This window comes from Aulonocara sp. 'chitande type north' Nkhata Bay, linkage group LG7 (genome assembly GCF_057382095.1).
Source record: "Aulonocara sp. 'chitande type north' Nkhata Bay isolate Kocher_YH1m ecotype deep benthic linkage group LG7, A_spYH_male_GT1.1, whole genome shotgun sequence".
Classification (NCBI taxonomy): Eukaryota; Metazoa; Chordata; class Actinopteri; order Cichliformes; family Cichlidae; genus Aulonocara; species Aulonocara sp. 'chitande type north' Nkhata Bay.
Window position 1 is genome coordinate 58,888,688 of NC_141350.1, and position 121,896 is coordinate 59,010,583.

Consider the following 121,896-nt stretch of genomic DNA (forward strand, 5'->3'; position numbering starts at 1 on the left):
TCCCACATGCAACCTTTGTGACCTTTGCCCCCCAGAGCTCTGCAACAAGCCGAGGACGCTGTTCATTTTGTAACGAGTTGTGGCCAAGCTGTCCATATTGACCAGAGCCAAATGTAAACACTGCACCGTCCTGAGAACCAGACAACAGTCCATATTAAATTTTTGCCATGTACATATAGTTATCTCAGGAGTTTGTGGAAAAGCAATCAGAAGCCAAAGAATAAGAAACAAAAAGGCACTTTCATAATTAATGCAAAATGAACAATGATAGTATGAAATTACTGGAATTTCTTCTTATTAAAAAACAGACAAATAAAAGAAACCTCAGTATAAATAACTGGAGTCAACTAGTGCGTTCATGTTCACAGTGTACACACGGGTGCTCACACACACAAACTACTCCCTTTTTGGCTCCTACCTCAAAGCACACTGTGCACTGTCGATCTTATGTGCTGCACAATAATGTTTAATATTTAGTATTTACAGTTATATTCCCATATATCATCGTGATGTTGTTTGTTCTATTGCTCTCGTTTTCTTCTGCTTGTTTTCTTTTTTCATTCTCAACAGGTGAAATTAAAAAAGAAAAAAAAACAAAACAAAACAAAAAACAATAACATGTAATATTTAGCATCTACTGTTAGCTAGTTTATTGTGATTGTGTTGTTTTTATTATGTTGCTCTTTGTTGTTTGTTTTCTCTACTGGTTTTTTATCTCCATACAGGTGATCCAGGTGTTTTGTTTGTTTTTCTTTTTTTTCTTCCTCCCTTTCTCACCATCTCTTCTCCCCTCTATTTTTCTTTCTCTCCCTCTCCCCCAGTCATGTCTGTCCCGTCTTTAAAAAACGAAAATAAAATAAATACATAATTATAATAAAGGGCAATCAAATGGACCAATATGGCAAGGCCATGATGATCCACTTGGTAAACGAAATCCACTTGGCATCTTTCTTGGCCTTCAGACAACAATTCTGATGGCTGAAGATCCAAACAGGACAGGCAAAAAAAAAAGAAAAGTAATTTATATGTCTACAAAACAGGTTCAGTTTGTAACTGAGAGAGTTACAAACAGCTCAGTAGTGCTGAATTATATTTCCAATAAAACACAATTTGTGACAGCACTGAGCAGCTCCTTCAGTGGGAGACTGCGGCACCCACGGTGTGGGAGAGATTTCGCAGGTCTTTCCTCCCCACTGCTGTCAGACTCCATAATAAAGACTTTAACTGATCAAGCACACACATCCATACATATGCAATAATACTAAGTGCAATAATCCTTTCTGTCATCGTTGTATTTTTACTCAGTTGTATATAGTATTTGTATTTGTATTCTATTTTTATCTTATTGTATATTTATTTTATTTTATTCTACTGTATATAGTATTTTATTTTATTCTATTCTGTACAGTTGTGTACTGTATTTATTCTTATTGTATTCTAATTTTTGCCTCATAACTTTTGCACTGTCCACTTCCTGCTGTGACAAAACAAATTTCCCACGTGTGGGACTAATAAAGGTTATCTTATCTTATCTTATTTCATATGTTGTAGTAACAACACACTGCCACAAGATGGCAGCCTAGGCCTACTTTACCATGCTGTTCCAGTAAAAAAAGGAAAAGTGCCAGAGCCCTGAAAGAGTGACAGTGACACTTTTTATGAACTCATCTGTAATGTGTCACCTTTTCTGTAGAATGAAAAAGTGCTTCCCTTCTTTTAAAGTAAATACAGGCTTACAAAGATCCTCTAAACATGTTTCTGAAATAATCCTAAACACAATCATTAAATCAAAAATGCAAGAAACAATTTATTTAATCATTCTTTTTAACTTAATTCCTTAACTTAGTAAAACAAAAAAATAGACAAAAACTTTTCTGCTGTCTCACCTCTGTCAGTTTTCATGCTTTTGCAAGAACAGGTGGAGGTGCAGGTGGAACTTTGACTTCACTGCGGTTTGTATGTGCAGGCAGGAGTGTGACATCTCAGAACAGCAGAGGATTGTCGAGCACAGTGACTCCTGCTGCGACGCCCCTGTCTGACTGTCCTGAGCTCTTGGTCCTCAGCAGACGGCCCACACACTCATTCATCACCATGTCTTTACCCTGCCTGTAAGAAAACCAAGAAAAGGCTAACATTAGAAACAGCCACCAACCAATCCCTTTTACTCCACCACCCAAAAACCAGTGAGAAACACTAGCTAGTATTAACTTGGAATCAAAGTCCACTAATCCCCAGGCTCCCACCATAACATACAGTCCAACACAAACTCCACGAACTGTCTTGCTTCAGCTGACTTTCCTTCACCTTCTCTCCAGACAATCTGTTGTGCTCTTTTCAGCACAAAGCCACACTCCTGCTCACTGATCCTCACCTCTTTTTAACCTAGTCTCACAACTTTGTCCCATAGCTCGCACATCCTTTCCACCTCCATCTTTCTTCCCAGCCAACTGATACATATCTTTTGTCCTTCCTTAAAAGCCAGCCTAAGAAATACGATTTTATAAACGCCCGATAAATGAAACTGTCATTTTCAAAAATCGCATCATCCAAATTCATGCAGCGTGGCTAAATTAAGAATGAATAACAAACCCGAGCTTCCTTGCTAACATGATTAACAGCTAAATACTATCACAGTGGAGGTGTAAAATTACTGCTAAAATAGCTCATATGAACTCTGATACTGGACTATGTATTTATCAAAACAAATGATCTGATATTACAAACTAATGATTGCTTTTTACAGTATTAGCCCAGAGTGATGTAAGGCAGGGTGGTTAGTCAGCCATAACCTGCTGACAACTTGTATCTGGTAGCTTTTTCACATCCTGATCAATGTTGTTGTCAAGTGTGTCTCATATACACTATTATCTCAGTCACAGTACAGCATGCATGAATCACAGTAGATACACAGTAATGCAAAACAGCAGGCAGTCATGTATGTGTCGTCACTGTTTTGACTGAGGCTAGCTCATACATGGAATGCAAGCAAATGCTGCATGTGTGTGCAGATCCACACATGCACTGCTTAAACTTCCCTAGTTTAACAAATGGTGAGCAATAAACAGAAGTTTTCAACCTTTTTAAAGATGCTTCTATCCCCCCTGCTGTACCTCCTACTTCTCGCTAAGACTTCAAGACAAACCGTTCTGCTACTGACAAGGCCACTGATACTGTTTTGTCCCTCTCTGGACCCTGAAGACGAGCACAACCACAGAGAAATAAATCAGAGGAATAAAATCCAAATGATATTGCTTACACTGAACAGCAACACCCAGGTGAGGATTATGTACACAGACTGACACAGCGACAGGTCTGTTGTCACTTATATCAGCCAATCAGGGCAAGACTTGGTGTTCCTTTTTTTTTTCAAAAAGGTCTCAAAGACTTTAGAGTCAGACTTGTTACAGATCATCAACTTTTCTTTAATGTCAGGTGTGTTTCCAGAATCACTAAAAACTGCTGTAATAAAACCTATACTGAAAAAGGACAATCTTGACAAGACACAAATGAACAACTACAGGCCGATCTCAAATCTCCCATTTTTAAGTAAGATCATTGAAAAAGCAGTTTCTCAACAGCTCAATTACTTCTTAAAACAGAATAACTGCTATGATGCCTTCCAGTCAGGTTTTAGACAGAACCACAGCACTGAAACTGCTCTGACCAAAGTGTTCAATGACATATGTCTGAATACAGACAGTGGAAAAATGTCAGTCTTAGTTTTACTGGATCTCAGTGCAGCATTTGATACAGTTGACCACAACATATTACTCAAACGACTGGAGAACTGGACAGGTCTTTCAGGAACTGTACTAAACTGGTTCAAAACATACTTAGAAAACAGGAAATACTTTGTATCAATAGGTAACTTCACATCTGAGCAGACAAGTATCACATGTGGAGTTCCCCAAGGTTCCATCTTGGGACCCTTTCTGTTTAACATTTACATGCTCCCACTGGCACAGATTATAAAGAACAACAAAATAAACTATCATAGCTATGTAGATGACACACAAATATATATCACAATGTCACCAGGAGACCAAGGCCCTGTACAGGCTCTTGGTAAATGCATCGAGGAGATTAATGACTGGTTGTGCCACAATTTTCTCCAGCTAAACAAAAACAAAACTGAGGTAATAGTCTTTGGCGCCAAAGAAAAACGATTACAGGTCACCAGAGAACTTCAATCTATACACCTAAAAACCACAAACAAGGTGAAAAATTTGGGTGTAGTGATGGATGCAGACCTAAACTTAGAAAAACACATTAAGACAATAACAAAATCAGCTTACTATCACCTCAAGAATATTTCAAGGATAAAAGACCTGATGTCTCAACAGGACCTGGAAAAACTAGTCCATGCATTCATCTTTAGTAGGCTTGACTACTGTAACAGCATCTTTACAGGTCTACCTAAAAAATCAGTCAGACAACTACAGCTCATTCAGAAGCTCATTCTGCTGCTTGAGTCCTCACTAAGACCAAAAAAGTGGACCACATCAGTCCAGCTCTGAGGTCTTTACACTGGCTGCCTGTCCGTCAGAGGATAGACTTTAAAGTTCTGATGCTGGTCTATAAAGCTCTGAATGGTTTAGGACCAAAATACATCAGTGACCTCCTGACCCAGTATGAACCTTCCAGATCCCTCAGGTCATCTGGATCCGGTCTTTTATCAGTTCCCAGAGTCAGAACCAGACACGGAGAAGCTGCATTCAGCTTTTATGCTCCTTATATCTGGAACAAACTCCCAGAAAGCCTCAGATCAGCTGAAACACTCAGTTTATTTAAATCCAGGTTGAAGACACCTATTCTCAGCTGCATTTGAATAAAGCACCAAATCCACACTTTTAAGCTTAAATTTCAAAACTTACATTTAACTACTGATTTTATCTACTGTTCTGATTTTATCTGTTTTGATTTTATATACTGCTTTGTTTGTTTGTTTGTTAATTAGTTAGTTAGTTTGTTTGCTTGTTTTAATCAATTTTAAATCATGCTTTTTATTTGTTTTTGTTTCTAATGTCTCTGTAAAGCACTTTGAATCACTTTGTTGTTGAATTGTGCTATACAAATAAACTTGCCTTGCCTTGCTTTGCTTAGCAGGGAAAGAAATAAACTTAATGATAATGATGTTCCAGTTTCTCATGAATACGAATCACTTTAAGCAAGTCTGCAGGTTTCATTTTAGTGTTTTTAACTAAACTCTTTGATATAATCATTCTGAGTGCAAATCAAAAGGTGGACCTGTTCAGAAGTGTAGTTGTCAGGCATGTAACTGTTCCTGAAATACACCACAGTTTGCCGTCCCGTGACACTGCCCTACTTCTTTGAGCCTCTGGAGAACAACATCAATCCAAAACAGCAGACAGCCTTTTCAAATACTTTTCTCTAAAGAATGCAAATATGAAGTATTGTTGCTCCCCTTTGTTTCTGATAATGTCACTTTTACAAATTGTGTCCCATCAGCTCTCATGGCTGGTTTGGCTTTGAGGGTCAGGGAGGACAAAAAGCTATTAAGGACCTTTTGATCTGCAGCCCAGTTCTCCTCTAAAGTATTAAGGATGAAGCAACAGTGCTCCTCTTTGCTATTCTGAAATGTGTGTTAAACACAGTGTAGAAGGTAAGTAGAAGCTTACACATCACCATCAGCCATCATGCTAAATTTGCATCTTCAAAAGTCAATGCAGCCAGACTCGAACCTGATTATAAATGTTCAGGAGACACTGTTTCATGTTTAGTGTTAACTTAAATCACTCATCATTTACAGTATTACAGAGTTCGGGGTTATGGGTTAGCACTATCATGTTACCCGTAACTGTATTAACTATGGTAGTAACTTAACTAGCAGTGTTGGTCAAGTTACTTGAAAAAAGTAATCAGTAACTAATTAATGATTACTTCCCCCAAAAAGTAATCCCGTTACTTTACTGATTACTTATTTTCAAAAGTAATTAATTACTTAGTTACTTTTTAAAACCATGATTTATGACCTGAATAGGTAATAAAGCTATAGATCTTTCAGCCCAATTCTACTTTTTCTGCATAATCCATCATACAAAATGTAATCAAATGGAAAAGTCTCTTTTTAAAACTTGTTTTATTAGTTTTAATCTTTTAACTTTATGCATCAAGCAAAAATTAAATTATATGCAACATTCTGACTAGAAGAAATTTGTGGAAGAATCCGCGAGTCTCTCTGTGAATTTCCAATCCCGTAGTAGCGTACTCGGTGCTTGCTCGGAAGTTAAGGGTTTTTTTCGGTGTAAAAAGAAGTTTCTAAAAGTTTTTGTCACTTTTTACGGAATCAAACTCAAAGTAAGCTCAGTACTTCCACGCTTTAAACGCTGCACGGTCATACTCTCTCTGCACTCCTCCATAGATTATCCATTGTTGATCTGCACACAGCTGTTATTGTCATGAGGCACTCTGGCAAAAAAATTACGGTTTTAGTAACGCAGTAACGCAGCGTGCTTACGGGAAAGTAACAGTAATCTAATTACCTTTTTTGCAATAGTAATCCCTTATATTACTCGTTACTTGAAAAAAGTAATCGGATTACAGTAACGCTTTACCCCGCGTTACTGCCCATCTCTGGCTGTGAAACACTAATAAAAAATGATTAACTCAAGTTTTTGCTGCTAAAGTTGGTTCTATCAGCTGCTGAATCACAGGATGTACTTGGTTATAGTCATTTATGCATTTTGGGTTGCTTTAAATAAATAATGATGTGTTGTAATCCAGATCTAGAACCTTAAACTGCTTTTTGTGTCTGTAAATGAATTTCTTTCTTATCATTGTCCCGATTGGTGTCTGCTGACACTTGACACTCTGTGGCTCCTGATTTGTCTGTTGTCAAGGTCTCACCTCAGTGTGATTCCTCACGTTTTGTCATGATTAAAGGATGAATGTGAACACCGCTTCAGTCACTGTGTTCACTTCCTGATATGTCAGAACTGTGCTCACGTCACTCACTTTTTTAACAACATGACACACTGCTGTAAACTTGAAAAAAGTAATCGGAATACAGTAAAGCGTGGGCAGTTAACATCTCTGTTAACTAGTCATGATAGAAGCCAATATTTCTGTCCTAACATGGTCTGAATATGTTTCACTACAAGCTAACATTTACAGCATGACTTTAAGCTAGCACCATAAAGATGGTAAAAGACACTGTAATATGTAGAAATGCATGTGAAAAGTGTTATATTAGCAATGGTTGTGCTACTCCACACAGCCACTTTAACATTAATGACACTGTATTTGTTACCTGTAAACAGTGGGTCGTGTGTGATAAAAGCTTGTGCAGAAAGTAGCACATGTAGACTGTCCCATAGCACTGTATGAAGTGATAAGATGTGAAAGGACATATATAGGGTACCTTAAAGGGCGCCTTAAAAGTGTTTCCCTGAGCTTTTACTTGCAGCTTGATATCTAAATAAATGTAAATAAATGTGAATGAAAAAAAAAACGCTGGAAAAAGGAGGAGCCCGGAGCTTCGTCTTTCGCTCGGCCTACCCCGCTGTAGCAGACGGACCATCAGAGACTCGAACTTGGCCGTTAAACTCTGGGGTCTGACTGCTGGCCTCTTAATGCTGTGCACCACACAGCCGGCCAGTTGACATTAGAAAAAAAGGACATTTATCTTCTGTTGTTCAACATTTTTCTTCCTTTTTTAAAAAAAATATCTGTTTAGCTTCTTGTGCAGTATTGTTCCACACAAATGACACATGGAAACCTAGCTATTTTTTATTGCCTTTCACAAAATGGGACTGCCAATGTTGCAGGTGTTACTGTGCCAAAGTCTTCCTGCTAACCGGAAACCTGCTGGCAGCACCACTATGTTCTTACCACAGTCTTCAGCGTCAGCTTTGTTGCCTCTTTTCGGCACACCTACCTAGTCCCACTCATCCACTTTATCTGCTCATGGCAGATTTCCCCACACTGACCACTCCTTGGATTAAGGTAAATTCAAGCAGGTCATTATAAAAAAGACACACAGCTTGTCATCTTATCCTCTTAAAAGCACTCTGTTCATTTGTTTGCTAGATTAGCCGTTAGCATACACACACTGTGTTAGAGGCTTGTTGCTACCTAGTTAGCGATGCTACACACCTGTTACTGTGTATTTTTCAATGATTCAGCACTCCTTGGATTTTTAGACAGTAATGAGATCATCTGCACACTCCCCAGAGGTCCAGAGTCCAAATGTGACCTCTAGCACCAAACGCTTGCTGCAGTTGTTGGTGTCAGAGGTGACACACAAGGTTTTCAGTGCGATTACTTTTTCATATAGGACCAAGTATGTTTGGATAGCGTTTTTCCCTTGAAAACTGCCGTTTAATATTAGACATTGTTGTCTAATGTTATAAATGTATTGATCTGAAACGTGTAAGTGTGACAAATATGGAATAAGATACGAAAGCAGAAAGGAGGCAAATACTTTTTCACAGCGCTATAGTCTGTAAATGGTCTTCTTTTGGCTATAGTAGATCTTTTACTTCTTCATTTTTTAATTGTTTGTTAAAATAGTTTTTTCGATCATATTGAGTATAGACGAATGCAACTGTGAGCTTTAGCGATTAGCCCGTTTCAACAGGACCGTGATCCCGATGTGTGAGACAGCAGGGTGCTGCCACTGGTGTTGTAATGTGTGATTTAGTTCCTCCTAACATTTCAGTTTGCTTCCAGTATCTATCCTCTGTGATTACTGGCTCTTTAGACAGATTTAATAGAAGTGTGTGAGCTATTGGCTCAGTATAAAGGGTCAGTAGTGTTTTCACGTCACCTATCCATCCTCCATTTAGTCACCCAAAGCATGTAGTAAATACTCCTCACTTTTATTCATCTTCTCTTAAATTCAGACAAATTCCCACTTGTCCCGCTTTTACTAGTCCCCCCAAAGCGCTTTACACACCCAGTCACCAAGTGTTTCTTCCTGGTCTCAGGTACAGCAGTGATCTCTGCTCCTATTGTCCTGGGGGCTGTTGGTTTCACCTCAGCTGGAATAGCAGCTGCAGCTCCTGTGGCCAGTGGAGGAGTGGCAGCAGGTAGTGCGGTGGCTGTTTTGCACTCAGCAGGTCAAAAAAAAAGAAAGAAGAAAAATCCCCTGAGTTGGTGAATCATACGTCACACAACTTAAAATGCTTTTCACCATTTTAACTCATAGCTCACCGTTTTAACTCATGAGCTAAAACTCCCTGCTTTTTTTAACCTGGTTTTGCTTTTTAAAGAATCTAATGATGTTGGAGGGAGGACTCGTTTTAATTAGGATTCATGTGGATCTGCTGGGATAAAAAGACTGGATTAGAGACCCTCTGTGCCCAAGGAAAGGAAATTGGTCAAAATTTGGAAGAAAAAAATATTGTTTTCAAAATAAACTGCATTATTCCTAGACTCTGATAAAGTAGCTTTGCATGATTCAATGTTCAAAATAATCCAACCTTTTCGTTTTAAACCAAGTTTCTTTTGGTTGGCTACCTCCACAAGCAAAACGTTTGAGCAGTCGGTGGGTGGAGCCTCCATATCTGACCATATCTGCTCTATCTGACATCATACCAAGCCATGGCTATTTATACAGACATTTATTTTAAACTTTGGCTATGTTCAGGTGGGGGAACCAGCATTTTGAAAATATATCTGTGATAGAAAACAAGGGACAGTACAAAAGGTCTCCTGTAATATAGCACTGATTTCCAGGCAGTTGCAAGGGAACCAAGGCCAGGGGCATTTGAGGTGAGGGTAGGAAGAAAGAACAAAAGACAAGCTGTGAAATAAAGAAAGAGTTAATAATTGTGATGACTAAATTCGAAGTGGTGTATAAACAAGAAATGTCCCTTGTTTCTATGGTCTATGGCAGTCGATATATCTGATCCTGAATTAATTTACAAGCTCTCATTTGCATGTCTTACACTTATCCACCTCCACAGAGTGCAAATGTCCAAATGACGTCTGCATTGATACTACACATCAAACAAGGACAACGTTTCACACAATGACGTCAGTGTATACTTAACCAATCCCTGCAAGCAAAAAGCTTCTGATTGTTCCAGACTCTCCATTTTCTCCTGCTCCTGGCACAGTATCACTTTAATTTAAGTTGAAATCCTTAATAACCTCAGGCACTCCCAGCAACCCCACCTGTTAAGAATGATTACACAGTATGAAGACTAACACAAATGAGCATAATAACACACTTTAGCTTAACTGTATTACTTACTACTTTATACATTTCACGCTCACATGATAATGTACATGCTGTAGTTTGTTTGTAGTTTGTAGATTATTAAGTAAAAATGTGAGCCCATCTCTCAGCATTATTAACATTTCCCACACTGTACCACGGAAACATACTCTTTACCACTGAGTTTGCTGGGATCTTTTATTATTTATTTATTTATTTTCGAGTTTTCTTCACTCACTTTTTAAATACAACCTCTTCCTTAACAGTCCTGAATCCTCCTTCTCTGCGTGTGAAACGAAACCCACATAACTACACAATTTTCGTTTTCGTTGTCTGACATATTTATCATCAGTTTCACTTTCGCTTTCCTTACTTTAACTGATCAGCTGACTCGTGTTATTGTTTCCTTTCGTCACGCTGTTCACACCGTATTTAAGTTTTGTTTTCCAGGTAAGTTTCGTTTCTTGTTGACAGACTGCAGAGTGACACAGTGAGGATCAGCTGTTGCTCCTAAACACACGACAACATGTTTTCCTGGGGAGAGGACTGTCAGCGCGGGTTTTACGTGAAAGACGGCTCCGGTACCGACAGCACGACCACTGATGATGGAGTTCATTATTTAAACATCAGCTATCACATCGCGGATCTGTCGGCAGGTCGAAACGTGCTGGCTTTCGTTAAAAGTAACGGAAACGCGTTTTTTATCCAAATAAACGAGAGCGAGGATGGGAGAAGAGCGAGAGGCAGGCAGAGTGAGTATCGGTGTCACTAACAAGTTCACTCTCTGCTACATTTAACCGAACTGTGTCCACTCACACCTGCTGTGTTTGTGGCTTGTGAATCTGCAGAGTTTGTGAAACACAAAGAGAAGATAGAGGCTGTGAGTTGTGGCGATGATGTGGTCGCACTGCTGTCTGAGAGCGGCAAAGTTCTCTGTGTGGACACGAGACACCCACCTTTCACTCCCAGGTACAGATTATGCTCCACAGACTGGCATAAAAAGTCATATTATGTATTATTATTATTAGTGTGAATGCTTGAAAAGCATTCACAGTATTGTTATTCGAATCTTTATTATTATTATATATTCCGTACGTTTTTTGGCATCTAACTCCTTCAAAACCGTTCAACTTAGAAAAACCATTCAAACACCGTTAGATTCCTATTCTTTTGGACATGACTGCTTCTATTTTTCATATTTTTAACATTTATATTTTTAATTTTATTCAACTTTATTCAACAAAAATTTCCCATGTATTTCAATGGGGAAACCCTTCAAATTCTCATTCAACTTACTCATTTTTAAACTCTTACTACTTCCACATACATTGACATAGAGCCACCATTCAAACTTTAAAACGAAGACAAGACATTCAACTATTCAACTTGTATTTATCTTTTCAATATCTATTATACTTTTTCTTCAGTTCCAGTTTAAGTTTCATGATGTTTTTTCAGCCGTTTCAGAGTTTATAATGGGTGTGTATGGGACGGAATGTTGGGGCTAGAGTGAGGCAGCTCAACTGCTAGAGTGAGAGGAGCAAAAAAATTAATCTTAAAATCTTTTTTAAAACTGCTGCTGTGTCCACAGCGTTTGCTCTACAGCCACCATTTTACCCTCAAAACGTAGCCATCGCTGTCCTCTTTCATCCAATGTGTTTACTATTGTCCTAGGTGTTATGGTTCTTTCGTAAATGTCACCAATGCACAGCCTCCTCCCTCCAACTCTTCCATAGACTCTAATGTTAAAATGGCTCAGAAGGTTCGTTTGAAAATCAGAAGAGCATGGTGTCTTTCCACTGTCACCACGTCCATATAATAAACTCCACAGACATGAAAACTGAGAATTAGGTAGACTAGAAGCTGCTGTCGCTCACGGTGAAAGAATTTTGTCAATACGACTTTTACTTTTCATTTGGGAACGATTTGTTTCGGCCTGACTTTTCTGTTCATTTTAAGCAGCAAAAGTGAGGCGCATGTCTGTGTACGTGTGTATGGAGCCATTGGGTGCGGTCACTATAGCAACCAGGCTCACACCTGCCTGCTTAACGAGCTCTGCCTGCCACTGTACCAAGATTCATCTTAAACACTTCTCTTTCAACTGCTGCTGTGTCCACAGTGTTACAGCCATCATTTTACCCTCAAATTGTCGCCATTATTGTTATCTTTCCAACACCGTATCTTTCAAAGCTCAGGCATTTAAACTTTTTAAACTGTGTGGATCAAAGTGGAGGGATCACATTTTAGTCATTCAGTGATTCAAAGAATATGACCTTTTAATATTCTTTCAGATGTTTTCTGACTCTAAATGTTCTTTTCTCATTTCTTAGGGTTTTCTAATTTACATTTAAAACATTTTCAGTTTTTTTCCAACTCCTCCTTCTGTGTAACCTTCAGCTTTTAGCAGTTCAGCACCTTTGTTTTCAGGTTAAATTCTGTATTTTTCATCTCATTCAAAATTTTTAACTCAAAATTCAGCAATGAATTCATTTCAGTGCATACATTCAGATTCAAGCATTCACACTGCAGTTTCTTCAGAAAATGCACTTTCTAGTTAGTAGTAGTAGTAGGCAGGTAGGTAGGTAGCACCATTGTTAGTATTCCTAGTCCTAGGACAATGCCTATATTTGGATTTTGTATAGATATATATATATATATGACTTCTTTCAGCTCTGTTCTCTTCTTCTGCTCCATCTTTTTCAGGCCACTCGGAGCTTTTTCTAACATACACGTTTCTCAAGTTGCTTGTGGGAGTCAGCACTCCGTTGCACTCACCAAAGGTACAGTAGAATTCTGCAAGTGCTACAAATGGACAAGTAAAAATGATTAAAACAGACTGAGTCAGCCCATCCAGCTTACATTCAATCACATTTGGTTGCACTTCTTAATACACATGTAATTTTATATCATAGTCTGTTTTCATGTAGTTCATGTTACTTTGGCACGTGTGTGTACAGGTATGTATCCCTAATACATGCATGGTATCATAGTTTATCTATCTATCAAACAAACAAGGGATTGAAGTATCAGCTGAACCGTCAGCGTATGTGGTTGGGCAAAAAGATACACTTATAAATTGGGATTGCAGCTGAGATTAATTTTTGTCCTCCATAAACATTATCCTTGATTTTCACACTTGACTCTCCATCAGGAATTTTCACATTATTAACATTGCAATGCATGTCTACATTTCTATTTGAAATGGAAATTTCTTGTGCATTATTTTATAGAAATGTAATCAACTTTCTTCAGCGTGACTTATCTTCCTAAAGATTTATCTTTAGGAACTTTGGGATCTGCACCAGGATATAAAATTTTATTATATAAAAATTTTACTGCACACCCTCAGTTTGTGACCATCCAACTGATGGGCTTGTCATAACATTGATCACGAACTCATAAACTCCCACAGATGGTCAGCTGTATACGTGGGGTCAGGACTGCAGGGGTCAGCTGGGTCTGGGTACGAGAGAGTCTGTCTGCAGATCACCTCAACATGTGCCATCACTGTCAGCGATCCCCGTGATCCAGGTCGCTGCAGGAGGAGACCAGAGTTTTGCCCTCTCTGTCTCTGGAGGTGTTTTCAGCTGGGGAAGAAATGACTGTGGACAGCTCGGGCTGGGAGACACTAAAGGTACTGTGGCTTTAAAATAAATGTCCTAACTTTATTGTATGTTAATGAGCATTATAATCTGGTAACATAATAACACTGACAATCCTTTTCCTTATAGACAGACACACACCAGCTCCTGTTCAGTGTTTGAATATGAAGAAAGCTCAGCGCATTTCCTGTGGACAGGACCACACCGCCATTTTGACAAAGGTTAGACAACTGGAGCTTTTTAGTGCTCTCCTTTAAACTCTTCTTCGGTTTCTACCAGCTCCTAATGGAAAAATGTGGTTGCTAAATACTCCATTTGTTCATTGGTGTAAGCTGGTGCTGGGACAGCATGGCCCAGTTTCTTTATCTGAGCCTTTTGCTACCTGCTGTATTGTAACAGTACAGTGAAGAAAAACAATAATAATGGCTGTGGGACTTTACACTGTGGTTGTGTGTTTGGCTCCTCAGCATGGTGCAGTGTTTACATTTGGCTCCGGTCAACACGGACAGCTCGGTCACAACTCACTACGTAACGAACTGCGTCCTCGACTTGTTGCGGAGCTCTGGGGGGCAAAGGTCACCAAGATTGCATGTGGAAGGTACGACACACATATTGTTTAAATTTATGATGTAAACAGTGCTCGAAGAAAGCAGTTAGTAAAGTGTAACTATGGTTTTTAGGTCTAAATATTTAGTATATTATCATCTACACAGGAATCACACTTTAGTGCTGACCGAATCCAAGAGGGTCTACTCCTTTGGTTGTGAGGATCAAGGGCAGCTGGGACATCGAGAGGAGAGTAATCCATCTGTGCCACTGCCTGTTCGACTGCCACAGGGTAACTACACCTCTGTTATTAATGATTTAAGGATACAATGAATTTGCTGTATCTGAGAAAGAAATGATGTGTTTACCTGCCATTTCAGACACTGGTGAGCCCAAAATCAGAAACATCTTCGCAGAAGATAACTGTTCATTTGCAAGATGCTTGTCTGATGAGGTACTGACACTAACACATAAAGTACAGACCATAATGGAGGAGGTGTAAATATGTAAACAATCACTGCTTTCTTTCACAGGGCATTCACAAGGGTTCAAAGACTAACTGTGGCATTGCATCACAACACTGTCTTGATGACATGGTTGACAAATGGATCTCTGAATGTGATTCAAAGCCATGGAAAAAGAAAAAACAGTACGTATGATGCACTGGCAGTCACAGCTTGTTGATTTGCCTGGTGTTTCTGTGACTCAAATTATTCATTTTTTCTGCAATGGAATGAAAACATTAAATCTTCACAGGGAAATCTACAGGGCATTTTCCTCTGCATCCTGTCTGAATAAAAGCTTCCTTGAGCAAAGGTAAATACACAGTTTCTGTGCACCACATTCTTCTTTTTCTCATCTCAAAGGTGGGCTATCTAGTCTCTCGGGCCTGAAATAACTAAAGTATGGCTATAGTTGCTATATATATATGTATATATATATATGTATATATATGTATATATATGTATATAGATAGATAGATAGATAGATAGATAGATAGATAGATAGATAGATAGATAGATAGATAGATAGATAGATAGATAGATAGATAGATAGATAGATAAGTGCAATACTTTGATATGGACTTTCTTCTTTTTCTTCTTAGCGGTGATAAACATTTCCAAACTTCACCAAAGTACCACGGCTTAAACCTGAACCATGCACAGCTTGCTTTCAAGAAACTGTTAACTAAGGAAAGTGCTCGGGCAAAGGTATGTTGAATACATAAGTAATCTGTAAGAAAAGTTATGTGTTTGTTTGTTTGTTATTTTATAAATATCTTACTAATAATTTGAGAAATCTGTGTTTGTCCATAAATGCCTAGTAATATAAAGCTAAATCTGTACAGACGTGTCACACAGACACAAATATCTTCTAAGTGTTGATTGAGAAACTAATAAAATACTAGAATTTAATTTGATGAGCATCCAAATCAGAACTTCAGTTCCTCACTCGTGGTGTTCAGATGAGCGGTTCTTGAAAAAACTGCAACCGATATTCAGTTTGTTCTGCATGGCCACATTCTGATCAGACAGTCATACACACATGACACATTTAGTGAACGTATCCTTATAGCTAACCTTTTCGACAACTTCAGATTGTAACTGGTTACACTCTCCCTGACCAGGCACTGCTCTTGTCTGTGTTAACTGAATGAACTTCCTGACTTTTAAAGAATGACTATATAGTCCTAGCATTTTTCCTCTGAACACCGTCGAACAAAAGCCACATTCAATGTACCTGGAGCTACCTGCTGTTCAGTGATTTTTGGAATCATCTTCAAACAGATCGAGGCTGCTGTGCTACACCTGCTCCCTTCCCTTGATCAGAAACCAGTTGGAGTGGAGGGGTTGAGAATCTACCTTCTTCTCAATGAGCTTCTGCATGCAATCCAGAAACAAACATGGCAACAGAGCACAGAGCTTGCTGAGGCGGTAGCTGGTGCAGTAGCAAGGTTGTCGAATGAAAGCCTTAAGATCATAGGTACTGTCACAGCTGTCTACATGATATCACAATACTCTTTTTAATATGGAAGGTGAGAAAGTGCTCAAAGCTTCATGGCATGTAGTTTTTATCTGCTCTCTGTTTTGCTTCAGGTGACTGGTGGTCCTCGCTGTCACCCTCCACCATGGTGCGATACGTTAAGGTGTGGAAGAAGGCCCTATCAGAGATCTTGTCCTTCAAACCTGTACCTCGCAACTCTGGAGTCAGACATCTGCTGCTAGTCCTCCAATATATGTACAATGTTAGTATAAATATCCTAAAACAGTCATTTTACTCCCTCTTAAGCCTTTATCTGTCAGTTATTTTACCTGAAAAAAAAAGAAATTTAAAGTCAAATGTTTCCTTTAAAGGCCAACAGCAGGGTTGCAGAGTCTCGAAGGATACCAGAAAGTGATTTTTGTGTGTCAGCTGATGAAGCATTCCTTTTTGAGGATTTGCAACATTGGCTTTTACAGTCACAACGAAAGGTAAAATGTTCTGGTCTAAAGTAGTGTGTCTGTGTGTAATCTACTGTGTCATACTTTGTTATTCCATTCTTCTCATCTTTGATTCTGTCACTTTTAGTCAATGCCTAATGTTGATGTTGATATTACAAAGAAATGGTTTTCATGTGTTGGTAAACCTAAATGATCTATGTGGATTTTTCTATTTCAGTATGCAAATGCTGAGCCGCTCATCCTGTGCAAGTTCCCAATCGTGATGGATCTGCAATCAAAGAAAACAGTGTTCGACATGAATTCTGAATGCACTCAGGTAACTTAAGCCTGAACCAAGCAACTGCTTTATCTTCCACAAATTTGCTTTACACTACCTGCAATATTTAAAAACAAAACAAAACAGGAGGAGTTATTTAATTAGTCAGCAGCCTGATAACCTGAGCAGTGCTTAAATGACACAGATTATTCATCAGGTGACCGGAATTGTGTCAAATGATAATATTGTTCTTCACTTATGAAACTATCAGCAAATTTAGTCCCAGTAATCTTGTGAGGCAGTAGTCATTGTTATTATGGATTACTGTGCTGCCCCCCAGTGCACAGCAAAATAAATGCCATTATAAGAAGTAAGACTTGCTGTATTCAATAAAATGTCATTCAAAGAGAAATAGAATTTTTAAAAATATTTTTTTTGTTATCTCTATTGTAGAGACAGCACCAGATGGCTTTTGGTTTGCCTGATAAATTGAATCCTCAGTCAAATCCATTTTTTTTTGAACTGCGGCTGCAGCGTGCGTCACTTTTCGAAGGCACCTTCAGAGAGCTGGAAGCTGCTCCTCACAGCGCCTGCAAGAAGCCACTTGTGGTGAATATTTTCCCCTGATGATTAAAGTATATCCAGACTCTTCTGCAACTGTTCTCATCAAAAACTTCTGCAACTCTTATATTTTCGCAGGTCTATTTTGATGAGGACCCAAACACCAAAGATGTCTACAAACGAGACCTTTTTCACCACCTGTTTCTTAAAATGGTGTCAGAAGAATCTGGGATGTTCATGCTCAATGACTCCAAAACCCTGGCATGGTTTCCCTCCAATGTAAGACTTTAAAACTGAGCCCACCAACTGTATAAAATTGGTTAAAGGATTGAAATTTTAACGATAAGCAATAATAGAACCAAAGTGAACTTTTATTAATGCAGGCAACAGAGGAGAGCAAGAGAAACTTCTTCCTGTTTGGACTACTGTGTGGCTTGGCCTTGTACAACCAGTGTATCATACACTTACCATTCCCACTGGTTCTGTTCAAGAAGCTACTCAGTTTAGAGCCGACACTGGAGGATATGATGGAGTTCAGCCCGACTGTAGGACGGTAAGTATCCATTTCATTTCAGTAACACATGCTGCTGCTGGTCCCACAGCCTGGCCCCGGACAAGCAGAAGAAAATGTATGGATGGATGTATTTTAAGTTGTCGTGTGTCAAAAGTTACAGTAACTTGTGAAACTTGTAAAATGTACATAGTTGAACTTCTTTTAATACAACTTTTTGTTTTAATTTCTTTAAAGGACTCTGCAGACCATCTTAAACTATGAAGATGATGTTCTGGATAATCTCTACATGGACTTTTGGGTATGTGTTTTACTATAGAAGATGATCAGTAATCTGTCTCATTCTCAGGTTTTGCAGCTAAACTCATCTGATTTATAACTAATTTACAGATAAACTGGGATGGAATAGATGTTGACCTGGATCCTCAAACTCCTGGAAAGCCACTGACAAGTCAAAATAAGTAAGCATATAAAACATGACGTGCTTGTGAGGTTCATCTGCAGCACCTTTGTCTCGGTGAAATATTTGCTGATTTAAAAATTTCCCTCCTAAACAGGAAGGAGTTTGTGGAGGCCTATGTGAATCATGCCTTCAACACATCAGTGGAGAGTGTGTTCCAGGAGTTCAAGCGAGGCTTCTTCCTGGTGTGTGACCAGGATTTGGTGAGGCTGTTTCGACCAGAGGAGCTGCAGGGAGTGCTGGTCGGCCAGGATGTGTATGACTGGGAAAAGTTCAAACAGGTACAGTCAGCCAAACAGACACAGGCTGTAGTTTCACAGCTGCAACAGAATACCTGTGTACGTGTATGTGCCTGACTTTATCAACTCATTTGCAAAAAAATAATTTTCACTGTCTACAGAACACAGTTTATGAGTTGAAGCATGTTCGCCATTCCACCATAAAGATGTTTTGGGAGGTGTTTGACGAACTAACTGAAGAGCAGAGGAAAGATTTCCTTCGTAAGTACTTGACAAATTTCTACAGCTTTTCACTGTTGAAATCTTCCCTGTGATATGTTATTAAAATGTGGGCAATATTAAGGACTTGTGGTATGTACAGTGCTGTGTAAAAGTATTTGCCTGCTTCATAGTCAAAGTTAAATCTTTGACATGATCTAAAACAGACATGACAAAGGACCGTGGGAAGATCCAGACAATTTCTACACAAGGTATTTAGAAAAGGGGAAAACAGCTCATAGATACAGCAGGAAGAGACAAGGGAATCTAAACTAGACACAGTGCAAACAAGGCAAAGGACTAACAAAAATCTCATAAAGATAGTAACTAAACACAGGGGAAGCACAATAAATAAAAAGAGAGCTAGAATACAACAAACTTTAACTGGAAACAGAACCCAGATAAGCAAATAAAGAAGGTGTAAAACTAGAAACACTAAACTAAGAGGAAAACTAAGGCTCTCAAAATCAAACAGATAAACACTGAGGAATCACAACTTACTTGACACAAAGGGATACAAGACAAACAAATAGACCAGCTCAGACACAGGGACATGAAGTACACAAGAAATACAATATATAATGAACAGAACTAGATGTGAAACCAAAACGCAGGGTTGTGAATGCAAAGAAACAAATCACAAAATGCTGTAACCATTCTAGTCTATTAGAATGAAGTGGCTAGGTCAGAAGAAACCCTATGTACTTATTGTAACAAGATTTGTTACAATAAGTTTGTAATAAGATTTTCCTTCCACTGCTGTTCTTCAGGGTTCCTGACTGGTTATAGAAGAGCTCCAATTCTTGGCATGGACCAGGTCCATATGAAGGTTCGGGTCAAGCAAATTCAGAGCAGCACCTGTGATCAGCACTTCCCTGAGGCCCTGACATGTCACTCTATTCTGAATCTGCCTTTTTACTCAACTAAGGAGATCCTGCGAGACAGACTGACAGAGGCCCTGCTAGCAGATACAGAATTCACACTGTGATGGTGGATCGTATGCAGCTCTAAAGGAGCGTGCACTGTGTCTGAGCCGAGGAGGAGGGATGAGATTTATTTTTACTCTTGGAACTCATCTTTTTTTTCCTGTGGTACCTCAGGGTAATTTACACTGTGTATTACAATAATATTACAGTATAGCAAATGCACAACTTGACTTTGTAAGATTTCTCTTTTAAAAAAAATTCAACATTCCTACATAAGACAGCTGTGTAACAGCATCAGCATCATAAGGCACTTTAGAATTATCTAACGTTTCTTAATATGTCATAATTTATCCAATAATTTAAATTATTCCAATGAATCAAATCTAATTTTTATGCTCAGACAAAGATGAACAGAATAATTTATTACTTGTTATAAACATCTGACTATGTGTAATACAATCTAAAGTATCACTTCTGTATTATTTATCACTTTATTCTTTGTGTGTTATTTAATCCTAGTGGGGTTGAATTATTACCAGTTATAAATATTTAACAAATGTAACATGGTTATGTGTTTGAACAATAAAAATGTGTATTTTACACTAAACATTGCTTACCTAGTGTCAATAAATCACTGAACATTGCAGTCTGAGGTTTCCTTCACACTATTTAAAGTAGAAATCATAATGAAGTGCAGATTTTATTTGATAATATTAGTATCTCAGACCGTTGCCCACGCTATGTTTCTGTATACTTATGTCAAAGAGAAGAAAAGTTACTATGCAGTCCAGAGACTCTGCTAGAGCGCCGTTCAACCACCAGATGGATCCAGATTTAAATCCAGTGGCTTCATTTGTTTTAACATTATTTGTCGACTTGAACAGACGCACCAATAAGCTGCTAATTCAAATCCAAGTTGAATGAAAATCTTTACGGAGTCTAGGAACCTGAAGCCACCTGAAATTACATGAAAAAAGACAGTAATATCTTTCACTTTAACCTTTTTTGTTATTTCCTGCCTCTTTTGAGCTAAAAGAGGCCACACAAACACGTGAGATATCGTTGGAAAGCCAAGGATATCCTTTATTGAGCACATCGGGACTTAGTAGGGCAGCTCAATAAGTTCAAAAGATGTAAAATATCCATTGCAGAGGACATAAAAAATACACTGCATCTCAGGATCTCACATGATTCTGAAAGAGGAATAATAGTGTAACCCTGATGTAACAATAGTGCTGTTTGAATCGCATGCTTTTGGGGGGTTTTGCATTTGAAGAAAGAAAGAAAGAAAGAAAGAAAGAAAGAAAGAAAGAAAGAAAGAAAGAAAGAAAGAAAGAAAGAAACCACTAGATGTCCCCACTATTCTGCTGGTTGGCTGTCTGGTTCGATGAAACAAAGAACAGCTAGGATGAGATCATCTTGCAGACAAATGCAGCTTTGCAGAGTAACAATGCTTCACATTCAAAACCAAACACAACAAAAAACATCAAATAAAATCTTCATTCAAGAATGAAAATATCTTACACATCAATTCAAATTAACATATACCTTTGAACTTTTATTTATGCATGACATCATTAATAATACTATTTGGATTCTTTAAAGAGACAGCACAGGTTTTCTTTCTGAATAAGGAAAATTATAAATTGAGACTTTTTTAAAATTTCAGTGGATCAGTTTTTTTTTCATGTTGACTGTGACAACAAATTCTATTCTTGGACTTGGAGAGTAGCTTTTCTGAAATAATCCTTATTTATGTTAAAACATTTAAAGGTTTTGGCTCTTCCCTTCCTGAGGGTTTGTGAGGCTTCTCCTCACAAACAGAAAATTTGAACATCAAATCAGCTCAGTGTTCACAGTTAAAGCTGTGTGCCTCAGATGACGACGATACCAGCTCCCAGCAAAATGAAAGAGATCCAAAATAATAAAAAATAGAGCTCTTGCCTCACATTGTTTAACATAAACTGGCCTAATTACGTGAAACTAACTATCACATTTAATGTGATCATCCATTATTGTAGCAAATGACAGAAAACAAGAAAAAGAAGAATAGGTCAACTTTAAGCCCTGATTTCCCTCGAGGCTTTCTGAGTCACTCTGTGTGATTTCCGGTCAAATGAATAAAGTCATATGGTCATGGGAAGACAACTGGTCAGGGGATCAGTGGGACAGATCCGCTACAAAAAAGGACTACAGGGAGACAGAAAGTGACCACAAAGCGAAAACTAATGCCATAAAAAAGAGGCAAAAAACAATCACAAATGCAAAACAATTCACACAGATGCATAAATTGCCCTACAAAGAGACACAAAACTATCCTAAATACATACAAATACAAAAATATTGCAAAGAATTCTGACTTATTTTAGGTTGGAAGGACCAAGGCAGTAGGACACATCTGCTAAACAATCAGTAAACTATAATTCCAAAACTATTCACACATATTCAAGATTCAAGGACTTCATTGTCAGTATAATATACACAGTATACAGCATACCGAAATGCCGTTTCACCCCAATGCTCATCTATGTGTTTATGGACCTTGCTTTGTGCACTGGTGCACAGTCTTGTTGGAACAGGAAGGGGCCATCCCCAAACTGGGAGCATCAAATTGTGCAAAATGTCTTGGTACACTGAAGCAATAAGAGTTCCTTTCACTGGAATTAAGGGGCCGAACCCAACTCTTGAATAACAACCCCACACCATAACGCCCACTCACCAAACTTTATACTTGGCACAGTGCAGTCAGAGAGTACTGTTCTCCTGGCAACCGCCAAGCCCTGACTCATCCATTGGACTGCCAGACAGAGAAGTGTGATTCATCACCCCAGAGAACACATCTCCACTCCTAGAGCCCAGTGGTTGCGTGCTTTACACCACTGCATCCGACGCTTTGAATTGGGTTTGATGATCCTTAGATCATCAAACCCAATTCAAAGCCTTAACCAAAGTCTTAACCATCTAAGACCATGGCTCACCCATTGCATGAAGCTCTCTGTGAACTGTTATGGAGCTAGTCCGAAGGCTACATGAAGTTTGGAGCTCTGTAGTGAGTGACTCTGCAGAAAGTTGGTGACTTCTGTGCACCATGCACCTCAGCATCTGCTGTGATTGTACTTGCTGTGAATGTTGACTAGTATGTCATGGCTTAGTTGCTGCCATTCTAAACCTCTTCTACTTTGTTATAATATCAGACAGTTTACTGTGGAATATTTATGGTTGCTATCATGGTACCATGCTGGAATTCACTCAGATCCTGGGAGCGACCCATTCTTTCACAAATGTTTATAGAAGCAGTCTGCATGCGTAGGTGCTTGAATTTATGCATCTGTTGAAGTGTTTGGAACACCAGAAATTCAAGATTTGGATAGGTGAGTGAAGACTTTTGGCAATATAGTGTATTTACATTTGAACTATGAAGAGAGAAAGAATATAAAAAGCAAAGATAACACACGCAAAAATTTTCACACTGAAACATAAAGTGGCTGTATCGGAACTGGGAACTGCCCTCCAAGGATCCAAAAGACAACCAAAAAGACAAATCTTCAACAATAACACTGAAACTAATGAAAAGAATTACAAAGAGGTGGCACAGAGAAGCATAAAGGAACTATAGATAGAAGGAAAAAGAGCGGTTGCAAAGAAAAACGAAACCAGCACAAAGACTCATGACATCTTTGATATCTTGTAAGGTCGAGGGCCCCGCTGTGCGTCTGTCCTGGGGCCCCTGTCCTGTCAGTACGCTATGCTATAGCTCTTTGTTCCCTGCTCCTGTTTACAGAGCGAAACACCTCAGCCGTTACATAATTCTTGGACTTCCGAAGCGTCCATTCAGTTATTTTCCTCTCCTCACTGCGTACAAGAGGCTCGCGACCGCTGGCTGCTCCGCGCGAGCGAGCGAGCGAGACGAAATATGCATTGACGTCAAAAGCTAGCCGGACACGCGCGCGCACGACAAGTTCCGTTCTGCAACTTCGATGAGCGGGCGCGCGGTCGCGGAGCTCGAGGACACGGAGAGAGTGCGAAGTGAGGCGGGCGGTCATGAGAAAAGTATGGACCGGGAACATGGGAGTGTTGTGAAAGACAGCAAGAAGCTGCCGACTCACACAGCAGAATTCAGCGGGGACACCGAGCGTGGAGCCGCGGAGTGACCGAAAGAGCCGCTCGCTACTCGGGATATTTACACGACAATGGTAAGTTAGCACCGCCGCCACCGCTGTATCTTCACAGCAGTAACGGCACTTTACTGCCGTAGCTCTGTCGGTGTCCGTGAGGTTGTTGGTAATGGTTGTTTTGGAGGATGACTACATGCGCGTGCGTGTGTGTGCCAACTCGGGACTGCAGTTGAGGCCAAGAAGAGAACAGCTGGCCTTAACACAAGTGTGGCAGCCCCGAGTCAGGATTACGGGGTGCAGTGGATGTGATACAACTGTACAACCGAGGACATTAGCACATATCTAAGACAGGGAGGCCTGATTCTGCCCGGAGAAGCTGTTCAGAGGGGCTTTAAATAGGCTGCCGATAATAGTGATGCTGCGTTATATACTGGTGATAAATAAATCATAGTGTAAAAGGTTGTAGATGAAAAAAACAGTTGTCCGTTTTGATAAAATCATATGTCTGCCTCAGAATAGCTCAAAAGGGTCCTCTGAGCCTTTGTTTGAAATGATTGTTGTAGTTGTCAGTGTAATCAAGTGAACGCTAACTCAAAAGAGATGCAAAACAGTTAGAGAGAAGGCACAAAAACAAGCAGAGATGATGCCAAATACACTCAAAACTCCCGTCAAAGAAGTGGAAAATGACTGCAAAGAGATGTTAAACAACTGCAGAGATACAACATGACAAAAAGTAGAGAAAAACAACTGTGGAAAGAGATGCACGGTGACTGCAGATACTCAAAACAACAGAAAAGTCACAGAGAAAAGCCCACTTAGAGATACAAAGAGATGCAAAAGTTTCTTCTGCTTATGGGAAGAAAAAAGTTGTGAAAACAACTACGGCGTGAGAAAAATAAAAGCTAAAAGTTTGGTGGAAAAAAACAATATTAGCTACATTTTTAACACTAAAAACTAAACCGAAAGCAAGCAGAGTCTGGGAAATAACTGAAACGAAATCAAAATGAAAACAGAAATGTAAAAAACTGACTTGCAGGTAGGCACAAAAGAACAATCACACCGTGAAGCAAAGGGACTCTACAGAAATTATGGAATAACTACAGATACAGAGTACCTACAGAGATGCAAAACAACCCCTAAGAAACAGTATTTACAATTTTTTTTAAGGTTTTATTCACTAAAGGGGCTATTAGCTGCCAATGGATACTTCAGAGGTGTAGAACAACTTTTTTTTTTTTTTTTTTAATTTACTGGGCTTAAAGTTTTCCCACACAACAAAGATTTAATTTCTAGTAACTTTGAACAACATCTACTTTATTTTTCTGTTTTTCACCTTTATAGATGAACTCCCATCCGTGTGTTTACCTGTTTTCCTCCAACTGAATAACCTAATAAAAATCAAAAGAAAGCAGCAGTGAAGCTGGGGATGATATAATGATGATATCATCAGGTCTATTGCCACCTTGTGACCCTCTTAACCGAACTAATGACACACAAACACACTCGCGTACGCGCACAGATGTACATTATGGTTTCTTGTTACAGTATTGATTAAGCGTGCCATTTGTGCTTGATGGTGTTATTTGAGATGGAGCCAAACGCAGCTCCTCAGACAATAACACAATATTTTACACTCTGTTGCTCTTATTGCTAGACTGTAATTCTGCTACACTCTAATCTAGTCCTCGCTACTTAATTTAACCGTGTCCTGTTTTCTGTGCCTTTCGTTAAGCGATGTTTAATATCAGCCTCTTTCTGGTCCCGTGCCTGATGGCAGCAGCTGACCTCATCGAAAGCCCTTTTCCCTTCGGGCCAAAGGCCAAAATAATCAGCACAGTCAATTTAGTTTCATTGTGTTGTCATTTCTTTGTCCAACCAGGCGACTCTTCAGCAGTGAGGAACTTCGCTGCCTTGCACCTTCCCTCCCTTTTTTCAGTCCTTGACACCTTCACGCAACCAATTTCCACCTGCTCCCTTGTGAAGCCCCTCTCAGTTTTAAATATGGACTCCTCTGGAGGTATAAATGCTTCCCAGGATGAACATCCGGACCTGCAGAGCAGCCCTGGTCGCTCTGATCTCAGCGGACTGTACCATCTGGGTCGGACGTTGGGCAGGGGTCACTTTGCTGTTGTTAAACTGGGCCGTAATGTCAACTCGGGGCAACTGGTGGCTGTCAAGATGATAGACAAGACAAAACTAGATGTAATGGCAACGAGCCACCTCTTACAGGAAGTGAGGTATGAATGATAAAAAATAAAGATTGAACAGATACTGATCTCAGACTAAGAAGCTTGCTGTTCAAGATGAATGGTTGAAACCATCTTTGTTTAAATGTGTCCCTCCATTATCAGATGCATGAGGCGGGTGCAGCATCCCAACGTGGTTCGCCTTTACGAGGTCATTGACACACCCACCACTCTCTACCTGGTGATGGAACTGGCTGAGGGCGGTGACCTCTACGACTACATCCTCCGCCACGAGGGAGGCGTGGCCGAGGTTACCGCCAAGCGTCACTTCGCCCAGATTGTGCGTGCTGTGTCCTACTGCCACCAGCTGCATGTAGTGCACCGGGACCTGAAGCCTGAGAACGTGGTTTTCTTCCCTCAGCAAGGCGCCGTCAAGCTCACTGACTTTGGGTTCAGCAACTTATTCCAGCCCGGGATGATGCTGGCCACCAGCTGTGGGTCGCTGGCATATTCTGCTCCTGAGATTCTGCTGGGAGAAGAGTACGATGCTCCGGCTGTGGGTGAGACAGAGAAAATGTATTTTCTCTTTTGTATCTATGTGTTGTTATTTTGTTTTGTTTTTTAAGCGCTGAGCTTGAGATCAGAGATTTTAAAGCTGCCAGGCAAACCTGGACAAAGGGAGGCAAACATAAAATGCAAATTAGTCTTATATAACATCATCATATTTAGAAATATCCGCTTTGTTGGCTTTGTTTTTATACTCTGTTATTATGGTAATATTATGAGGGGGGAAAAACAATATTTGACAAACTGTTGAACAGTGGTAGAATGTAAGAGTATTTTTAGTAGGTTTATGATATATCCCACAGAAATACTCACAATACTCACACAATACTTCCTTGTGTTCCTAAATAAATTCCAAGTAAATAATTATATTGTAGTCATTAATTCTATATCTACATTTAACGAGGCAGTAATCAGCTGCCTCGACAGTGAGTTCCTCATCCTTTGGATGGACTAGCTTGCCTTCTTGGCCTGCTCTGCAAGCCTCCAGCTTACCTCAGATCTCCAGAACAGAAAAAAGGACTATGCACTCCAAGAGAGTGAAGCTGGAGTCCATCTGGCTGCTGAACGAAAGCCTCGAGACAGCTGAACAACCACCATAATAGCAACATGCATGTCTCTACAGACACACTAGCCAGGAAAGACTGTAGGTAGTTGTTGTCTCAGTTATATAAAGTGTCAATAATAAACAAAATATATCTGGGTGGCCCTCTCAAGTACAGTGGGAAAAACTCGCAGTCCAGTAAAACCAGTGACAGGGGCTCATAAGTAGACAGGTGAGCACAAACTGCACTGGAGTGTTTGTATTATCAAACTTGAACATTTTTAAAGTGTAAATAGCAGACATTGGTCAGTTCTACCTCCTCAAATATGTGATAATGAACTTTGTTTTGTGTATTGGAATGCTTAAGTTGTTATGCATTCTAACACATACACGACGGAGAAATTAAAGCAGTCAGTGTGCTCTATTTTTTCTCGTAAAATCGATTAATAGAGAAACAAATTTACATATTTTTCAAAAAATGAAATGATTAAAGGCCTCTGTACTTTTGAGCGATGCCCAGAGGTTGCATGCAGCATCAAAGTCTTTCTTTTCTTTGATTAGCATGTGTAATTTTGCCATCGAGGCTTCAATATCTGTTTCATGTCATTTAATTATTTTCCACTCTGAGCAGAGCAAACTTGCCTGAGGGTAAATTCAGTAGCTTTCTACCAGACGCCTTATCATTGTCGGCACCCACATCAGATTTTACCCATTCGTCATGGGAGCAAAGTTGTTAAAATATACATTTTCGTCTGAGGATTTTAACATTTCTTTTTCTTAACCTTAGATTAAGTAGTTTAGAAAAACTTACTTTTTTAAAGTCTGGTTGACGGCTGTTGAAGATCTTTTGTTCACACAGTAGAGTCAGCAGATTAGGTAAGATAAGATGAAGCTGTTTTGTCATGTGCTGTTGCCAATGGGTGGAAAAATTACTGATTGTGTTTGATGCAGCTGCAACAAACTGCTAACACAGTCAAAATTCACCAACAAGCCTGTATTGTCTGTTTCCGTGAGCCCAACTGTTTGTGTGGGTGAACAGTAGGTGCCCATATTTGTCTCTTTGACCCTGTGTAGGTATCCCTGTGCATTTCCTTGTGTCTCAGTGTGTCTCTTCCATATTTGTGTGCTAGTATGCAATTGTCTGTGTGTGTGTGTGTGTTTGTATATCCGTTGAGGATTAGTGTGTGTATCTGGGTCAGTCTAAGCAAGCCAGCCAGTCATGAGCCAACTGGGCACGTTCTGCAGAGGAACCAACCACTGCAGCTCACCAGCATGCCCCCACTCTGCATAACAAGCATTTGTGTGTGTGTGTGTGTATGTGTGCGAGAGGGAGATGAGGACAGAGACAGATAGCAGATAGAGAAACTACTGTGCATCACTGTTTATCCTTACTAGAAAGGCTGCTCTGTACTGTTGGGATTTGTGGGAGTTTAGAGGTGAAGCCGGCAGATAGATTGTGGGATTTGAGTTTATAGAAACAGAAGGAGAATTGAGGGATTTGGTCTTGCGCATCCCGGGGGGGCAGGCAAACTCAGCATGTGGGCTTCAGGGATGTCGGTGGTCTTATCTGCTAAGCTGGAATAGGCTGGATTTCGGCAAGGTCTGGTTGCCGTTCTGTCAACTACAAATGCATCTGTCTTGAATGTAAAATAGTTTGTGCTCTTGCAGAAGGGCTTTTACTGGCATTTGCACATGTAAATGGATCAAAACAAGAAAAACTGTAATTTAAGAAACCAGTGCTTTGAATTTGCTATATTGTTTATGGGTGTCGTAAAGATGAGAATTGTGATCTGAAGAATCTTTTCACACGCACACATAACTTCAGCATGACTTACAAGTTGCATTAGTTCCTTTTTAATGTCACTTCCTGTTTCTAAAAGCGTCCACTCGAAGGGCGTCCATTGAAATCCATTTATTATTATTACATCCTTTAAGCCTGTTTTCTGCTTCACTTGACTCGAAGCGCATTTTTCTGTTCTATTTTTGCTCGTCTTAGTGTGACTCAAACTGTAGATTTCATGTTTATGTCGTCACTTTGACAGAAATGTACACTTCCATCACTCCGTGCACACATGCATCTATATATTCATGAATGTTTGTCGTAATCCTGAGCTGCACAGAAGAAGAGATGTCCCTCAGTGATCTCAGCTTAGTAAGATGACTCATAAACCTATCTTTGCACGCGCACACACAGACTGCAGTCTGTGTCCGTTTGATATTTCAGTCTGATATAATCAGGCTGCTGTGGGGATTTTGTTTTATACTTTAAAGCCTGAAAGTATACTAGATGTACATCTGATAACTTTATACAGGATGTCACCAAACCAGTAAATCGACAAAGCAGCTTCTGTGGCTTTTCAAGGGGCTTACATGTACTATAATATTGGACTGACATGCAGGGGAGAGGGGATCTATTTTAACTGTTCAGCCTTCTTACCCACAGTTCTAGTTGTGTGGTACAAAAAGCAATATAAAGCAGCAGCTAATAATCTGAAACTTCTCTTCAGGGGGGCAATAATTTGAAAGACACCATGCAGCATGCTCGGCAATGCTTGCTACCTAGATAGCATAACATTCTGTAAAGTCGGAGGATGAAGGATGAGAGCTCTTTCTGCTTCTGAGCTCAGAGCTCCTCCTTACACAGCGACAGGGAATCAAGTGAGGCCGAGATCATGCATGATGATAAAAAGTGTACAGAAAGTTTTGAAGAACTCCGAATGGAGATCGTACCAACGCTGCAACACTAATAAGCTTGCTGTATGCTGACTGTGTTTAAAAAAACAGCAGCAACAATAAGAGGTGTTGTATCTGACAGAAGAAGATAACAGGCAGCCTGCTAAGGACTGGCTCTGTACTAGCCCTTTGTCAGATGTTAATGTTTGTTAATGAAAGCATATGAGTACATTATTTATTGTTTTGGTTTAATTGGTTTTATTGTTTCTTTATGTATGATGACATTAAAACCTTCTAGCAGCAGAGTGAAGCATTATAAACCAATAAAAATGTTGTCGTGTTCAAAAGTCATATTATTATTATTATTAATAATAATAATAATAATAATCATAATAAAACCCTAATATACTGTAAAACTTTCAAAATCTGCAGTCCAGCAATAGTTAACATGCAGCTTGATTGAAGACGTGGTGCTGGTGTTTGATGACGGTCATATGATTTAGAGTAGAGGCAGGAATGTCTGCAGGACTTCTTGCCTTTGAAAAAGATAAACACTGCAGTTACATAATATCTGCCCTTTACCGTGTGCGTGCATGTGTGTACACTTTCTGCACTCTAAGTGTAATTGTTAGGCTTCACAGACCAAGGTCATCGTGTTAACGATATATGTGGGTCTTTTCCTTATTTTTCCCAGTCACTGGCTAATGAGAATTAGTTTGTCATAAATTAAAGAGGACAAAAATAGTAGCTTATCAGTGTGGGAAAGAGCTCTTCCTGAACAAATGTAAATATGACAGCAAGAGGTGAGTTATGACAAAGAGTAGGGCTGTGCAATATAGTTGAGGGAAATGTCAGATAAGAAAAAAGGAAGAGCTAAAGTGGTCGGGTATGTTCTGTACAGGAGGAACTTCTGCTTTTGGCTGATTATTCTGAGAGTCAGCTACAAATGTTTGTGTTTCTGACAGCTGGTTGCCATGGAAAGGTTCAGCAAAATGCACTAACGTTATAAAGATGGCATAATCAGAAAAACCCCCCAAATGTGATAGAGGAAAAGCTGCTTTTTTACAGACTGAAGCATTAAATGTATGGGCTTTTTTGTGTCAGTTAGATTCTCTAAATACCTACATGCTAGATACAGTGCTTAGTAAGTCAGAAACAGTAATGAAATCTGGGGGTTACAGGTGGCTTTGAACTCTTTGATGTGCTCTCCAGTGTCGACAAATGTGTTCAGTCTTTGTATCTGGCTGCCACATCATACACACCACTCATTTGTCTGCTTTAGGGTGGAGGGTCATGGCTGTTCATTACCCAGTGGGGAGTAGCACATGTAAAGCCCCCTCTGAACATCCTATTTTAGACCAAGGAAGAGCTTCTTTACCGAGAGGTTTTCCGCACAAAACCTCTTTGTTGGTGTTTTCATATCAACCTCAAGGCTGCTTGACTGTTTGTAGCAACAAGTACTTTTCCAAAGCTTGAAAACCACAGCACCAGCAACGTTGACACATACTAGGAAGTATAATGGTGCAGTGAACAGATTATCTCTTAGCAACTAAATCCAAAAACAGATGCATCCTTCTTGGGGGGAATATTGTGCAACAGTGTGCATCAGTCGATGTTTCTGGGCACAGCATGTGATTTGTAATGGCTCTCTCTTAGGACCTAAGAAATGCTTCTCAACTTTTTTTTCTTGTTCTTTTAAACAGTCTTTGCTGTCACCTGCCCGAAAGTAGCCTAAAGGGTTATTCTGCGTCAGGTCAGCAAACGCTTCCCACCTGACCATCTCAATCCAGGAAAATGATGCACTTTTTTTTAATAGGAATTCAACATTAAACATGCATTTTGGCATATTTTTTAAAATTCCAGTATTTCAGAATTTCATGTTGGATAAGAGAGCAACATGAAAGCAACATGGCTTTCTGTGATACCAGGGCGGGGGGAAATTTTCTGTTAATTTAATGAACTGATGGCATATCCATAAATGAAATTGATTGCTAAAGTATTTTAAATGGCATCATCCTATTCTGAATAAATAAATACATTCTTAATGTGTTAAACTTCAGTAGTCAGTGTAAGGCTTCAGTCACACAGGCCTGGAGACCTGTCGGCAACCAGTATATTATCTGAGGTGGAGATATCTAGTAGTTACTGGTTGATTACATGGCCAGTGGCTTCTGGAGATTTCTGGAAATTGCTAGCTGAATTGGTCACAAAAAAAGTGTACGGTGCTGCACCGAAAACCTCCTTGCAATTGCTTAGGTTGCCTGCAGGTTGCCATGGTCACCAGTACTTTGTATTACTCATCAAATGGCAGTGAAATTGTGACCAAATGTGTTGGTTGCAGCAGTAAGATACAACTTTTATTTTGAAGGTGTTTACAGTGTCACTATAGTTTGGTGAGAAAATAGCGAGCATTTGCAGACGAATCGGTACATGTCATGCAAACTGAAGGCAACAGCAGCAATCTGTTAGCAACTAAAGCAGTCATTAGCAGGGTTTTGGTGCAGCAGCCACTCACCAGTCAGTTGAGACTGTTCTTATATAGACATTTTTCCCAGAGATTTCCAAGGAGGTCACCAACTGGTCTCTATTTTAAGATATCAATGGCACAGCAAAATAAGTTCCTGACTTTGTCATAAGAGTGCCTACAGAGCAAAACCTTGTTTGAATACTTTTCTGTTGTGTTTAAGGGGGGAACTGTACTTCCTGACTAGTTCAGCTACTTTTGTGTGGACTCTCCAGTCTGCTCACTGTAAGCTTCACATTTGTTTTAAGGGGATGAACACATGATTCAGTAGCAATATTAGTAAAATTACATTTACCAGAACAACCTGAAAAGTATCTGTATGAATGCCAGTTTTGGTCCAGAATAGTTCGCTAAATGTAATTTGCCTGAATTTTTGATACGCACTGCAAAAAAATGTAATAAAAACTATCACATTATTTCATTAATGTTCCAATTTAGCGTTTTGGCCGGTGTTGTTATTTACTATTGTTTTAAGTTTATTACTGCATTTCTTTTGAAGTAACACAGTTTCATGTCAAGGTAACCACACCAGATGACTTCACAGTTATTAAAATAATATGAGTATGTATTTTCATGTATTGACAACTTCCTTCCTTATCAAGATTTTTATGAAAGACTTAGAAGATAATCATATCAAAATAATAACATTTCCCAAGATCATGAGAAATTCCTGTAATACATCGGTTACTGATGATCTAACAGCATTTTTCATGCTGGCCAAATGTGGGCAAAAAAAGGGCTGCATTTATATCTAGTCTGAACTTGAGGACCCGTTGGAAACGAGTCAGCTGTGCTGACCCTTTCTGACGTATTTGGCCTTGAAAAGTGTACTTAAAAGGAGATGGCCCCAGTAGAGAACCACAGATCAGTCATTAACTCTTTGAAGCTGCAGTGAATTCTGTGCACGAGGTTTTGTATCGCAACAGTTTTCATAGTTTAACTTATTTTCTAACGTGATTCAGCCTATATCTGCATCTGGTTTGTGTTTACTTTGTATGGATGTATGTGTGTGTGTCTGCTGTTGATCTTTGTCCTGTCAGCAGGCCACTAATGCATGGTAAGAATGTGTGATATTCCCCAGTGAGCAGAGAAAAGTACACTCCCAGCACTCAGTGGTTTCTCCTCCCTGTTGCATAATACGTCCCTGGACCAATATTAGCGTGTGCATGAGCGTGCGTGCGATAGTCGTGTGGTGAGAACTGAGGGCTCTTGTTTGGACTGTCATGAGAACAATGTGGAACAATGGCTGGATGTCTGATCACATACGGGGCTGTTACATGTGAGAATCACTGGATGGAGGAGGATTTGAATGTACCACAATGTTTTATTATACTCCTAAAAATATTTTTGAAATCCTTTTATGTCTGACTTGCTCAGGATTTAATAAGGAGGGTTTTGTTTTGTGTTATTATAACGGTGTGTGTAGCTGCAGGCACACTGCATCTCTGCAGTTTCAGGATTACCTGTGCCCTAAAACATGTCCACTATTATGTGTTATTTTAAACTAATGTGAACTAAATTAGTTGCAAAACTGATTGCACTGCAAGTGTGCTGTGTCCACAAGGGCTTCAATTCTGAGAAACGGATGTCGATATTTAGAAAACAAAGAGCATCTCAGGGTTATGGTTAGCAGTCTAGCAGTCTCAGGTAATACATGTGTCATTTTTATTATTAACTCTAAACCTCCCCCACATTTTCCTTATAAATGTTATTTATTGTGGTTACTGCTCGTCTTTCTTGTAGCACCAGTGTGGGACAGCTCTCCAGTTTCATTGAACTATTGCATAAAGTTTGACAATTATGTGGTTTGATGACCATATCCTATGGGGTAGCTGCATAGGCAGAGACCACATTTACTTACTTCTGGTGCAAACATTTCGTTCTATAAGCAGGCCTGAAATATGACAGATACTAGGTTACTCCTAGTAGGATTTCAAAGGGTAAAGAGTTCGAACATGTGCATCCGGTGCTTTAAATGGAACAAATCGAATCGGCAGATTGCTGATTCACTTTGTTCCATTGAATCTTTTTTTTATTTTATTTTTTACTGGAAACATTTGTGTGTAGCGTGTTAGCATGTGTCTGTTAGCACTGAATGCAATAACCTTTAAAATCAGAATCAGAATACTTTACTAATCCCTAAGGAAATTGTGTGGGTTACAGTTGCTCTAAGACAGTAACAGACTAACCTAATTAAATAATATGATATATTACAAAGAAAGATCACTAATATATACAAATCACTTAAATATCAAGACTATTATAGAGGTGAAATATATATGATTGACATTTAACTCTAACCTGTAAAACATTTGTTATTTTACTGTAGAGCATGTGCAAAGGGTGGAGCTATTACGGTGTGTACAGTGTATTACATGGAGGAGTTGTACAGGGTCGTTCAGTGGTGCTTTTTGGTTATCTCAGTCTCTCCAATCTGTTCAATGTGTCTCAGATCTAAAAACCAGTCTGCCTACGGCCCAACTCCATTCTCTCCCACTCTTTCCCTTTTATTGTAAACTAGTAAAAGTTTTGAAAAAGCCCTCCAAAATAAAAATAAAAAATAGCTGGGGTATATGTGTAAATTAATTAATTTCAAAAGACGAAGCGATTGTCATACATAACATAACTAAACTCTAAAAAGCACTTGTTGTACTACTACTGTTTTATTTGTACTCATTTCTTTGTTTCATTAAGAAAAAGGGAAATCGAGGCAGCAATTTATTGACATATGCAAACATAAATGGAAATACAGTGTAAGGCGGGTCTTTGTTTTTTGTTTTTGTTTTCCTGGTTCTTAAGGTCATAATTTTCAGATACTGTTTCTGTGTTGCTGATAGATTTAAGGGACTCCCACTTCTTCTTTTTGTCCAATTTCCTCAAATTTATTTTGCTGAAATATGGTAAGTTTTCAGCTAATCCCTCTTTGGTAATCATCCTGTAGGTACAAAACTGCTATTTTATGCATGTCTCTTGGCATTTTTCAACTAAATTCAAATAGAGAAATCTGATCAAACTGTCTGCTTTTGCAACAAAGTATCTTTCTGGATGACTTTTTGGTCTCGTTCAGTAATATCAAGTCTCTTTTGATACAGCGTGATGTTCATTTTTTAAACGTCAGTTCCCTTCAGGTTTAAACTGGTTGTGTCACTGACAAATGTTACTAAATGAGCACGCTGTGTCCCCTTAGTTCATTATCTCATAACACAACCTCATTAACCAGTGATGATTGTCTTTCTCACAGTCAGGAGTACAGCTTAATATTTTATTACTGGTGTGGACAGTTAGTTTGAACCGAGATTATTGTTCATGTTGTGATATCACTGATGTCACAGGTTGAGCCTTAAGCTGAATTAAAGGACAAGTAATATGAGCTGGTTAATGAAGGATTGATAGTTAAGAAGCTGAGGCACTAAAATCTTTAGGATTTCGCCCCTTGGAATGGTCAATGTTTTTGAATGTAGGTATTTGAATTCTGACGAGCGTTACGGCTTTTACCAGACCTCGCCTGCTTTAACCATGCATTAACAGCCCCTCAGAGGTATCGCAGTACAGGCATGACAAGTGTTTGTATCATAGTTTCAGTCTCGGTTTCACAGCTGTAATTCTTCCGCAGGAAAGAACACAAAAGATGTGTAAATACGCTTAAAAAAATTAGTTTTAATAGCTTTATATGTGGAGCGCAGTGTTCCCTGAAGAATCCACAGTGGAGGGGAAAACTGAAAGATTAGCAGCAAAAGCTGTAAAATCAAGGTCAGACCACTTTAATTACCCTTTAGGTCGCACACGAAGGAAACGGGATATCAGCAGAGACAGGTTTTAGCGATGAAGATTTACGATCTGTGATATTTACAGTGTTACATTGGGGCTGGCACACAATGCAAACAGTGTTCAGTGTTCTTTTTTCCAGTGTTTGGGAAGCAACACGAGAAGAGGCATAAAAGATAGAAGGGAGTTCATTCTCAGAATAGCACAACACCACAACAAGCCATCTGTTTGTTATGGCCTTCAGCCCTCAGATCGCTTTCCTCAGCTTGCGTGAGTTTCCTTGACCCGGCTGCTGTGTTCTTGCCTCACTGAGGCCGTTTTGAGTGTGAATCGACTTCCTCTTGCTACATCAGGACGGGAGAGGGAGGGTAGGCAAGTGGAAAAGGGGAAGGAAAGGGAGGAGACGGGAAAAGGGCACGCTGTCAGCAGTGCTGTCGGTCAGGAAGCCCGGGCATGTGTGAATGTGGTTTTACAGTCGGGGTCAGGAGCGCTTAGCCGAGTTGTCTACAGCTTAGCGCTTAAAGTTTTGACTCTTAAAAACCGGACATCCAGCTGTTACTCACAAGCTTTCCTCTTAGATTGTTTCACGTCATTGAGGAATGCAGTAGTTTAATCTGAGCTGCTCTGTTGTGTGTACCCTGACCCTAGACCTCACTGTTGCTCTAAGGCAGACAGGAGACCACTTGAGATCAATGAGTAGAGCTACATTCAAAAAGGCAATTTTTTAAATACCCTATCTGACCCGTGGAGCTCGGAGTATTCTAACTATGATGAGAGAGCAGAGGGATGGGAGGCTATTTTCAGTCTGGAAATTATTTGCTATTTAAGGCAAATTTTTGTGATTTTTGTGTGTGTGTGTGTGTGTTCCAGATATCTGGTCTCTGGGGGTGATCCTCTACATGCTGGTGTGTGGAGTCCCTCCCTTCCAGGAAACCAACGACAGCGAGACTCTGGTCATGATTTTGGACTGTCGTTACTCCATTCCTGAACATGTGTCTGACGAGTGCAGAGAGTGAGTAAAATCTTAGCTTACAATCAAGGTCCTCTCAGGCCAGATCTTCAGAGGAAGAAAAAGGTTTTATTATTCTGAATGCTTTATTTTTGATTTCTCTGCCAGAGGGTTCTGCTGTTCAGTAGATGAGTTAAAAATCTGCTGACCGTAAAATCATCTCATTAGCGTGCGTTTCACTGAATAATTTCAGTGTCCTAGTTTCCTCAAAGGCTCCATTACCCTGCTGCACATATAGTTCTCCCTAACAGTGTGAGAATCATCCCAAACATTGCAACACAGAAACTTCTGGGTCTTTAGTTTTGCTAATCCGGAAACAAAATAAAGCTCACAGGTGCACATCTGTCTTCACAATCTTACCTTCACTCCTAACAGTCTGATCCAAAACACACACACTGGGTTAACATCGGGACAGCGTTAACACCTCCAAACCCAGTTACAACCTCTGCAGGATGTCCTGTGAACATAAACCAGGAAGTTCTCAAATCCTAATAAGTCAATTCAAATACACAACATTAATTTTCAAAAATCAGATATGTATTTTCTTGCCTGTTGTCCACATTGATGTAATTTTGTTGTGGGGTTTTTTTTTTATGAGGAAAGGAGAGAATTGGGAGCTAGATGTACCGCCCCCACTCACAAGGAGATTACCTCTGATTGGGTCACTTCCAAACCTTTCTACATAACTTCATTAGTTTGATCGCCGATCTTGGATCTGGTCTCTGGAGGATATTTTCATCTTGTTTTAATTTGTTGATAAAAGTGTCAGTACACGTCATCTTTTTTTCTTTTTTTTTTTGTCCTTGTGCATTCATTTTTACCCCTTAGCTGAGCAGGCGGCGTGAACACGATAACTCGAGGCAACGCAGGATTATGATATTGACTACTACTAAATATCCTAAACAAGTTCAAATTTCAATGATCTCGATCAAAGGGTCAGAGGTCAAATTTTCTGAAAAACTTGAGAATCCCATAACTCAAGCAGGAAGTCACATAGGATATTGACATTTATACCACAGGTGCATCTACTAAGAGTCTGAGGGTCCGCATTGGCGACCGCAAATATTTTTATTAGTTATCGTCTTGTTTTTTTGTGAGGGAAAAGGTCATTGAAAAAAAATGTGATGTAAATTTGGTCTGAGCGACATGTCACACTGAGCTCCTTTGTGTACCAAAGTGTTGTGGAGTCAAATGTAAGGCCATCTGTGCATCAGCTAAAGCTTGCAGAAAATTGGGTCATTCAGTGAGGCAGTGATTACAAGCACAGCAGCAAATCTACAATGACTGAAAAAGAAAAGAATCAAGGTGTCAAAGTCCAGACCTCCATCTGACTGTAATGCTGTGCAAGCACCAATCTTTTTTGTTCTCTGTGTTATGAAAGAGGGAAGTTCAGATTACTGGCCAGTAAACCAACAATAAATCTGACTTTCAGCAGCACGCCACTTTTTAGGCTCATTTCACGGTTCTTGTCATCATCGAGCCGTTTCTGTACAACACGGGCACCATTAGAAATACATCGTTTACACACCGTTTTTTATTTACATCACAAGTGGGGAGTCAAAGGCCTTAGCCTTGAATACCAAAGAGTGTGTGTGTAAAAAAAACAGAAGCTTTATTTCCATCTTCCTCCCCAAAGGTTTTTTCCAGCTTGTCTTCGGTCTTCTGAGGTTAAAAAGGCAGCAGCCATAAATACTCTCTGCCCTGTGGTTTTTGTCAGATTATCTGCAGCAGCAAACACATCCTCGAACATCTGACCCGGCACTTGTCATATGACTCTGCCCTCGGTCACACAATGGTGTGTTTCAATTGAGAAGAGGAGCTGAATAGAACAGAAGATCCTTCTGGACATACGGGTTTTAATAAGTGTGCCGATGGCCTAGATCAGATCAGAATCAGGTCGTTTTCTGTGTCAAATCAGTCGCTCCAAAAGCTTATCGCTTAAAGTATAACAGACGTTTACATCACCTCCATCAAACAATAAAATTCTCTGTCTTTCCTGTCAGTCTGATCTCCAGGATGCTGCAGAAAGATCCATCTCGCCGCTCCTCACTTGATGAGATTGAGGCTCACCACTGGCTCCAGGGGTTGGATAACGCCCTCCTCAGTCCAGAGGCCCCACCGCACTGGCTCTCAGGGGCCCTTTCTCCCAGCTCTCCCCACTCAGGAGTGCCTGAGTGCGGGGATCTACTCGCTGCAAGGCCATCGTCTGACAAGCCCTTCCCTGCTCCGTGGCAGCCCAGCCTCAGCTTCACCCTGCGTCCACCTCCAGCTGAAGAGCCTCCCATCACCAAGAACCTTCCTGCACTTCAGCAGATCTGTGAGGAGGAGGAGGAGGAAGAAGAAGAAGAGGAGGAGGAGGAGGAGGAAGAGAACGAAAGTATGATAAAAGAAGGGGAAGGCTCTGCCTCTTTACTAGAGGGAGAGCCAGAAAGAGAAACTAAAAAGACACAGGATGGAGCAGACAATCAAGACAGCAGTGAAGAGGAAGAGTTAAGAAGCTCATTGGAGGTGATGAAGGAGGGGGACAAAGCAGAGGTGGAGACAGAAATCAAAACTGAAGACAGTGGGTGTGTGATTTCAGATCAGCCAGTCAGTCATGGAGACAGGCTGGTCAGTCAGATTCCTGAAGTCTCGCCATTCTCCCAGCTGGCTTTGGGTGTGCCGTGCTGTCAGGGCCAGCATGACATCACAGCCCGAGAGGAAGGAAAGGACGAGGAGGTGGAACCCAACAACAACACCAACAAACCCCATCCTCCTCTCCCTAAACCTGACCCCCATCACTCCCCGGTGTCCTCCGCCAGGCGGAACAAGATGGAGCTGCAACAAGGAGGACGAGAAGGCGACAGGGGAGGAGAAAGCGGTAGAGATGACCTCTTAACAGACAGGTGTCAGCCCCACAGCGCAGCGACGACCCGGGAGGAGTCTGCCCCGAGGGTGGAGCAGGGAAAACGGCACAGCGTGAAGCTTCGTGAGCGTCTCTTTCAGTTTCCTCTGTGTGAGAAAGCTCTGGCCTTCAACATACCGACACACAACAAGCCCAAGATCCTGCCGCTGGCTCAGTACAACTGCTGCCACGTGCTCTAAGTGAAACCGGCCCCGGCGATATTTGTTGTGCTGCTTCCACATTAGGGAGACAAGGGCTGTTTAGCGGTCCGCGGGTCACCGGCTACCGAGAACAAATCGCGTGAAGCGGCAGACCGCTGAGCTCGCTGCTGAGGCTTTCTGCCGCTGAGTGTACGTGAAGGACCGTGTACAGCTTCATACGTGCAAACACTCCGCTCTAGCACTTTGCTCGTCTGGTAAACACCCAGAGAGCTGGTGCTGAGTACAGTAGTCAAACTTAGTAGAACCTCGTCCCTTTGCTGCTGTGTACAGGAGCCACCACAGAACTAAACGAGACTGTTTCCAATGTGTAGCTTAGAAACTTTACTGGACCTAACTGTATATGAACTTGGGAGACTGAAGAAAGAAGGTGATGGAGAGAGAAGAGAGAGAGATCTGATAACCACAAGCAGTTTTTATTGAATAAGCTAAAGTCCATTTTATTTGTTTGATGGTGCCTAACAGCATAAAATGGATTCATACTTCACATCACAGCGGTGTCATTTTAGTCTCGACTGCAAAAGCTCTGAAAGTCATTAATTGATTATCTTCTACAGATTCCTTATTTTATTACATATGTATAAGATGGACCTTTAAACTAGAGCGGCAAGTGTTTTTTTTATTATTGATCAGTCAGCCAAATATTATGATGGATTTGTTTATTTTGTCAGGAAACTGTGAGAAAGGGTGTTTGACCAGTGGACCAAAACCTGAATTCTCTTTAAATTGAGACTAAAAAAGAGGTTTTTAAAAAATAGACACATTTGACATCATGAGAACATCGACTGTTGGATTTTTTTTTTGGAGAAAAACAGATAATTATTAAAATAGCTGCAGATTTTTTTGGGATGCACAGATGTATTATGTGACCGTCTACGCGCTTTATTTGGAATCTGATTCTGCTGCAGAGTAGCACTACTTTCCTTTTGCACATCCTGCCTGTGTTTGAAAGCTCTTATTATAAGCTGTTGTAAAGAAAGACGGAGACTGTTATGATATGATAGGACAGAGATGATATGATTTCCTGTCCTCTTAATCCTTGTTTCATACATATATAAATATATATTAATAGAATGGCTTGTCCTAACTTACCATATAAAGTGTTTCTAGACTCACTGGTCACTGATTGGGATGCAGATCTTCCATTTTTCTTTTTAATTCTGCTAAACATGGTAACTTTTTTTATTATTATCATTATTATTATTATTATTTTGGATGAGCAGATATAATGTTCCTTGATTAATTTTTTTTATAATGCGACAAAGATCTGAATTCTCTAAAGAGATATGTGACTTTGCGCATGTTAATACTGTCATTTATCACAATATACCTCCACGTGTCTTGGACCTGACAGGACAGTCGTTGTTTCTATGTTCTCGTGTGACTGTAATTACCTTGAGGTAACCCACTGAATAATGAATTGCACACAGTATGACTACTGTAGCTGGCAGCTTTTAACAAGCGGTGTCCGGGGACTGGATGGCTAGATTTGTTGATCATTCGGCCCCAACCACAATGGCTTGTTATTGTGTAGCCGAGGAGACTCCATGTGGGATTATTTTGACATATAATGGCTCTGTGTGTTCTGTATTTTTTCCTTTTCGACGCAGATACAAAGGTGTAATGTTTTGTAGGGTGACAGAAGGTCAAAGCTGTACAATAAGCTACATCTTGCTCCTATAGTTCAGTAACCAGAGCTTGCTGTTGTCAGTCACTGCAGCTTCATGAGCTCAACAAATTGGATTTCTCATCAGGACCCGCCATCGTCGGTTCCCCACCTACATAAAGAGCGGCCGTCACGTGAAATCTGATTATCGCTCATGTTTCATCAGCCGTGGAAGCATAAAATCTGTGCAGTAGAGGGATAAAATTATTTGCTTCTGTGTGATTGCAGCCTGTCTTTCCTCAGTGCGTCTCTGTCTACTGACCTGCATTATAACTAGGACCACATCTCTATGGAGCCATGAACTTATTTTTCTGTATTTATTTATTAAAATGGAATAAGTCAGCAGGATGGATGGTGTGCAGTCTGTTTATTTCACAGAAACTCGCATTGAAAACAAAATGCTCTTCTTGAAAAGCTCATTTCCACCTTTATGTTTTTATTCTCTACTTGATTCACAGTTCATAAAATCCTTACTACCGATCCACTGAAACAAGCTGTTTTAGCTTCTCACCCTTTAATGCAACTTTCTTCTGATTGGCTGCTCCTTTAGAACGAAAGATGCAAATAGCAGGTAGGTGGGGCTTCTGTGACCAGAGTTTTTGGATCACAGGGAGTACTAGTAAATACACTGACTTCCTTATAATTTTTTTAAATTATTATTATTAACTGACAAGTGGCAGAGGAAACTTTCACACCATGCCTTTAGGAAAAGAAACAAAACATTATGAAAACACCTCACCACACACAAAACTGTAAATATTTGTCACTGTTAAATAGTTTAATATTACTGCTGCAGATGTTTAACGCTGACATCCCTTTGAATACTTTCTGTATATGCAATAATACTTTTAAATACAGGATTTTTCTGTTTTTCAAGCCCTCAGCTGTTGGCTTTCAGAGACATAAGTCAAACTTCAATTTTCCAATTAAGGGTCAGGGGAGGAGACAGGCAACCAAACCCCATGCATGTTTTTGGACTATCAAGAGAACCCAGGTTACCCAGAAAGTACTCACACAGTCATAAGGAGACGCCACACAGAAGGACCTCTGACTAGATTCAAACCCAGGACTGCTGTGAGGGAGCAGTGCTAACCAAATATTATAATTACACATTATAAGCAGCTGAGTTACTAAAATAATAAAATACAAGATTTATTATGCAACTCATAATGTTGTCAGCATTATATTAGTGTCATTACTGCAAAGATGTGGATATGTAGCTTTACATAGTTGTTTCACAGTAAAAATGCACCATGCAAAGAATACTGTGTGCTTTTTCTTGCAAGAGTATGATTGTGTCTATCAAATATTCCCATCATTTTGTTTAGTTCTAAACGATCCAGAAAAAGGAAAACAAACTGCACAAATGAGCCCAGATTGTTGTCCGTTAGTTTTCTGGTGATCAATATAACCAAATACAAGAACTTCACAACAAGTAATTCCTTCTGTCAGTTTATTGAGACAGCCAGCAAATGCTGTGGTCAGAGCTGAAACTCCGATCCTTGTCTAAAAGTTTCTTTTCATTAACTCGTGACCACTTCACACAAACACACACAGGCCTACGATTAGTGTCAGGATTGTACATGTGCACCTGAAGCCTCTTGAGAAACTCTCACCATCTATCAGCACCTTTGCTGAATCAGTCCTTCAGCAGGGACCAGGCTTGTGGAAAGCTGCATGCAAGTAAAATAAAAACGTGTGGTGCCCCCTGGTGGCTGAAAAGACTACTAACGCCTAAAAATAATACAATAACTTATCTAAGAACAAGACACCACTGTTCAGCATGTGCAGAGGGCATGGTGGGCTTCCCCTAGCGGCTTCACGTTCTGCACATTTCTCATAATATCTCAGATTAATCTGCACTGAACAGTGCAATAACACTCGTATAGTGATAGAGACTACAAGGTTTCAACAAGCAAGTAAAAATCCCACACATACAAAAATAATGCATTTCTAAAAGCAAAGCACATAGCGATTCTTTGGTTGCTCCTAACTGCTTTCAGTGCAAACATTGGTACACAGTTTACTGTATTTAGCTCATGCTAAATGTCAGGAAGTGCATTTGGTGTAAAACTGTGAGATCAGCTGTGAAGGCAGCTGCTGTGGTGATCCCTTATGACAAGAAAACAGTTGAAAGTAGCTTTTATAGTTGTCGTGTTGACAGTATCTTCAAGGGAGTATCCACAGTATTTCCTATTATTTGGTCCTTTGCATAAAAGTACATTTAGCAAAATACACCACTGTGTTTTGCTTTTTCGCTTCCAATACTCACTAAACTCACCTGTCATCGCTCCTAAAAATACAAGCTGTAAGTTCAAGCTGGAGGTTTTAAAAGCTGCAAAAATCAGTTTTTGGTGTCGGCACAAAAAATGTTTCTTTGTAAAGTTAATTTAAACATCCAGCAAGCACACAGTGACATTAGCATCTATTTAGAATTGTGCCTTTAGAGGACTGTAAACATGGATGAGCATTTAAATCATGGATGTAGACAAGCATGTATTCAAAGTATTGATTCAAGCAGCTTTAAAGGCTAACTTTTCATGGACAATTGTTGGTTTTTGATATTTACTCCATTGAAGATACAGTCGCCAACTATGAATCCCAAACTGCATCTTACCACCAGGTGGCAGCAGTGAGAAGAAGAAGACCCCAGAGAGAAAACCATGAAAAATATTGCCAAGTGTACTGCCCATCTTTAGAATTGCTAGTGGCCTTTCTTAAATATTGATTGTAAATGCTGTAGCTCAGGTGGCAGAGCAGGTCAGCCACTAATCAGAAGGTCGGTGGTTCGATCCCAGGCTGCCTCCTGGCTGCATGCCAAATATCCTTGGGCAAGATACTAACCCCGTGTTTGCCTACTGGTGGTGGTCAGAGGGCCCAGTGGCGCCAGTGTCCGGCAGCCTCGCCTCTGTCAGTGCGCCCCAGGGCAGCTGTGGCTACAACGTAGCTTGCCATCGCCAGTGTGTGAATGTGTGTGTGAATGGGTGAATGACTGAATGTAGTGTGAAGCGCTTTGGGGTCCTTAGGGACTAGAAAAGCGCTATACAAATGCAGGCCATTTACCATTTACCATATACATTTTCCTTTAAAAAAAAACCTGCTTTACTGTAGGACAGTCTATTTGTAAAAACACAACAATTTAAAAATAATGTAAAACCTTTAAAAAGCAATTAAAACTGTAAACAGACTATGATGTTACAAGTCCATGGCATATGCTGGATCGATCCAGCCCACTTAAATCCCTGTGTATATGTATCACGATGAAGAGATAGCAAATAAAGTGAAATTAAGGCTTCGCTGCGCTCAATTGTAATACCACTTTGAACCACAAGATGGTACAGCGAGTTAGTGTGTCATCCAATTATTCAAGCGAGAGTTAGCTCAACATTCACACTGAATTTGTGTTACTATCTTACTTGCCCACCTATTTTGGTAACTAGAAAAGCACAGGCCATGCTTTAAAAAAAGAAAAACATTAGATTAATCAGGAGTCAAATTGTAAGATAGCAACGCTAAAGATGCTGGTTGGGCTGGACTACTACTCTAAAATTTTCTTATAAAACGCTGCCACCTTGTGGCGAAAGTTCTAATTACATTTTAGAGGGTTTCTGCAAAAAATACCTTTGGCCTTCACCTGCAGCGTAACAGTTACATTCCCTTTGCTGTCTAATAAACTATTTAGCTGCTGTTTCAATTGCACGGATATTATGAAGATGCATTTCAAAGTGTGCACATCACAGAAGCATTGGCTTAATCAGTGAGAAAAGAGCTGCAGATACACTTTGGGATCACACAGGGGCACAGCAGTAAACATCGTGGGCCCCGCTGGAGATCCACTACTTTTCTCCTGCTGGGTTCCACACAACGCTAAAGATGGTGGCCTCCAATGACATCAAGAACCATCTCATCAACCTTGAAACACAGTTAGGACACTTCAGGTTGCAGCTTCTGAGGGGGGAAAAACAAAGAAATTATGTCATATGGATGAAGGAGTGCACCAAAATGCTAGACAATGAAGTCAGTGGAGATGGCGTTAACCTGTTCTTTCAGGGCCTGCATGGATGTGTACTCCATTTGATCCCTCTTCTTCCTGATCCAGTCGGGTTCATCGGGAATCAGGGCTGCCATAATAAACTTGATTAAGATCAGCACGTGCTGCAAAACACACGAAGATAAACATGTCAGGGGTATACACAGAAATGTGTTTGATTAGCTGTTTAGTTCTCTTCTTACCTCCCCAAAAACAGCCAACAGCAGGACGTTCGTGCTGCTCAGGCCGCCCTCGCGACACAGCTCTTGTAACCGTGGCGACAGCAGCAGCAACCAGCAGTTAGAAATAACAGAGACGAAACTCAAGACCTCGAAGGCAACCTGGGACACGAGACAACAACGTGAACTGTTTGCTCATAAACGGGACGAGCGTGACAAAGGTTCTGACCTGCTGACCTGCCACACGCCCATGTTAGCCACAGGAGGGGAGAAGGGCTTGCGGAAGAGGTTGCAGATCTTATAGGCGTCTGATCGGATCTCCGTTATGTTGTTGATGAGCAGCAGCACGGCCGTCAGAGGATACACGCAGGAGAAAAGACTCAAATACCCAAACTGCACCAGGAGCTCTATATATTCTGCAAACAGGCCCTGGGACACCACAGGAAGCTATCACTCTCAGTGTATTATAATCAAACTGTGTTTTATAATGTATTTATTGGCTTTATTCACTAATACTGTCCTGAAAAAATATTTTTAGTTGCTATTGGCCAGATTATATTTTAAATATTTCACCCTATCAGTGCATGCCTAATGTTTTCTATATCCTCACAGGAAAAACAGGCAGGGTTCTCTGGTTCCGGAATTTGTCCTCCTTAGGGTCATCTTCACTCTCTGTCCTGTGGGGGGCGCTGATGAATCTGTCCACCAGGAAAGGTATAACCACCTCTGTCACCTGGTTAACCAGCTGACTCACGATCAACAAAGACGCCAGGCGCTGAAGAAAGTAAAACAAGGAATATAATTCTGCCACCCTTTACTTCTTCCACTTTTCCACTGATTATCTAAAGGAGTTCCCCAGAGCTTCATATTAGGACCACTGCCCTTCTTTCTATATAGAATCATTTTTTTGCAGTTATAGCTTGCTTATCTCTTTCAGTTTATTTACACAGTTAAATGGGTCTGTTTAGCAGACACTGAAATAGCTGTACAGAATATATAATGTTCAACAGAAAGATTTTATTACAAAACAGGTGGGCGGAGTTAGAAACTCTAAATGAAATCTTTTGGCTTCTACCATAAAATGCGCAAGACGTAGGTTACCTTACGAAGCAGGGGCACATCCTGCTTGAAGAAGGCAATGTGGAAGAGCACGGCAAAATTGTTGAAGAAGGTGAACTGAAGGAAGAAAGGAGAACCTGTCAAAGAGGAATCCCTGTACTTTATAAGATAATGGTTCAAAAGGAGAGGAAAGCAGGAACTAACCACCAAAATCTTGGCTGTCAGATGGTTCTCGAAGGCGGACTCCTCTCTGTGGTTTTCTAGAGGGACGCAGTAAAAGCATTTCATTAAATGTGCAGGATTTCTATCCTAAAAATTGCCAACACAAATGAGAAACATCTCCACTGCATTAACAAACTCATGGCTCTGTATTCTCCTTGCAGTTCAGTCTCACTCACCATATTCAGTCAGACTCTGCGCCACGTTCCTGTAAACATTTCCTAGCATGTTTGTGTAAACGATGTGAAGCACTGAGGGTATGTAGAGCAAAGCCTGAGACAGCAGGGAGTTCCAGTCTTTGTGTAGCTGTTTCACCTGGGCCTCCCCCCAGTAGAAACACATCATACCGAGTACCACTAGCCCTGCAGGAGGAGGCGGGACAGGCATTTCATCTTTTACTGCTAAATCTTTGCAGAATCAGAGAAAATAGAGCAAAAAACATTTCTGCACCTACCTAGAAACAGCCCCACAACTGGGACCGACACCAGCACCATGCGCAGGTCTCTCTTCCATTCAGGGAAAAGAGGCTCCACGCGACCTGTAACGGGGTTTACGCCGAGGTCACCGTAGAAATTGGGCCGAGGCTCTGCAAAACGCTCTGCGAGGTTCATGGTCCCCCAGCGGTACGACAACGAGGAGCTCCGGCGTTTCCACAGCTCCATGAACACCGTGGACCAGATCATGCTGAACATCGCCTGAAGCATGTGGCCGCTGATCATCGGTCCTGAGTCATCATCATTAATTATGACCTTCGATCCCGAGACCGAATCCACCATTTCCTTCTTAACCTCACCTGTGATGACAGGAAGAGTTTTGTGTCCTGTCAGTGACATCCATACAGCGGGGCATCTCATGTTTAATAACTGGATTTAATCAGTCTGGAATCACTGGTCTTTGTGGGAGAAGATAGGACTTTAATGAAAAGGTGGGAAAAAGCCAACAACAGTCCTGCTTCAGACTGTTTCCAATTCATATAAGTTCACTTCTTCTTACAGAAAACATTTACTTTGAGCATTAGTTGTATTTTAAGTCAATTCGAGTCACTCCAGTGACAGTGAAGTAACAGGAAGTAACCTCGGGCAGAATCAGGCTCAGGGGGATGAGGGTAGGAACAGAAGACAATTCTGTGTAGGTGTTTTCTTCTTTGAAGCACAGTATTTTATACTGTATATGGTAAAACAGCATATTTCTTACCTGAAAACTACAATTTATGAAAACAACTAATAAAAATCACCATAAAACTTCCACAACTGGTTTCTGAAATAATTCTTAAAAAGTAAACTCTCATCTTGACATGTTTCTATTAAATATTAATACAAACTTCCAACAGAAGAAAGAAATGTAGTAAAAAGGGTCTGCCACTGTGCTTTGTGTTTAATTACTGGCCGTGGGAACTGCATACATAACTGTTTTGTCTGTGTTAGGTTCTCATGGTTGTCTAAGGAGCTTGAAAAGAAAGCAACTGGACTTCTTTAAGTTTCGTGAAGACGTTTCACAGCTCATCTAAGAGGCTTCTTCAGTTCTAAAACCAAATGGTAACATGACAGGGTGATGCACGGTTTCACAGCGACTTCACCCGAAACCGCTGCTGTTAATGACTCATGCCTTTTTTCACACCTTGGCTCCAGTGTCAAGTCACATGATTAATAGGTCAACAAACCTCTTAAGGGACAACGCCCACCTGGGCTTTGACTCTCCACCATTTGATTTTAGAACTGAAGAAACCTCTTTTATAGTAGATAAAGTCCTTTATTTCGGACAGTTTTTCTCTATTACTCAAAAAGAACAAATATATATCATATATTATAAGTGGCCCATTATATAAAGTAATAATTAGAGAATTAGAGAATTTGTAAAAAATGTTTGGAATCATGTATGCTTTTCGTTCCACTTCTCACGTGTACACCACTTTGTATTGGTCTTTCACGTGGAATTCCAATAAAACTGATTCATCTTGTGGCTGTAATGTGACAAAATGTGGGAAAGTTCAAGGGGGCCGAATACTTTTGCAAGCAACTGTATAAGCATGTTGTTTTTGAGTGCCAAATACATCATAAAGGCCATATGTGGATAAATCCACACACCTACCTGAGAAGTATGAGATGGCCAGGCCCAGTATTGCAGGTGTGAGCAAAGACCAGGTGTAGAAATCAAGGAAGCTGAAGTAAAACGCCACAGCGCTTCCAAAATAGTCATTGACTGAATCTAATAAGTTAGACAGAAATATCTGGTGTGAGCACATCCACGCAGCCATCGATTATGAATCTTAATACGTTCCAGGAGTGACAAATGCATGTAATGTAAGATTTTTACAGCTATTTGAATGAACAAAACTGCACGCAAGCTTAAAAGCAGTGTGTTGTATTTCCACCCACCAAGTGGCTGAGCCAGCTGATTTCCCGAGTACCAGGCTTCACCGAGGTCCTTCAGTTTTTTTCGGTTGTGGAGGGGAAACGTGTCCACAACAACACCGGCTGAGGAAAGCTTCTGCCCTGCAACATCACTCAGTGTCATCACATCGAATCTCTTCAACCCAGGATGACTTGAAGACTTAAAAATAATCATAATCCCTAAACTGTACATATAAGCACATCTGAGGGAAGCAGTTCAGATCAGCGAGAAACTTTGCCATTCATATGCCAGTCCCACAAACCAAAGAAGAATAACTGCACATAAAGCCGCAGCTAAAAGTAGGTCCTAAGCAAAAGTGATGTTCATTACAAATAGGGATGGGTACCGGTATCTGTACCGGTAGTAACATAAACAGTAGTAACCAGACCGAAAAGCAGCGCACATGCTTTATTTCGGTGCTTTTTTTTCCTGAGATGTCATACACTTTGAATTCTAGCCAATCTTTTTATGTTTCTGAGGATAGTAGGCGGGCCCAGGTACGTACGTTCTTTTAGAGCAGAGCTACAGATTAAAAATGCCCAAGGTGAAGCGGTCAAAAGTCTGGCTGTACTTCACAGCAAAATATGTAAACTCAGCAGCCTGCAACAAGTGCTTTAAGGTGATACTGTGATACTGTCAAAGGAGGTAACACCTCAAATCCGATGAAACACCTGGCGACGCATAGCGTTTTTTTTTAAAAGCCAAAAAATGCGCCATATTTGATAGCTTGCTGCGAGACCTCACACCGAGCACATCTACTGCGGGTGGGTTGCCGGTTATCGGACCCTGCCAGTGTAGCAGAAATGATGAGGATGCGTGAGTAGCTTAATGTTGTTGGTGTGTAATTTACGTTGAGTAGGCTAACCACGTTATTACATTAATGCATGTAAGGTGAACTAGCAAACATCATCGTAGTTACATGCGGCTGTCTTCTTGTTTAATGGCAGATACTCCCTTCACCCTGGCCAAAAAGGCTAAAATGACCAAAGAAAAAGTGGAAAACAGTTAAACATGAGAGGTTTTTGGACAAAGTTTGTGTTTTTTCCATTGTTTAAGCACTGCTTCCAGCCAAGAGTGATACCATATATGCCCCATAGCTGCAGAAAAGGCTAACATTGTTATATTTTTACAAAAAAAACAGCTGAACATGAGAGGTTTTTGGACCAATTTTGTGTTCTCCATTCTTTAAGCACCGGTTTGAGCACCGTTTAAGCACCAACACCGTTTCAAAAGTACCGGTTTGGCACCGGTATCGGATAAAACCTAAACGATACCCATCCCTAATTACAAACTAAACTAATTATTAGACCAGCCACAAATTAAGTCATGAAAGCCTTGAAAATCCATAAACCTTTGTAGGGTTGCAGCTGTATTAGCCCACAGCTGGAAGGGGGTCCTGGCAAACGCACCATGATGATAAATGACTTAAGAAAAATTACTAACACACACGTGGATGTTGTTTCTTCACACTGAAAACATGACAAAAGCACAAACCACACTCACAGATGTTGTCTCTTTTTTGCAGCATGCGGCTCTCAGGCAGGCCGGGTATCCTCAGGTCCCTCTGCACCCGCAGTCCATCCAGCTCATACTTCACTATGTACTGTCGCTCCGCCAGCGTGAGAAACACCTCCATGTTATCTGTCACACACATGAACAGAGATGCATTAAACAAACGCACATAGAGATTATTCTTTTTTTTCCTTGACCCCAGAAAGCATTTAAAGGTCAAATAGTGAAGATTTTAATGAAATCCCACATTTATTTTGTACAATACGTGAGTGCACAGTTTAACAAAGTTTTAAAGGTATTATAAAAGATCAATCTAAGCAGATACAGGAGATTTGTGCAAAAGGTCAAGCTCAGATTGTAACATCAGATGACCCTCGCTGTCATGCTAAAACATCCAAAAAATGCATTAGCTGGCCTTTTCACAATAAAGTGTTTTCTAATGGTTCAGTTGGTTCAAGTAGACTGGTGAATGTTTTTCCATTATCATCCTTTGAATCAGCATACTCAAAAATCAGTCGGAATCGCTTCAACGTTTACCCATGATGCTTTTCCTGACTTTCTGTCATCTGTTACAGCTTTGTCAAACTGAGGAACTGAAACTGCTTGCTGAAGTGAAAGAGCTACATCAAGACGCAACAGCAGACAAATGAGGATTATTTTGAGCTGTGCATCATGCACACGAGTAATGAAAGAACACAGACTGGACTTTGTACTGTGAACACCTGCCAGAGTGTTTGTGCAAGTCATTTTATTATTTTTAGGAAGCTACTATTAGAGAGGAAATTCATGCAAAATAAATAATTGTGGATATTCCTAAATCGTTCTTGGATACAGTGCTCTAATAAGTCTCCCTAAGCTCTACAGGGTACTTCCTAATGTCTTGTTTAACCATGTAAAGTGTGCTCCCCCAAAGCTGCTCCACTGCACCTGAATCTTTAAAGTTGTCTCTGTCATTGTAGGAGAAGGCCTCCATGTCCCCGCTGCGGTAAGTCTTACAAAGACCCAACTCTTCAGCGGCTCGTAGTAACGTGCAGCGGGGGGCCGAGACCACGATGATATCACCGCTGGCGTCCTCACCCGGGTGGGCCAGTAATGCAGCACCTGTTCACAGTGAAGCAATGGTTAAACGGGGACAAAGAGCTGAAAAACCTTAAACATCCTTACACTCAGGAATGAGAGAATCAATTCAGTCTAAAACACGTGCAGTGCTGCGAAGAAGCGTCTCCTCCCCATCCTGATAGCTTAATTTTTCCATATTTGTCACATTTACATATTTCAGATCATTAAGATAACCTGAGTCAATAAAAAATGCACTTTTTAAATTATGATTTTATTTATTAATAGAAAAAAAAATCTAAAAAATCTATTTTAAAAAAGTAAATCACAAATCATCTGTGATTAACCCCATTTCTTGGAAAGCCGAGTGATATGTTTGTAGCTTGAACCTATTCGCTGGAACGTTGAAGACAATATAATTACACAGCAAGCAAGACACGAAGTAGGCAAAGTTCTTCATGTTTCTCGTGCACGGGAGAGAACCGGACAAACGCCGTTCCTTCGCTTGACCCCAGTTGCTCTCGTCCGCTCCCCCGTAACACTGCTCTTTTATTGAGGTTACATGAATATGCATAGGTTCATTAACATATGACGTCTACATACAAACAAAGAGTACCTTGCCTGTGTGTGTGTGTGTGTGTGTGTGTGTGTGTGTGTGGGGTCAGAGTGTGACCCCATAAATAACTTCCCTAAACCTGCTGGTCTGGAAGTCCAACAGTTCATCTAAACAAAAGGCACTTGGCCTAAAACAGATAAAGCCACGTTTATCCTGCCATAAAACAATAAGACAAGGTACGACCTCTTCCCATGCTCCCAGGATGTAGGTGTGCATTCCAGTGTGGAATACACACCAAGCCTTTGCAGCCTGCTAAAGATCACACATCCTATCACTACACAATTGATTATACACCTCTAAGCATATATGGTTAAATATTTCTAAGCATAAATGACAATCAACAATACAAAACCTAACATTGAGTACACTTTCGCTAGCCACGCCCAGGCCTGCCAGACCTGTCGAATCAAGAAATAATTTAAATAGAACCTGTCTGACAAAGTGAAGGAGCTAAAAGATCTAAAAAAGCAACGCATCATGCAACGATCTAAATAAATAACTGAAAAACAATGGCACTGGAAAGGGTTACAGCAGGGGTAGGCAACTCCAGGCCTCGAGTGCCGGTGTCCTGGAGGTTTTAGATGTGTCTTTGATCCAACACAGCTGATTTAAAGGGCTAAATGACTACTCAGCATTTCTTGAAGTTCTCCAGAGGCCTGGTAATGAACTAATCATTTGATTCAGGTGTGTTAACCCAGGGTGCAATCTAAAACCTGCAGGACACCGGCACTCGAGGCCTGGAGTTGCCTACCCCTAGGTTACAGAGTCATTTCTAAGGCTTTGGGACTCCAGAGAACCACGGATATAAGAAACGTGGAACAGCGGTGAACCTTCCCAGGATTGACCAGCCAATCAAAATCACTCCAAGAGCACATCAACGACTCACAGGAGGTCACATAAGAGCCCTATACAAATATTTTAAGAACTGCAGGTCTCACTTGAATCAGTTAAGGTCAGAGTTCATGTTTCAACAAGAAGAAAGAGACTTGGCAAAAATTGCATCCATGCTAGTGTTGACCACGAAGAAGACAAAGGCTCGTCTCACATTTGCCAAAAAAAAAAAAACTCTTGATGATTCCCAAATATTTTAGGGAAATATTCTGTGGACTGATTAGACAAAAGCAGAACTTTAAGGGGCTTTTTGAAGATTGCTGAAGGAATTTTTGTCCCAATCTGAAAGATTTATCGCAAATGCTGTTGAAGTTCTTGCTGCCAAAGGTGGCACAACCAGTTACTGGGTTTAGAGGGCAGTTCCTTTTTACACAAGGCCACTTTTTTCCTTTAATAAATGAATTTAGAAATTGCACTTTGTACTTACTCAGGCCATCCTTGTCTAATAATAAAACTGGTTTTTCTCGCTGCACCATAAAGCACGAATGTTCATCCTTTCATACAGATTTCCCCAACCTTTCCCAACTTTGTGGTCCCTGCTAGAATTTCAGTAAGGTGTTATGTGGAGATGAGTTTGTCTAGTTTGCATAGCATTGCTTCAACACAAAACACTGCAAAGAGTCGTGGACAGAGCAGTTTTTATCCATTCGTCCAAACATCTTTAGTTGCCATAACAATGATAACAAAGTGAAAGAACATAAATATTATTATCTTAAAGAGTAGTTTCTTTGTGTCTGTGTGTTTATCTGATATGACATGTGGTTTATGGCTGGCATATGCTTTCTGTGCAGCCATGTCAGACATTTTCATAGGAGTCATTTAAATGCATTTATCTGACATGTAGCTTGGAAATGCAAATTCAATCAAATGTTTAAAGAGTAGCAATGTTTCCTGGAAATGATTCTCCTATTACGTTCATTCCTGGCACAAGAGAAATCCTCATAAATGTTTGATCCGCATGCTTTTTCTTTGAAAGCGAGTTTCCAATCGATGCAGAAACTGAAGTGAGCTCTGTGCTGTTGCTGATATCTGAGCCCTCACCTCCATCTTTCTGAGGAGCTCCAATCACCTTGATGAGCCAGCGCTTCGTCTCGGGGCCGACTTTCCCGCCAAGCTTCACCAGAACCAGCGGCTCCACCCGCTCTGAGAAGCAGCAGGGGCAGCTCACTTTGGTCCAGCCGGATCCAGCAGACGGTTTGCTCAGCAACTTTCCTCCTTTTTCATCTTTAGCCTCCAGCTGTTTGGCTGAATCACCGCAGCCCCCAGCTCCACCTTCATCAGCGCCTGCCTTACTCATGATAAGACTGGACACAAATGACAATAAAACGGTATGTTAACTGGTGCTCTTACCCTCAGTGCTAACATCGCCACCTTATTCCCCTTATTTAGTCACACTAGCTTCGTGGCTCAAGGGTCAGCAGTGACAACTGTGACAGACTGTTCACGGTCTCCAGAGGTAAAGAAGACTGATCATGGTGATCGCCACAAAATTAACCGTACCCAGAGGATAAATGCCTAATGACTGTATAACAAAAACCGCCAGCAGGCTAAAGTTTCAGCATGTGCATCCTGTAAAGATCACAAGGCTGTGGTTAGCTATAGACAGCTCACAGACACTGATCCTCAACTTTTCATTTAAGGTCAAAAAGTTATTTTTCAGATTTAATTGGTGACTAAATACACACACAACTAATGACATTTGTATCAACCTCAGCTATACTTGTGTGTTAACACTGTCACTGTGAGCAGACTAGCCTTACTGACCACTCAAAACACTTTAGAGACTACACAAGTCACATTTAACCACACATACATACAGAACTTTATTTACCTCATATTCATGGGCACTTTAGAATTATAATTAACGCCATACATATATCTGGACAGTGGGAGAAAGCCAGAACACACAGTGGAAATTCACGACAGTGGGAAGGAAAAACACCCTTTTAACAGGAAGAAGGGGAGGAAGACAGGACCAAAAGCATACTGTGGAAGAGAACCAGAGATGAATAATAACTAATGATTAAATGCAGAGTGTGTGTGTATACCCATATAATACGTGGAGAAAAAAAAGGTGAGTGAAGAAGAAACACTCAGTGCATCATGGGAAACCCCCAGAAGCCCCAGCAGCCTAGGCTTATTGCAGTGTAACTAAGGGAGGATTCAGAGTCACCTGATCCAGCCCTACAGTGACAAATGCTTCAGGAAATTATTCCTACCATTCACTTTAAAACTGAATCATAACTCTTGTTTCTGTGACAGGTGAACATACCTGTGAGACATGAGACTGCACACAAATATCATCCTGCAGCTGTAGCACATTACTTCCCTCCTGTGATCAATAAAGTATCTAACTAAACATATACTTCAAAAGTAGCATAAATAAAGTTAAATGCAGCGTTTTTTATAATGCAGGACAAGATGGAGGCGTGTTATTTATCATATTAAGTGACTCCACTGAGACCTTTTACAACGCATTATTTACACCATGAGTACAATAATATAACAGCTTATTTATTGCTAGCGTATGTTTATGCATCAGCTATTACATTATGGTAACTACCAGGCAAGCAAGGGAGGTTTTAGATTTGCATGTGAGGCTCACCACGTCATTTTGCAGACATCTGCATGCTTTGGCTGTCATTTCAGTTACTTGGTGAACTCTTAAAATACGAACTTCCTACAAATGCTGCAGTTTCTTGGGTGGAAGCTGTGGTTATATCAGCTCTAACAACGTTTAAAGAAAAATAGCTTCCTCTATTTTCACTGTATCTGCACTTGAACACACACTGACCAAGAGATACGCTTAGTGAGGACGTAACTGAAAGCAGTAGAGCACTTCCTGTGACTGAGTTATGTTTGTGCAGGCGGGGAAAGTGACAGAGAAGCATTCAGCGGTAAAACAGAGGATGACTCAGGAAAATACAGCACCTGGCAGGGCGGGGATGATGAGGTTCTGGTCTCCAGTCCTAAAGCAGTAGCCCCTCCAAACTCCTGTTTCAGCACACACACAAACACACACACACAACAGTGGACATGAAGGCAACAACTGATGAGCTGTTGTGAAAAAGAGCAGCACACTCTCAGCCTTGCACACACTTACCCAGCCTCAGCTTCAGGTTCCTTCCAGCTTCCTGTCTATTAATTTTTAGGTGTGTGTGTCTGAATCTATTGCAGGAATGCGGAGAAACTTCCCAGAGGCCACAGGGTGTGGAGGGTTGTTTGGTTTCTATTCAGGCTCCTCCCTCCTGTCTGCTCACTGTTACACTGCTGCAGCCGCACCCCAGGGTCCTACTGCACCTCTTCTGCTGTGTTAAAAACAGACAAACCTACAGATGTTCAGACGGTTTGGGGGTTGAAGCTAACCTATAGCGCTGGCTTTGAATATTCCAAAGAATAAAGTCTTGAAAAAGAAATGCGTGAGTAAATCTGTGAAAACACAGAAACAGGATCTTATGCAACAGAAACACGAGGCACACAGAAGTGTACACAGTAGGCTGCTGACACAAAGATTTTGTTGTTGTCCTCCTACAACACCAGAACCATAACATTGAAGACACAGAGCATGCGTGGGTAAGGTTTTAATGCAAATTTGGAGCCAATCAGATTCTCTCAACCTGGATCAGTCAATTCAATTCAGTATAGCGCCAAATCACAACAGCAGTCACCTCCAGGTGCTTTATATTGCAAGGTAAAGACCCTGCAATGATACAGAGAACCCCAACAATCACTTTAGCATTGGGGTAAGTGGGAAGGAAAAAGTCCTTTTTAACAGGAAGAAACCTCCCAGAATCAGGCTCAGGGAGGGCGAGCCACCTGCTGCCACTTGTGGGCGAGGGGAGGGAGACAGGTTAAAAGACTCTGTGGAAGGAAAACCAGAGATTAAGTGATCTAAGTTGGCAAACCAGCCTTTAGTCAAGACCCCAGATCAATGAGGTGAAAGTGAAAGTCTAACTAAGGAAACATTAAGACTGAAGGCTTCATTTTGAGGTCAAAAGCTACTCTCTCATCCTTCAAATGGAAATTGTATTCTGTGAAATATTGTGATTGCAGCGGTGGACTGGGGCTACCTGCATTTTACTAATGGTGTTCTTGTAAAACAGGGAAGAGATTAGCAGCAGATTAATCGGTAACCAATAGCTACAGAGTAGCAAAGATTAGTTAAAATGATCTCCACTGATCAAACAAACAATAAAAAGCTGCTTACGCACAACGATGCTACTCGAATTAGATTGTTATTAGGTTATAACATGGTGCAAACAGTCCGTAAGTGTTAATAATTATGGCTTATATTGGCGTGACTGTCCCTGTGACAGATGGGCAACCTGTTTAGAGTGTACATGTTCCTGAGAGCCTCAGTGCACAGGACACAACCATGAACTGTGAGCTGCTGTCGAGTATCTGTTTTCTTTCATAAAACACCTTTTTTTAAAAAAATAAATAAATTAGGGCAGAAATAACCCTGCACACCCTGCTTCTTGTGTTCAAATTAATCCACACATGCAGTGAATACACGGTCATTTTATTAGGTACACACTGACAGTATTAGATTGGATGCCTTTTTCTTCAGTCTTCCTGGTATATAACAACTAAGGCATGATGATCACACGGTCGCTGCAGATTTGTTGGTTTCACACCCCTAATGTGAACCTCCTGTTCCACCATGTCTTTAAGGTGCTCTGTTTGATTGATGTATGTTGACTGTCGAGGCCATTTGAGTGCAGTGAACTGCTTATCGTGTTCAGAAAAGTAGTTGCTTAATGATTAAACTAGATGATTAAATAATTTATAGGAAGTTGTTTGGCCCCAAAGTGTACCAAAAAAAACATTACTACACCACCACCCTAAAACTTTAAGACAGAAAGGATCCGTTTTTTCATGTTGTTAACGCCACATTCTGTCCGAATTTGTGTCTGAAAGTGTTGCAATAGAAATCGTGACTCATCACACAGCGCAAAGTTTTTTCACCCTTTTGGTGTACAGCTTTTGTGAGCCTCTGAATTACAACCACAGTTTCCTGTTCACAGCTGACCGGAGGAACAGAAAGACCACGTGCTGTTCTGCTTCAGGGCTTGATGTGTTGTGCATTCGGAGATGCTCGCCTGCAAACCTTGGCTGTAAGGACTTTGAGTTACTTTTGCTTTTCTTTTAGCTCAAAGGGATCCAGATATTTTACTGTGACCGCTGACATGAACAACCACGTCACATTGAAAGTCTTTTGAACCCCCCCAAAACATCTCTACATTCAGAGGCAAAAGCAACACCTCAGTTTTTAAAATATAAGATTAAAAGATTCAAATACTCCACCCTTCATCTCTTACAATGTAATTTAAAGTCATCATCCATCATCACGCATCACGGTTGCAGAATGGAAGCCACCACAATCAGCGAATAAAAATAAAAAACTGGACAGGCCAACATCAGAAATATACAGATATTTATTTACAAATACCTTTGCATTTGCATGGACTTAAAAATTCCAAAACAAAAGTTAAGACATGAAAGTAAACAAATTTAGGAATTTTTCTTTTTGCTGCAAAATTTAGCACAAGAGAAAAATTTCACAAGTTAGAATCATATTTGCTGTTTTTCCATTCTTACCATATAAATATACATAAATAAGATCTGTTTTTTTTTTTTTTTAAATTTAACTCCAACAAGTGGAATCATTTCACTTTGCCTAGCAGCCGGCACAATCATGTCTTATCATTATTATTAGAACCATCAGCATAACAGACATTAAAAACATTCTTTAGGTTCTTTTTGATGAGTTAATGCTTTCTGCACAAAGTCTTGAACATTCATAATCATCATAATCACAGCTAAAGATCAACAGATATTTGTAGACAATGACACATTTTGGTGCTAAATCAGTTAATAAATCCACTCATCTCGTCATAGTGGAAACATTTTGGGGTCCCTCAGCCCTCTTTAGGTTTACACTTCACTGTTATTGCTGCAGAGAATTTGTATAAAAATAAATGAAACAATTATTTATTTATTTTTAAAAAAAGAGGAGTATAAATGGTGTTAAGGTTCTGCATTACAAATCTTCTTGAATGGTTAAAACTCAGATGGATTAGATTACATACAGCTGTATGTACACTTTTATAAGTGGAAGTATTTATTCAAGCTAGAAAAGTAGATAAAAAATAAATTTCCTGCAGCAGCAGTATGTTCTTACTGTTCTTCAGTTATTCATGTAAAGAGTGCGAATTAAGTTTGTTCTACTTCACTTATCGGCGTTGTCGGGCATTTTTCAGGAGACATTTTGCGGATCCACCAGTCAGTGTCAAGACTTCCTGCTGTAAAGTCAGATTTGTTGATTTATCGTCATCCTAGGGAGGGTCTGCAGGGCCAAAATAAACCACCGACTTTAAAGTCGTCCTATTATGCTTTTCCTAATTTTCTGTAATATTTGTGCCATTACAGAGGTTCGTACCCATGTGCAAGTGATCCATGAGACAGAAGCTCAGGCTTCAAACTACCCTAAACATTCAAGTTTCAGATAGCTTTCCTTTACTCCTGGCTCTGTATGATGTCATAGAGAGCAGATATCCCTTATATATAGTCAACTAAGGAACACAGCTCTGAGAGGCATCCAATCAGAAGAAAGTTGGCTTTAAGAGGAGGGGATAAGAGAGCTAAGATGGTTTGTTAGTATAATGTAAATAAGCATTAGTTTGACGTGTGAGTCATGCCAAGCTACACTTGAAACATTGTGTTAGAAGTTGCATTATAGGTCCCCTTTAAAAGGAAGTAATCTCTATGTCAAGATTACTTTTAGAAAATAACACTTCCAAAAATCTGTGACCTTTGACCCCAAGATCCCCACAGCAGGAAATCAGACAGCCTGGCTTCATGCCTTCAGATTTGTCCCCCGTCACCCTGACAACCACACTCACTCTCTAACATATAGTCAACCTGACAAAATGAAGACTGTGCGATTAAAGAATCTCCTCTACTGTACAAAGCTTCATACAAAATATTATTTTTACATCTTTGTTGAATTATTAATGAGGAAAAAAATAAAAAGATGGAAATATTACAGACTTGCAAAAATATATCTCCACAGGGGTTTCAGACATTCTGAACTCTGCTTTTACATCACATTAACAGTACATGGAATTAGCCTCCTACAGTATAAACTCACTCCTGCAGATTTGGTGATAATAAGTTAAACGTATCTCAGCAAAAACAAATGTGAAACTGAAGGTTTTCCAGGCACGGCTGCTCTGCTTCTTAAATCAAGCGAACCCAAATGTGGTGGAGGGAACTTTTGTGATTTGTTAGCAGCGCAACAGTTTATAGCAGCGTAGCAGAGAAAAGTGACAGTGACGAGGAATATGTAAGCTGTAGATGATGCGAAGGCGGGAAGAAGCCTTTTTCCTCAGTAGATTAAATAGTTAGCGTACTCTCTCTCAATCTCTGTCACACTTTCTCTCTCACATGCACTCTTTCTAATCATCTCTCACCCCCTCCGCTCCACCCATCTTCAACATTCACCTACCATCTATCACTTCCTGTTACCTCTTGAACAGTGTGCGTTTGTGAGCTGTGTGAGCATTGTGCTGTCAGATTAGTAATTTTAATCACAGTTGTCCCCCTGTATGATTTTAGACTAAAAGATTAAATCTAATTCAAATTGACCACATGCATCACAAAAGAGATTTTTCTCTCCACGGCCCCCTCCCAGCTGTATGCGGCGACATTCTGAGTGGTGATCAGGTGATAGGTTGGTGTTGGTAAAGCACAGGGGGCAGATTTCTTAAATGAAAACAGAAGAAGAAGTAGTAGAAGGAAAAAATGGCACTGAAAGCCCTCACATCTTAGTGGAAATGATCACAGTGAGTAAATAGTGCAGGCAGGTTGACACACACCCAGGTGACTGAGCTTAAGGTAATATTGTGGTGCTGGTTAATGTGTTACACAGAGTATTAATGGACTGGATGCAGTGGCCCTGAAGTTCCTCCTAGTCTGTGGAAGTTATATGGCTGCAGAGATGTAAATAAGGAGTTGGGATGGTTGGAGAAGGCAGGCTGGGGGCTAAAAGAGGGTGGTTGACAAGTCCTGTGGCCCTTCGGGGGAGCCGTTTCCATGTCAGAATTTTTCATCAGGGATGGTTGTGTTGAAGGGGTGGTCCCAGAATGTGGTGGTGATCCCGAAACCTGGTGAGAAAAATAAAGATCCCCATCAGAAAAAGAAAGAAAAAACAAAACCATATTTCTTCTAAGGCCGTTAGCAAATGTAATCCTCACCTGATCTCTGGTGCTCGAAGTGGTGTTTGACGTGGTAGGCCTTCAGGCTGTACAGATATGAGCCTTTCTTCGGAGAGCCATAGTGAAGGTAGTAGTGGATCATATCGTATACGACGTAGCCGCCCAGCCCACCGACAAACACGCATACTCCGAGGATGTCTGGGAGCACGCAATGGATGGACATGTAGAAGACCGCCACTACTAAGGAGGCGAGGCCGGGAGGGAAGACCAGCCGAGAGCCGTCAAACGGAGACTGGAGAGAGAAAATAAATAAAAAGATTTATGTACAGTGGCCATTTTATGTCCTTTTCCCCCCCGCAACAAAAAGCCATCACAGGTATTCATCAGACAGTAATTCAAAAATGATCAGCAAGTGGCGATATCTTTCACAGCATTTTCCTCAGCCTCTCCCAACAACTTGTTGCTGCCGTCAAACTCAGATTAGAGTCTGAATATTACAATATTTTTCTAATGTTTGTTTTTGTGAATAAAATATGGATTAGTAAGATTTGAAAAATCATTGTATTGTGTTTTTTTATTTACAGCTTATAGATAGTCCCAGAATCTTTGGAATCGGGGGGTTTGTGAGATTTTGTAGTGCGACTTTTATAGCTTCTACAGGAAAAACATCACATTTCCTAATTACACCGACTATCAGTTATAAGGTTTTACATAGAAGAAGCTAATAAAAAAATACTCTAATTTTACAACCTAGTAAAACAGAAACTGAGATGAACAGCATTTTTCCCCACACACTGCTTCTGCATTGTTTATTTTAACTCTTTATTAAGCTAAGCTAAATCAGTTTCCCCCTGTGGCTTAAACTATACTGTGGTTAATGTTACAATAATTTAACTTACAATATTTGCACATCCGTAACTACTTATACTTGATATGTATTCAGTTCATAAAAGTATTTGGAAACAGGACGACGTTTGCGGCCCCCCTCCTCCCTGCAATATAAGATTACCACCTCAGCTGGTGCCATAAAGGATGATTTTAAACAAAAACAAATATTGCTTTGATGACTCACAGCTGTGACCTCAGCAGTGGTTGTTCATACCTTATGGTGCTGTCCATGCAGGAGGAAGTGTAGCGTGATGAGGTAGTAGTTATGAGCTGGTGGATTCATGTGAAAGACGAAGCGATGGATGCAGTACTCGATGAATGACCACAAGAACCAGCCCATCATAAAGAGGACAGGGAAAACGTACTTGTGGATAGGGATAGAGAAGCCTGGGAACACACACATGCTCGGCTATAGATGGCTCAAACAGAAATGTGGACACACAAATGAAAATGAAAACACAAGTGACTGTGGCACAAACACAGGTGTGTGTGAGTTACCTGAAGTGAGGGCTAGCCTGGTGGTGCCCTGTGCCAGGGTGGTATAGCAGTGCCAGCTCAGATAAAACACAATAGGGAGCCACACAATAGGTACCCAATACCTGAAAGCAAGAGAGTGTAAGCATTAGTTCACGCTCTCACTCTGTTACTAGAGGACAGTGTATTCAGTTTACGATGTGGGCCATTAATCTGAACTGGGCCAGAATGGTGAACGACATGAGGTAAAGTTACAGGAAACGTTCTCAGTCCAGACTTTCCAGTAATTATAAAAAACATTTTGTTGTACTACGTTGTTTTATTTCCCCTTCTGGTATAGAAAGGGATTTCTGTAGTAGATAATAAAATAATAATAATAATAATAATAATAAATAAAAAAGAAACAAAAATAAACAGGAACTTTATCATTTAATTGTTAATCTATTACTTAATTACTTTGGTGTAGTATGAATATGGGGTCCTTCATCAATAGGAAAAAGTTGTAAATCTTTTAAAAATACAAAATCTATGCACTTCTTCATATTTCACAAAGTTGTCAAGCTGGCCCGACTGGAGCCTTTGCTGGGCCATTTCTGGCCCCTGGGCATTATTTTTGACACCCCTGGTGTATGGCTTTGTCCACGATGCATCAAAACAGGAAAAAGAGAGAGCAGGACGTGACCACAGGTGTGACACTGGTTAAATCGGAAATGACTGGAACCTCAGGTGAAGGTGGGTTGCAAAGTAGCTTGCAGAGGTAGGCTGAACAAGCATAAAATTGCATACATTTATAAAATTGCACTTTTCATTATAATTCAATCTTTGATCACGCCACTGAAGCAGATGTGTTTGCTTATCCTTTGGCAATCACAGAACTGCCGACAGAATTTTCAAGGTGGGAAATATTCTTTACACACAATGATTTGCGGAAACCATTGCATAAATGTTTCCATTTACTTTCCCTCAGTAATTGCTTGGCCTCCAGTAATACTGAGGAAACTTGGAGTTATTTTATTTGTTTATTTTTTTTAAACCAGGATGTATCCTTCAAAGACCACAACAAACAAGTATGCAGGACACTTTTCTTGTATTTGTGCAATACCTGCAAACACAGAAACATCCTGTCTCAGAGTAATACTGAAAAACTAGTTCGTGATTTATTAGTTCTAGGCTGGACCATTGTACCTGTATACTAGAGCACTTCACATTCGGACTGCGGGCTTATGTCTGGTTCCTACAGTATTTAGAAGTAGAATGGGAGGCAGAGCCCAGAGCTTTCAGGCCTGTCTTCCATGGAACCAGCTCCCAGTTTGAATTTAGGAGACAGACACCCTCTATACTTTAAAATCAGGCTTTGATAAAGCATAATTAGGGTTGGATCAGGTGAACCTGAATTCTCTCTTAGTTATGCTGCAATGGGTCCAAGCTTCTCTTTTCACTCCCTGTATGTTTATAAACTGCTAGTGTATTAGTCATTAGGAATTATTAATCTCTAGCTCTCTTCAGCAGTGTCTCTTTTGTCCTGTCTCGGGTCCCTCACCTCCAGCTGGTTGATATATAAATATAAACTTAATAAATAACAGTAAAATTCTGTGAAAATGTTGCACGAGTGATTGCCAAGCCTGCAAAACTGAATGTATGTTCTTATCTGATAAATGGCTAATTTTTCTTCAAGCTTCCTTTCTTACCAAGAAGTTTTAGTGATGGCCTCCATGATGGGGTTTCCAAACAGTCTGATAGGTCTGTCAACTGGTTGGTGTACCCACGCATCATATTTCTCTCTGAGGTGGCCCACCTGCCATGCCAGGGGCTTCCGCCAGTCCACCAAATCCTGCAGAAGTACAACGAAATGAAATGAGTAAAACCCGTTCTCTATACACGAGGAGGGGGGGGAAAAAAAATCCAAAAAGTAAAACAAAACTTCTCCAGCAGGTGGCAGCATAGAGGTAAAAACTATACTGCTCCAAGGACTGGTCAGACCAGGAAGTGTTGCATGTGAAATTTGCTTGTTGCGTGCGTGTGCATTTGCAGGTTTACTTAAGTCTAAGTGAAAGCTTTTACAAGCTTTTCACAAGTGTTTACAGCCACACAGGAAATGGGCTGCCATGGTGTGTGATGCGAAGACTGTCAGGTTTCACACTATAACATTTGGAAATATCAGGTGGAATCATTCTGGTAAGGAAACAGGGTGGGAAGGAGTCCTGAGTCAGAACTTGACCTTATGGCCCCACTGGTGTGAGTTGAGAAGAGTGAAAGAGAAGCAGCAAGTCCACTCTTTAATCTTAATTTTCCTCTTAACCCTGACACTTTCCTGTGATTAGTCACAAAATGATGCTTAGTGACCATGTGATGATGACTGTGTGTGTGAGAGACACCCCTATCATGACATCAGGCACAATCACCGGACCTTTACTGTTCCGTGTGCGGCAATTAATCATGTGTTGGCTGTTTACTGCAGCAGACTGTTTAGCTACCGGACACATATCACATTGTTTTAATGGAGCTAGCGACCCTGAAGAAGCGCTGCACTGGAACACTACCATCTCTGTTCTTTATTACCCCTGCTCATTCAAGGCATAAATACAGCTGTGAACTACAGATTAGCTGCTGATACGACTACAAAGTTCAACTTTAAATAAGGGGGGAGCCAAAAAACAAAGCAAAACCAGAGATGCTGCATCTTCTGTCTCACATGCTCTCCGTTTCTTGGCATCAACTGTAAATTACTCGAAAAGCAAACGTCTAACTTGATTTAATCCCGAGGGTGAGGTTCTGGTAAGCTCACTTGCAGTCATCCCCACACTTCTCTGCATATCTATCTTTATTTTATTTTTTGATTTGTATGCTTAAGTCCCAACTAACACTGGCATCACCCGAGGCAGTTTAACTCATTGAGAAAGCTCACATCCATTCAATTGTATGCATCTCTGGTATACTATATACACAAGCACACCTTCGGGTTTGGATTTATTAAAATCAGCGTGTTGTTTTATTTATTTTGGGGGAAATTAGTTGGTAGAATTGCATCAGAGCTGTGAACACACCAGGCACAAGTATCTGTCAACACGTTGACGTTACATGTTTACATAATCTGCCCATATGCAGATCGACTTATGAACACCTGCCAAGCGAATGAAAATCTGCCTTTTCTGCTACTTCTCACTGCAGTAATTGACATACAAAACACATTTTACAGTCGTCTCTCACACATGAATAATGAAACAATGCCAGTAGAAAATAGAAGCTTCTCTTTGCCATAACAAAGTTTGGTTGTTGCTTTAACCAAAACCATATCGATGAAAAATACATAATAAATGTGCACAATAAAGTAAAGAAATGTTAAAGTCAAAAACCTTTAAAACAGAAAATGTGATTGCAGACAAACTCTTAGAGATACAAAGAGAAAGTTTAATTTTTACAACACCGTCTTGTATATAACAAGAAAAAGAAAGAAGTGAAATTGTGTTTGTCACATGCTGCAAGGAGCTTCCCACAAACAAGTGATTTCACACAAAAAGAAAAAAAAAAAAAAAAAAAAAGCTGGAAGATCACATTAAATTCCACTGTTGTCATATTGAAGTGGAACCAATGACAGTAGAAAACATTGCATTTTATACTTGTACAGTCACTGAGTGTAACCTACTGATGGATATACTGGGATGACTTAAAAAAAAAAAAAAAAAAAAAGACAATCCAGCTAGCATTTGCTGGTTATATAAAGCCCCAAGCTCAACATTTACTCTAAATATCAAGAAGTCTGAAAATTTACAGTGGTGCTTTGCTTGCATAAGAAAAGATACAGAAACCGGTTTCTGTGTTTAATAACAGGTGAACAAAGCCAAGCCAAGTGTGAAGACATGCTTCAGATTCCTGGTGTTACGCAGCTTGCAAATGTGGACGGACTGATTTAGCTTGAGTAAAGGTGAGTATCGAACAACCAGGACATTAAAGCGGCTACGATCCAGCTTAACCAGTTTGAAAACAAAAAGCGGGCCTTTTTCTTTTTTTTAAATGAGGAAGGCTAGCACATGACAAGTGTGCTGGTGATAATAACAACATTTTGCATAGCGCAGAAACTGCATGAGTGTTGCACATGGGTACAGTTACCCATGTTTGAGATGTGTGAAGGGAGTGTCCGAGCATCAGGATTCAAGTTACTGGAAGAAGCAAACCCTCAGAATGAAAGGCTTAAACTGACAGATCCCTGTGTCACAAAAACACTGGTGTTTGAAACCGGCCTTGCAAAACTTAAGTGTGTGAAGTCAAGAGTCATGGGTCTCGTTCAATAAAGCGTTGCCTGGCAGCAGAGAGAGCGAGACAGACTGGTTGAATCTGTCATTGTGGTGCTGAGCCTGTTAAAGTGGAAAAACACGTGTCAAACTGCACCATCACATGAGCATAGTTTAAATGAATGTCTGACTGTGTGTGCTTGAAGGTAGATTTCAGCACGCAGGGACAAATTCTTCTAGTATGAACATATAAAAAACACCTGCACCATTTTGAGTCTAGACTTTCAGCACTGGCTTAGATTTAGGAGTTCAGCAATGCTGCTTTGTCTTCTGTTTTGTACATGCTTGTGTCTGGCAGTGTGGGAAATCATGCAATCTGCAAACAGATGAAGCAGGGTGAATAACCAGATGGCTGTTCACCTACCCCGTCACGGGTAAGCAAATACACTTGTTAGGTCATCCTCCACCTTTTGTTTCCAGTGTCTGATCGATTGCTGCATAATTTCAGCAAAAGCACACATTGACTCAAAAAAAGATGCAGAAAAGACGCACTCTTCATTTGATCGCATATTAGCCCCGTCTCAAAACACGCACCCACCTTATCGAGGTCCACAGAGCTGCAGAGGCTGTATGGGTCGCGCTCATCCTCGTCTTTCGCCTCTGTCGTCTGCTGTGCCCTTTCTCCTTCGGTCTGTTTATTGGCTTTATTTCTCGCTCTCAGAGTCTGAGAAAAAAAAAAGAAGAAAATAAAAAAAGGATGCCATTAGCAAGTATAATTTATTATTAAAATGGCCTAAGCCAACCACAGATGGAGAAAGACAGATACACATATTTATAGTGCGTGGCTTATGCAAAACAGGTAGACAGCTGCACAATATAGTACCTATTACATAGGCTATGTCTCATTAAATATATATAAATAGAACAGGAGTCAGTCTTTTTGACAATTATGGCCCATCTGCCCTTTGCCCTTTTACCTCAGCCCCATAAACCGGGTTTTAATGGTTACAGTCACGTGTGACATATACCATAATGCTTTCAACCTTCAAATCGTTTTGTATCGCTGGACATCTCCAACAAAGGATCATGCTATCACATATTGGAACACTGACAGTCAGTCATTACTTTGGTTTGATGTTTAGTTTGTGTTCTGCTACACAGAAGGAAATGCAGATATAAATGTAATACAATACGCAATACAAATGACTCAAACATATGTTTACATAATTCTTATTTAAAAAGGCACTGAAGGCACAGCTGTTGCAACTGGAGAGAAGCCATGTGGATAATGATGACAGCAGGTGATATGAATATGCAAGGAGTCCAAAACCATCTGAGTGTTTTGCTGATCAGATTTGTCCTCTGATTACTGACATCCAAAGATGAGCTGTAGCTAATGCAGACACAGTGCTGAAGATTTATAAAAGCACAACAGATGTTTTGTGTAGTGCATCATTTACTTTTAAAGAAATGGTAAATGGCCTGTATTTGTATAGCGCTTTTACTAGTCCCCCCTAGGGACCCCAAAGCGCTTTACACACCTATCCACCCATTCACACACTGGTGGAGGCAAGCTGCAGTTGTAGCCACAGCTGCCCTGGGGCAGACTGACAGAAGCGAGGCTGCCATATTGCGCCATCGGCCCCTCTGGCCATCACCAGTAGGCGGTAGGTGAAGTGTCTTGCGCAAAAACACAACGACCGAGACTGTCCGAGCTGGGGCTCGAACCGGCAACCTTCCGATTACAAGGGGAAACTCCCAACTCTTGAGCCACGATCGCCCTCTTCATTATCTTCATTATAAAGAATAAACATGTGTCCTGGTCTTCATCACACCATTCTTGAATATTTTGCCAGAGCCAAATTGTGACACAGCACATAACCATCTGATATTGATATCTCTTCTACCTTATATGAGTTGGAGCCAATTAATGACTGATAGGCTTGCGTAATATTTTTTTTTTGTTTTTTTTTTGTTTTTGTTTTTTTAATTGATCAAGATGCAAAATGCAAACAACAAGAGGTCACATGACAAAGAAATAAAAAAGGAAAAAGAAAAAAAAAGGACAAAAAGGTCTGTGATAGACTGATGTTCTGTCAACAAAGCCTTGATTAGTCAAATTAATTGATTTATGCAAAACTGCACTAAGCAACAAATGGACAAAAACCCACAAAAAGATACATTAGCTCTTTCCCATGAAAATAAGAGCAGCTTGTCCTTTTAAAGCCACCTGCCAAGTCTTCATGCAGTAGACTGTGGGCAGATTATCCTTGCGGCCTTCATAAAAAAATTAGAATGCATGTCAAGTTACATTCTGTTTGTATGAAGTCAGCTCTGGGAATTGTCGGATTAACGCCCTGTTCTGATCGACAGCCCACGTCAGTCAGGTGAAATATTCATCAGCTGGTTGGAGTCACACATAAGGCCTCCTATGGTTTGTTACTAACATCGCCTTGGCAATTCAACACCTACAGAGGCAACGCTACACCCCCTCCCCCCATTATCACACCATACTCATCCTGAGAGAATAGTGTTGAAGTTGTAGCTCACCCTGAACTAGCAGAGCTCAATGTTTCTTTAACTTGATTTTCACATTCTCATCTTCGTGACTCTCGCTCGCGCCTTATTTTATATTACAATAAATCATCGTATCTGTGAATTTACAGCCGGTAACAACCTTCCACAGTTTTTTTTTGTTTTTTTTAAAAAATTAAAACAGCAGAAATATTATAAACAAGCCAAATCCTTTAAGCCAGTTTCATAAAGAAGTTGGTGGTTATGACCAATGTGGTTCAGATATGAGAATACTCGTGACGCTAATTAGAAGCAGAAACTAACAGCTTATAGCTGCTACCACGCCTCCATTTTTAAAAAAAATCTCTCTCTCACACACACACACACACACACACACACACACACACACACACACACACACACACGTAATGGCGAAAGCAATAAACAGACACACCCTCTGTATCTGCAGCAGCCATGGCCTACGTGAAACAGTGAGCAATGCAATGTTTATTGAGCTCTACCTCGTCCCACTTTATACATATGATCGAATAAATGTGACTCAGGCCTTGTTCCGTCAGTGAACCCTGCAGGTGTGGTGAGCTCAGGGTGAGGGTGGCCATTACTGCGAATGTAAATTTTCCACCAGATTTTCATTAAAATGGGAGGATCTGCGGCCTATTTTTGGCAAGGATGAGGTTAGTGATCCTGGATAAGCTGCTGCAGGTTTACAGAGCCTGTATTTGTTTGTGCTAGAAATAAATACAAAAGGTCAGGAAATAAACAATTCTTTCCCCTTTTCTTTTTTAAATGTTCAAAGCTTTGGTGTCGCTCTGTTCTGGGAACCTCTCATGTACATTCATGGAAAGCCAAAAATCAGGGAGATCAGCACCAGGATACCCTCAGAGGGAAAAAGAAAAAGAAATGACAATGGCCAAGTCACAAAAAGCATGAAATTGAGGAACTGGGGTTGATGTGGGCTGCAAAGCGGCTTGCAGAAGGACTCAGTACAGAGAACAGGTGATCAGAGTCACGCCCAGTGTGCAGGAACTAACAATGTGTTAGATTTTTGACTCAACTGGGCTTTTACAGATGATTTTAGACAGCAAGTCTGATGTGAAAAAAGAAACCAAAAACTAAACAAAAACTGTGCTTGAAAAACATAAATGACACCCAGCTCCCCAAAACGTAAAAAAATACTACCTGCATTTTCATGAAAGTAGCTTAAAAATCCCCCCAAAAAGCAGGCAGATACTCATTCATCTGGTTACTAAGCAAAGCCTCACTAAATATGCATCAATATTTACCAACTTTTAAAATAAATATAATATTACCTGTTCAAGTCTCGGTCAGCAGGTAATGCAAACACACACCTCACGTTCATGCCTTGACAAATACATTCAAACCTTCACATACCGCTTTAAAGTAAATTGTTTTTAGTAAAGACAGTACACAAACCCTACATGTGAACCCTCTATTACATAACCCCATAACAATAAATCATACCCACTGTGGAACTCAGCACCACACACCACAAACATATAAGTACACAGGAACAATGCTCGCATTAGAGCAGCAGAGGATCTTTTAGTTTCAGTCCTCCAGTTGAGATTCAAGTCATCATTTTTGTAAGATCAGTAAACCCAAGTCAACTTTATACTGAAAAAGAGAAATTCTGTATAAATATACACATGTATATTAGGGGTGCAACGATACACAAAATTCACGGTTTGGATCGGTTCGATACTTTGGTGTCACGGTTCGATATTTTTTCGATAAAAAGGCATGAACATTTTTTTGTAATTTGCCATTTATTACAATTATAAATATATATTTTAACTCAAAAGTACAGTTTTTAAATTTAATGTTGCTGAAACAACAAAATAATAAATCTGATTGAGAAATCACTCATCTTTGGAAAAGAGAGTTTATTACAGAGAAATGGCTCTTTCCAAAATAAAAGCTATACTATACGCTATATTCTCAGCAGCATATTAAACATATCAGGTCCCCATACGGAGAATCATGGCTGTCTAAATGACTTGGGTAAAGTTTGTAGCATGCGTGCTTGTTGTTTTTGTCTGCTTCCACTTGTCTTGCACTAGGATGATGTCGGTGTTAATGTGCAGTCATATTCATTGTGTTCCCACTAGTGCTGTCAGCGTTAATCTCGTTAAAATGACATTAACGCCATAATGCGGCAAATCTCCGTTAACGAGTTACCGCGGATCGCCCCGTGCGTGGGGCTGGACGGCGTCAACACGTTAAGAAGCTAACTGCACTAACGCACTAGTTCCCACCAATTGAGCATTGCGTGGTACATCCGAGATACTGTTTTACTTTTGTCCATGTCTGTGAAGGACCCCGGCCCACGTAGACCGCGAAGGCCGGGTCCTCCAAAGGATGCAGCCGACGTTTTGGGACACAGCTTCAGTTTCGGGTAGCGTTGAGGCAGTAGCCATGTTGCAACGAGCTTAGCTTCTGTCTTGCTAGCTCAGTGGATCTGCACTTGACAGTGCAGCCTAGGCGGAGTAGTCGAACGAAGATCCACTGAGCGCTCAACAGAAAATTTTGTATTGTTCAATACATATGCGTACCGAACCGAAAGCACTGTATCGAACGGTTCAATATCGATACGAGTGTTGTTGCACCCCTAATTAATAAATTACATGTGTGTGTGTGTACACACACACACACACACACACACACACACACACACACACACACACACACACACACACACACACACACACACACACACACACATAACAGTAATCTTTACTCTTACAAAAGTGTAATTTAAGCTGTTTACAAAACATCTGATCAATCGATATGAGAAGTTATGGAATAAAATAACAGCATTTCATGTTTGTTTAATAGCTCAAAACCAGCTGCTAAACAAGAGATAACATCAAACTTCCTGCTGCCAGCATAAAGTACATGCTAATCTCAAACTTGCAAACAAAGTGAGTGGATGACAGACTTGCTATTAACGTCATCAACAAACAACATTACATTCATGTTGTGTCTGTTTGCTTCTTCTTCTTGGCAATAAAATGGAACAGCATCAACAGGCTAGATGAACAGGACAAGCGTGATACAAAACAGTCAAACTAAAGCGGTCAAATTTGTGCAATGGGCATGTACCAAACCAAATTTAAGAATAATGTGGAAAGTCTCAAGTTCTTTTGTCAGGTTTGACACTAAATTACTTAGGATGTGAAAGAAAGGTGTAGTACTCGGCAGTTCTGACAGTTACATACTCGGAACACTTGGGTTTTTTTTCCCCCCCTCTTTTGTAAGGTGAAACACACAACCCTATACTAGTAAATAACTGCTATTTAGTTCAGTTATACTTATCATTGCTACTGTTAAATAAGAATTCAATTTAGATCAGAACAACAGTGTTCAGTCTTAAGACGCAAATGAAGTCAAGACATGAAATTTGTCTTGTTTAACCATGAAACATCAAATCAATAACATGGATAGTCTGATGACTTTTCCTAGAGTTATTCACCAGTAATCTTTAAGCACTGAAGGTGTAAATGAGGATAAAACTTCACTAAACCAACTGTAATGATTACCTTTTATGATAGCAAAAGCAAAATGTGCGAAGCCATCAACGGCTTTAACATTCACCTTTGAGAGGCGTCACATGGCAGCTTGGTAGCCAACAAAGGACATTTCTGTGACACAGGAAAGAGCAGCGACAGTAAGAGTGTGCCAAGGTGAGCCTTTGAGGTTTTGCATAGTAATACAAAACAAAAACAATAGCTATTAGGGAAATTTAAAGCCACAGCGCCATAGTTACAAGGTGTCCCTCAGGCTGTTCATCTAACAAGTCGCCAAAGTTTCGCTTTGTTTGCACACCTGACTTGGAATAACCAAGACAGGAAGCAATTCAGCAATTAACAGAGTGGTCACTATTATTTATAGCTAAATGACCTCACCTTTAAACTGTATCTTTTAGACAGAAAAACAAAGTGAATTTTACATTATTCTTTTAACATTGACAAGAATGCCCCTCACACTTGATACGTGTACACACTTAAATGATAAGTACTCTCAGTGCAGACTGCGCAATTTCCTTTGTTGTGTATTTGATATCAATCGCCTTATTTCTCGTGGCAGACTAAAAAAAAGATCACAGGTCCTGTTGCCATTGAGCAAGCAAATATGGTTTCCCTCAAGCAAATAAAACATATGTGCCATTTACCTGAAACAAATAAACAAAACCCCCATCTAGGCTGCAAGCGACCTACTTTAAATTAGTCTGAAACAACACAGTGAAACCACAACAGTCTTTCGGAATGCAACTGAAAACTATGAAGAGATGTGGCGTCTCTTTGTGGTTCTACTTTTCCACTTAAGGAAAGACATCCCTAATATCTAGACATTTGTTAATCACATAAATTTTAAACAGAGCACCGAAAAAGAGACATGCATCAACTCTAATAACCCAAACTTTCACACATTAGGACTTGAACAAATACCAAAACTATAACTTCATACAATCCAGTTTTGTTCTCTCATTTTTCATCCATGATTAATGAATCTGCTTGTAGTTTTATTGTATTCATAACAATTTCTAACAAGCACTGAGGGGTAGTAATTTTATGGTACACAAAACCTTAAAAATGTTAACGACATCTGCATCCACAAAGAAATCTGTTTACTTAGTTTAAGTCAAAACCCCATCCAAAGACAAGAATACATTAAGTAAAAAAAAAAAAAAATTGAGCCATTTAGTGTTGGTGGGTGACGATTTCAAGGCAAAATTAACATTAAGTTCCACCAGGAAGTGAAGGAGGAAATTACATACTTGAGCATACTTGTAGACCAATGTTCATACCATGGATGCTGTAAAACCAGTATATCTAAATATTGGTTGGTTCACAGTAAACTGTGAAATGAAATTTTCAACTAAACATCGCTATGTATATTTAAGACTGTTTTCTTTGACTTTCCCCATTTGGTCTCAGCGAGCTGGACGTATCCACAGTGTTTTGGGTTTTTAGTAGAATTATAGAAATAATATGGCTCTGTGTGACACAGACTCAAAGATTAATAACATACTATAGTTACACACTCTGTTACTTAGCACTAATTAGCAGTTATGTGCATCTGTGCGTTGCTAACCAAGCTTTCTAGCATTAGTCGATAACTTGGCACTACAGCCAAAAGTTAACCTCAAATACCAGCACTAAGACTGCCCAAAACCAAAACAATTTTTAAATATAGAGTTGCTAGAGGGAGATGATTCCCAGTGTCCACCCCTAAAAGGAGCAAGGCAGTATTAGGAATTCTACTCATTGCATGAGGACAGATACAGTCACATCAGAAGCTCTAAACCCCATCATGAGAGTGTGGTGAAGCTGATCGCTGTTTAACCAAAGAGGAACAGCAGTCACAAGCCAACTCAGAGTTCCTCTTTGCTTTGTACTCAAACTGTACTGATTTTCCACTTTGGTTAAAATACTTGTGGCTTAACTATAGGAATCAAATGTATGTAATGCAAATTAGTTTTACTCAGGTAAAGGTTCAAAGAGGGTTGGGACTAAGCAACAAAGCTGCGCTAATCTCCTGATTAACACTTCAACCCCAGTGCCTTTTCTCCTCCACTCAAGGTTCAAGGTTCTTTATTTGTCACATGCATAGTTATACAAGTATAACACACAGTGAAATGTAGCCTGACATGCTCCTCGACATGTGCAAAAAAATTGGGGGGGGGGGGGGGGGGGGGTGTAGAGGAAGTATACATACATACACACATATACACACACACACACACACACACACACATTGGGTGAATGTGCAGTAGTAGCAGCAAGCAGGTGAATTCTGTACATTAATATGAATAGACATCTGACTATTTTACAGGATAGACAATATAAACATATTTAAAATTAAAGGAATTGAAATGTACATTGTGCGTTGGTTTAGTGTCTGGAAGAGTCCTGTCTCAGTCAATTATAGATGATGTGAGAGGGCGGGTGTGTGTGTTTAGGGCACGGATGGCTTGGGGATAGAAGCTCCTCTTGAGTCTCTCTGTCCTTGCCCGGAAGATGCGGAACCTTCTACCAGATTGCAGAAGTTGGAACAGTTTGTTGCCAGGATGGGACGGGTCCTTCAGTATCTGCGCTGCTGTAGTCCGGCATCTCCTGGTGTAGGTGTCCTGAAGCGGGGGGAGAGCAATCCTGCAGCAGCGTTCTGCTGTATGGATCACTCTCTGGAGAGCTTTTTGGTCCTTCACACAGCTGTTCCCAAACCACGATGTCATGTTCTGTGCGAGGATGCTCTCCACAGCGCCTGTATAGAAAATCCTGAGGATCTTTGGGGAGACCCTGAACTTCCTCAGTTGTCGTAGGTGATACAGGCGCTGCCTAGCCTTTTTGGTCTGGACCTGAATGTGGGCAGCCCATGTCAGGTCTGAGGAGATGTGGACACCAAGATACTTGAAGGACTGCACCCTCTCCACTGGAGCTCCATTGATGATAATGGGCTTGTAGTCTCTGTGCTGACCCCTTCTGAAATCCACCACCAGCTCCTTGGTCTTGCCGACGTTCAGCTGGAGGTGGTTGTCCTGGCACCACGATGCCAGATTCTTCACTTCATCCATGTAGGCCGTCTCATCGTTGTTGGAGATGGCACCCAACACCACTGTGTCGTCAGCAAACTTCACAATGGTGTTGGAGCCATGGGTGGCCACACAGTCTGAAGTGTAGAGGGAGTAGAGCAGTGGCGAGAGGACACATCCCTGAGGTGCTCCTGTATTGATGGTGATGCTGTTGGAGAAGCACCTGCCCACCCTCACCACCTGAGTTCTGCCAGTGAGGAAGTCCAACACCCATGCACACAGACGGCTGTTAAGTCCCAGATCCCTCAGCTTTGTGAACAGTCTGCAGGGCACTATTGTGTTAAACGCTGAACTGTAATCAACAAACAGCATTCGCACATAGTTACCCTGTTTCTTGTCCACATGGCTGAGAGTGGTGTGTAGGACGTGGGCGATGGCATCCTCTGTGGATCTGTTGGATCTGTAGGCGAACTGCAGCGGATCTGTGGTGTCTGGGATGGAGGAGGAGATGATGTTCTTCAGCAGCCTCTCAAACACCTTCATTACTACCGAGGTCAGTGCAACTGGCCGGTAATCGTTCAGGGATGAGGGTTTGCGGTTCTTGGGCACAGGGATGATGGTGGATCTTTTGAAGCATGTGGGGACCAAAGACTTCGCCAGAGACTCGTTGAAGATGTAAGTGAACACACCTGCTAGCTGGTCAGCACAGCAGCGCAGCAGACGTCCGGTGATGCCGTCTGGCCCCGCCGCTTTCCTTGTGTTCACTCTCCTCAGTGCCGCTCGGACGTCATGCTCCGCGATGCTGGTCACCGGTCTCTCGCTGATGACGTCACTGTCCTCGGTAGTCAGGCGGTAGATAGCATTAGCCGCCTGGCTAACCTCGAAACGGGCGTAGAACTGATTCAGCTCGTTGGTGAATGCAGAGTCAGCGTTGATCAGCGCAGTGTCCCTGGCTTTGTAGTCCGTAATGGTGCGTAGTCCGTGCCACATACTCCGTGTGTCGCCCTGGTGGAAATGGGACTCCACACGTTCCCGGTACCGGCATTTGGCATCTCTCACCGCGCGCCGCGCGCCGTATGAGGCCGCTTTGTAGGCGCTCATATCGCCAGTGGCGAGACCCGCGTTGTAGGAGGCGGTCCTGGCGTTTACTGCAGTGCGGATCGATCTGTCCATCCACGGTTTCTGGTTTGGGAATGTGGTGACTCTCGCAGTGGGGATAATCTCCTCCGCTAGCATATTGACGAAGCATACTGCTACTTCCGTAAACTCGTTGATGTCGACTGCGCATGCTCTGAACATGTCCCAGTCGACGTAGTTGAGTGCGTCCTGTAGCGTAGCTTCTGATTGGGCAGTCCACCGTTTTACCTCCCTCGTGGTTACTTCTTCCCTCCGTATGCTTTGTTTATACTGGGGGATGAGGAAGATGGCGTTGTGGTCAGACTTCCCAAAAGCCGGGTGTGAGACAGCTTTGTAGCCCTGCTTGTATGGCGTGTAGCAGTGATCCAAAATTCGATCCCCTCTCGTTGGACACGAGACATGCTGGTAAAAGTTTGACATGACTTGTCTGAGGTTCGCTTTGTTAAAGTCTCCTGCTACAATGAGGGCTGCGCCCGGGTCCTTGTTTTGAAGCAAGCTCAGCACATCATGTAATTCGGACAAAGCCATACCTGTGTCCGCTTGGGGTGGGATGTAGACCGCCGTGGCGATGACCAAGGTGAACTCACGGGGCAGATAGAAAGGGCGGCACTTAATGCTCAGGAACTCCAGATGTGGCGAGCAGCCGCTGGAGAGAGTAGAAATGCTCCTGGCATCACACCACTTTCTGTTTACCATGAAACACACTCCCCCACCTTTGGTTTTGTTTGACTCTGCCGTTCTGTCCGCGCGGAGCACAAAGAATGAATCCGACGGAGTTACGGCCTGGTCCGGCACGGTGGGGGTCAGCCATGTCTCCGTGAAGCACAGAATGTTGCAGTCCCTCATGTCACGTTGGAAGGTGACCCTTGCTCTTAGGTCGTCGAGCTTGTTCTCCATGGATTGTACATTGGCCAGTAGGACACTGGGCAGTGGTGCGCGATGCGCCTGCTGTCTCAGTCTGTTCCTAATACCAGCGCGTTTCCCCCGGCGCTTCTTTGTTCTGCGCCTCGGATGAGCGGCCCGTACTTTGTTGTTCTCCGCGCCGCGTAGAATCTCTGGCGGCCAGGAAGGGTCGGGTTTAAAAGTGTCCAAGATTAGATGTGCAACCTTGGCACCGATGTTTATAAGTTTGTTTTGTTTGTTTACTCGCTTTCATACATTTCAGGGAGGTCAGTAACTGATTGTCCATCTTCAGTTGTATCTATGGAGGAGTGCCTATGTACACACCACAGGCCTTAAGAGAGACAATGGGTAGTATGCCTGCAATGTTGATATGACTTTCACCCATTAGAACATCAAGAATGACACCTATTGACTGCATTATAAAGAAGCAGGACACTTAAGACCTGGCATTACTGTTCTGTCTTATACAATGGGCATACAGCAAGCTTACTCACAACATATATTCTAAACCACCAGAAATCCTTTGAGGCCTTTTTTTAAACCCCAACCCCCAAACTTCAAGCCAAAGCTCATGGAGATCATAAGCTCAGACTAGCCTCTCATGATAAGATGAGAATGGTTCAACTCTTCAGAAAGAAAACTCAAAGATTGAATAATCTTATTTAATGGAGGGAATGAGATAGAGGAGTAACACATAAGCAGCGCTCTGTCCCAACAGGAGGAGGAGAAATCTGCAAGAATGACAGACCAAAAAAAACAAACAAAGGAGATGTTTAGAGTGGGGTGTAAATGTGGCCTGGTACCAACACAACACTGAAACTATAGTCAGGGGCCATGGGGAGAGAGGGAGGAGGAGAAAGGATGGGTGGGTGGATGAGTTAAATGAATGTGGTGAGAGGGAATTAAACATTTTGAGGGCTGCGAGGGGCACAAAGGCTTATTATATCTCCCCTTATGTTACAATAATGGACGCACACATTAAAACAGGGCCAAAGATAACAAGATTAGCATATGTGCAAATAAATCCTCCTTTACAAGCCTGATTTCAGACAGTTTAACGCTTGGCTCTGTATGAGTGTGAATAATTTTCTTCAGATCGGCTCCCCTTTGCAAACGGAACAACAAGTGGGTGGAGCTTCTGTGCTAACAACCAGAAATCAATGACATCATATAGAGCCAACAGAACAAACAAACCTTATAACAGGGTTTTTCGAGCACTCTGAAGCCTGAGAACATATGCTGACCTCACAATCTGAATTTTTTACCATTTTCAGTATGAGGCTGTGCCACTGTAACAGTATATACATATATAACAAAGGATAGGCCCCGTTTAAGGCAGCAGATCCACAGGACAGCTTTTATAACCACTGGTCTCTAGTTACAAAGCAGAAGGAGGAGGGCGAGTCAGCGCAATTGGGGAGGCTGATGGGGTTTATTACATCCATAAAGATAGTATAAAAATTAAGCAGGGCCCTAGAAAACCTCTGCCATCAAAAAATAAAACATTTAGATTAAACATTTATTATTGCTTATATCTTCTTAAATTTTATGACCCTTCCTGATTCCACATCAGCCACTCTAAACCTGTGCACAGAAAACAAACTTTCTTGTACCATTTACGATTCACGTCAGGCAAGTCAGAACAAAGCACGCAAAAAATAAAAGTGAGAATTATTGTCATGGAATTAAAGGGTATGTAAAAAACACTGTGTGCCCCACATATCTCACGAACAACACACCCCAACTTTATGTCCAGTATGGGGACTAAAAGTCTGAGGGCAGCCTGGGAAAACCTGAAGCGGAACCTGATAAGCGAGCAGTTTATTCTGAAAAACTGTACCTGTGCAAGAGCTTTGTGACCACTGTGTGGGCGTGTGTTTGAACATGTATGTGAGGGCGTGTCAGGTGCCGTTGCCTAGTAGAATACACGTGTAAAGGCTGAAGTTCAGCAGAGGGTTTGATAACACTGAAAAGGCCGTGAGCTCTGAATCCTGATGATCACTTATCTGCAATCACTCACACATTTTACAGAAAACCTCAAGTAAATTATTTACTTGATAATCCAATAGGAACGATGGAGCTCATCTATGCTTCAGATTTTAATCAGGGACACGGTATAAAACCTGTGACCAATAAATACATATGTCAGAGTTTTGTCTTAACAGTGAGGCCAATGGTGATGACCAAATATTGATGATATATTCTGCATTAAAACATCTCAAAGTCTCACATACTGGCTCTGTGTGTGTGGCGTGTGAGGGTGGGGGAGAATAAAGTACACCACAACCAGTTAAAATATATGTTATTAGCCTATTGCTCATTCATAAGCCCAGGCCTGTTCCTGCTTTTTTAGATTTGATAACAATGACATCAGTGTCAGCCGGAAGATCACATGAGTTTCTGTGAAGGTTGAACGCATCACACACACACACACACACACGATAGCTAGATGCAGAGAGACACGCACAGTCACCTCTCCTCTTCCATGAATATAGAAACAGCTGCACCTGCACCCATTATTTATATTACTCAACATGCATTATGCACTGATGAAACATTTCACCGCTCCCAAATTAGCCAAACACACACCAGGATTAGGATAAGTGTGGCCAAACCCTTTGTCCTCAGGTGTAGGTCAGAACTCTTCCGACTCAATGCATCTTTAATCCAAAGTCTGTAGCTCAGATACTGATTTTGGTTGTGGATCTGCTCTGCCTCCCTAATTATGGGTCAATCCATTTGATTAAATTCCCTGCTGTTCCATGTTTAGTTCATTTAGGAAAGCCGAAATACAGGTGAAAGGAAACAGGTCCTCAGTTCTGATTTACCGGCACGTTACGTTTAACATTTCCCATAAAGTTTCCAGTTCAGATACAATCATATAACTAGTTGTTGCCGAGTGGATTAAAGAATTCTCTTGTATATTTAGAAGGTGCAGGACCGGTGAAACGGAGAGCAGAGGAGGGGAGAGAAGCTGTAAATGGCAGAAAGCGTGACAGGCACACACATTAAGCTGAAATAAAAACTTGTGCATACAAGTTGGATTTTTAAAAAGAATCCCCCCCCCCCAAATAAAATAAAATGTTCATTTATCCAGTGCCGTTTGAGCAAAACCTCAAAAAACTACTACAACATCTTTGTGATAAGGGTTTTACCTGGTTAGGAAAAAAGTGAATAAAGACATGCAAATAGGAGCACTAACGCTGCCGACTACTGACTACACTGCTATCGCCATGATTTCTTTGACAGGAAGACCTAAGAAGAAAATAAATAAATAAAAAGAAGTCCCTGTCATCACCTTCTTTCAGAATGTCTCAATGTAAACAACATTTCAGGTGTACAATGAATACACAGGGTTGTACTGTTCCTGTATCTATTTGTTTAATGCCAAATCAGCTGCAACTATGGAGGAATCTAGAAAGGCAGACCTTCTGCACAGAGGGGCAAATATCCTGCATGAGGTGGGAGGGGGGAGAAAAAGATGGTGGAATGGAGGGTGGGTGAGGGCGATGACGCATAACTGTATGTGTGTGCGTGCATTGATTACAAGCTCACTAAAAGAACCAGTCAAACCTGATTGACCAGGGCTCAAGATTCCACCCTCTCCATCTCTCTGGCTGTTGTGAATTTTTGTCTGTGCAAGAATCAAAGGCTCTTTGTAGCTAGCCAGCTTGTCCATATAGTGTCATATTCCCCACAATGACACATGTTAAGTAGTGAGTGTCATACAAACACAATGCAACCTCCTTCACTATGCTCTTTATGCACTTTGACCATGAAACAACATAAGCAACGAGCAGACCGAATCTGAAGGCCCTTGATCATAAAATTACAATTAATGCTATTGAAGGTATTCGACTCCCTCAGCTGCATTAGTCATGGAAGCAGCAAAACATTTGTGTCTGTTTGCATCAATCTATAGAGGAAGTGTTTCCATTCAACTAAATTTCAATATCAGGTGACAGTTCACTGGTAATGGATCAGAACACTGTGAGGCTCTCAGACTTTCTGTACTCCATTCAAATATTTATTCCCTTGCAGATCTTTTTTGCTCAATTGTCACGTACGCATGTGTAATTCATTCTCCTGTCCTCATTCATTCGGCGACATAACCTGGTTAGATACACACCAATCACCTGTTCGGATTATTTGTAGTTAGGGCTGTGCGATATGACCAAAATCTCATATCCCGATATAAGAATTGTATCGTCCTGATAACGATATAAATCACAAAAATGTAACATTTTCTGTAAATTCTGTGAATCTCAGGCAGATCGTCTTGCAGGAAGTGTTTCCAGCTGCGCGTCATGTAGCTGGAGTCCAGTGTTTTAACCGATGCATGAAACTATACATTTTTAGACATAAGTTGTAATGGCCACTGTTTTCTTTGTGAGTATTTATTACATGGCGTGCTGCGGGGAAAAGCCCGTTCTAACGTTTGAGTCTAAGGTTTATTTTTTAGCACCTGGCAGCTCTTTTTTAATTTTCATCCGTAAATAATCTGCTCTTTCGCGTGATTCAGTTTATTTTGAAAAGTCTCAACAGGATCTTGAGCTTTATTGTGAAAGGTTTATGTGGAACATAAACAAGCGGACACGCGATGGTGTTACAGTCGTTGTTGCTAACCACAACGCATAAAAACAGGCGCTTGTCCGTCCCTAGTGTGGTTATATTAAATATAAGAGAAAGAGAGAACTTTAAGAAATGAATCTAGCCACTACAGTGACCATCAAAACGGTGAAAAAAAAAAAAAAATTGCCATAAAGAGTTTATTTTGCAACACCACGAAACAAACGATAGCGTAAAATGAAACGATAGCCGTTTTTATATAGTCATCCGATATATATCGTTATATCGAACAGCCCTATTTGTAGTCATATATAAACCCTTTAATTTTTTTGGATTTGTTTACACCTGCCAGCCCCGTGTGTCGGGACATGGGCGTGGCCTTGCGATCCTGTACAACAGCAAGTATAAGGTATCCTCTTTCTGCTCCTGCCTACTCCTCGTTTGAATCCATGCTGATTCAAATTAATGGACCAACCCCCACAGTATCAGTTGCCGTTTACCATCCACCTAAAATCAATTCTGACTTTTTAACTGATTTTTCTAACTTTCTCGCTGAAACCCTACTTTTATCTCCAAATATACTACTGCTGCGCGATTTTAACATCCACATGGACAACACATCAAATTCAGCCACAAGAGATTTTATATCTTGTCTGGACAATTTTGGCTTACACCAATATATGAACGTTCCCACACACTCCAAAGGACACATTTTGGATCTTGTTTGCTGTATTGGTGTCACCCCTAAGAATTGTGCTGTTTTGGACATGCCTTTTTCAGACCATAAATTAGTTTTATTCAATGCTAGTCTCCCACTATACAAAAATAAACTAAACCGCTCAATTACTTTTAGAAATAGTAGGGGCATTGATCTATCAGCTCTTTCCCATGGCATTAATAACTTACCTACCATTGATGCCTCAGCTTCCATAGACGACCTGGTATCTCACTATAACAATGAACTTATCAACCTCTTAGATACCTTGGCTCCCCAAAAAACTCAAACTGTTTCTTTCTCTCGCTCTGCACCATGGTACTCATCTGAACTTCGCCAACTTAAAGCTACTGGACGCTGCCTAGAACGTCTCTCCAGGAAAACAGGACTTACTATTCACAAGGACATGTATCTCAGTCATATACAACACTATAAAGAAGCTATTCATCATGCTAAATCTGCTTACTACACCTGTGTTATTGAATCTGCTGAAGGAAACACTCGCACTTTGTTTTCTACATTGCATAATATTGTTAAACCCCCAGATACCTTTGCCATACATACACACTCTGCCACAGTTTGCAACAAATTTATGGACTTTTTTTTTTTTTTTTTTTTTTTTTAAACACACCAAGATTGAGAATCTTCATCAACAACTGCCCTCGTCCTGTGAAATGGTCAATTGTTCTATCTGCATTTTTTTTTGTCCTTCTCAGCTGTGATCCTCTCTATCCCATTTGGAACTTCCCACAATAACTCAGCTATCTTCCATAATTACTAACTTAAAGTCATCATCATGTAAACTTGATCCACTGCCGACAAATCTTGCCCCACTGATTGCTAATATCGTACACTCCTCTCTCATATCTGGTTCTGTTCCTTCTTCTCTTAAAACTGCAATAATAACTCCAATACTGAAAAAGAACGGTTCAGATCCCTCCAATCTAAATAATTTCAGGCCAATTTCAAATCTCCCTTTCCTAGCAAAAAATTCTTGAAGAGATAGTGGCTGCACAGGTTCATCATCATCATCATCTCATTGGAAATAACAGTTTCAGTCCGGCTTCCGTTCATGTCACAGTACAGAAACAGCCCTAGTAAAAATCACCAATGATCTTTTGGTTGCAGCTGATTCTGGACTTATATCCATCCTCATTCTCCTTGACCTTACAGCAGCTTTCGATACTATCTCCCACCGCATCCTCCTTCACAGATTAGCATCTATTGGCATCAATGGTACAGTACTCGCATGGTTTACTTCTTATCTCTGGGTCCTTTACTTTTTATCATCTATCTCCTACCCCTAAGTAATATTTTTAGGAAGCATAACATCCAGTTTCACTGCTATGCAGATGACACTCAGCTCTACCTATCCTCCAAACCCACAGCTACTCTCCCACCCACATCCATTTCTGACTGTTTAAGTGAAATCAAGGTCTGGTTTACTCCCAACTTTCTTAAACTTAATGGCAGAATTAATTTTAATAGGCACCAGATCAAAACTGACTACAGTTCCAACCAGTCTTTCGTTATCCATTGATAACTCAGTTTTGTGGGCGATCGTGGCTCAAGAGTTGGGAGTTCGCCTTGTAACCGGTTCGAGCCCCGGCTTGGACAGTCTCGGTCGTTGTGTCCTTGAGCAAGACACTTCACCCGTTGCCTACTGGTGAAGTGGTGGTGGTCAGAGGGCCCGGTGGCGCCAGTGTCCGGCAGCCTCGCCTCTGTCAGTGCGCCCCAGGGTGGCTGTGGCTACAATGTAGCTTGTCATCACCAGTGTGTGAATGTGTGTGTGTGAATGGGTGGATGACTGGATATGTAAAGCGCTTTGGGGTTCTTAAGGACTAGTAAAGCGCTATATAAATACAGGCCATTTACCATTTAACTCTGTTGTCACACCCTCCCCTCAGGTTAAGAGTCTTGGTGTCATTCTCGATAGCACTCTGTCCTTCACAGCACATAAATAATATCACTCTGTCTTCCTACTTTCATCTCCATAATATTAACCGTCTTCGTCCCTCACTCACACCACACAGTACCGCCATACTTGTCAATGCTCTTGTCACATCTCGTCTAGATTAATGTAATTCTCTTCTCTATGGTTTACCTCATAAATCCCTCCATAAACTGCAGTTGGTTCAAAATACAGCTGCTCGTATTATTTCCAGAACTAGATCCACTGAACATATAACACCTGTTCTTAAACAGCTCCATTGGCTTCCAATTCACCTCCATGTCAATTTCAAGATCCTGCTTCTCACTTTCAAAGCGCTTCATAACTTTGATCCTCCATATCTATCCAATCTTCTCCATACATACTCGCCCCTTCATACACTCCGCTCTTCTTCAGCTTCCCTTCTGTCAGTTCCACCTGCTCGCCTGACTACCACGGGACTCAGAGCCTTTAGTTGTTCTGCCCCGAGACTTTGGAATGCACTTCCACTTGCTCTACGGACCACACACTGTCTCACCACTTTTAAATCACTACTCAAAACCCATCTGTTTAGAATTGCATACACCTGATTAGGCCATTTTTACCTTGCTCAGTTTTTATATTTGCTTTTATACTTTTATGACCGTTTATGTCTAAATTTAATGTTTTTTATGGTATTGTTTACGTGCTACTGTAAGGTGACCTTGAGGGTCTGAAAGGCGCCTATAAATAATGTATTATTATTAATTAGATTTCAGCTTTACTAACATTCAAATCTATTTTACTAGAGCTACGTCACTTTTTAAGAGATGCCGATCAAGCCAATCAAACCAATATCAAATATACATGCTGCCCCCCCAAATAATGTTATTTTTACATTGGTATTCTCTTTGTGTGAGCATGCTGTTTGTGTGAGCACCCATATGGAAAAGAGATAGTAAAAACTTATATGTGATTACTCATGAAAGTGGCCACTTTCTCATTACTTTCATACATTGTTTTAGTAAGTATCCAAAACATACAAGTTTCATTATATAAATTTTCAAGGGATCTTATATCTGTTTTCACTCTTATATGCTTTTCATACAAGTCTCACACAAGACAGATACAAACTTTATAAGATTTATATATATATATATCTTTTCCATATGGGCATGCTAAGCCACAGTGTGAAATAAATATCTGGATTGCATCCAGATATTGCTATTTGAGAATTACGCTACAGAATTCTGACCACTTCCTTTGTATCTTTATCGCAGAGCTCAAACTTCTGCAGAGAGCTGACATTAATTATTGTGTCAGACGAGGCTGGGTGTCACATGACTGTGGTGGTGATGAAGAAAACAAGTATTTGAATACAAACCAAACAGCAGTTTTGAGAGGAGGAATTAGCAGAAGTTCAGCCAGTAGCATGACTGTCATTTACACCCCACCAGCAAATCATGAAGCAGTGTCCTGTACATTTTACCCCAGGAGTCTCTGTAATATCAAAACCCATCTGTAATACGGGAAAAAAAACCAAAAAAACAAACAAACAAAAAAAACAACCCTAACTGAAGTGTAGTGCATGTTATAGTTTCACAACTGTCACACAGCACACCGAAACCTCACCTCTCACCCAACTACCCAGATTTGGCTCTCTTTGACTTCAAGTGTTTAGCTGTTGATTTGACACGCTCGTGTGTCAATCACAAAAACACGAGAGAAAACTGTTCAGAACAGAGTGTAGAGAGTAATCTGAAGGAAAAAAAAAGAAAAAGAAAAACAGCAGCTGCACATAACCCATTACAGAGGTGCACAAGAAAATTCCAGGACTTTAATGACCACACCTCTTATTAATACCTATACTCTCCCTGGACCAAAAGCCTAACAGCTTTCTCCCGTATGTTTACTCTGGTTTCCAGCCTGTGGTGTATAATATATTGTGACCATAAGCAAGACCCAAATCCAAAAGGCAGGAGCAAATTCCCCAGATATCTGACACATTTATCTCTTGCTCCCACTGTGTACTGCTGTGAGCCAACTCTTTTCACCAGACACTAAGATGTCGCACTCATTTCACAGCATTCCCCAGAGACAAAAGTTTGTCTAGAGACCTTAACCTGATGAGCAGCCACGTTGTACTGCACACAAAGTCTCCCCCTTTAATAACACTTTCGCTCCCTAAAGACGATACTGCAAAGTTCTTCAGGCCTTTTCATCTCCTGCACCTTCTCTGGGTGTGTCTGAAAGTCTTGTCTGTTTCTCCCACACCTTTAACTGTTTGTTTTTCTGAAACAACACACCTCTGAGCATATGCATGTGTGTCAATGTGTTGGGCTCTCCCCCTGAGCTATTAGTCAACCTGCTGCATCCACGAAATCTGTATACACACACATAGCCCCATCAAGGCCTACATGCTGGAAAGAGTGCTTTTATCATTGTGTAAAGCTAGAGAAAGAGGTGGGGTGGAAGGAATTTTAATGACTAATACCTCTCAGCTAATCACGACAAATAAAACAGCAGGTTTTCCCCTCCATGTTGTGGTATTTGTTTAACAAATATAAATATATATTTCAGAAGAAAGAACTCACACAGTTACAATGAAAAGCTTTTATTAGTAATGTTGACGGCTTCATTTATAATTGATAATCTGCATCACCTTAATTAGAAAGGCTTGGACGCACTTTGTGGCTCCACAAAGTTTTTTGGGTTTTTCTTTTTTTTTTTTTTTGGGGGGGGGGGGGGGGTCTTGTTTTATGACAAAAGCTGACAGAGACTGCCCTAAACCCTTAACCTAAGTTGTGGAGGATGAAAAAGGACATTATTTTTAAGGTCAGGGTACTTGGGGATAAAACTACTAAAAATTGTAAGTTGTTAAGGGCAACCACGTACCCTGAGACCAGCGTGCATGAACACAAATTAATATTTAAGGAATGCTGTGGTGAAATGAATCAATAAGAGAAAAGACTGCTGGCAGGCTTCGGTGTCACTCCTGTGGGACCTTTACCTTAATCTTTCAGGCATATGTTTGTTCTGTTCCCCTCTGACCATCCACCTAGTGCACCTCCACCTTGACCCCCACCCTTCCTCAGGTGTTTCTGTGGTGATGGCGTAAGCCACCTGAGGCCTGCACCTGTGCACTAATTGCTGTGTCTGCAGTCCCTATAGCAGCAAAGGTCAACAATGTTACTGGTAATGTATCACCATGGCGATAGAGGAAAGGCGGCGCTTAAGAATAGTAAAAGAGGTAATTCACTTGTACAGCTTGGTGGAGGGAGAAGTGATGACACAGGTCCTGGAGAAGAGGGCTTTTTTTTTGTTTGTTTGTTTTTTTTAAAGGAAAAGGAAAATGTAGGTCAAAAAACCTGCTCTGAAGGACAAAGTCTTTAATAAACAATCATTTCACTGCTCTGAAAGCTAGAGGCCACACACATGTGGCAGTTAGCATGTTTTAATACTGATATTAAAAGGTAATATTTGGATCAGGTCCTTCCGTCTTCCTCTCTGTGCCCTCTGATAAAAGACAATCCCGCCATTGAGTGGGGAAAGACCTGTGCACACGAAGGTCTGCATTCCTACGATCTACCGGCTCAAACTGGACGCCCTCCAGAATTCAGTCCACAAAACTTAACAGCCACCATCATGGCACGCCTGAGTTTATACTTTATATTCATCATCACCCACTCAAAAAGTACATAACTAGGCTGTTGTACTCCAACACTGCTATCTTAAATATGGCCACTCTCTGTTCAGCTGTTGTTCATTCATGTACACAATCCCCTCATTAGAGATTCACATTTAAGAATACAGCTACTATGCTCTCAAGTTCATGACTATGCAGCTCCTTTTTCCTGCATGTGAGGAGTTTACATGCCAGCTTCTGTTCTCTGTCTGCAGTTTACAGAAAGAACAAGTGCGACAAACAAGCTGAATGACACAAAATGGATGGAATGTGTTCAGCACTTTTGGGCCAGGTATTTCCACATACTGTCCAGAGGCTGATAGGCAGTGTTGGCTCAGTTCCTTCAAGACAACAGGGGCAGGGTCACAGAACAAAGTTGCACCTGGGAATGAATGTGCAGTTCTGTTTTCACTTGACCTGAAATATGCATGAAGAGAACTAGAAAGTGCTGAAGTGGATAATCAGTGGGAGAATTTATACAATTTTTGCAAAACAGAAATTGCTATGCAATTGCAGTAGTGCTTCTACCCTGTACTTCACTTAAGTCTGCTACAAATGCGCACACAAATGATATCACACATAATGATATCAGCATATGTGCAAGTAATCAATGAAAACAATTAAGAGAGCTTTTCTACTTTTCACTCTAAATGATACACAGGATGTGCTCACAGTGATGACCATGCTCAGAAGCCCCACCCACCTGCTGTTCAAAACCTTCTGTTTACAAAGAGCAGCCAATCAAAAGGAGGTTGGCTTCTTCTTCTTTTTTTTAAAAAAGGATGTTTTTGGAGGAGGCAGAGGTAAGGTTCAACAAGTCCCAGTTTAATATAAAGAGGGATTACTTTGAAATTTGAATCATACAACGTTACTCTATTAGAAGAACAACAGGACAGAGCTGTAAGAACAACAATACAGAGCTTAAAATATGCATCACATGTTCACTTTAATAACATGGAAACAATGTTATGCATAGTTACTAATCAACAGGAGAACTTCTCAGCGTAGTCAAACATTTGTGTAGAGTCAGGTCTAATAAGATGACTAGATTTTCTAAATCTAAATTTGCAGTAGCCTAAAAGACAAAGAAAAAAAAGAAAAAAAAGTATTGATGTGAGTGTCAGCAGGTTTTGTGGATAAACGGATCATCTGTCATACCAAAAACAAAAAACAAAAGTGAATGAAGTTAAAAGCACTTTCAACCTTTGAGAGGTTTAAAGTGCTCTTAAAAGAGGGTTAAAATGCACACCTATTGAAAAAGAACTCAGCTGTTATGAATACAGTGATAGATGCCTCTGCTCTCTTCTTACTGGTCCACTTCGGATTCAGTCCTCTAGTATATATTTAAATTAAAAAAAAAAAAAATTGAAACAAATCAATACTGTTGCGAATGAGTACTATTAATACAACAGTGAGCTTTAGTATCACTTAGTATACGAAAATCCTTTTTTTTAGCACCTTTAATGTTAAACTATCTATGGTTACACATTATCTGAGCAGTCGATCTCAGAAGACACTGCACTACTTCCTGTTTTAGTTTGTTTTTAAATCATGGAAAAAAAAAAAAGTAATTTCAAAACACCATTTGTCAGTAGGAGAAATGAACAACTATTACAAACCAGTTCGATTTGCTGATAGTGTAAACATTACCTAGTGTTTGATAGTAAACCTCCCAAATGCGTATACACATACAACCTGTCATTCACACACCTGGGAAAAGAGTCCTGCCTCCTGCTCTGACTGCAGTGCAGCATCTACCATCTGAAGATCAACTCTTAACTGGCAGTTCTTAGAAAGATTATCACTCAAGAGATGTTGCCAATCTCAGGTGATCTTGACATTTGAGTTTCTGAGGTACTGTTTAGAAAAAAAAATAGAGATTGAAAACAATTAGATTCTTCCTTCTCACTCAAGGATGCATGCTTCCTACTACGAAATTGTTGCTTCTAATCTCTTTTTTTTTTTCTTAAATACTGCTGCTTCCTCAAACAGCACGCTGTACAAGCTCACAGCTTTCTAGATACAGACTTGCTTGCAGTCTTATAGTTTTCCTATGAGGCAGTCTCCCCTGAGACAGAGAATAGACTGTACGTCTTTCTACTTAGCAGGGGGTTAACCCGCTGCTCCACAGCTTCTTCCTAGAATAAGAAAACTAGGAGCATTCTTATGGAGCATCGACCTCAAGCTGGGATCAAACATGCAGAACAATTAATTTATTTACTGATGACTCAAAAATATAAATGTCTTAATGGGAGTGTTTTAGATGGCATCTAAAACAGTGGCTTAATATTTAGAAGACTATTTCTTTCTTATTACAGTTATGGAATAAGCACGAAATCAGTTTAGCACTAAACTTTGGTTTCTCTTTTTCTGCAAGCAGATTTTCCCACAAACACAGAAAGCCCACCTCTGGCTAATAATATAGCTGATAAGAATAATAACAGTATTGAGATTCATGTCTGAAGCCCAAACTGTGGTACTTCCACTGATTTTTCTCTCCAGTCCACACAAATGTATATCACATTTATCACTAAACGGTTGATTTATTAATTTGTTTCCATCAAAAAACAAAGAACTAAAACTGCTTTAAAGTCTCAGAGTGTGTTTCTGCACTGGTGATGTGAGAATGCCAGTTACAGCCAATCAGCAAATTATTAAAGAGAAAAAACAAAACAAAACACACACATTCGCAGCAGTTTCATTGGGAAGGGAGAGGGTGAGCAGTTCGTCAGCCATGAATAGAGAACGAACTATACAAATGTGATCTTTCACTGAAATGACTGGAATATCCTGTTGAGTCAGTTGGTCTGTCATGTGACCTACGTGTTCATACTTTCAGAATTTCACACCCATGGTAAATCAATAATTAGTCATCATTCAGAAAAGTAATCTAGTGACAACATAATCTACTCTTGGCGTTATATGATATTAAGAGCACATATCTTTAAGATCTGACCCAGCAAGCCTGATTTTTTTTTTCCTGCTAAATGAATGATTAGAGAGACAATCCAGCACATAACAGCAGGGTGCAAGATGCTAGCAGGCAAGGCATACACATACGTGTGTGTGTGTGTGTGTGTGTGTGTGTGTGTGTGTGTGTGTGTGTGTGTGTGTGTGTGTGTGTGTGTGTGTGTGTGTATATATATTAGGGGTGCAACGATACACAAAATTCACGGTTTGGTTCGGTTCGATACTTTGGTGTCACGGTTCGATATTTTTTCGATACAAAAAAAATGTTCATGCCTTTTTAATTTGTCATTTATTAAAATTATAAATATATATTTTAACTCAAAAGTACAGTTTTTAAATTTAACCCTAACCCTTGTGCGTGCTTTTTATTTTGACAGCGAATGCGCACCTGCGGACCACTTATGTGCAGCCCTGGTTATTTAGCTCGTCATATTGCAGCCACAGAAATTATTTTGTCCATGAAACCATAAAGCTGCACTTTCTTTTTGCCTTATAGTCTCATTTGTCATAACTTCTCCGTTTTGTGGTAAGCTTTTCTTTGGCTGTCACTTCTTCACCCTGACCTGTCTTATTTGGCTCAGCAGAACTAAAATATATATTCTGCTGGTTTTACACAGGCACTCACATAAGCTCAGCGATTCTCTGCGCGATCAACCTCTCACATGTTTAAGCTTGCTGCGGGAGATTTCACTTGTCATGTTTGCATAGTAAGCTAACGATTAGTAAGCTAATGATTAATAAGACGATGTCAGAGGAATTGGTGCGCAAATTATCATCACTCACAGATCAGTGCTGTCGCTCTCTATACACAGTTCGCACGATTGCAAAGTGAAAGCAAAAAAACAAGCGCAAATTCAAACGCGATTTCAATATGTCACATATTGACAGTGGCTCACCGATGCCAATGACATAATTACCCAGCTACATTTCTGAAAGAATGCAAAAGCATTGACATATATTTTTCCTTCCTACAATAGCCCGATGGGCAGGGAAGAGATAGATTTTGGTAGCCCGTCTGAAAAAAATCGCTAGCCCAGGACGTCGGGCTAGCGATTTTGCGAGCCCTGTATCTGATTGAGGAATCACTCATCTTTGGAAAAGAGAGTTTATTACAGAGAAATGTCTCTTTCCAAAATAAAAGCTATACTATCCGCTTCTTCTGGGCTATATTCTCAGCAGCATAAGGAGAATCATGTGCTAACAGCTGTCTAAATGACTCGGCTAAAGTTAGTAGCATGCTTGTTGTTTTTGTCTTTGCACTAGGATGATGTCAGCGTAAATGTGCAGTCATATTCGTTGTGTTCCCACTAGTGCTTTCAGGTTAATCTCGTTGAAATGACCTTAACGCCACAACACGGCAAATCTCCGTTAACGAGCTACCGCCGATCGCCCCGTGCATGGGGCTAGACGGCCAACACGTTAACGAGCTAACTGCGCTAACACACTAGTTCCCACCCATGTAATTGAGCATTGCATGGCACATCCAACATACTGTTTTACTTTAGTCCATGACTCGCTTACCTTCAGGGTCATACGTCACATGAAAACCAAAATAATTCCAAACGCCAGATCTGAATGAGGGTGGGGGAGGTGCCCTGCGCTCTTCCTTCTGACTATGCTGTCTGTGTTGAGCGCTCAGTGGATCTGCGCTCGACAGTGCAGCCTAGGCGGAGTAGTCGAACGCAGATTCACTGAGCGCTTTATTAGTCCCACAAGGGGAAATTTCAGATGAGACTGAAACCAGCTTTCTTGGGATTGGCTGTCCCTCACAAACCTAAAGGGTTAAACGGCATGTGGGAGGGGCTTCTGGGTTCAACACAGACAGCATCGTCAGAAGGAAAGTTGATAAAATAAATTACAAATGTTGTATTGTTCGATACATATGCGTACCGAACCGAAAGCACTGTATCGAACACCCAGCACGCCCCTGCGGGCGGTTTATCCTTCAAGCTCGGGTCCTCTACCAGAGGCCTGGGAGCTTGAGGGTCCTGCACAGTATCTTAGCTGTTCCCAGGACTGCGCTCTTCTGGACAGAGATCTCCGATGTTGTTCCCGGGATCTGCTGGAGCCACTCGCCTAGCTTGGGAGTCACCGCACCTAGTGCTCCGATTACCACGGGGACCACCGTTACCTTCACCCTCCACATCCTCTCAAGCTCTTCTCTGAGCCCTTGGTATTTCTCCAGCTTCTCGTGTTCCTTCTTCCTGATATTGCTGTCATTCGGAACCGCTACATCGATCACTACGGCCGTCTTCTTCTGTTTGTCTACCACCACCATTTTGTCCGTCTGTATCTGGAAGTCCCACAGGATCTTAGCTTGGTCATTCTCCACCACCCTTGGGGGCATCTCCCATTTTGACCTCGGGACTTCCAGGTTATACTCGGCACAGATGTTCCTGTACACTATGCCGGCCACTTGGTTATGGCGTTCCATGTATGCCTTGCCTGCTAGCATCTTGCACCCTGCTGTTATGTGCTGGATTGTCTCTGGGGCATCTTTACACAGCCTGCACCTGGGGTCTTGCCTGGTGTGATAGACCCCAGCCTCTATGGATCTTGTACTCAGAGCTTGTTCTTGTGCTGCCATGATTAGTGCCTCTGTGCTGTCTTTCAGTCCAGCTTTGTCCAGCCACTGGTAGGATTTCTGGATATCAGCCACCTCCTCTATCTGCCGGTGGTACATACCGTGCAGGGGCCTGTCCTTCCATGATGGTTCCTCGTTTCCCTCCTCTTTCTTGGGTTTCTGCTGCCTGAGGTATTCACTGAGCACTCGGTCAGTTGGGGCCATCTTCCCAATGTATTCTTGGATGTTCCTTGTCTCATCCTGGACTGTGGTGCTGACACTCACCAGTCCCCGGCCCCCTTCCTTCCGCTTAGCGTACAGCCTCAGGGTGCTGGACTTGGGGTGAAACCCTCCATGCATGGTAAGGAGCTTTCTTGTCTTTATGTCAGTGGCTTCTATCTCCTCCTTTGGCCAGCCTATTACCCCAGCAGGGTACCTGATCACGGGCAGGGCGTACGTGTTGATGGCCCGGATCTTGTTCTTACCATTCAGCTGACTCCTCAGGACTTGCCTGACCCTCTGCAGGTACTTGGTGGCTGCAGCTTTTCTAGCGGCCTCTTCATGGTTCCCATTCGCCTGCGGGATCCCCAAGTACTTGTAACTGTCCTCTATGTCTGCAATGTTGCCTTCTGGTAGTTCAATCCCCTCAGTTCTGACTACCTTCCCTCTCTTTGATACCATCCGACTACACTTCTCCAGTCCGAACGACATTCCAATGTCATTGCTGTATAGCCTGGTAGTGTGGATCAGTGAATCGATGTCTCGTTCACTCTTGGCATACAGCTTGATGTCATCCATGTACAGGAGGTGGCTGACAACTGCTCCGTTCCGTAGTCGGTATCCGTAGCCAGTCTTGTTAATGATCTCACTGAGGGGGTTCAGGCCTATGCAGAACAGCAGTGGGGACAGAGCATCTCCTTGGTAGATCCCGCACTTGATGGTGACTTGTGCTATGGGCTTGGAGTTGGCCTCTAGTGTTGTACGCCACATCCCCATTGAGTTCCTGATGAAGGCTCTTAGGGTCCCATTGATCTTGTACAATTCTAGGCATTCCAGTATCCAGCTGTGGGGCATTGAGTCATAGGCCTTCTTGTAATCAATCCAGGCAGTGCACAGGTTGGTCAGTCTGGTCTTGCAGTCTCGGCTGATTGTTCTGTCTACCAGTAGCTGGTGTTTTGCGCCTCTGGTATTCTTGCCAATTCCTTTCTGTGTCCCGCTCATGTATTGACCCATGTGCCTGTTCATCTTAGCCGATATGATGCCTGACAGGAGCTTCCATGTAGTACTGAGGCAGGTTATTGGTCGGTAGTTGTATATATATACACACACACACACACACACACACACACACACACACACACACACACTTCTTGCTGTTGTTAAAACTTTGTACCCACCCCCCTTTATATTTTTTCTCTTGTTTCTATAGGTTTCGTTTCATCTGACTCTTGATTTCTTCTCACTTTGCTTGAAATTGTTGTGAATTGCTTCAATACACTTCTGTAAACAGTTTACATGCACAGTGATCTATAAGTCAAGGACTTTTATTGTGAAAGGGAGGAAGAAGCCTCGTTTGCCCTTGTGCAGAACACATTCTGGTACAGAGCAGACATTGTGCCAATCTGCCTTTGAACCCAGAAGCCCCTCCCACATGCCGTTTAACCCTTTTGGTTTGTGAGGGACAGCCAATCCCAAGAAAGCTGGTTTAAGTCTCATCTGAAATTTCCCCTTGTGGGACTAATAAAGGTATATCAATCAATTCAATTCAATCCTGAAGGGCATGATTAGTTAAAATGGCTTCTGTCACATAAAAGACGAATGAAATACGGATTATTTTGACATGAGTCAAAACAGGTCCTCCATACACCCAGTCACTGACCTCAGTCGTGAACTGCATCCAAATGAGGCACAAGTTAGTCTTGAAAAACTCGTTTTTACATTGTTTTTCTTAGCTGCTGTTGTTGCTTCAAGAGACAAACACCAACATCACAAACAGCTCATGTGAAACGGTGTCTGGCATCTTTTGGGTCAATCTGACTCCTTTGTAGTCATAGCACCCTCACCCACATTTTGTCAGCCCCCCCCCCAATGCACATGCATGCATTGTCAACTACATGCATGTGCAGAACTCACAGCTGACAGACAAAGGGGTCCAAAAGTAATTTCCTTTGTACTTACAGCTTATCAGTCACTAACCCTCAAAGTCCCACAGAGCATTTTGTTAGAGCAGTTGTGTAAACTTTCTGTGCAGAGACGCAACCAACAAGCAAGGACACACGTGAGAGTGGGCAAGCCATGTAAATGTGAACTGTGTCTGCAAGAGATTTATGCAAACTCCCTCCTCACACGCACAGAAACACAGAAACCTGCAGGACCTGGCTGGGTGTGGATTCATTTTACAGAGACAGAAGGGGGCATGTTTCCCCCCAGTCTGCAGCCCCCCTCTCCCGGGACAAGACGAACCAGTTTCCTTCTCTCGCCTTCTTTCAGAAACACGCACACAGGCACAGGCCTTGAATCATTCATTAACAGGTCTGACCCCTCCACACCCACCAGAGCTCACCAAAACCCCACAGGTCTCTCATGTCACCTGTTAGCCCCTCCCTCCTCCACCTAGGAATTACACAAGCATTGCTTTTCCATCACCAACACCTTACTCCCGTCCTCAATGATCAATACCAGTTCCCTTTTCCTCGTTACCTAAGAAGGAAAACGCCCAATAAAGTCAAATGAGAGCGGATTATACACCTGTTGCTCCAAGAGCCCGGGACTAGTTTCCTTCTCCTAATTCTGGGTCTGGAATCAAATGAAGTCTATAAACACTTCTAAACCTCCTTACAGTAGAAAATGTGAGACTGTTGACAGCTTTTTAACAAGGTGTGAGGAATATTGATCTCACCTGCCAGGGCTCGTGGGGAGGGGGGGGCAGGGGGGATTAAAGACGCCAAATGACAAACATGCGAGAAACTTCTGAAAGTTGACAACGGAAATCTGGGATCGATTTACATTTTTAAGACTCTAAAGTCCACAGAGCTAAGTTCACAAGAAAGATATTAAACTTTAACCTTTCAACAGGTGTGTGGTTCAAAAATGAGATATCACTTTAACACATCTTTAACTACATCGACAGAAGATGCGGGAAAAAGGTTTTATATATACATATATATATATATATATATATATATATATATATATATATATATATATATATATATATATATATATATACATATATATATATATATATATATATATATATATATATATATATATATATATATATATATATATATATATATATATATATATATATATATTCCTCTTAAGTTGTTTACTCTGAGGTCAGCGGTGTCATCCTAGCTAGTTAGGGAGGAAGGGAGGTACCTGTGCCTCGCCGGTGACGCTGTCTCTGTTCAGTTCCCCGATGTAGTACTGCTCCATCCACCGCCGGGCGTTTTCCGAGTGCCGGTGTGGGGGTCCCTCCATCGCCTGGCGCACGTCCTTGCCGGAGCGGCTGCGTATTAGTGCCTCCCCACCCGGGTGCATCCGCAAGAAGGCTGTCACGTCGTAAACCCTGGTCCCCATCAGCACCCAGCAGGACTCCTTGGTGCAGTGGCGGGCTACCTCCGTCTCCGTGAAGTAGCGGGGGGACGTGGACGGAGACATCCTGTTAGTGGAGATGTAAAAAGGTCCACCTGAACTGAAAACTGAGAGCAAGTCCTCCTCAGTGGACAGTCGACCTGACTAATGAACTGACTTTCGTAATGACACCGGAGGCTTTAAACTCCTGCCGTTCGCGAGACACGGACGAGAGAGGCGGGGTTTGTGAGGCGTTCACCAAAGTCGTAGTTAGTAGGTCTTAAACTGACTTACAATCACGTCTGCATATACGCGCATCGAAAACTTCTAAATAATATGCTACGGTGATTACTTATTCTTTTTTTTATGATTGCAGATTTTTAATATTTTATTTTAATATTTTATAACAGTAGCCAGAAAAGCCGTTATATTTACACAATAGCAAAAGCAAACCCTCCCCGAATACAGCATAACTCTCCTAAGCACCTGTTGCTGTTAAACCGATACAAGCGACACAACCGCTTAAGAAGTCTGTTCCGTGGACCCAACCTGCTGCTAAAGACTATTATAAATTGCTTTACAATATAATAGCTGAAAATTAACATCTCTCATGTTGATTATTCCAAATGAAACCGTTAAAGGACGTCAGTCAGATGACATCACATTCATAAAGAGGAGTCACGTTATTGGTCATCACTTCCTGATCAATAAAAATCTGGCGTTTGCTGCGCAGTTTTTCAACGTTAAATAAATATTTCCTTCCTTTTATAAAAGACCACGTATGTATTCACCCATGAAATTTTCATGTTAACATCAGGACGCGTTGAATGTATCATGTTGAAGGGGTAGTCTATAGTTTTTAAAGGGTCTCTGAAATTTCATCTAAGGTCGCTGTTGCATTCACGTGGTTTTGGAAAAAGTGCTTTTCCAAGTGTAAGTAAATTTGGTACTAAGGAGTGCTACAAAATCGTGTTTATGAATTCTTTTCTTTAAATAAACAAACCTTTTTTTAAAAAAAAATAAAACACTAGTTTGTAATTTGTTATGTTTGGCGAGAGAAGAACGTATCGTTGTTATAATGATTATTATTGTGTATTTATTTTACAGCTATTTAAAAACCAATTTAATGTAAATATTTAAAAAAAAGACGAAACTTTGGTTTGGACGGCCTATTCAGACTTTTTTTTTTAAGTTATTTACGTTTGGATGCTAAATGAAAACCCCGATGTGGTTGTGAATTGTTATGCTTTAATTGGACAGAGATGCGATAATTACGTGAGCGTGAAGGCGACATAAGACCCAGCCTTTGTCCAAGAGCGCCGACCTGCGTGTTTCGTTAAATATTAGTTAAAACGGTGTCAAAACCTCGGTGGAAAAAGTGATCGAAATATGAAGTGCAATTAAACTATTCTATGACTCATAGTGGCGTCATATGACTCTTTGCTGATGATGGGTATGTCATGCCTGATAATGAATGTTTTAAAATCTGTGGCCGTTATTCTGCATTGAATGCTTTATCATTTTAATACTTTGGGTCTATTTTCCTAATAAGAAACTTTGTGGATGCAGGACTTTTATATATGACGGAGTGCTTGAAGTACAGTGCACTACTTCTATTCGAGTTAGACACCACTTAGTTAAAAGCATCACCTAAACTTAGAAATCTCATTAGTGGTATTGGTCTTGCTCAAAGGCATCTCCAAAGGCGGTAATGAAAAAAATTGCCTGCATAGCTGTTGGCATCAGTCTGCAACAACAGTGACTTTCGACCAGGCACATGTACATGCAAGCGAACAAAACAATAACATTCATATTTAATCTTTCAATAGAGTAAAATAAGCCGTTCTATACAATAGACATTATACACTGGAGTCTGCTATATAATATGGCCAGCTAAGAACATAAAAAAGCAAATCCGAGCATTTATAACAGCGTTATTATACAAGGGACTACAACCCTCGATATGTGTTGACCTGTTAGAGGGGTGCGATACCAGCAGGGGGCAGGAAAACATCAAATTGCACAACGAACCTCACAGATGAAAATTTCCAATCAGTCATTTCACACGTGATTAAAATGGACATTTTTTTTTTCATTTTCATCTGCAAAGGTCGTGCGCCAGTGTAAAGGAGGCATACAAAAACATACGCTGCGATCATTGCAGTGTGACGCAATTGGACCCTCCGTTGTTAGAGTTAATAGTAAAGCTGGAGTCAAGCGCACATCTTTATGGAGAGCTTTGTAAATTTTCTTTTCCAGGTTTATAATCTTTTCTGGGGTTATATTTAAGTTGTTCCCCTCAACTTCAGCCCAGAATTTCACGAACAACAACCTCTTTAGTGACTGGCAGAATTCTTTGTCGCATTTCATCTCCATTTTGCAGAAGAACCACTTACAGTTTTTTCTGATTGCTTAAGCACATTTTTTGTAACTAGTGGCTAATTTTGCAAAACTCTTCACACAAATAAGAAAACCTGTCACCCAATAATCAAAACACTGTAGTTCTCTTGCAAAAGCAAACACAGCTAGATTAACTCTTCACACCTTCGTAAAAATGGTATTTCCGTATCAAACAGTACACACAAGCCATCATCTACTAAGCACACAATGCGCCAACTGCACACTGATGGTATGAATACAAAACACATCTGGCTTTTGCTTTCTCTGTGCACAAGGTAGGCTATGTCAGTGTGAGCTCATACTTCTGTCATAGATCCATAAGCATAGAGGGATCCAAACTTCAAGTACTAGTGTACTTGAAACACATCAAAACAAACACAAGTGTTTATTTCCAAGTATAGGATTATTTGCAATCGCCATAATGACTATATCGGTTACTTGGTCTGCAGTGAACATGCTTCCTCTGCCCCCAGCATCTGGTCATCTAGCAATTCTGTAAAGTAACAATTTCAGTATTTTTACATCAATGGTATTGGTGTGTTTCTCATTGGCATATGGCAGTGCTACAAGTCTTTGTGCGAAGTGACTGTACTAACCGATTCTCATTTCAAGATGTCCTTATGGTACTTGCTACAGTGTAGCGGCTCGAGTTAGGCTGGACCCGTTGGCCAGCTACCCTCAGGGTCATTCCACGGTTGATTACATGGTCCACTATTGTAGCTCTGATGTCATCAGCAATTCTATTTCTTACTCTTCCTACCCTTCCTCTCCCCCCTCCTCATCTTCCTCTCCCCCCTCCTCGTCTTCCTCTTGCTCCTCCTTGTCCTTGTCGTCCTCTTCATCCTACTTCTTCACCTCCACATCCTCTTCCTCGGCCTCCTCTACTTCTCACTCTTTCTGCTCCCTCCATTGTACTCCACACACACAGCTTACCTGTATTATAGTGCTTAGGCTGATTGCAAAGTGAACTAATTATCTAAAAAAGTTCTCACATGTGAAAGTGTGCCAGACAGTTGGCAAATTAGTGTTAATGATAGCCATACATGTGTATACTTTTGCTAGGAGTGTGTTGGAAATTTGGTAATTGAGTGTTGTGCAGTGAATTGTGCCTACAGTTTTGCAAAGTGTGTGTTACAAAATTGCAAACTGAGTGCAAAGCAGTTTTTGTGCTTTTAGTTTTGCAAACTCAGTGAGTGGTTTTGCTATAAGTCTGAATAGTTTTAGAGATTGTGCTACAGGAATCACAGTTAGGGTTTAAGCATTCAGAAAAAACTGTAATAAGGTTCCCGGCCAGAACTTCTACAGCTGTTTTGAGTCTTTCATCCTCAGCTTTTAACATCTGCTGAGACACTCTGTCATCTGCAGAAGAATCTTTTGTGGGATTTTTCAACTCTTTGACCTCTGAATCACCTGTAATTTTAGGCTTGCAAGCTGCAGAGGATATCTTTGAGGGCTCAAAGTTTTGAGGTGATTTCTCATTCAGCTGAGGTAATACAACTTCTCCAATGTCATCTGATGAAAGATTTTTGAGTTTTGTGATTATGTTTATTTGTAGCTTCATTTAAAGGAAGAAGAGCTTGTGAATTGGAACCACCACAGAGAAAGGGAGTGAAAACATATGTGCAGAGGAATGCTGTGACATACGATACTACTTCCTGTGTTAACAGACAAGTTAACGGTCTCTCTCTCTCTCTTTCTCTCCTTATAAGGGAATGTTTTGTTTTCTATACATACCAAGTTATCTCCTGTTTCAACGGACAAGCTAAAGGTCTGTCCTCTTAAGGAGATATGATCAGTTCCATACATGCCACTCCTACTGCTGTGGAAACTTGCTTGAAGTATAAATAAAGAATGCTCTGAAAGCCCTGGGCGGTTTTTCTGAGTCACGTCTGCTGTGCACATCTGGTGTAGAGCAGATCGAACAGTGACCGCCCATGCGCATGTAAAAAATAGATATCTGAGTTGTGAGTTTCTTTATCTTCTAAACAGTTTTCTCCTCACATTTTCTTGGTCCTTCGAGCCGGATAGGAAGCATCGGTCGCTGTGTCCTGGCGTCGTGGAAACTGCACTGAAAGTCTGTCGACAGCCTCTTCTAGGTAGGAGTGAAAGTCCAGAGACGTGAAATTCGGGTTCTGGCCAGTGTCATTAAGTGGTCCACGACGTTGGGATCCAGTGGCTGACTTTCAACATAGCCAGAGAATCTTGGGAAGGTAAAGAAACCACTCACTTACACTCGCATAAAACGAATTTAGGAGTAATCCGCCGAAAGGATTTTCAAAATAAAGGTTTTAGGAGTAATCCACCGAAAGGATTTAATGAGTCTGATCCACTGCACGGATCTGTAAAAAGAGGACTAATCTGCCGAAAGGATTTTAAATTGGGAACTTTTAAGACTGACCTGCCGAAAAGGTCTGCGTGACTGTGTAAATCTCTGTGTAAATGTTTGTGTTTTCTGTGTGTTGAGAGTGAATTGATTTAAACAGCACAATACGTTGCTGAATCACTCTCATTGTTATTGTTATTTTATTTCCTGTCAGTAGCTGAAGTACTGGTGACAAAAGAGAAGGGTTGAGTTCCGCCTCATAAAACTAACACCGCTCCACTAAATAGAGTGGAGGAGAAGGGCGTAGTCAGTAACCACTCTTTAAGTCTAATACCAGAGAAAGCTCTGCAGTTCTGTTTTAATGGGTAATCAGCCCACTAAGTTTACTGTTGACGAACAGTGGTTAGAAAGAAAAAAAATGTCCAGGCGCCGGACAAATTAGTGTGCAAAGATGGAGAAAACCTAAAAAGACCAAATGTTCCACCTGGGAAGGAAAATGTAGCCCATCTGCACTATCAGAACTTAAAGGAGCATTACTGAAAGAACTAGGAGAGACAAAAGATTTAAAGAAAAAAGGAAAACGCACGCAAGAATTAGAATATTTCCAAGTATGGAAGCGAGAGGCAGATAGACGATGTGAGAATAAACAAAAGAAACAAGAAAAGAAAAAAGAAAAGGCAGGAGTATCAAACCCCCCACCATATGCACCGCTCTTTGGAGCAGCATTAATACTGAAGCCAACCCCCACTCCTGCTGCTGTGAAGCCAACCCCCACTCCCGCTGCTGCGACCCCCCTTAAACTATCCTGTGATCTGTTTAGACCTCAATCTGGTCTTTATGCAGAGGCACAAAACATGTTAGATAAAATGGCACTAGGTGAAAATCCACAGAAAAAAATAGGAAAAGATCGCTACGGACGAGATATGGGAGGTGATGTCGAACCACCTGGTCCTCCTGGCATTTTTCCCATGATAGTAGTACCAAACCCCAGATACGGCCAACCCACAGGGGAAGGTGAAGTAGATGAAGGGGCACAACGTGATAATAACCCAAATACATTCGTGTTTCGGCCGTGGTCACGAAAAGATAGGCAAAATGTGTTAAAAGACGTTCCCCCTCTTAATGAAGGTTTCATACCCTGGAGAGATGCGGTAGAAAAGATCAGAAGACAGTGGTATTTAAATGAAATGTTCCAAGTAATACAAGACGTACTAGGTTTAAAAATGGGAACGGTTAGGGGAAATTTCACAGGTAGTGCCACTGATGGAACGCCCTTAGCACCTGTAAGTCAAGACCTAGAAACCGCCGTCGTAAATTTATATGATCGCATCAGAGTACGATTAGCTCCAAGTGTCATGGTCTCCGTGCCTGCCCGGTCGGCCCCACAAGGCTACATTTGCTGCTTCTGTTCTCTCCCTCTCTGCCTGGGTGGAGCTCACTGTGGGCTCCCGCCCTTGGCCCACACACACACCTGACAACAATCACCTGTCATCACTGGGAGCACTATTTGAGGCTGGAACACAGATCCTCTCGTCGCTGGATGATTGTACTACTGACGTTAGTGTTCTCACAGCTCCTGTGGACTTGTGCTTCATAATTCATGATTTGTGATTAGTGATTAGTCGGACCTGCGACCTCCCTGCCGTGTGAACGTGTGTGAGTGTGAGCAAAGAAGACGTGAGCGAGTGTGAGAGAGCTACCCTGTGATTCCCTGGAGTTTTGGATCCCTTCACTGTACATACATTGCACTGGCACTGTAAATAAACTACACCTTGGAGACACCTAAATGCTCTGCGTTTGAGTCCCTGTAACCAGATCGTGACACCAAAGGCTGACTATGGCAAAATTGGCGAAGTGAAGCAAAAAGAAAATGAAACAGCGTCCGATTTTTTAGATCGCCTGCGTCCGGTTTTTAGGCAACATTCAGGAATGGATTATAATGAAGGTCCTGACGGTCCTTACCAACAACAGCTAAAAAATGCATTCCTGAATGGCCTGCTACCCTCAGTGAAATCCCACGTTGAAAAACACTGGGTTACAATGAATACGGGACCACTAGCCGACGCATTGCAACATGCCGAGCACGCGCTCCATGTAATAAAGAAAAAAAAAACTGCAAGCACAGGTACTTTCACATTAGATCCAGAAACAGAGTTTATCGCATTTTCAGGAGGATTTAGAAGGTAACAGACAGGGACAGAGGAGAGGAAATAGAGGCAGAGGAAGAGGAGGATTTAGAGGAAAGGGCCAGAGATACGTAGGACAGACAGACTTACGCGAAAGAAGTGAAGAAAGAGATAATACGTGCTAGGAATTGTGGCAAGGAAGGGCATTTCGCCAGAGATTGCAAACATAAAACAGACAGACGGCAGTATTTAAATGAATGACTAAAGGAGAAAAAGCCAAATAAAAATGACAAAAGTGACGCAGAAGTATTTAATGTCTATCAATTAGTGTCTGAAGTAGAAGGCAAACCTACACTGACAATATATGTAAATGACAAACCAGTGCAGATGTTATGTGATACAGGAGTATGTAAAACTGTTTTGAACAGAAAACCACAGGAAGTACAATTCTCAGAAGATACTTTAATAGTAAAATCAGCATCAGGTCACGCTACAGTGCAGTGACTGATAAAACCCTTATTAAATGAAAACTAGAGATCAAAGTAGTTTAAAGTAGTTTAAAAAGGTTGGAAACAGACCCCACCGAATAGATATAAATATAAGAAGTACAAAAATAAAATAAATAAAGACAAAATTACATTAGAATTTATTTTTAACGTATTGAAACTAATAATAGGAAGGATAACAACCTGTAAACTGATATTAACAATGAAACATAGTTGGCATGACGGCCATGCCCAGAATGTATAAAATGAATAAAAGGAAATAATTCACACGAGAACCTTTTAAATAAATAGAGAGATGCATAAGGTACATTAAGGCTGTGTCATTGTTCAGCCAAGGAAAGTGTGTGAAAAGGTAAATGTCTCAAGCTTGGGAAAGGGTGAAACTGCAGATCACCCGAAGCCCTTGATGGATACAAAATAAAATATAAAATATATAATAATAAACTGCTTGGTTCGACATGCAACAGAGAGAATGAATGTGACCGAAGGTTGGATCTGAGATGAGGCAAACAGAAGACCAGTCTAAAAGGTAGGCACAAACCTGTTCAGAGAAAAAGCAAATTTGCACAGATTGGATGAATTCTAAATTATCTGTTTGCTGAGTAAGATGATCCTAACTATTAAATTGGCTCAGTAGTAGTATAGTGATATACACTAATAAAATATTGTAATATACTATTGTTATCATATAGAAAGAAAAAGATGATAATATTAATAATGATATAATATTAATAATAAGAAGCAACCTAGTCAGTTATGATGTGAGGTGGACGATTGATATGCAGTAGTCTGCATCAAGCTTAAGGTTTGCTCAAACTCAGTATAATGACATATGAGATGAAGAAAATAAAGAAACCATCTAAACTAATTAAGTGCATAGAGGCACTTAACCTGCTTAAAAACCTGTCATTTATCCTAGATAAAATATTACTGAGATATAGAGCACATCTATAATAACAACTAATAAGCCAAACCCTGTAGACAACAGCTAAAGTTACAGGATTGAGAAGCTGAATTAAATATGTGGACACCGCTAAGTTGATGAGCATGTTACACATGCTCATTATCTGAAAGCTGTAATAGCACAGGCATTTGGAGAAAAACAACGCTCGTTAGCATCCCTAGTGAAACTTAGACTCGTGTAAATTAGACTGTTGCGTCAGGCCTGCCTGCATGTGCAAGCCTACGTAGCCGCAGCAGAGGCAGTAAAAGAGTCAGCTGCACGTATGCAGTCATACGTGCATATGAATTGCACACAGGCCAAAATATAAATATATCCACTGACAGCCAGTTTATTTTTTCAGCAGTGCACCACTTTGCAAAAATTTGGCATAACAGAGGTATGGTCACCTCTACGGGTAACCCAGTGCAACACGGCAGCTTATTAAAATTCTTATTGGAAGTGATCACCTTGCCAAAACAATTGGCACTTTGCAAATGTGCAGCACATCAAAAAGACAACTCCGTTGTCACAAAAGGAAATAACTTTGCAGACCAAACAGCAAAGCAGGCTGCACAACAAATGATAACGCTTCTAACATCCGAACGTTGTACACAAATACCACTTGACGTACTAAGAGACGAACAAAAAGCTGCAACAATCACTGAACAAAACAAGTGGCTGAAATGTGGAGCACCACTGAAAGATGACTTAATGGTCTGTGATGGAAAACCAATATTACCAGAGTCGTTACACAGGACAGCGGTTGTAGTGACACATGAAGTAACACATGTGTCAACAGGAGGGAAATATAGTATAGATAAACAATACACACTTTTACACTATAAATTTTTACACTATAAATTTTGAAACTTTAGCGAAAAATTTGTAAGAACATGCCTATTCTGTCAAAAACACAACTCACAAGGAAACTTAAGACCTAAGAGAGGCCAGTTCTCCACACCATCCACATGGATTTTATTGAATTGAATGAATGTCAAGGATCAAAATATGCCTTAGTGATCATAGATGTGTTTTCAAACTGACCAGAGATATATCCAGTAAAAAGCCGAGGCAATCTCCATTGCAAAATGTTTATGTAATCATTTTATTCCAACATATGGTATCCCTTCTCTGGTAAGATCAGACAATGGGACACATTTTGTCAATGATGTGATCAGTAAGGTCTCTGAAGCACTAGGATTCAGCATAAGAAATCATTGTGCTTATCACCCATGGAGTGCAGGGTTAGTAGAGAGAACTAACGGTACCATAAAACAGAGACTCAGAAAATGCCTGAAATAGATAAAAATGCAAAGAGTTTAGTTTATTTAAAAGGCAGTGTGTGTGAGAGGATTATGAAGTTATTGTGTGAATGACGCTACATTCTAGATCAAAAGTTAGTTGAATTACAGAGGGTTTGTAGATTGTAATTGTTTTGAACTGCTGTGCGACGCTTCTCAAGTCTCTTGCAGATTAAACCCAGGCGATAAGGTCCATACCAAGTACTCCTAATGACACCAACAGCTTGCAAAATCGCTGAGAGGCCCTTTTGGATCCACCAGAGCTATTGCAAAAAAGGTGGAAGTGAGTGACAGCACAACCTAAAGACACCACCACCCCGACTCTTTGGTGATCTACAGGTGAAGGGAGGGCTGATTGGGTATATCCCGCCTTCTACTTCTCGCCTGTAGTCTACTCACCAGAGTAAATCGGTGTGTCTGGTAATCATGAAGATTAATCTGTTTACCACCTTGGCCCTGCTGCCTTCAGCATGGACCCTGATGCACTTAAAGGAAGCCAACTTGCATAGGAGGGCATGGACATATGACAACTCACACCTGGTTGAAGTGACACAGGACCACATCCATCCCTGGATGATCAACGCCTGGTATAGATAATATAGCCCTCTCCTGTACTCACTCTACACCTACGACTGCACAGCCACTAACAACTCCAACATCATTGTGAAGTTTGCGGACGACACTACAGTGGTGGGTCTTATCACCAACAGTGATGAGACAGCTTACAGGGAGGAGGTCAGCGCCCTGACCCACTGGTGTCAAGACAACCATCTCACCCTCAACGTCGCAAAGACAAAGGAGTTGATAGTGGACTTCCGGAGGTGCAGAGAAGTACACACCCCCATCACCATCAACGGCGCTGCTGTGGAGAGAGTGAGCAGCTTCCGGTTCCTTGGCGTACACCTGGCTGAGGATCTTACGTGGTCAGTACACACGAACAAAACAGTGAAGAAGGCGCAGCAGCGCCTCTTCTTTCTCAGGAGACTGAAAAGATTCGGCATGAGCCCCCGCATCCTCAGGACCTTCTATCACTGTGCCATTGAGAGCATCCTCACTGGATGCATCACCACCTGGTATGGCAACAGCACCGCCTACAACTGCAAAGCTCTCCAGCGAGTAGTGCGGTGCTCTGAACGGATAATTGGAGGTGAGCTTCCCTCCCTCCAAGGCATCTACAGGAAGCGGTGCCTGAGGAAAGTGGGGAGGATCATCAAGGACTCCAGTCACCCCAGCCATAAACTGTTCAGACTACTTCCATCAGGAAGGAGGTTCTGCACCATCCGGTCCCGTACCAGCAGACTGAGAGACAGCTTTTTCCATCAGGCCATCAGACTGCTGAACACTTCATAGACACCTCAGCTTCACTACTGGAACTTTAACATTATGCACTCCATACTGTACAGTAATGCCACTGTTTTGCACATGTCTCACTCTGTATATTTATTTTATATATTTTATTTATTGTTTACTCTATTTAATTTGTAAAATATGTACACACACACACACACACACACACACACACACACACACACACACACACACACACACACACACACACACACACACACACACACGTAGAAAAATATTTAGTATACACATCCAGAAATGCATATACTATTATATATTGTACATATATTTATTAGTTTCAGATGTAGCCATTCTTGTATTTTGCTTGTTTACATTATTGTATTTGCACAACTCTGTTGCTTGTGAAGCTCGCACACAAGAATTTCACTCACATGTGCTGTACCAATGTACCTGCACATGTGATGTGACAATAAAAGTGATTTGATTTGATTTGATTTGATATAATTGCACAGAAGGCAAAGATTGTTATATATGCTCACACATGCCTGCTACAACACAGCATGCTATATTATATGGCAGACCTATGAACATGACTCAAGTGACATGCACAACAAGCTTTGCCAGTCTAGGTTATCAATATTCAGGAATTGTCCTAAACCACAGCGACCCCCTGACTATTGGATTATCGTTTTGGGCTGTTTTAAAATGTATCGACCACCATCAACAAAGAGCAAAATCAGGAAATTGATGCCATAAGAATAACTGTTATGCAACACAGAGTTGCCCTGGACATGATCTTGGCAGAAAAGGGTGGACTGTGTGTTTTGTTCAATACAACTTGTTGCACATATATTCCAGACAATGTGCATTCTGACAATATGACAAATGCTCTACAATTAAATTGAAAACTGGTGTAAGTTAGAGCGCGAATATGACATCTTTATCGCCGCTGCCCACAGTGACAAAAATGCTAAGACTAAGGCCTATTTACTCCTCAATCTGGCGGGACCAGAGGCCATTGAAAGAGAGCGATCATTCACGTATGCCCCCGCAGTCATATCAGCTGAAGGCATAGTAGAAGTCGCCGCGGAATTGAGGGAAGACCCCGCATGTCTAAAGAGAAAGTTCAGGGAGATCTGCAACCCAGAGACCAATGTCATAATGGAGAGGCATAACTTTAACAAAAGACAACAGAAACCCGGTGAAACCATTGAAGCATATGTGAGCACGTTAAAGAACATGGCCAGAACCTGCAGCTTTGGTGCACTACAAGACGAGTTAATCAGAGACAGATTAGTATGTGGTATAACCAGTGACAGCGTCAGATGTTCCCTGCTTAAAGAGACGGAACTCACTCTTGCCAAGGCGGTGCGTATATGCCAAATAAGCGAGCTCACAAAAACAGGTAAATCTCGTTGCTTTCGGAGGCACGAAGATCAAGACCACAGGCACAGTTACTCTCAAGTGCAAGCTAGCTGAACAGTTATATGACCTGCAATTCCAAGTTGTAAAACACGATGTGCAACCCATCGGATTAAAGGACAGCGTGCGAATGAAACTGGTTAGTTTCAGCAAGGAAGTCTACCAGGTTGACACAGATCAGGATGAGACACTGGCGCAGAAAGTGTTTCATGAATACACAGACCTGTTTAAAGACGAAGTCGGTGACTTACCTGTAACTTACTCAATGAAACTCACTCCAAACGTTCCTAAGGATGCCCTTTGGCATCAACACCGCTTCTGAAGTCTTCCAGAGAGCCATAGAACAAATATTCATGGGATATCCATGAGCAGTGATTGTGGATGACATCCTAGTGGGAGGCAAAGGAATAGAGGAGCATGACAAAAATTTAAAAAAAGTTCTGGAGCGGGCCAGAGAAGTAAAACTCAAACTGAATCCAAAACAGTGCAAGTTCAGACTTAAAGAAGTGAGCTATGTGGGACACATATTCACTGACGAAGGACTAAAAGCAGATCCAACTAAAATCTCCGCTATCAATGAAATGCCACCACCAGAGGACAAGACGTCTCTCCAACGTTTCCTGGGAATGATCAACTACCTGGGCAAGTTCATCCCAAACTTAAGTGAACTGTCAGCACCACTTCGCCAGTTGCTTCACAAGGATGTGGTGTGGAGCTTCACTCAACATCAGCAGGATGCTTCCAACAAACTTAAAGCATGCCTCACTAGCCCACCAGTACTTCAATACTATGACATGCACAAGCCAGTGACTCTCACATGTGACGCTTCCCAGCATGGTCTAGGGGCTGCATGCCTTCAGGACGACAAACCTGTGGCATATGCATCAAAAACTTTAACTCCAACGGAGAGAAGGTACGCTCAGATAGAGAAGGAGTTACTAGCTGTAGTGTTCGCATGTTACAGGTTTTACGACTACATCTACGGAAAGCCAGTGGTCATTGAAACTGACCACAAGCCTTTGGTCACAATCCAAAACAAACCTTTCCACACAGTCCCGGCACGGCTACAGCGCATGATTACAAAAGTTCAACTTGACTCTGGTGTACAAGAAAGGCAAACACCTTTACATCGCAGACACACTCTCTCACACACCAACGCTGGATGAGCAACCTCTAAAGGAAGAGAGGCGCGACTTCGAGGTAATGTCACTTCAGCTCATCTCACCAAAACGCCTACAAGAGCTCACCGAACACACCTCAAAGGACGCTACCCTACAGACACTTGCTCGCTACATCCAGCAGGGGTGGCCAAAACAAGCAAGTAGTGTGCCTATAGAAATAAAACCATTCTTCAGCTACCACGATGAACTAATCATCGACAACAATGTCATTATGAAAGGCAACAGAGCCATCGTTCCAGCATCACTACATGATACCTATCTGCAGGAACTACACAAGGGACATCCAGGCATGGAGTCTACAAAAAGGAGAGCAAGGGACAGCGTATTCTGGCTGACAATAAACTCTGACATTGAGAACAAAGTCAAATCATGCAGCATTTGCAACAGTCTAAAGCCTCACCAACAAAAACAACCCCTGAAACTACACCAAATTCCTGATCTTCCCTGGTCCATCACAGCCACTGAGTTCCCTCAGTCAAATGGACTCAGTGAAAGAGCTATCCGGAGTGCTAAAAGACTCCTTGAAACATCAAAAAGAGATGGAACTGATTTCTATTTCTATTTCTCTTTCACGCCACGAGACAACATTCTTGGCACACCAGTACAGAGGCTGCTATCAAGACGAACGCGGTCAACCCTTCCTGTGTGCAAAAAACTGCTAACACCAACAGCAAAAGTGACAACCACTATCAAAACTCAACTCACAAAAAAGCGTAAAACTCAAAAACAGCACTACGACAAGTCCAGCAAGCTGCTCAGTCCATTAACACCAAGCGAGGTGGTGATTACAAACACAGAGAGGACATGACAAGATTGGAGTTGTAAGTAAGGTATGTGCTGAACCTCGCTCTTATGTCGTTGAGTTGGGTGGAAAAGAATACAGGCGCAACAGACAACATCTTCTGCCTGTGAGTGAGCCTCAACCCGAAAAGCTCGCTACAACACAAGATGAACTGGACACGTCTCGACGAGCGGATGAAACTGAACCTAAAAAAACACAAACCAACAAACATGAAACAATTCAAGTTCAACTCGACCCACCACAACATGGCACAAAGCAGTCAGAACAGATGATAACACCTACAAAATGCCAAGTACGCTCTGATGACAGCTTGTACCGAACCAGATCTGGTAGAGTGTTTAAACCGAATAGTAAATACGTGGATTAAAAGCACACTGGTGCTGTATTTTCTGTTTTGAAATGTGTTTTATCTCGTGTTATGTTATTGCATACTTGTCGCAGTTATGACAATGATTACTGTGAATTTCATTTGATAGTTGAACCTTCATTTTGTTGTGTAATCCATAACCTGATAAGTTCTTCCATTACGGTGGTGTTGTTTGATTTGGGTTTGCCTGAAAAGTGCAAAACTAAGAAGGAAAAAAAAAACTGAAAAGGGGGATGTAGATAACAGCAATGTTATGTTTGTCCATACTGCCTCCTGTTGCTGCTGTTACGGAGAGTTCCAGCAGGTGTCGCTGTGGTTCTCTGTAGGGGTTATGTGTACTTCCGGTTACGAGTGTACGGACGTTCATGTTGGCTGCTAATAAACACCTGGCATACAGTTACAGCGGACTGATTATTATAAGCAAACCTACAGGTTTGAAAACTGCTTGAAACTATAATTGTATTTCATTCACCACAAATAACTATCTGATTGAATAGTTTTCTTATCAGATAGAGATATCAAGCAGTAGTAATAAATAGTAGTAGTAAATAATTTCCCAGTATGTGTAAGTTACACATGCTATTTTTTAAAATTATCATTATTTTTTTCTTAGCTAGCAAAAAAAAATAAATTGTTGACATGCGTTTAGTGTAACACAATACGGCAGCGCTAGTATAGCAGTTAGTTTTGTTTTGTTTTTTTATTAGTAATATGAACATACAAACAAAATGCACCATATATTACAGATTCAGAGAATAGACATTTCTTACATATTAGCAACTTTCATACAAGAAAAAGAAAATATAAAGATGGGGTCACATAATTTAACAGATTATTAACTCACTAAATCAAAATCTTCTATAAAGGAAACAAAAAAAGCAGCCTTTTTCTTTTAACTAAGGTTAAAAGATTTAACCAACAGGTTTAAGTCGTTTTTCCAGTAAGCTAGTGTTGATTTAGTCTTAAAAAAGCGACATTTATGTATAAATTGCTTGCACAAGATTGATAACACATTAACACCATAATTAGCTTTCTTTTCTTTCAAAAACACTCCAAACATTATCATATTTAAGGTAAATGGGGTATTGAATCCCACTGGAATAAAGCCAGGTATGAGTATAGCAGTTAGTTATGGCACATGTACAATGCTACACGTACACGGCATTTTGGAGAGTTTGAATACATTTAAGATTTAAATTAAGATTTTCAAAAAACTAAATTTCGGTAGTCAGAAAAGGAAAGGTGAGATTTTTTTCTTTCTATGTAAAAGATTTGCGTTTTTTCCTCCTTTTTTGAACTTTCTCAGTGTTATAACCACATCTTCTGTTGCACGGGTGCCTTTGCATCCTGCACACCTGGAGATAAGGAACTCACCTCACTCACTCACCTCATTATATATGTTCACCATATGAACACACTATGAAAAGGATGTACATTTTTACATACAATCTGACAGCAAATGAAAAAAGCAGAAATTGAGATGTAATTTTTTTGGTGGTACTTTATTGATTAATTAATTAATTTTTGGTATTATTTGTTGATTTAAAGAAAATACCTGGAATTAGACACTGATACAAAACTAGTGGAACAAAAAAGAAAGATGAGGAGGGAAAAACTGTTAGTGGTCTCCACCTGTATAATCCTTTCTACTTTGAGGGTTATTGCCCCTCTACCCTACCGCATGTTAATTTCATTAACACCAAACATTAACAACCCCCTCTGCTAATTAACCGAGCAGATCAATATCCCAGTTTTAACTGGCTTGATGCTATACGCTGGTTAAAAAGTATTCTTATATTAGTAGTAAACATCTGCAGCACACCATCTGGTGGCGGTGATGCTTCCTCCTGCTTTTTACAGTATTTCAATGAGCTTAGACAATAAGTGTAAGAGACAGTTTTCTCTGTAAACTAGAAACCGCATCAGAGCTGCAGTGCCTGTCTAATCATTTATTGTCACTTCCTGTCAGTGATGAGGATCCTACTGATTGACGATATGTTATGCACCAGTGCAGCGCATTGTTAAGGCAGGTCGCACTGACGAAGTCTTTTGTCTTTCAGCAGTTTTCTGTCTCCATCACTATATTTTTCCCAGTTTTATCATTTCTTCTTTCTGTCACTCTTCCCCAACCCCCCCCCCCCCCCCCCCCCCCCCGCTCTAAAACATGTTTTTATCCCATGTTTCTCTGAACAACAGCTGCTTCTAAATATATCCTGCAAAACAAAAGAGTCCTCAATAATAGTTGGTGTCTATGTAACATGAAACAACAGGTGTGTGTGTGTGTGCTTTGAGAGTGACCTCACTGTGATGTGATGTGATGTGAAGTGATGTGGTGTGGGTGGAGTTAGTCTGTGGTTTCTGAAGTATGATTGGCTCGTTGTGTGGCCTGGCCATGCCACCATGTATAAAAAGGAAACCACTCACACACACTCATGCTTATTTCTTTATTGCAGACTACATTAACCGTTCTCCATGGCTGCTGTCGTTCCTGTGAGTATCTACGTGTGTCTGTGTGTGTCCATGCAGGTGTCTTAATCATCAGAAATAGGTCAGTTCTGTTATTTCTGTATTCTTCATTGTGTCAATGAACTGTGGTGCTGCAGAATCAGTGAAAGTGGCTGAATGAGTGCATGGGAATTTTGTTTCATCCTCAATGTTATTCAAATGTAATACCATTTTAAATGTTGTAGGACAATAGAAAAGGTATTGATTTCTTTGTGCATGATCAGTGTGTGTGTGCGTGTGTGATCATGCCTGCATTAATAAAGAACTGTTGGTAGGCCAGTGCAAGCGATCAAGTATCAGTCCTGTAAATGAATCTGCAGAGCTGAATTCTCTTTGCGAGATCAATCCTCCTTTGTGTGTGAGTTTCTGACATAGAGGTCGATCAAGTCAGTGACAAGAAGACAGCCACTCCTGTGCTAATTAAAAGTGTGTGTGTGTGTGTGTGTGTGTGTGTGTGTGTGAGGGTGTGTAACATTTGAAGTGTGAATGTCAGAGGCAAGATTGCGTGGTCCTATTGTGTTCCGCTGCCTGAGCTACAGTATCTATTATGCTCCAATAGATTAACAGGCTGGGAAGCCAACAATAGCGAGATGCAATTAAATACTTATCTGTATTTCCCATGATGCATCAGCAGTTGAATGATTTGTTAGATAACAGGGTGTGCAAAAATAGAGCAGAACAAAAATAACAAATACAGTTCCAAAGAAGTTGGGACTGTGTAGAATGTAAATAAAAAGCAGGTACAATAGTTCGTGAATGTAATAATCTCACACAATATATCATGTTTAAACGTACATATTTTACTATTTCATGACAAACGTTACCTTAATTTGAATTTGATCTTGAGCAACACATCTCAAAAGTGTTGGGATGGGTAAAACAACAGGCAGTGACACGATTGGGTATAAAAAGAACTTGAACACAGCTGCTATAATACATGATTCATACACTGAATGATTTTGTAGGAAAATACTTTGTGCATATGCTAAAAATAACAAACTCTCCATCCTTGAATCCCAGTTTGTGTCCTGCTATGCCAGCGTTCAGCCCCTGCAGCTATTCGGAAGGGGACCCAGAGGGGGCAACTATTTGTCGCTTCTCACAAATCGGGGTCCCCGCTGCGCCCCGCGTCCCCGCCTGGCATGCCACGCTCCTAAGATGACCCTGCGGCAGATCTGTCGCATGCTGAAGGTGATGAAGCAGATCAGGAACAGAGAAGCTGCTGCCGCTGCATCTCCCACCAGGTGACTTACATCTTTAGTTTGTGATCAATAACCGGGGCTGTGATTGACAGAAAATAGTTAAAAATTCAAATGAATGTAACTGTAGCTTTAAATACTAACAGGTGCAATCACTGAAGAATTAAAGAAAACTGAGTATTCAAATTCAAAACGATTTCTTATTCAGAGGATATAGAGGGTTTTTATATATATATATATATATATATATATATATATATATATATATATATATATATATATATATATATATATATATATATATAAAACCTCCATCCTATGTGTAAGATAAAGAGAGGGAGAAAAAAATGACCTAAATCTGGCCTAAACAAAATATATTGTTTGCGGTTTTAGGTCCTCTCCTTCATAATAGAGGTCTACAGAAAAATACTTTTCTTGTTGCAGGAGATATTTTTAATTGCAGTATCATAAATGATCACTTAGAAAGTGGCTAGCCTAATCGTTGGCGCCATTTTTAGCTCTCTTGTAATAAAGAGGCTAATACTAGTTTGTAAGTCAGCTGATGGTAGGACTAGAGAAGGACTGTATTCTTTGATTGGTGTTTTCTTTTTTTTTCTTTTTGTTAGCACAGCTGATCCAATGTGGTGTGTGGATTGTATATAAAATAACTAGTCCCTGAAGCTTGCGTTCTTTGTAATATCCTGAATGGGGTGTGTGCACTGCTTGCAAAAAAAAGACAAATTATGATAAATCTATGAGATAATGATCCTCAGATAATTATTAATAAAGTAAACATTTTGGGTATTTTGCAGTAAACTCAAATGTTATTTTACGGTTTGTTTGTTTAAAAAAGTATATTATTTATTTTGTAAGGTATTGTCCATGTAAAGTAAAGTAATAGTAAAACTGGGTGAGTCAATACGGGTGTGTGTAGCGTCCTGAAGTTCAATGTGCAATGTCCAAGCCTCATTTGTATGTTGTCACCAAAAAGCAGCAGTCTCCAAAACCTATAGTGTTACCATAGTGTGTATCGCATTCTGTATCTTATTTTAGGATAATAGTTTGCCAACAGCAGTTGGTTAGCAGTAAACACAAAGTGAAGCTTTTGGCCTGGTGATCATTACACTGTGTAGCACGCGTTCAAAAAATAATAGTAATAACATCACCTGGAGTTTCTGAGTATCATCTTTTGTGATTAAGGTTCATTAATTATAAGACATGAAACAGAACAGAAATGTTTCAAAGGATACAAACACAAAAAGACTTCGTAAAACAAACTGAGTACTTACTAACGCTGCTACCTCTAAAAACTGTCAAAAGTCTCAAATGAGGCCAAGTTTACTAAAGGGCAATATTACTGACTATGTTTAAATAATATAAGACAAACCATGTTCAAGTCACCTTTAAATAAACAAAAACAATTTAACAGCATTTATTTGTTGTCTGGTTTCACTTATGGTTAAATACATTTTATTGAGACTTGATGGCATGATAAGTGAAAAACTAATGTAGGTGTTAAAGCTTTCTGTCTGGTGATAATGTAGCAACAAATATTAACTAACGAGTGCTCAGTAATTCATTAATAAATGGATTCTGGGCTGTATTCATCCATTTTGCTTGGGTTAGGTTGAGCCAGTTAATAGCTCACATAAGGCTGATGCATGCAATTTATTATTAAAGCTTCACATTGCAGCGCCTAAAGACCAACCTTGACTATCAGTATCTGTACGATTGAAGCAAAGTTCAGAAAGTTTCTTTAGTGATAATGAAAAGCATGCAGATTTGTGTGTCCACCCATTAGGATGATTACTACATTATTGATGCATGAGGGTAATAACCACAGTGTCTGTGCTGGTCTTGGCTGCCCCAGACTGGACAGTGATCACATCAGTGATTCTACCAGCAGAGGCCACAGGAGCCGGCTGTTAATTATTAAATGCTCCCGTGTCACCACCAGAACAAACAATCACACTTCCTCTTCTCATTTCTCTGTGTCTGGTTTCTCTCTGTGTCCACAGGAAGCAGGGCTCTGCATCTCCGGCTCCAGCTTCTCCAGGCGCCAAGTCAGAGAAGAAATGTGTCCCCAGCTGTCTCAGGCGCAAGCGCAGCATAAAACGTGTGAGCTGACCCGTGACACCCGGATGACTTCAGACAAACTTATTACCCAGAAGAAACCTATTTACTATCACATTCACGGTGACGTGGGAGATCATCATCTTCAGTCCCCCTCCAATGAAAAGGCTTTAATGAATTATCTAATGATGCTGGAGGGGCGGACACTTGACTTGCAGCCCACTAGGAGAGGATGAAATGGTCTTATTCCCTCCTGGTTTAGAAAGCGGAGTTCCTCTTAAGATTTTTTTTAAAGACAAAAATACTTAAAGCTACAATTTTTAAAGCCAGATATTGTTGGTGGGAATCATTTGATGGATTGTTTGATGTTTATTTTTAATTCAATTTGTCCCCTTCAGTCTCCAAACTTTTATTAAATTTCCTCTACTTAACCTCCACTTTACCTCTGGACATGTTTTTGTAACTGTGTTTTGTAGTTGCTTTTCAAACACTTTAGACCAGTTTGATAATTATACCTTGTTTGCTTATTGAAGAAAAGCGTGTTCTATATGTTTCTTTCAGTATTGACACAGCCACCTCTGGCAGATGTGATGGTAGTCAACCGTTTCAGAAATCCTAAAGTTTAAAATAGTAAAATGGCAGCTGATTCCTCTGTGCTGTTCTTTACATGCAGTGTTTTATTTGTGTGTTTATTTATCTGTGCAATAAAGCTTTAAGAAGTTAGTGATAAAATGTTTTGCTTTTGAATAAAAACAAAAGAAAAAAGATTAAAATTAAAGATTTCAAAGTAGCCTTTGACTTCCACAGCATATTAACACACTCAACATCCACCTCCATCTGGTTAGTTTAGTCATATATTATTAAAAGTTATTACATTCAAATGTTCAAACTATAAGAACAGTATACATGACATCAGACTATGTAACGTATCCTCGAAGGGTAAAAATGCATCTTATGGTGTTCTGTTTGTGAAATGTGGGCAATCTTCTTATCTTTGATCAGACAGAGAATTTGAAGTATTGAGTGCACCCAATGACTCAGTAGCTTGCTGTTTCTCCTCTAGCAGGAATCACTTGCAGTATGTTTTCAGTCATTGAGGTTTGTGGGCATTCAGTTTTATGCACAGCATTTTAGGCTGTCAGACAGATGGCCTCACTCACTTTGACTCTAGAATGCTTTGTTATGCAAAGGATTTCATGGTCAATGCAACTGCAAATCATCATCCCTCTACCACTGTACTTGACAACTGGTATGAGGTCTTTCTGCTGAGATGCTGTGCAAATGTGGCATTGGATTATGGCCAAATGCTTCCATTGTGGTCTCATCTGTCCAAAGGACATTGTTCGGAGGCAACTTTAAAACCTAAAGATTGCTACAATGTTTTTCTTAAACAGCCCTTTGAACAAGCCACTCTTGTTCAGTCTTTTTTGAATTATTCTGTCATGATGCTGAACCCGAAATTCCTCCAAATCCATCCATCAGAGTGTGAATGTGGGTGTAAGCTAGAAAGAACTTAAAGGCGTAGAATAAAGTGCTGTATGAAAGAGTGATGAATGTGGCTTGCATAAAGCATTCTGAGTCCTCGGCTACAGTAGAAAAGCATTATAATAATGAAAGGCTCATACAGAGTCATCTTAGAGAAAGTAGCGCTAACCAGAAAACACTTTTTGCTTTTAATCCAGTGTTCGTGACCTCTAAGGTCCTGTGTCAGGTCTTTGCTACATTTCTTTCCTATTTATTAAAGAAATTACTTTCAGGTGTTCATCTGCTGCCACGTCTTTCTTTTGGGTTTTGATCGGTTTTGATCAGTGTTAACAGCTCAAAAACAAACAAAGAAAAAAAACCCAAAACATTCCTTTGAAAGTGATCAGGTACACAGACTGGAATGAAAACTTTGAAAGAGCTTCACAAAGCCAGGAGCCAGGAAGTCTGAATTCTAAGAAACAAAGTAAAAAGAGATGTAGGAGTGACAAGACTGTCACACAGCGCCCTAATGCACCTGTAAAGTAAGACAGCTTAATTACTGATCTTAAGAATTAGATGCTTTGGGGGAAAACACTCATGTCCATCCTTTTCCTTTTGCTCATCTGGAGCCGGGTCGCAGGGGCAGTAGCCTAAGCAGGGAAGCCCAGAGATCCCTCTCCCCGGCCACCTTCTCTAACTTATCCGGGGAAAATTGAGTCGTTCCCAGGCCAGCCAAGAGATATAATCTCTCCAGGATGTCTTGGGTGTGCCCCGGAGCCTCCTCCTGGTGGGACATGCCCAGAACACCTCACCTAGGAGACACCCTATCCGATGCCCGAACAACCTCAACTGGCTCCTTTCGAGGAGCAGCAGCTCTACTCTGAGCCCCTGCCGGATGGCTGAGCTCCTCATTGTATCTCTAAGGGAGAGACCAGCCACCCTTCAGAGGAAGCTAATTTCTGCC

General features: G+C 40.9%; 5 protein-coding genes and 1 pseudogene across 9 annotated transcripts in view; 3 read left to right on the forward strand and 3 right to left on the reverse strand.

The window, feature by feature from the left end:
• Positions 1-2,456, reverse strand: part of LOC147326413 (E3 ISG15--protein ligase HERC5-like) — a 12,254-nt pseudogene extending 9,798 nt beyond the window's left edge. The window contains exons 1-3 of the transcript XR_015130094.1: positions 2,362-2,456; positions 2,010-2,106; positions 1-130 (exon numbers count right to left, since the gene is read on the reverse strand). The exon at positions 1-130 is cut by the window's left edge and continues 1 nt beyond it. The product of XR_015130094.1 is annotated as an E3 ISG15--protein ligase HERC5-like (transcript). The remainder of the gene's footprint in view (positions 131-2,009; positions 2,107-2,361) is intronic.
• A 5,387-nt stretch (positions 2,457-7,843) lies between these two features.
• LOC147326414 (putative E3 ubiquitin-protein ligase HERC3) lies at positions 7,844-20,558 on the forward strand. Its single transcript, XM_086301664.1, has 24 exons — positions 7,844-7,965; positions 10,658-10,935; positions 11,032-11,152; positions 12,887-12,963; positions 13,596-13,817; positions 13,915-14,006; positions 14,253-14,383; positions 14,499-14,623; positions 14,712-14,785; positions 14,865-14,980; positions 15,088-15,147; positions 15,437-15,542; positions 16,119-16,314; positions 16,428-16,576; positions 16,686-16,802; positions 16,990-17,088; positions 17,482-17,637; positions 17,728-17,868; positions 17,973-18,142; positions 18,338-18,401; positions 18,491-18,561; positions 18,658-18,841; positions 18,961-19,060; positions 19,828-20,558. Exons 2-24 carry the CDS (start codon positions 10,710-10,712, stop codon positions 20,043-20,045), a joined length of 3,015 nt encoding a protein of 1,004 aa, XP_086157790.1. The 5' UTR covers positions 7,844-7,965; positions 10,658-10,709; the 3' UTR covers positions 20,046-20,558.
• Positions 20,559-23,925: 3,367 nt separating this feature from the next.
• Positions 23,926-42,479, forward strand: snrkb (SNF related kinase b). Its single transcript, XM_086301666.1, has 5 exons — positions 23,926-24,176; positions 25,978-26,335; positions 26,450-26,844; positions 37,225-37,366; positions 39,367-42,479. Exons 2-5 carry the CDS (start codon positions 26,100-26,102, stop codon positions 40,445-40,447), a joined length of 1,854 nt encoding a protein of 617 aa, XP_086157792.1. The 5' UTR covers positions 23,926-24,176; positions 25,978-26,099; the 3' UTR covers positions 40,448-42,479.
• Positions 42,480-43,570: 1,091 nt separating this feature from the next.
• Positions 43,571-57,355, reverse strand: ano10b (anoctamin 10b). The gene is made up of 16 exons (XM_086301667.1): positions 57,188-57,355; positions 57,016-57,078; positions 55,126-55,388; positions 52,449-52,622; positions 51,513-51,650; positions 49,994-50,110; positions 49,707-49,823; positions 48,073-48,411; positions 47,798-47,980; positions 47,604-47,659; positions 47,442-47,516; positions 46,951-47,115; positions 46,578-46,769; positions 46,365-46,502; positions 46,170-46,286; positions 43,571-46,079 (listed from the first exon to the last, which is right to left on the reverse strand). Exons 3-16 carry the CDS (start codon positions 55,379-55,381, stop codon positions 46,056-46,058), a joined length of 2,091 nt encoding a protein of 696 aa, XP_086157793.1. The 5' UTR covers positions 55,382-55,388; positions 57,016-57,078; positions 57,188-57,355; the 3' UTR covers positions 43,571-46,055.
• Positions 57,356-58,943: 1,588 nt separating this feature from the next.
• Positions 58,944-103,292, reverse strand: fa2h (fatty acid 2-hydroxylase). 2 transcript variants are annotated; one of them, XM_086301669.1, is made up of 8 exons: positions 103,147-103,292; positions 98,818-99,100; positions 68,493-68,618; positions 65,354-65,496; positions 63,690-63,790; positions 63,406-63,578; positions 62,343-62,595; positions 58,944-62,252 (listed from the first exon to the last, which is right to left on the reverse strand). In XM_086301669.1, exons 2-8 carry the CDS (start codon positions 99,097-99,099, stop codon positions 62,185-62,187), a joined length of 1,146 nt encoding a protein of 381 aa, XP_086157795.1. In that variant the 5' UTR covers position 99,100; positions 103,147-103,292; the 3' UTR covers positions 58,944-62,184. The 2 variants fall into 2 exon arrangements, with proteins under 2 accessions (XP_086157795.1, XP_086157794.1); XM_086301668.1 differs by lacking the exon at positions 103,147-103,292 and having other exon boundaries at positions 58,945-62,252; positions 98,818-99,236.
• A 7-nt stretch (positions 103,293-103,299) lies between these two features.
• Positions 103,300-120,189, forward strand: LOC147326418 (uncharacterized). 3 transcript variants are annotated; one of them, XM_086301671.1, is made up of 4 exons: positions 103,300-103,622; positions 116,145-116,181; positions 117,217-117,440; positions 119,414-120,189. In XM_086301671.1, exons 2-4 carry the CDS (start codon positions 116,164-116,166, stop codon positions 119,520-119,522), a joined length of 351 nt encoding a protein of 116 aa, XP_086157797.1. In that variant the 5' UTR covers positions 103,300-103,622; positions 116,145-116,163; the 3' UTR covers positions 119,523-120,189. The 3 variants fall into 3 exon arrangements, with proteins under 3 accessions (XP_086157797.1, XP_086157798.1, XP_086157796.1); XM_086301672.1 differs by lacking the exon at positions 103,300-103,622 and adding an exon at positions 114,091-114,123; XM_086301670.1 differs by lacking the exon at positions 103,300-103,622 and having other exon boundaries at positions 116,012-116,181.
• The last annotated feature ends 1,707 nt before the right edge of the window (positions 120,190-121,896 follow it).

Excerpts from the sequence above, each read along its gene's own strand:
- LOC147326414 (XM_086301664.1), top strand. The coding sequence starts at position 10,710 with ATGTTTTCCTGGGGAGAGGACTGTCAGCGCGGGTTTTACGTGAAAGAC. Across the intron at positions 16,315-16,427 it reads TGAAAGCCTTAAGATCATAG|GTGACTGGTGGTCCTCGCTG; the intron begins GTACTGTCACAG and ends GTTTTGCTTCAG. Across the intron at positions 17,638-17,727 it reads CCTGCAAGAAGCCACTTGTG|GTCTATTTTGATGAGGACCC; the intron begins GTGAATATTTTC and ends ATATTTTCGCAG.
- snrkb (XM_086301666.1), top strand. The coding sequence starts at position 26,100 with ATGGACTCCTCTGGAGGTATAAATGCTTCCCAGGATGAACATCCGGAC. Across the intron at positions 26,336-26,449 it reads CACCTCTTACAGGAAGTGAG|ATGCATGAGGCGGGTGCAGC; the intron begins GTATGAATGATA and ends CTCCATTATCAG. Across the intron at positions 37,367-39,366 it reads GTGTCTGACGAGTGCAGAGA|TCTGATCTCCAGGATGCTGC; the intron begins GTGAGTAAAATC and ends CTTTCCTGTCAG.
- ano10b (XM_086301667.1), bottom strand. The coding sequence starts at position 55,381 with ATGAGTAAGGCAGGCGCTGATGAAGGTGGAGCTGGGGGCTGCGGTGAT. Across the intron at positions 50,111-51,512 it reads GCAAAAAAGAGACAACATCT|GGCAGAAGCTTTCCTCAGCC; the intron begins GTGAGTGTGGTT and ends GTGATGTTGCAG. Across the intron at positions 47,116-47,441 it reads ATGTGCCCCTGCTTCGTAAG|CGCCTGGCGTCTTTGTTGAT; the intron begins GTAACCTACGTC and ends TACTTTCTTCAG.
- fa2h (XM_086301669.1), bottom strand. The coding sequence starts at position 99,099 with ATGTCTCCGTCCACGTCCCCCCGCTACTTCACGGAGACGGAGGTAGCC. Across the intron at positions 68,619-98,817 it reads GCGTCACCGGCGAGGCACAG|ACTCTGAGAGCGAGAAATAA; the intron begins GTACCTCCCTTC and ends TTTTTTTCTCAG. Across the intron at positions 62,596-63,405 it reads TGCATGGACAGCACCATAAG|TCTCCGTTTGACGGCTCTCG; the intron begins GTATGAACAACC and ends TTCTCTCTCCAG.
- LOC147326418 (XM_086301671.1), top strand. Across the intron at positions 117,441-119,413 it reads GCCGCTGCATCTCCCACCAG|GAAGCAGGGCTCTGCATCTC; the intron begins GTGACTTACATC and ends CTGTGTCCACAG.